At 40.4% G+C, this 141,371-nt stretch overlaps 1 long non-coding RNA gene across 1 annotated transcript; it reads left to right on the top strand.

Annotated features, from left to right (window-relative positions):
• The first annotated feature begins 38,802 nt into the window (after positions 1-38,802).
• On the top strand, positions 38,803-80,304 carry LOC140712068 (uncharacterized). Its single transcript, XR_012093529.1, has 3 exons — positions 38,803-39,070; positions 66,476-66,645; positions 78,396-80,304. It is a non-coding gene; the product is annotated as an uncharacterized lncRNA (long non-coding RNA).
• Positions 80,305-141,371: the final 61,067 nt, after the last annotated feature.

Genomic DNA, 141,371 nt, shown 5'->3' with positions numbered 1-141,371 from the left:
TTGCCCTCATTTCCTTTGTAGCACTTGATACTACATGTAAGTCTATTATTTATTTGCCTATTTTGCCTAATATTTATTTAACTTATAATTTACTCATTTACAGAGACCCCTCCCTCCAAAACAAGGTTTCCTTCCATGAAGTCAGGAGCTAGGTCTATTTTGTCCACAACTGTATGTCCAAGGCCTGCCTGCTGCACAATACATTCTAAATAAAACAAAAATGCTGAATGAAGACATGCGTAATTGAATGAGATAATCTTTTTTCTCTCAATTCAGGTCAGTTAAGGAACCTGAGTTTCTTAAATAGTTGTTGAGAGGTACTCACATGTTTTTATTCACATACAGATCTAGTTTTCCCTGTGCAGATGTAGAGAATTAGCAAATAATTGTGGTCTAGAGAATCTACCAGAGTCCTCCTTTCAGAGGAACCACTTTCTGTTGCCTCTGGGAGCGCTGTTCTACAGCGCGGGGAAGAGATGGGGGAAGAATCAGAAAATAAAGGCTTCTGGCTTTTCAAGTTAGATTTTGTAATTCATTTTCCGTGAAAACGATAGGGCCAAGTGGAAACTGTACTGTTAGAAAAGTTTCTGGTGGCCAGCTCTGGGAAACCAAACACCATTTAGATTTAGAACATCAGTTTATGGGAAGAAATGTGTTCCAAATTCTAACAATCAACATATCCTCCAAAAATGACTCGGAACAAAAACTCTAAGTGGGGAGTTTGCCTGTTTTGTGTTTTAGATGAATTTGCACAAATACTGTGACTCATCACCAGCCACACCCTCCCCGGCTCTCATCTTAATTTGGGTTCTGGTTAGCATGCGTTGGACAACATTGGGATTGCCTCCGAGATAATTTATTCACACAGGGATTGTATTTATTTGCATTGAGGCAGAGCCAGGAAACACTTATTTTCTTGTCCATATTAGGAAGTAGCTTCCGATCCACCAAGAAAGGGCAAAATTGAACCATTCTCCTGGCCTCCCCCAAAGTGCGGAGTTAATCCTCGTATTAGGAGTAAAAGCCAATCCGATTGGTGAGATCGGGAGTTCCTGACTAATCTGACTGGCGATATCAGGAGTCCCTGACCAATCAGATTGGTGAGACAGGGTGGCGGACATCCCTTCCCAGGCCCCTCACCTGAGCACTGGGGGATTGCACTGAAAAAGCAAAAGGGCCTCCTCTCGCCTACTGGATTCTGTGTGATAAGACTTGGAGCACATGAAGAGGGTGGCCGTTCAGCCTCTAGTCACCTTGGTGGTTTGTTTGTTTGATGGACTTTCACACTTGTTGCCCAAGCTGGAGTGCAATGGTGGGATCTGGGCTCACTGCAGCCTCTGCCTCCGGGATTCAAGTGATTCTCCTGCCTCAGCCTCCTGAGTAGCTGGGATTACACACGCCTGCTACCATGCCTATTTTTTTTTTTTTTTTTTTTTTTGTATTTTTATTAGAGACGGGGTTTCACCATGTTGGCCAGACTGGTCTCAAACTCCTGACCTCAGTTGATCCACCCACATCGGTCTCCCAAAGTGCTGCAATTACAGGCGTGAGCCACTGCTCCCGGCCATCACCCTGTTTTAAACAGGCTGCGCATGCACAGGGATGCCAGCCCACCCGAGACAGGTCTTTGCTCTCTTGCTTTTGTCTTCTTCCCTGTCACTCTTTGATTGGTGTAGTCAGACTCTTGCATACCATAGTTCAGAGAGGACGAGATACACCTTTGAGTCATTTGTAATCCAGCTCCTCAGAAAGCTGATACAATCTTTAATATCCCCTATTGTCTTTTTATTTCTGTCCTCAGCCAGAATGGAACTCTCCATCCTCAACCTCCAATTTTCAGTCATTTGGATTGTACTTTAAATTGTTTTTTCCATAAACTTTGCTATACCTATGTATAAAATGCTTGTGAAAATAAATCTAGTGCTCGTATTAGAAAGTGTATAGATCAAGTGTTTGCCTAGTCTGCAAAACCAGTGTTAAAACAAAATATTCCTGCTTTCTAGATTTTTCAAGGAAACAGGCAAATTCCCTGAGGAATTTCATATTAAGGGGCTTTGCCAAGGAGCCAATACAATCAAGTGTGCACCCATGTATCTTATCTCTGTAGCTAGCATTTCTGCTCTATACTTTTGTCATCATTTAAATAGTTTTGCAGTGCTTTGTTGACATAGAATTATTCCATCATGTCATTGAAGAGAACCAGGTCTAGAAAGATGTGGTGGCTTACCCAAAATCACAGTGAGTCTTGGAGCTGGGCACACAAATCCATCATCCAGCTCTCAAATCTGCCCTCTACAAATCCCAGATTGCTTGCAGAGGCTGCAGTTTCCTTCTAAAAACAGTTCTTAGGAAAATTCAGCTTGCTGTTTCGGGGGAAGTGTCATCTTTTTCCTGTCTTTATGCTGAAGGTATCTCACTTGATCTTGTCTTGAAGGAGATTTTTGGGCAGAGATTGGGCTAACAGCCTTGAGGATAAATGAAATGAATTGTTGCATCAAGAAAATCAGATTTTCTTTGCAATGCCTCTAAGTTTTTCATCAGGGTAGAAGAACATACAGATTTGAACTTTTCACTAAGTTATACATTTTAGCCATTTTGAGCAATCTAGTTCCTAGGGGTCAGGAAGATGTCACCTTTATGACACATTTCTTTATTTCATGCCTTTTTAAAAGAATTAAGGACATTTCACTTTGAAGTAAAACTACCTCCTCTGAGGCTCTGTGTAATGTGGAGTATTGTACATTCTGGCACAGTCATGGTGAAGAGAACCAAGCTGTCATTTATTAGGCAAAGGCTGTAGCCTCTGCTAGGATTTTGTTTCCAGCCCTGAGGACACTGTCAACACTTAATAAATGAAGAAAAGCAGCAATAATAAGTATCATGAATGGAAAGAACAATGTGGAAGGCACTCCAGACTTCTTTTCTCCACGAAGAAATTTCTGAAGTTATCTTAGACTTTGGAAAAAATCCCAAGATACTATTAATATAATAACACTTACCTCTATTTTCAGGGGACAAAATCCTTTAGACTTCTTATTTTGAGAAGACCTGGTTGATTGTACTGATTAATTAATTGGGTTGGCTGATTTTCAAAACTTCATTGCCATGAAAAAGCAACTGGAAAACATTTTCTTTTTAAATGTGGAGTTCTCTAAACTGGTTCAGACAGCTGGACCCCATTTTATGTTTGTTTTTTCAAACAGATTCTTCGTGCTCTAAACCAGATCCAGCTGTAAGTACTAATTGCATTTCAGTGACTAGGTTGGATGTTGTCTTTTTGAGAAAATTTCATTTAGAAGGAAAACGGATGCTTCAGCCTCACTGCGGTGCATTATTGCTTTTGTCCCAATGTTATACTTTGTCTGAGAGCATTCGTCTTGGTAAACCGAGCCTGTGCTGGTGTTCTGAGCATGTCGTACTGCTATAGGCAGACAGTTATGCCAGATGGCCTCTAAAGGCCCTCAAATGTGCTTTGAGATAGCAAGAGAAATTACTTTTTAATTTAAAAAATTATAGAAGTCAAACATTCTCAGTGAAAAAGCCAAAAATATGAAGAAAAAATACCTCAAGTGAATAGAATAAATTTACCTGCTCCTTTAGTACCCAATAACAACAACACACACATATACACTCAAACGTTCACACATACAAACCCTTATCCCCAGTCTCTAGGACTAATCTTTTTCTGTCTATGCCACAGATTATTTGCACCTTGTATTTATTATCTAAGGTTGCATAACAAATCACTCTAAAACTCAGTGGCTAAAAATAATGCTAATTTTTTACTATCTCTCACAGTATTCTGTGGATCAGGAGTCAGGGAGTGGCTTTACTAAGTGGTTCTGGCTTGGGGACTCTCATGAGGTTGTAGCCAGATGTTGGCTGAGGATGCAGTCATTTGAAGACATGACTGGGGCTGGAGGACCTGCTTCCAAGATGGCTCACTCCTATGGCTGGCATGATGGTGCTGGCTTCTAGAAGAGGCTTCAGTTTCTCTTCATGTGGGTTTTCATAGCCTGTTTGAAAGTCCTCATGGAGTGGTGTCTGACTCCCCGTAAAGAGTAATCCAAGAGAACAAAGTGGAAGGTGCAATGCCTGTTACGATCTACCCTTGGAAGTCATACATCATCACGTCTACTATATTCTTTGGTCAGTCAGGCTAGGTCTGGTTCAGTGTGAGAGGTGACTACAGAGAAGTACACATTCCAGAAAATAAGCATAATTTGGGGCTATTTTAGATGACAGCTACCACAGAGCTCCCATTAAGAGGTGGGGTCTACTTCTCCACTCCTTGAATCTAGGCAAGCCTGACAATGTGCTTTGTTCATAGAGGTTGGTAGAAATGATATGGAATACTATGTGGTCATAAAAAGGAATGAAATTATGTCCTTTGCAGCAACATAGATGTAGCTGGAGGCCATTATCCTAAGGGAATTAATGCAGGAACAGAAAACCAAATACTGCATGTTTTCACTTATAAGTAGGAGTTAAACTTACCCGTGGGCATAAATATGGGAACGATAGTCAATTGGGACTATTAGTGGGGTACTAGAAGGGACAGAGGGGCAAGAGTTGAAAAACTATTTGTTAGGTACTGTGCTCACTACATGGGTAATAGGATTATTTGTACCCCAAACCTCAGCCTTATGCAGTATACCCATGTAACAAACTTGTTCATGTACCACCTGAATCTAAAATAAAAGTGGAAATTTTTTTTAAAAAAAAAGAATGGGAAGGTACCAGAAAAAAATAAAAGAAAAAAAGAAATTGGTAGAAATAAAATTGTGGCAATCCCAAGCTATGGTTCAAGATTTGCCTTTCTGCTTTTATCCTTGAGGATGAGAGAAAGGCCAGGTAGAAAGAGTTGTCCCAGCTGTCCCTGCTTTAGGGACATATATTCGTAAACCCAGCCAACACCATGTCTAGCAGAGATGACTTGTCTTAGCTGAGCCCAACCCAAATTACCAACCCACAAAATCATAAAAAATAAGTGATTGTTGTTTAAAATCACTAAATTTTTTGGGATGGTTTGTTACATAGCAATAGAAAATTGATACAATATGATAAACAATGGTCTATATTTTATTGTTTTCATATCCAACAATATACTATGGGTATCCTTTCATGTTGGTATGTTTAGCTGTCCGTCTTAAAAAATTCCAATATGAAAATTTTATAATATGGAAATGTTCTAATTTTTAACATATTTGCCATTAGTGGACATTTAGGTTGTCCACAAAATTTTTGCTACTGCAAGGAATGCTTTAGGAACATTACCTGTTCTGTTACTTGTTGCTTACATTTGAAGTGAAGTTGCTAGGGAAAAGGGATTAGAGATGTCATCAAATATTTGAAGTGTCAAAAATAGCTGTGCCAATTTCCATCTCACTACTACACTACAATGTGTCAAATTTTAAAGGAAAATCCTAAAAGTTCGTTGATGCCCTCTTCCTGAAAATTCAAAGCCAGGAGGTGGTGAAACAGAGCTGAGAGCAGTATAAGACTGTGTGGGACCACTCTTTCCTCTGAAGATGTAGTGAGAACAGACCAAGGAATTCAGGGTAGAAATAAAAAGGGTAGGTATATGAGAGAGGAGTAGGTGGACATGTGGAGGAGGTTGCCTTTTCTCATAGAATCCTGACACTTTTCTATCTCCAAGAGCTTTTTCAGAAATAAATTGAATAGACCAGGTTGCCAATTAAAAGCCTTTTTGAAAACAGTATTACAATAATCAGTAGTAAATCTGAAGTATTACAGATAACAGTAGTGGTTAGAGTCTTATACAAACTCAACATTAAGGCCTTAAATCTAACTTGTCAGTCAATTATTTTAGCCAGAGCATTTGCATGGACCCCAGGCCCCCTGGAGGCCCTCTGTGACTCTAGAGGTTCAAATAATGATGCCTAACACCATGTGGCAGATATGATCAAAAGGAATCTACATATATTCCTACATGCATTTAATTCACACAGCAGATGAAGAAACTAAGGCATAGTGGAGTAGCTAGGTAATTTACTGAAGTTTAGAGCAGAATTTTAATCACTTTGCCCTAAGAAGCTCTGATCATATCAACTTCTGTGTGGTAGACCAGTTGGCAGCTTGCTTCCACCATTCTTCCTTTCTGGAAGAGGCCAGGGATGCATTCACTTCCCAGCCTCCCTTACAGCTAGAACATGCACACATGTGACCCAATATTGGCCAATGGGAACTTAGGGGAAGTCAGCTGGGGGACTTCTGGGAAAGATTTTTTTTTCCTAATAGAAGAAGATGCCTGCAAAGAAACATCTTTCTCTCTTCCAAATATTGTGGGAGTGTAAATGTGTCGCTTAGAATGTGGCAGTACTTTTGCACCTATGCTGCCAAGCTTGCAGATTGCAGAGGGGAGAGATGGAAAGAGGCTCTATTCTTCATGATGCTCTTGATCTGCTAATCCAAACTCAGCACTGCCTGCCTATCTCTCAGCTTCTTCTCTTGTAAGATTATTAAGTTTCATTTTTGTTTAAAACCACTTTTAGTGGACGTATTCTGTTAGTTGTAGCTGAAAGCAACTTAACTAAAACATTATTACTTTATGCCTCCAAGAATACTTAATGAATTGTAATCTCAGTATTTTGAAACTGTATTTTAAATGGAGCTGGGAAACCCTATAAGAATACAGAGCACACATTTCATATACAACAATCAGACTCCTGCTTCATTCTGTTCTTTGAGCTGCAAACACAGAAAACATTATTAATGAAAAATTGAGTCATTTTAAAATGAATTTTACTAAAAGTACAAATGAAAAAAAACTAATTCACTTTTTTTAAGCTGGGGGAAACCTAGTTTTAAAAAGTGCTAATTTATTTGGCTGTGCAAAGGCCTAGTAGTAATTGTTGAAATAAGGGGAAATCAGAAATATGAATTGGAAGTACCCCCTGCCATGGACCAAGAGGTGTATATTTTGCTCTGTACTTTTACCATAACTAGTTTTCAAACTTTTATGTCACTATTCATCAAGAGATGGTCATTTATACTTTGGAAGTTTAAAAATTCAGAATGGTCCCGACTTCTGCATACTTCTATTGGAAAACAGGATCCATATTCTGTTTGGATAGAATATAATGTAAGTGAATAAAATCTTGAAAGCAGTTTTGGTAGAAATCAAAATTTTTGTTTCAGATTACACTGCCCTAAATGGCAACCTGACTGAGAATAAATTAGGGTGAACTGATTACACACTGTCAGGCAAGCTGTCAGCACCTGCTGAGGTGCTAGTTGAGGGTGGGGGAGTTCTGTATATATTTAGAGAAAGAGAGAGAGATTGATTTGAAGAAATAGGCTCATGCAATTATGGAGGCTGGTAGGCTGGAGACCCAGGGAAGAGCTGATGTTGGAGTTCAAGCACAAAGGCCATCTGCTGGCAGAATTCCCTATTCTTCTGGGGAAGTCAGTCTTTGTCTATTAATGCCTTCACCAGATTGGATGAAGCCCATCCACATTACAGAGAGTAATCTGCTTTAGTCAAAGTCTACTGATTTAAATGTTAATCTCATTTAAAAAAACCTTCAGAGAAATATCTATTTGGTAAAACATTGTTCTATTAGGTTGGTGCAAAATAATTGTGGCTTTTGCTATTACTTTTTTATTATTATACTTTGTTCTGGGATACATGTGCAGAATGTGCAGACTGGTTACATAGGTATACACATGCCATAGTGGTTTGTTGTGCCCATCAACCCATCATCTACATTAGATATTTCTCCTTATGCTATCCCTCCCCTAGCCCCCCACCTCCTGACAGTCCCCAGTGTGTGATGTTCTCCTCCCTGTGTCCATGTGTTCTCACTGTTCAATTCCCACTTACAAATGAGAACATGCGGTGTTTGGTTTTCTGTTCCTGTGTTAGTTTGCTGAGAATGATGGTTTCCAGCTTCATCCATGTTCCTGAAAAGGACATGAACTCATCCTTTTTAATGGCTGCATAGTATTCCATGGTGTATATGTGCCACATTTTCTTTATCCAGTCTATCACTGATGGGCATTTGGGTTGGTTCCAAGTCTTTGCTATTGTGAATGGTGCGACAATAAACATACGTGTGCATGTGTCTTTATAGTAGAATGATTTGTAACCCTTTGGGTATATACCCAGTAATGGGATTGCTGGGTCAAATGGTATTTCTGGTTCTAGATCCTAGAGGAATCACTACACTGTCTTTCACAATGGTTGAACTAATTTACACTGCCACCAACAGTGTAAAAGCGTTCCTATTTCTCCACATCCTCTCCAGCATCTGCTGTTTCCTGACTTTTTAGTGATTGCCATTCTAACTGGCATGAGATGGTATCTCATTGTGGTTTTGATTTGCATTTTTCTAATGACCAGTGATGATGAGCTTTTTTTCATGTTTGCTAGCCACATAAATATCCTGTTTTGAGAAATATCTATTCATATCCTTCACCCACTTTTTGATGGGGTTTTTTTTTTCTTGGAAATTTGTTTAAGTTCCTTGTAGATTCTGGATATTAGCCCTTTGACAGATGGAAAGATTGCAAAAATTTTCTCCCATTCTGTAGGTTGCCTGTTCACTCTGATGATAGTTTCCTTTGTTGTGCAGAAACTCTTTGGTTTAATTAGATCCCATTTGTCAATTTTGGCTTTTGTTGCCATTGCTTTTGGTATTTTAGTCATGAAGTGTTTGCCTATGTCTATGTCCTGAATGGCATTGCCTAGGTTTTCTTCTAGAGTTTTTATAGTTTTAGGTGTTACATTTAAGTCTTTAATCCATTTTGAGTTAATTTTTGTCAAAGGTGTAAAGAAGGGGTCCAGTTTCAGTTTTCTGCATATGACTAGCCAGTTTTCCAACACCATTTATTAAATAGGGAATCCTTTCCACATTGCTTGTTTTTGTCAGGTTTATCAAAGAACAGATGGTTGTATATGTGTTGTGTTATTTCTGAGGCTTCTGTTCTGTTCCATTGGTCTATATAAAATAAGTTAGATATTTTGAGATATCTGTTTTGGTACCAATACCATGCTGTTTTGGTTACTGTAGCCTTGTAGTATAGTTTGAAGTCAGGTAGCGTGATGCCTCCAGCTTTATTCTTTTTGCTTAAGATTGTCTTGGCTATACAGGTTCTTTTTTGGTTCGATATGAAATTTAAAGTAGTTTTTTCTAATTCTGTGAAGAAAGGCAATGGTAGCTTGATAGGGATAGCATTGAATCTATAAATTACTTTGCGCAGAATGGCCATTTTCACTGTATTGATTCTTCCTATCCATGAGCATGGAATGTTTTTCCATTTGTTTGTGTCCTCTCTTACTTCATTGAGCAGTGGTTTGTAGTTCTCCCTGAAGAGGTCCTTCACATTCCTTGTAAGTTGTATTCCTAGGAATTTTATTCTCTTTGTAGAAATTGTGAATGGGAGTTCACTCATGATTTGGCTCTCTGTTTGTCTGTTATTGGTGGATAGGAATGCTTGTGATTTTTGCAAATTGATTTTATATCCTGAGACTTTGCTGAAATTGCTTATCAGCATTAGGAGATTTTGGGTTGAGACAATGGGGTTTTCTAAATATGCGATCATGTCATCTGGAAACAGAGACAATTTGACTTCCTCTCTCCCTATTTGAATATCCTTTATTTCTTTCTTTTACCTGATTGCCCTGGTCAGAACTTCCAATACTATGTTGAATGGGAGTGGTGAGAGAGGGCATCCTTGTCTTGTGCTGGTTTCCAAAGGGAGTGCTTCCAGCTTTTGCCCATTCAGTATGATATTGGTTGTGGGTTTGTCATAAATAGTTCTTCTTATTTTGAGATACGTCCCATCAATACCTAGTTTATTGGAAGTTTTTAACATGAAGGGGTGTTGAATTTTATCAAAGGCCTTTTCTGCATCTATTGAGATAATCACGTGGTTTTTCTCATTGGTTCTGTTTATGTGATGGGTTACATTTATTGATTTGCATATATTGAACCAGACTTGCATCCCAGAAATGAAGCCTACTTGATCAGGGTGGATAAGCTTTTTGATATACTGCTGGATTTGGTTTGCCAATATTTTATTGAGGATTTTCACATTGATGTTCATCAGGGATATTGGCCTGAAATTTTCTTTTTTTCTTGTGTTTCTGCCAGGTTTTAGTATCAAGATGATGCTGGCCTCATAAAATGAGTTAGGAGGGAGTCCCTCTTTTTCTATTGTTTGCAATAGTTTCAGAAGGAATGGTACCAGCTCCTCCTTGTACCTCTGGTAGAATTCGGCTGTGAATCCATCTGGTCCTGGGCCTTTTTTGGTTGGTAGACTATTAATTTGGGCCTCAATTTCAGAACTTGTTACTGGTCTATTCAGGGATTTGACCTCTTTTTGGTTTAGTCTTGGGAGGGTGTATGTGTCCAGGAATTTATCCATTTCTTCTAGATTTTCTAGTTTATTTGTGTAGAGGTGTTTATAGTATTCTCTGATGGTAATTTGTATTTCTGTGGAGTCAGTGGTGATATCCCCTTTATCATTTTTTATTATGTCTATTTGATTCTTCTTTCTTTTCTTCTTTATTAGTCTGGCTACTAGTCTATTTTGTTAATCTTTTCAAAAACCAACTTTGATTCATTGATTTTTTGAAGGGTTTTTTGTGTCTCTATCTCTTTCAGTTCTCCTCTGATCTTAGTTATTTCTTGTCTTCTGCTATATTTTGAACTTGTTTGCGCTTGCTTCTCTAGTTCTTTTAATTTTGATGTTAGGGTGTTGATTTTAGATCTTTCACACTTTCTCCTGTGGGTATTTAGTGCTATAAATTTCCCTCTGAACACTGCTTTAGCTGTGTCCCGGAGATTCTGATACATTCTGTCTTTGTTCTCATTGGTTTCAAAGAACTTATTTATTACTGTCTTAATTTCTTTATTTACCCAGTAGTAATTCAAGAGCAGGTTGTTCAGTTTCCATGATGTTGTGCGATTTTGAGTGAGTTTCTTAATCCTGAGTTCTAGTTTGATTGTACTGTGGTTTGAGAGACTGTTATGATTTCCGTTCTTTTGCATTTACTGAGGAGTGTTTTATTCCAATTATGTGATCAATTTTATAATAAGGGCAATGTGATGCTGAGAAGGATGTGTATTCTGCTGATTTTGGGTGTTCTGTAGATATCTGTTAGGTCCACTTGGTCCACACCTCAGTTCAAGTCCTGAATATCCTTGTTAATTTTCTGTTTCGTTGATCTGTCTAATATTGACAGTGGGTGTTAAAGTCTCCCATTATTATAGTGTGGGAGTCTAGGTCTCTTTGTAGGTCTCTAAGAACTTACTTTATGAATCTGGGTGTTTCTGTATTGGGTGCATATAAATTTAGGATAGTTAACCCTTCTTATTGTATTGATCGCTCTACCATTATGTAATGCCCTTCTTAGTCTTTTTTTTTTTTTTTTAAATATTTGTTGGATTAAAGTCTGTTCTATCAGAGACTAGGATTGCAACCTCTGTTTTTTGCTTTTTGTTTTTTGTTTTTTTTTTTTCTTTCCATTTGCTTGGTAAATATTCCTCCATCCCTTTATTTTGAGGCTATGTATGTCTTTGCACATGAGATGGGTCTCCTGAATACAGCACACCAATGGGTCCTGACTCTTCATCCAGTTTGCCAGTCTGTGTCTTTTAATTGTGGCATTTAGCCCATTTACATTTAAGGTTAACATTGTTATGTGTGAATTTGATCCTGTCATTATGATACTAGCTGGTTATTTTACCCATTAGTTGCTGCAGTTTCTTCATAGTGTTGATGGTCTTTATAATTTGGTATGTTTTTGCAGTGGCTGGTACTTGTTTTTCCTTTCCATATTTAGTGCTTCCATCAGGAGCTCTCATAAGGCAGGCCTGGTGGTGATAAAATTTCTCAGCATTTGCTTATCTGTAAAGGCTTTTATTTATCCTCCACTTATGAAGCTTAGTTTGGCTGGATATGAAATTCTGGGTTGAAAATCCTTTTCTTTAAGAATGTTGAATATTTGCCTTCACTCTCTTATGGCTTGTAGAGTTTCTGCAGAGAGATTCACTGTTAGTCTGATTTGTTTCCCTTTGTGGTTAACCCAACGTTTCTCTCTGGCTCCCCTGAACATTTTTTCCTTCATTTCAACCTTGGTGAATCTGATGATTATGTGTCTTGGGGTTGCTCTTCTCAAGGAGTATTTTTGTGGTGTTCTCTGTATTTCCTGAATTCGAATGTTGGCCTGTCTTGCTAGGTTGGGGAAGCTCTCCTGGATAATATCCTGAATAGCATTTTTCAACTTATGGTTCCATTCTCCCCATCAATTTCAGTTACACCAATGAAATGTAGGTTTGATCTTTTCACATAGTCCCATATTTCTTCATTCCTTTTCATTCTTTTTTCTCTAATCTTGTCTTCACTCTTTATTTCATTAAGTTCATCTTCAATCTCTGGTATCCTTTCTTCCACTTGATCAATTTGACTATTGATACTTGTGTATGCTTCATGAAGTTCTTGTGCTGTGTTTTTCAGCTCCATCAGGTCGTTTATATTCTTCTCTAAACTGGTTATTCTAGTTAGCAATTCATCTAACCTGTTTTCAAGGTTTTAGCTTCCTGAATTGGGTTAGAACATGCTCCTTTAGCTCAGAGGAGTTTGTTATTACCCACCTTCTGAAGCCTACTTCTGTCAGTTCTTCAAACTCATTCTCTCTCCAATTTTGTTCCCTTGGTGGCAACGAGTTGTGATCCTTTGGAGGAGAAGAAGTGTCCTGGTTTTTGGAATTTTCAGCCTTTCCGTACAGTTTCTTTCTCATCTTCATTGATTTATCTATCTATCTTTGGTCTTTGATGTTGGTGACCTTAGGATGGGGTTTCTGTGGGGACATCCTTTTTGTTGATGTTGATGCTATTCCTTTCTGTTTGTTAGTTTTCCTTCTAACAGTCAGGCCCCTGTGCTGCAGGTCTGCTGGAGTTTGCTGGAGGTCCACTGCAGACCCTGTTTGCCTGGGTATCATCAGCGGATGCTGCAGAACAGCAAAGATTGCTGCCTCTTCCTTCCTCTGGAAGCTTTGTCCCAGAGGGACACCTGCCAAATGCCAGCTGGAGCTCTCCTGTATGAGGTGTCTGTCGACCCCTGCTGGGAAGTGTCTCCCAGTCAGGAGGCACAGGGGTCAGGAACCCACTTGAGGAGGCAGTCTCCCCCTTAGCAGAGCTCGAGCACTGTGCTGGGAGATCTGCTGCTCTCTTCAGTGCCGGCAGGCAGGAACGTTTAAGTCTGTTGATGCTGTGCCCACAGCTTCCCCTTCTCCCAGGTGCTTTGTCCCAAAGAGATAGGAGTTTTATCTATAAGTTGTGTCTGGGACTGCTTTCTTTCTTTCAGAGATGCCCTTCCCAGAGAGGAGGAATCTAGAGAGGCAGTCTGGCTACAGTGGCTTTGCAGAGCTGTGGTGGGCTCTGCCCAGTTCAAACTTCCTGGTGGCTTTGTTTACACTGTGAGGGGAAAACCACCTACTCAAGTCTCAGTAATGGTGGACTCCCCTCCCACCAAGCTTGAGTGTCCCAGGTCGATGTCAGACTGCTGCGCTGGCAGTGAGAATTTCAAGCCAGTGGATCTCCACTTGCTGGGCTCCATGGGGATGGGATCCCCTGAACTAGACTACTTGGTTCCCTGGCTTCAGTCCTCTCTCCAGGGAGTGGACGGTTCTGTCTCACTGGCTTTCCAGGTGCCACTCGGGTATGAAAAAACCTCCTGCAGCTAACTCAGTGTCTGCCCAATTTTATGCTCAGTTTTGTGCTTGAAACCCAGGGCCCTGGTGGCATAGGCACCAGAGGGAATCTCCTGGTCTGTGGGTTGCGAAGACCATGGGAAAAGCATAGTATCTGGGCCAGACTGCACCGTCCCTCATGGCACAGTCCCTCACAGCTTCCCTTGGCTGGGGGAGGGGCTTACCCTACCCCTTGCACTTCCTGGATGAGGTGACACCCTCCGTGGGCTGCTTCAGCTCACCCTCCGTGGGCTGCACCCACTGTCTAATTAGTCCCAATGAGATGATTTGGGTACCTCAGTTGGAAATGCATAAATCACCCACCTTCTGCGTTGATCTCACTGGGAGCTGCAGACTGGAGCTGTTCTTATTTAGCCATCTTGCCAGCCACTGGCTTTTGCCATTACTTTTATTGGCAAAAGCCACAACTGCTTTTGCACCAACCTAATAGAGTAATGTTTTACCAAATATCAGGGTATCATGGGTGTGATGGTTAATTTTATATATCAACTTGACTGGGCTAAGGGATGCTCAGAGAGCTGGTACAACATTACATCTGGCTGTGTCTGTGAGGGTGTTCCTGGAAGAGATTAGCATTTGAATCTGTGGACTGAGTAAGGAAGATCCACCCTCATCAGTGTGGGTAGGCATTATCTGATCTGTTAAGAACTGCAATAGAACAAAAAGGTGGGAGAATGACAAATTCTCTTTCTCTTCTTAAGGTGGGACATCCATCTTCTCCTGCCCCCAGACAATGGAGCTCCTGATTTTTGGGCCTTCGGACCCTAGGACTTACCCTAGCAGGTCCTGCTCCCTCAGCCCCGCCACACTGGTGAGGGTGAATCTCCCCTATCCCTGTTCTCTAGCTTATAGGTGGCATATTGTGAGAGTTCGAGGCCTGCAAAATTGTGTGAGAGCCAACTCCTATAGTATATCTTTTTTCCTTTCTTCCTCCCTTTCCTTTTTTCCTTCCTCCTTTTCCTTTTTTCCTTCCTTCCTTCCTTTCTTTCTTCCTTCCTTCCTTCCTTCCTTCCTTCCTTCCTTCCTTCCTTCCTTCCTTCCCTCCTTCCTTCCTTCCTTCCTTCCTTCCTTCCTTCCTTCCTTCCTTCCTTCCCTCCCTCCCTCCCTCCCTTTCACTTATCTTTTTCTTTTTCTTTTTTTTCTTCTCTTTCTTTCTCTCTTTCTTCCTCTTCTTCTTTTTTCCTCTCTTTATTTATTTCCCTTTTTCTGTTTCTCTGGAGAGCTTTGACTTGTCCAGTGGCCTCACCAAGTTGACACACAAAATTAACCATCACAAGGGCACAGTTGACTGACAGCTTGCAGCTGCCCCACCTTCGGATCTACTGGAGCATTTACACCAGGGCCATGCTTCCTGGGGGCTGTTCCCTGCCAATGGCTGAGTGCAGGGTGGGTACTAGAGTCAAGCCATTCCTGCCCTACATGGGCTTCTCCAATAGACAGCCTTTGCTCAGGATTCCCCATCCACCTGGCAGAAACTCTCTAAGCTGCACTGCAGGTGGAAGCTCCTCTTATCTAGTTCTCCTTGTATCTTGCTCTTTTTTTTTTTTTTTTTTTTTTTTTTACAGGTTTTACCCTTTAATTGAAATTGAAGTCTCCTTTCACCTTTTCCAGCTCCTTCCTCCTTTATCTTTCACAGGAAATACATACGAATATAGTTAGAGACCCATATCCACCACCAAAAATTTTTAAAACTGGCATATAGGCTTTCCAGCCAGTGTGTACTAGGAATTGGCTCACATAATTATAGAACATTAATAGTATGGAACATTACAATTCATCAAAAGCTAAATGCAAATGAAAGTTGATGCATAGTTGAGAAAAAATATTTCAGAATATCATTTTCTGAGCTACACAACTCCATGGATTCCATTTAAATAAGAAAAAAATAGACAACTTGACAAAGGGAATGATAAAACCAATTGGTTAAACATTGCTAGAAGTTAGGGTTAAGTTCTTGTAGGCCACAGAATGGACCAGCTAAACTTAGTTTAGAACATTTCAATTTCTGCTTGACTATATTTATAAAGAGCAAACTCAGTATCTCAGTGAATTTGACTCCTAAATAAGACCAAGAGTTAGTCCTTGAAAGCCACAAAAATTGCCAGGCCAAAGCAAATCTCTGCTCCTCTAGTGTTGAAGGTGAAGGAGGGAAAAGTTTCCAGCTAGCTGTGTGCTAATTTTAGAATTGCAGAGCCCAATACAAGAAACCAACCGAAGTCAAGCAAACACTGTGGGTAAACAGTGCCATGCCAGCTGCTTTGGACAGACAAAACATATGGCAGGTGAAGGTAGACAAGATTTCCTCTGAAATGTTCACTTATTATTCTTTATAATCTTTGTTCTCAGTGGGAAAAAAATGAGATTGGCCAGAATTTTGGAGTAGTATGTTTATTTTTAAATATCTTTATACTTGTTTTCTCACATTAAAAAATGAAAGCATCTTCATCAAAGACAAAATTTCAGCAATCCTGAAGTGGATATCGGGAAAAGCAAAATGTTTCCTAGCCCCTCCATCTCCCCTGCTTGTTCCCCCCTTTCTGTGACCCTTCTGTCCCCCTCGCAGAAGTAAGCACTGTTAGTAATTTTGTGTGTATCTAAACATTTTTCTACGCACATGAAAAGAGAATAGAGTATTTTAAAAGAAAAAATCCCTCACCATGTGTTTTTAAGGCAATTGATACCTTTTGTTACTACTCTCCAACATGGCTGAAAGATGCACGGAAGGAGATGGTCTATGCTCAGGACTCCCTGTTCGCCTTCCTGTTTCTCTAAAACTTCTGTACCTAATTTTAATTAATTTAAATGTACATAATACACATGGCTAGTGGCTACTCTATTGGACAGTGCAAATTTAGGAAAAGTAATCTTTCTCCAGAGAAGACCCCATGGAAGGATTTGGAGGAGGAGAGTCACATCCCCATACTCCTTCCACCTGGGTTTCCTTTTCAGTCCCTGAACCATTGGATAACTTGGACTCTGCAGACTACAGCCTTTAGACACAGCCAGGAAATATAAAACATACCACACTCATTGGAAGTAGGGGTAGAGAGGAAGAATTGGGTTGTTTACCAGTTGCTAATTCCTCTTAGAATAAAGTAAAATCTAAACTCTCTGTCACCACACATTGGAAATCAATTGAGTCTATTTCTTTAGGTTTATGAGGACAATCATGTAAACAAATCTTGCTAGATAGTCACGTATTTATTGTCAAGCCTCCAGAGAAGGAAATCCCCAGTTTTCCTCCATACCTCAGGTCAACATTTAATTGGCTTCACTCTACATTACTCAGAAGGCATTTTGGTTCTTGTCTACTTCCTGGTACTCACTATGGTGCAGCTGGTCATCATCTCTCTTCTTGGATTATGATTTTAAAAAGCCTCACTCAGCTTCCATATTTGTTCTGTGAGCTTCTCATACTAGATCCCAGGTAATCATAATCAGTCATAAATAGCTCCCTTTGCCCTAAGGGGCAGTGAGCAAATAGCTGTAAAAGTTGAAGATGATACTGCATGGAGACACGAGCTATCAGATGGCCTGTTCTTGGCACCTGAAAGGGTATGATCTATAACTTGTACAACACAGACACATCTTGAGATCCAAAACTGAGCATAGAGTTTATTTTCTTCCATTTCTACTTAATTTGCTTGTGTGGCCAGAGGATACCATTTTGTATACAGGCCCATGTTAAGACTTCCAAGCATCTTGGAGACAGAAATCCTGTTTGAAGGATTTCAAACAGTGGATGCATGTAGTGGTTTCTTTGTTTCCCAGATGAAAATAAAAAATAAAACACAAATCCCATCTTTTATGATTAAAAAATAATTCCAGTTCACTATTTTAAAACAAAAACACAAAAAAGTAGAAAGAAGGGAGTAATAATCACCAAAACCTTCTACCCAAAGATGACAACTAGTTACATTTTTTTGTGACTCCCTTCCAAGACATTCCCTTTAAGCCTTGATGTTTTATCTGTAAAGTGAGAAGAGTTATATCTTCCTCACAAGGTTGTTGGGAAAATAAAATGAGATACATGTAGCAGTTTAAAGAAGGCCAAGAGTAAGATAGACCCCCCTAGGTAGCTGCTCTCCTAGAGGTCTCTAAAATCATCAGTGCCCTGATGTTCCAGGATAAGATCTTTAGCTTTGTAAGTTCAGAATTTGGATTATTAGTTCATTTAGATAGGGCCTTATGGTAAGTATTGGTATTGCAGAATATACTCATATTACCAAAACACACTAGAGACTGAACTATAAACTAGAATGCAGTTTAATAAACAATAAAAATTATAACTTATCTTGCTGGTCAGTAAATCTGCAGGGAAAGTAACCTGTAAGCAGGATATTCCTCAGTGAACTGGAAACAGAGCTGGATTTTCTTGGGTAATCATAGTGATTCATGTCTTCCAACCATGATAGGCTGGGGGCAACTACCATCCCAATTGGGATAGTGCTGCTTCATGGACTGAATGCTGGAGTGTACAGATTAAGGCAGCCTTTTTTCTGTACAGTGCCTGGATGAATAAACCTCGTCTTTTCATCCCCCACCACATGCCCCATCACCACCCCTACCTTCTTCCGGCCACTACAGTGCCCAGACTTGTATACGTTAACATTTCTCATTAGGATGCAACAGGGCTTCTACTTAAATTATCTTAGGAAGAGTACATAGTACTATTGGAAGTTAATAGGCATTACTATAAAACAGGTGCCATCGTCAAGAAAGTTTAGAAAACACTGAATTAAACAAGCTAAATACTTTTTAAAAAAAAGTCAGATTTCAGAGGCTGAATATGAACTGTGTCAACATTGTTCACCATTCCATCTACCTCCTTAAAAAAGAGCACTTACTAAATCTCTGTTGAGTGAATGAAAGTCCTGAATGATCTTTCCATGTGACTTTGGGCAAGTTACTTCACCTCTCTATGTCCAGTTTCTCATCTGAGAAATGAGGATAAAGTATCTACCTTATAAGGTTGTTATGAGGAACAAATGAGTTGATGTATGTAAAGTGCTTAAAACAGTGCCTGGCATATATTAAGCATCATGTGTTTTGTATTCATTACTTCCATACTTATTTATACTTTTGCTACATATGTGTGCATCTATAAACATATGTGGCACAATTTTGTGTTTTATGAGTCTGAATAAATTGAACCATACTAGATCCATCAATTTGCAACTATTAATATACATATTTTTTAGTTTATTCAGTTTTATTGATGTGTAATATTCCATTGTATAAATAACTGCAACTTAACTATCTCCTTTTTTGTGCATTTAGGCTGTTTCTAGTCTCTGCTATTATGAATAATTACATTGTAAGTATTCTTATATGTCTTCTTATAAACATTGTATGTAACTGCCTAGATAATTTTTGTTTTTGTTTTGTCACATTCTCACAAGTAATCTTATTATTAAGTCCTTAGGGGGAATGATACCAATTATATAACATATTGAAAAGATGATGCCTGACTCAGAAAGGATGCCCTATTATTCCATATGATTTCATCTTCCAATCAAAGATAAACTCTAAGGAGAACAGGAAATGAGAGAATGCAGCAAGTTATTCTTCAAAATAGCCTCATGGCCCTGGGGCAGATTGTTTGTTTTTTGGACCTCAGTTTCTTCACCTGGAAAATGAGTGGTTATCTCGGTCCTTTCACACCTCCAAGTTTTTAATGTCTGTATTCTACATGATCTAGAACACCACTGGAGCAAGAAAAGCACTCAATAAATGCTTGTTGATTGAAATGGGGCCAAGGTGACAAGATGCACTTTGAAAAAGCTGTTCCACAAGTGCCAGAACAACATGTTCCCATAAAGGAGCGGAAGAGCACAAGACTAATATAAAGCTTTTGGGAAACCTTAAAGCAACAGGGGAAAGTCCCCCAAAGCAGAAATTGGCCAGATTACCACAGGAGAAATATCAGGAAATTGCACAATTTTGTAAGAGCCAGATTAAAAATGCTAAGGGAAGGAGATATTCTACTTTTAAGAGACGTGAAGTAAGAGGCAAGAGCCTGTTGTTGCTCAGAGTGAAATAATGTAGGAAGTCAACAGCCTCTAAACACCCTCTCCCCCACAAAAGTTCTGCTCTTGCTGGAGATTTTTAAAAATAGAACTAAAGGTTATCATTCCCACCAGCAGACACAATGTCCTAATGTCTCCAACCAAAAGTTCTCTTATTTGACCCTGCTTCCTTCTCTAATTACCATTATATGGCTAATGGCATTGCCCTTTACCCTATCGTATCTCCTCATCCCTGAAGGGAGAAGGAGAGGGACCTTTTGGCATAATAATTTATCCAAGTCTTGTTCCATTACAAGAATGCACCATGTTCCTCCCAGGTTGCACTGAGTGGAACCAATAATCTGGCAGTGAAAGAAAGGGGTACAAAAAGAAAGTGCACAGTGGAGAAAAAGGACAAAATTGAGTTGCTGACATGTTACACCAGAAAATAGAACATTTCTGTGACTGGTATTGCTGGTTATTTCCTGATGTGGTTTGGATCTGTGTCCCCACCCAAATCTCATGTCAAATTGTAATCTCCAATGTTGGAGGTGGGGGCCTGGTGGGAAGTGATTGGATTATGGGCAAATTTTTCCCTTTGGTGCTATTATTGTGATTGAATTTTCATAAGATCTGGTTGTTTAAAAGTGTATAGCACCTCTGCCTCTCTTCCTCCTTCTCCAGCTGTGTAAGATGTCTTGCTCCTCCGCTTTCTGCCATGATTGAAAGTTTCCTGAGGACTCCCCAGGAGCTGAGCAGATGCCAGCATCATGATTCCTACACAACCTGCAGAATTATGAGCCAATTAAACTTCTTTTCTTTGTAAATTAGCCAGTCTCAGGTATTTCTTTGTAGCAGTATGAAAATGAACTAATATATCTCCTAACATCTTTTCTCTCCTTTTGATAGAAATAGAAGTTTAAGCCAGGATGTGGAAGTTCAGCCACAAAACCTACTTCCCAGCCTGCTTTGCAATTAAAGATGGCCATGTGACTAGGATCTGGCCAATGGGATTTGAGTGAAAGAGATGTGTGTTAATTTCTCACACATTCTCTCATTGTAAGGGCATGTTAAAGGGAAGAACTATGTCCTTCCCTTGCTTTCTGACTGGAATGTGGATGGTGGGGGCAGTTACAGCAGCTCTCTTGGGCTGTCTTATCGACTGAATTGTGTCCCTGCCAAATTTATATGTTGAAGCCGTAAGTCCCAATGTGACTGTATTTGAAGATATGGCCCATAAGGAGATGATTAAGGTTAAATAAATTACAATTGTGGGACTCTAATCCAATAGGACTAGTATCCTTTAAGAAGAGGCACCCAGAGGAAAGGTCATGTGAGGACACAGTGGGAAGGTAGCCATTTGCAAGCCAGGAAGAGAGACCTCACCAGAAACCAACTCTGTTGACACCTTGGTCTTGTACTTCCAGCCTTCAGAACAGTGAGAAAATGAGTTTCTGTTGTTTTAGCAATCAAGTCTGTGGTATTCTGTTATGGCAGCCTAATACATGCATGAGATAGAAGTCACACATTGAGGATGACAGGACAACAAAATTAGAAGGAGCCCGGGTTCATGGTGGCTGTGAAGTTGCCATGCCAACCTTGGATTACTTTCCTAAAGTTCTACATGAGAGTGCACAAGCTTCTGTTATTTGGGGGTCTTTATTAAAGCCTCAAAGCATGTATTCAAATTAACACAGCAACCCTCCTTTGTAAAGAAGGATTGGTTCAAAGTGAAACATTCCTATGTTGTATGTTTATAATTAGCTATGGTGTTTAACTTAACTGTCTGGTAATGTTAGTTAATAGTTCATCCATAGTGAAATAAATCATTTTAAAACATACTTTTTGGCTTGCAACCCAATTAAGATCCCTAACAGAATATCAATTACATAAACAATTATTTGAAATAAAGTGATGGTCACTAAATATATGCTATCCAAACTAGTATCCCTACAGTGATGTTTTAGTGCTTTCTTGTAGCTACCTGCTCCTTCATCTTCCATTTTGTAGAAAAGGAGATGGTACTGGAGATTAAGCTTGTCTGCCTGGAAAAGGACAGGTATTCATTGTGTCTGTGATGCTTCCAATTTGTAGTTTCACACAGCCTCAAGAAACTAAGCAGGGACATGAAAATCATGATTCACAACTGTTGTCTTCAGAAACATCAAAAAAAGAATTTATGATGATGGACAGAATTTTTGAAGTAGCTTAAATTTATTATACTAGTTGGTTGTCTTTGATAAGGAACTAAAGGTTTAAGTCAGTTCTCAGACTATGCAGACACAGACAGTAAAATATATCCTTAACATTTCATAAAAGCAACAAAGTTAATATTATTGAAATAATTTCTGAAGTTGATAGAAGGGATATGTTGAGACAATTTATGATGTGGTGGATGGAAACCTCTCCTGTATTGCAATTCTGAAGAATGGCCTGGCAGACCACGAGCTATTTATACAGTGCACATGTGTGTATATACAACACACTTACAGACTTTGTGCATGATTTGTCTTCCACCTCTCCAAAGTCCTCTTCAGAACCAGAGATCTCTGCATTTGCTTATTTCCTGTGACATTTGCTATTTCTCTGCATCTGGCCCCGTTTCTTCTCTCATAGTTTATAATAACCATCCCACCCGTTAGAGAGATATGGACAGCCACCCCCTCTAATTGTTAATACTGCTCTTAAAATAGATGGCAAGGTCTCTGCTGAGTATGTTAAGGATTCATAAAATCAAATCTAAACTTTTAATTTGTCACTCTTGGAGTGTGGGAATCTGACCTCTGATATACAGTCTATCTCTTATCCTTCCATCTCAAAGTTTTCTTTCTTCAGCTTTTTAAAAAAATAAACATACAGTGATTGAGCACCTCGTGGCAGATGTGATGTTAGACTGTTTTGCATACATTGTCTTACTTAAAACACAAGAGTAGACTGTGTTGTTATTGTCTATCCAATATCACATGCTTCCTTATTTCTTACTAACAAAACTTGAATTTTGCAGAAGAAATGGACCCAGATGCATACTTGCTTTTCCCACCCTCGTTTGCTGGTAGACCTAACTGTGTCAAAGATGACTGTGCCACCATCTGGCCAGTGAGTAGAAGGATACTGTTGTAGAGAGGTGGTTCTGACACTGCATTTGCTCTCTTGATAAAGGGAACGGAGATAGCTGGCATTACTGCGTCTTCTTTCTGCCTAAAACCCAGATGTGGTGGCTGGAGCTCTTACGACCATCTTGCAGTGGTGAAGATGTCAGCCGTAACATCACTGAGCTGTTGAACCTATGTAAGCAGCTGTCTGAACTAACTGTCAAGCTTGACATCCTTGAACTTCTGAACCTGTGTCAGCAACTGCCAAGTTCCAAACTTCATATTAGGAATAAATAAAACTAGCAACTCATTGTTTAAGTCCCTATAGTCAGATTTTGTTATTTGTAGTTATCCTAATTGATACAACTCACAGTGACACTGAAGTTGGTTTTAATTCTGCTCGGTCTATCTTTTTTCTTCTTTTCCTCTCCTTTACTGTATTCTCAGTCCATTTGTTTCTCCTCTCAGCTCTGTCTATCCTGATCCCTTTCCCATCCAGTGTTTCTGTTTGATTTCATTTTCATTTTGAATTTTTCCTCCTTCCTCTGTTTCTTCCTGGAGTCTATAGAAGCCTGTTCTGTCCATCTATTGTGTGATGAAATCTGACTCAGTCCAGAGAAATCAGCGATGTGGTTTTGATGTCCTTGTGGCCAGCCTTTCTTATGTTACCCTAACTATGACCCATACATATCCCTAGATGGTTGAGGTAAGATAAGAAAAGACTTTTCCTTAGGTCTTCGAAAAGTGTCCTGTAAAGAGCAATGATTTCCATGCTCTATGTGTACCCTCCCAATACTGCTGCTGATTGCCTACCTAATAGTCATTCCCTCATCCTTCCTTCCTAGCTGAACCCTGATATTTGTCTCTGATAGTTGAGGCGGTTTGTGCTAATAGAATGAAGGCCCCTCCTCCAGCCACAAGAAATTATCTATAAGTATCCAAAGAATAATGCTAATCATATTTCCCTTGACTGAAATGGTCCATTTCCATCTATTCATGCATAGTCTACCTTTTCTATTAGCACCTTCAACATATGAATCCTAGTTATTTTAAAGTCCCTTTATAGCCAGGCATGGTGGCTCACACCTGTAATCCCAGCACTTTGGGAGGCTGAGGTAGGTGGATCACCTGAGGTTGGGAGTTCAAGACCAGCCTGACCAACATGGAGAAACCCCGTCTCTATTAAAAATACAAAATTAGCCAGGGTGGTGGCGCATGCCTGTAATCCCAGCTACTCGGGAGGCTAAGGCAGGAGAATCGTTTGAACCGGGAGGCGGAGGTTGCTGTGAGCCGAGATCGCGCCATGGCACTCCAGCCTGGGCAAAAAGAGCGAAACTCTGTCTCAAAAAAAAAAAAAAGTCCCTTTATGATAATCCCAGCATCTCTAAACTGTCTCTGTTGATTGCTTTATCTCTTAACGTTGGACCTTTTTCCCCCCTTTCTTGTTTATGTCTCATAATTTCTACTGAATGCCAAGCATTTGTTTGAAGAACAGTAGGGGCTGAAGTGAATGGTATTCATGCCCAGAAATGGCCATGCCTCTTTTTCTGTCAAGTTGTTAGTGTGGTTGAGTTGAGATAGGTTTGGGTTTTGTTACTGCTATCGTTACTTGTAGTGTACCACAGACTTTGGATTCCTCTGGTGGGATGCTGTCTTTAGCTCTTGCTCAGTGGGAGGCCTTGGATACTAGAGAACATTTTTCTGCTTTTGCTTCACTCTCAGATTTCAACTGTCCTTGCATGGTGGTTCCATGGAGGGATTTGCTTTCCCTGTTCTTGGTCCTCTTCTTGCAGTAGACTACTGTGCTTTTCACTTGGTGCTAGGTTCTTGATTGGATGGGGATGGGACATTCTCAAGTTTTCTAGCCCAGTCTCAGTCTTAGGTAGAAACTGTGCACCTTGGCTTCTTCCTCTCCCTTTACTACCCATGGTCCAAAACTCTGTCTCCTATTGGTGTGTACCCTTAGGTAGGAGAGATTTTTCCTGTACCCTCCCCAGAAGCAGCAGAACTCTGCCTTGTTTTGGTACAAGATCCTGGCGCCAAGAGATTTCCTTGCTCCTTCTCTAGGGGCAGATTGTTTTTGTTTCTATTCTTCCCCTAGAAGCAGTAGATCTTTGCCTGGTTGCTGGGGCCAGGAAGGAAGTTTTTATATAGTCTCACCCAGAGGCAGATGGGTTTTCCTTTTAACCCTCCCCAGGAGCTCTTCGGAGAAGGTTTTGCTGCATATTCCCCAGTGGCATAAGACTTTAGCTTTGTATGACAGAACGCTTAGGGGAAGTATGTAGTGCTTGTTACCTCTTCTCCAATGGCACTTGATCCCTTCCTACAAACTTGCACAGCTGAGAGGTACTGTCTCTGGTCTCCTACCCTGCCTTCAGTCTCCATGAGCCCCTGTTAGAGGCCCATGAAAACCTTGAGAGAGAGAGCTTCCCTTGTGTCTACAGCTCCTGATACATGAGCCCAAACTAAGTCTTTAGGAATTTGTTAACATTTTGGCTTTCTTCTTACTCACTTCTCTGGCAGTCACCTTTTCTCCCTATGCATTGCCAAAAAAATGAAACAGTCTGTGTATCTCATTTCTCCTAGGAAATTCCTGTCAATTTTTGGAATTCAATTTCTTTGGTTGTCTTGAGACCTCAGCTCTCTGATGGGCTTAAGAAAAGTTATGATTTTGTAGATTATCCAGATTTTTCTCACTGTTAGTAGGAGAGCAATGTACTCCTGCGGTTTTCTATATTCTAAGTAGAGTCAGAACTTTGAGAAACCTTAGCTGTTTTAAATATAAAATTTGTCCAAAATCTGCCCACTTCTCACCATTTTTACCACCCGCATCCTGATCTCATCCAGCATCATCTCTTACTTGCTTTATTACAAAATCCTTCCAACTAGAGTCCCTGCTTTTCTTCATGCTTTGAATGCAGTCTTTTCTCAACATGGTGGCCAGAGTGATCCTTTTAAAACATAAATCAGATCATGACATGTTTTTTGCTTTTTATTTTTTTTCCCCAAAACCTTCCAAGGATACCCCACCTAAAATAAAAACCAAAGTCCTTTAAGGAGGATACAGGGTGTAAGGCACGGCTCTCTCCCTCACTCCCTGTGCCCCAATCACATGGCTGCTTGCTGTGCCTTGCACACGTCAGGCCTGTTCTAGCCTTAAGCGTTTGCAATGGCAGTTCCCCCTGCCTGGAACTCCCTCTCCCCAGGTACCGGCACCGTTGCTTTGCTCTCACCTCCTTCACATCTATGCTCAAAAGACTCCCCTGGTAATGCTATTTAAATTGCTGCCCACCCACTCCCCACACCTCCAATCTTGCTTATTCTGATCTACTTGTTATTTTTCTGCATCACATTTATCATCTTCTAACATATTATGTAATTTACTTATTTTTAAGTCATTTTTGCTGATTTTCTATCTCCCTCTGCTAAACTGTCAGCTCCAAAAGTAGAGGAATTATTATGTTTTGTTTTACGATGCATTTTAAGTACCTCGAACCACACCTGGAACACAGCAGGTACTCTCCTAAATATTTGTAGAATCAATGAATAAATGTTCATGGTAGTATTATTTGTGGATTGGGTTGCTGAAGGCAATCTGTCTCCATAATTGGGACAGTGGTGGGTAAGTGTTGAGGTTGTATATCATGAGATATATAACATAATACAATTTGTAAAAGTTAAAATGCATATGCACAAAAAAATTTCATTTTGCAAGCACACATACATGCAAAAATATATATTAAACATTAGGATAGATGGTAGTAGGGAAGGACAATGTGAGTGTGGAAGGGAGAGAGGAGGAAACACATAAGGAAGAAAGAAAAGTGGAAGGAAGGGAAAGCATGGAACAGACTTCCCAAAGACAAATTAAAATAATGCATCATGAAATGAGGAATAGGAATTAATTCAATACAAGCCATGTGAGGTTAAAAAATGCATTTCAGAACTTTCACTAACTCAAATTACTCTTCCCCTCTGTGGATCAGAACAGAAGTTTACTATGATTTAACTTCTCAGGTGGGGAATTTGTGGTTCAGGTTGAGTAATTGATGTAGGAGCTAAGACTCAGAAGACCCAAGACTGCACCTCATGAAGGGCCACTGTGATGCCCCTTGTCCGCAAGTGATTTATAGCATTGCTGTGACAGCTAAGTCAGCCAGCTCTGCAATTTATTTCTTCAAGCTCTTTAATTTGTCCCAAGATTGATAGGTTTTTGGTCTCTAACCTAAGCTGTTTCTTTCCCTCTCTTTTACCAATAAAATATTTTTAAACCAAGGACAAAATTATCATGTAACTTCTTTTGCTGTTTAAAATCAATTATGGGCTTTTTGGGAGTTTATGAAGTTACCTACATACATAATGCAATAAACAAACTGAATCAAACAAATCCCAAGTAAAGAGGCTGGTCATTAAGAGGCACTGAATGGAAGGGGCTCAGTCCCATGTGGTTCATATATTCTGAAGCTTTCCTGGAATAGAGCTTCACATTTCTCTGAACAGGAGACATGCAAGTATTTATTGTGAAACTCTCTTACTCTGATCTGCACGGGACATTTTGTTCCTAATAACATGAAGCTGGTCCTTATCTCAGCCAATTCGTTACATGCTTGTGTTTTACTTTATTTTATTTGTACCCCAAACACTAAAAGAAATTATTTTACTGCCTTTCATAAAGAGATACATCAGGGAAGCTGGGTGTGAGAAGGGAAGCAAGGCAAAGCTCTGCTGTTTAGGAAATGAGAGCCCGGCCGGGGACTGGGTCCCTCCAGCCTCGGTGTGAACTCATTCAAAGCATGTCTGGTAGTTAAGAGATGGAGCTGTGCCCTTAAACAGAAATGATCACAAAGATCCGCGATGAGTTCTTCCAGCAGATGGGTAAACTGAGGTTAGGATTGAATGGAAGGATTTTGAGGGTGAAGCTAGCAAAAGGAAACGTACTCACTCAGAAAGAACGGGTTGCAAGTCCCCTGCATTTCTTCTCCCTCCCTTGGTGCTGACAAAGCAAGTCTTCCCAAGGTTTCCAGGATAAATGACCCAGAAACATATGGATTACATTTTCCCAGAAACTCAAATGTCTTTCACGATGAAGTGGAAAACTGCTCTGAAAATACACACCAGAGGTTACCTTTGAGCCCCAATTCATCCAAACAGATTTTAAGCTATGTTGCTGATTTTTAAAAACTAAATAAATTTATGGACTTGAATATGTTCTTAGCACAAAGAATAAATAACAGTAACTGGTAGGTTTTCAACCCTTTTAGGTGAATTTCCCTCATTGTAACAAGCCGGGCCAAGGACCCAGGCACCCGTGGTCTGGGGAGAGTTTCTAGGAACTGTGGGTTATTGCTGGCAGCTGCTTCTTTCTGCTCTCATGACCTTTCTTCCCTCCCTCTTCTCCAGCAAGGGTGCCATCAGCACAGCTTACCACAGAGGGAGCATGCCTCAAGAGAGGAGGTGAGGGGAGAAGCCATTCATTCATGCAAAACCATACATTCATGCATTCATTCCTTCATCCAACAAATATTTCTCAAACACTTAACATGTGCCAGGCACTTCAGGTGCTGGTCATTTCGTCTTCTGTTGAGCGGGGCTGCATTCGATTGCTAGGACTACTGTAACAAGCTGGTGGCTCACATAACAGAAGTGTATTGTCTCACAGTTCTTGAGGCTGCAAGCCCAAGATCAAGGTGTCGGCAGGGTTGCTTCCTTCTGAGGGATGTCAGAGAGAATCTGTTCTCTGACTCTCCTCTAGCCTCTGGTGCTTTGCTGGCAATCTTTGGCATTCATTGGCTTATAGAAACATTACTTTGATCTCTGGCTTCATCTTCACATGATGTTCTTCCTGTGTGTGTGTCTGTTTCCAAATTTTCTTTTTTTTATAAGGACATCAGTCACATTGTAATTAAGGTCTACCCTAACGGTTTCATTGTAACCCGATTACCTCTATAAAGATTCTGTCTCTAATTGAGGTCACATTCTAGGGTATTGGGGGTAGGATTTCAACATATGAATTTGGGAGGCATATAATCCATGATATGGACTAAGCAATAGCAGACAGGCTGATCATGTCCTGTGTATCCATCCCTTTGAGTTATAGGAGAATAGCCTCTCTGCACAACCATCTTCTCTGGAACTTGGGAGCCAGGAGTCCCAGAAATGCCCCCAAGAAGTAGAAATTATCTCTAGGAGGCATAATTGGACCTAGGGATCTCTTTAGTGGCTTCCCCAAAAGGCCATGGTAAAAAACCTACTCCCAATTTGATTAAGAGGATTAGCAAGTTGCCAGGAGTCCCCATTCCTCTTCTAAGACAGGAGAGAGAAGAAGGTAGCTAAGTAGCAGTGTGGCTTCAAATGCACTGGGTTACTAGCATTTTTTTTTTTTTTTTTTTGGCATTAAGTAAAATATGATTTGCATATAATTCTTTTCTCTAACCAACAAATCATTATAATTTGCTCTGGGGGAGCCAAGGTGAGTTTAACAAAATTAATATGTTGTCTACCGGAAAGAAAAATATTCTAAAGTGTGATTTTCAGGTTTCTTTAGCCAGTGTTAAACATTTGTATCATACTCATGGAGTTTTTACACTGAACTCAGGAAGCAGTTAGCCTGGAGAGAAGGCTTATTCAAGGTAACAGTCAAGGTAGAAATTGCTATGTGCCCAGGATGCTAAGCACTCTCTGAAGATCTTCCAGTTTTCAGGCATGGTTACTAAGTAGTGAGATGAGACATGAATGCAGGGACTGTAGCTATGGAGCATGACTCTTAACCACTGTGCAGTAGTCATTAGTGAAGCACTGGGTTTTGCAGCCAGACCTCCTGACCCCAGTCCAATGTTTTTCCACAATCCCACCCAGCTTTCTATCTTGCCTTACTCCAGCCCACTATGCATACAACTACTAGGACAATCTCTGTAAAGTACCACCCTCATCATAATATTTTCTGCTTACAAACCTGCAGTCACTTTCTCTTGCTGACTGAGGTTAGTACAAATTCCTCACTTGGTATTGAATGTCCATGACAAAAATTTCTAGTCTTGTTTCTTAGAGTTTCCTTGCACTCCTAAACTCTTCAGCCAAACTTGGCTGCAAAGACTTCCCTAAAAAGAGCCTGTTTCTTCTGCCTTTTCCCAGGCTGTTTCCCAGACCTGGAGAGCCCTCCTTCCCTTTCCTTTAGAATAGTCTAAAATACCTTTTTTTTCCTTGTTCTTCTAATAGATATAATTTAATGTGCCAGAGGCTGCTGATTGCCTGTCAACATCTACTTTCCCTTTCACCTTTTAGAAAGAGAATCTCTGAGTTTTGCAAGGCATATAACTCCCTGGAATGAAGGCGTTTCCCAGCTTCTATCATAACTCAGTGTCCAAGGAGCTGTGACCAGAAGCAAGGTGTACAACAACTGCGTCACATCTAAGAGAAGGAAGTACATCTTCCCTCTCTTTCTCCCTCTTTCCGCTAGATGAAATACAGACCAAGGTGGTGTGTTGTGGAGCTGTACTGTCTTTAGTCATGCAGATAAAGGCAACAACCTAAGAGATGGCAGAGCCAAGAGTTAGATGGAACCTGGGCCCCAACAAAATGGACCTGTCATATCAGCCCTGGACTCCCTGTCCTCAGACCATTATGTATGAGGAAAAAATATTTCTATCTTGTTTAAACCTCTGTTTGGTTTTGGTAATTCTTGGCTGTCTTCGTTACAGTAGCCGATCTGTATCCTTAGAAATACTTTCTTACAATGAGTTCACGTCCTTTGCAGGAACATGGATGAAGCTAGAAGCCATCATTCTCAGCAAACTAACACAGGAAAAGAAAACCAAACACTGCATATCCTCACTCATAAGTGGGAGTTGAACAGTGAGAACACATGGACACAGGGAGGGGAACATCACACACCAGGGCCTGTCAGAGGTTGGGGGACAAAGGGAGGGAGAGCATTAGGACAAGCACTTGATGCATGCGGGGCTTAAAACCTAGATGATGGGTTGACAGGTGCAGCAAACCACCATGGCACATGTATACCTATGTAGCAAAAATGCACATTCTGCACATGTAATCCCAGAACTTAAAGTAAAAAAAAAGAAAGAAAAGAAAAGAAATATATTCTTACTTCTTTGATCATCTACACCCCTTTGAGTTTTTCCTAAAGCATTTCTTAAATTTACCATGTAGCAGAGTAAACACGGAGTTTGAAGCTAGATAACCCTGGCTTTGAATCCCATCTCCACCACTTCTCAGCTGGGTGGCTCCAGCCTACTTGCTTAGTCTCTCTGAGCTTCAGTTTCTTTACCTGCAAGCACTGAAGACAACAGTCCATGGAGTAACTTTCCACTATTCTGAGCTGCCTCTCCAGGGCGATTTTCATCTGGCTGTGTGGACCTCATGAGTCACTCTTCTCCACTATAGGAAAATACCAACCACAGAAACCAAAATGTTCACATCTGCTACTCAGGCACCCTCTCCCACGAAGCAAGCTGGAAATGCTGACACATTCTCCAGCTCTCCCTTGGCTATAATCTGGGCCAACCATCACCCCTCTGTTTGTAGATGCAAGGCTATGATTCACCCTTCCTCAATCCAACTCCTTACATAAAGAGATTATTATAATTCCAAATTCCCAGCTTATTCTTCATACACTCATAGATGCTTAGAGTTACAAGGCACTTGAGGGTCTTGTGGTCCAGTCTTCCCTCTGAAATTAGTGGGGCCCTGGTGAGGACTTCCTCCACAGCCTGTCTCACCAGCAGGCATCTCGCCTCTGCTGAATGTGTCTACTTTGTCACATGGCAGCCTGTTCTATTTTTTGACAGCACAATCATTATAAGGTTCTTCCTGAATTTTTACTTGGTCTCATTTCTAGAAGGTTCAACACTTAAAAACGTTAACCCAGGATGGAATAATTCACAGACTGTGCTCTACAGAGAGCTAATCTAATTTCTTATATACATCTTTATTGATGTCAATTTTGGGAGACTTATCTTCATCATCTTCTTCATCTTCTACTATCTCACACATGGTTAGTGGTTTTCAAATGTTTCTAATCAAGCATCTCTATCAGTAAATACTTTTTGAGCATGTGTCTCTGAACATACCCATATTTATTTATATAATAATATATGTATTACTGTGTTAGCATTTTAGAAAATGAATGAGACACATATAAAAATAGATATTAAAGATGATAAGAAAAATGTAAGTGTGAGTTCAAATAGTTCCTCCTCGCATTTCAAGGGATCATCTTGCACATCCTCTGGGCTGCAGATCTCTCTCTTTGGAAATGACTGAACTCTTCATGATGCCCCTCCTCACCAGCACACAAGCCTTATATGAGGACAGAGATTCTGTCTCACATTCTCTGTTGTGCCCAGTGCTCAGAACAATGTTTGACTTAGAACAGTGTCTGGTGCACAGGAAACATTCTGTAAATTTTTAAAAATTTGATTTTAAAAGTGATTCCCAGACCTTTATTTATAGCATAAATTCCTCATGTCCAACTGTCTACAAGACAGCTTCACCTGGATCTCCTTAGGTAGTTCAAACCCAACACACATCCAGCTGAACGCTTCATCTCTAGTATCTTCCTCCACCAAAGTGTCTTCATTTGATTCTCACTGCCTACTTCACACCTGCCTCCCATGTCACTAAACTGGTTGACATTAGACACACGACTGACTGATCTCACTTTAAATTAAAGACCATACATCTCAGGTGGACAGCCACCATTGCTCCTCAATTCAAACACATCTTCTATCCCACTTCCTCTCCTGATCTCGTGGCTACTTCTCCATATCTCCTCCCCACTTCTCAAAACTTCAGCGCCCTTCCACTTCCTTACTATCAGCTGAATATTTTGCTGAGAAAATAAGGACAACTGGAAAGAACTTCTCTTGGTAGGACAAAATCCACCACACTTCAAGCACTTGAGTCCCTATGTTCTCCTTTTCCTCCTCTTCCAGTGAGTGAGGTCGTACCTATTCCTAAGACTAACCTCTCTCTATTTGTGCACTGTCTCTTCTGCCCACTCAAAGCTTTGATGCCTACAATTCATTCCTCTTTGTCCTGCATCATTAATTTCCCCCTTTCCACTGAATATTTTCCATCTGCACATAAACATGCTCCAAAAAAAATGAAGTAAAATCCTTTTGACTCCCCCTAGCCGCCCCAGGTCTCATATGCATTCTCTGTACAGTTCCAATGCCAAGATTTTTGAAAGTCATCTGTAGTCCTTATCTTCATTTGCCTACCTCCCATTCTTTCTTCTTTTTGTCATTACCACTTTGCCAACATGACCATTGTCAAGGTTGCCAGTGATCTCCATTTTACCATGTCCAGTGGTCAATTTTCTGGCCACATTTTACTGGATCTCTCAGCAGCATTTTGCACATAAGATCACTTCTTCCTACTTGAAACAATTTCTTGGCATTTGAGACACCACGCTCTTTAATTTCTCCCACCAGCAGCTCCTTCTCAGTCTCTTTCACTGGCTGCTCCTCCTCCTCCATTCAACTACTGTATCTTGAGTGGCCAAGGATCCATCCAGGTCTACGTTCACTTTCCTATCCATATACAGCTCCCTGGGTAATCTTATCCATGCTTGTGATGTCAAGTGTGTTCAAATTTATATTTCAACCCAAACCTTACCCATGAACTTCAGACTTGGGTATCTAGCCACCTCTCCTCTTAGGTGTTCAGAAGACTTTCCACATGCAATATGTCCAAAATAAAACCTTTGATTTCCTCCTCCACCTTCTTAAATCCTATTCCTCCTAAACACTTCTCAAGCTCGGTAAAGGGAACCAACACCCACCTGATCTCAGGTGAAGAACCCAAGAGTAATTCTCGATTCCTGTTTTTCCCCACATCCAATCCATCAGCAAGTCCTAATTTTTCTATCCTTAAAAAGATGAAAAGACAACCCCCTTCTCAGCTTTCACTGTGACAACCCAAGTCTCAGCCACCATCTTTTTTTTTCCTGTCTCTCAAATTTGTTCTGTTCCCCAGAACCACAGTGATTTAAAATGACAACAAAAACATAAGTCAAATTATGTCTTTCTCCTGCTTAAACCCATCCAATGGCTTCCCATCACACTTAGATTAAAATCCACACTCATGGCTGGGTGTAATGGCTCACACCTGTAATCCCAACACTTCGGGAGGCCAAGGCAGGCAAATCACTTGAGGTCGGGAGTTAGAGACCAGCCTGGCCAACATGGTAAAATCCCATCTCTACTAAAAATGCAAAAATTAGCTGGGCGTGGTGATGGGCACCTGTAATCCCAGGTACTTGGGAAGCTGAGGCAGGAGAATTGCTTGAACCTGGGAGGCGGAGGTTGCAGTAAACCGAGATAGTACCACTGCACTCCAGCCTGGGCAACAGAGTCAAACTCCATCTCAATAAATAAATAAATAAATAAATAATAAATAAAATTCATACTTACTATTACGGTGGTCAAGGCTATAAGAATCCAGCCCCTGCCTGCTTTTTTCCTTTTCGTTGTTTGTTGAACAAGAATGTCTTGTTTTAGTAGAGGATCTATATGCTCACTATCCCCTTTGCCTGGATATCTTCTCCCCAGGACTTCTCATAGCTTTCTCCCTTAGTCTCTGCTCTAACATCACCTCCTCAGAAAAGTCTGACTCCTGCATAAAATAAACATTGTGCCCCATCCTTATATCATGCTTTACTCTTCTTCAGAAAGCTTCTCGCAGGCTGAAATTACATTATCTCTTCATATATTTACTGACAGTCCTCCAGTGGAATGTAAGGTGCTAAAATTAGGGCTTTTAAAATTTTGTTCAAAGCTGTATTCCCAGTGCCTAGATTAGTATCTACTACATAATAGGTTCTCAATACACATTTCTTGGGTGAATTTATATGTTTACCTTAATTACCCGAGAAGAAACACAGGGAGTCATTCTAGTTTTTTTCTGCTCAAGACATTTTCTTCTTCCACAACCATGGGTCAGCAAGTCCTTTGGCCTACTCTCCCAATATCTCTTAAATCCATCCACTCTTTTCCTCCAATTCCCACCTTTCACAATTTTTTTCTCTATACCACCTCCAGAGAGGTCCTAAAACATAAGTCTAATTGGATCTCTCTTCTGCTTAAGAGGCTTCAGTAGCTCTCCATCACCTGAAGAAGAGAGCCAAAACTCCATATTATGATGTCATCTGGCGTCTGTCTGTATTTCCAACCTGGTTTCATGCCACTCTTTCTTCCACATATGTCCTGTGTACCCAGACAATTTGTATCCATTGAACCCAGGCCACTTGACGTTCCCAAATGAAAACATTCATTTGCTTACACTGTTCCCTCTACTTGAGTGCTTTTCTCTCTTTTTAAAGCCTGGCCGAGTACTACTTATTCTTTAAGATTAAGCACAAAATCACCTCTTCCCAATTTCTGAAAGCAAAGAGGATTCACCCTCTGCGTTCTCAAAAAACCATACCTGGTTAATATTTTTATGGTTGTTGTTTTACCTGAATGTCTTATTCAGTCACTTGTTTATTTATTCAAAAAATAAGTACATTCTTATTGAGCAACTACTATATGCTAGGCACTATCCTAGGCACTAGGGATACCGTTGGACACAAAACAAGTAAAACATTTGCTTTCAAGAAGCAAAGGGGTGGTCTGGCACGGTGGCTCATGCTTGTAGTCCTAGCACTTTGGGCAGCCGAGGCGGGCACATCACCTGAGCTCAGGAGTTTGAGACCAGCCTGGCCAACATGGGGAAATTCTGTCTCTACGAAAAATACAAAAAAATTAGCTGGGCATGGTGGCATGCACTTGTAATCCCAGCTACTTGGGAGACTGAGGCAGAGAATCACTTGAACCTGGGAGGTGGAGGTTGCAGTGAGCAGAGATTGCACCACTGTACTCCAGCCTGGGCAACAAAGCGAGACTCTATGTAAAAAAAAAAAAAAAAAAAAAGAAGCAAAGGGGAGTCAGTGAAAAATAAGTAAAATACACCATGGTTAGATGATGCTGAGTGCAATGAAACAAAATAATTCAGAGACGGAGCACATGGAGGCTCCCACATGGGTGGAAGCTGTCATACTGACTAGGGCATTGGGGAAGTCTTCACTGCAATGACATTTGAGTTAAATCCTGAGCAGGTAAGGAGCATCTGGGGATGAGTATTCCCGGCCAAAAATATAGTAAATAAAGAACCATTGATGTGGGAGTGGGCTTGGCCTGATTTAGAAAAAGCACAAAGGCCACTGTGCTTGGAGCAGAGCAAGCAAGGGAAAGAGAAGCATAAGATGGGGTCAGAGAGTAGCAATGGAAGCCTTGAGGTTGTGGCATGAGTGAGGTGGGGCATGTTGGAGGATACTGAGCAGAAAGGGGTGTGGGCTCACGCATGTTTAAACAGCATTCTGTGTCCTGAAGAGAAGGGTAAATGTAGGGGGACCAGCGAGGAGGCTCCTGCCACAGTCCAGGCAAGGTGCTATAGTGGCTCGGGCCAGGATGGTTGTCGTTATTAGACTCGAGTGACTTGAGATCTGGGACTAGATCCCATTTATGTTTTAACCTCCAGCCTCCAGCACAGTGCCCCACACACAACACAATAGGTGCTCAAAAGCACTGAATAAACAAATAAGGCAAGTTGTCTCAGCAAGAAGCTACAGTTTCTGAAGTCAGCACTGTTTGTTTTTCTAGGGCCATGTCTTAGTCTGTTTTGTGTTGCTATAAAAGAATGTCTGAGACTGAGTAATTTATAAAGAAAAGAAGTTTACCTGGCTCTTGGTTCTGCAGGCTGAGAAGTGCTAGCGCATGGTGCTGGCTTCCCGCAAGGTATTTCATGCTGCATTACAGCCTGGCGAACAACAGTAAGGAGAAGCAGACAGGTGGAAGAGGGGGAAACCTGAGGGATGTCCTGGCTTTGTAACAACACACTCTTGAGGAACTAATCTATTTCTGGGAGAACTAATCCAGTCTTGAGAGAGTGAGAACTCACTCACTAACATGAGAACAGCACCAAGCCATTCATAAGGGATCCACCCCCATGACCCAAATACCTTCCACTAGCCCCCAACCCCCGATGTTGCCATGGTGGCGATAAAATCTTAACATGAGCTTTGGTAGGGACAAATGAACCATATTCAAACTATTGCAGGAGAGATTTTGCAACATTTTGTTTCCAGTGGGTAAGCTTCATCTTCTGTGCTTTCTAATTAAATGGCCCTTAGGCCACATTCTGAGGACAGCGTGGGTGTTTGCATGAGGGCCAACACAACCAAAACTTGATTGTGAAATTGTTTTTCTTTAAATTACCTTTGGACATAGGAAATGTGTTTCAAAAAATAAGTAAAAACCACCCATTCTCCAAGGCGGGCTGCCTTAGGTAACTGAGTGCCTCAAGACCCCAGGTGCATCCTAGAATGCAGTCCAAACCTGTCTGAAACCCAAATCACGTCTTTGATAGTCAATGTCTGTCTTTCCGGTTCTAATTTAAAGATAAAAAATACCTGTAATCCCAGCACTTTGGGAGGCTGAGGTGGGCAGATCACTTGAGACCAGGAGTTCGAGACCAGCCTAGCTAACATGACGAAACCCCATCTCTACTAAAAATACAGAAAATCTAGCCGGGCATGGTGGTGCACGCCTGTAGTCTCAGCTACTTGGGAGGCTGAGGCAGGAGAATCGCTTGAACCCAAGAGGTGGGGCTGCAGTGAGCTGAGATCGCACCACTGCACTCCAGCCTGGGAGACAAAGCAAGACTCCATCTCAAAAAAATTAAAAAATTAAAGACTAAAAATCTTCATTAAAAAAAATCAAAATCAACATTTGGATAAGGTAATTTGAGAAGGATTTATTAGCATGTGAATTTATTTACTTATTTATTTTTAAGAAAGAGAAATGTACAGAGAGATGGGGTGTGGTCAGGTAGCAGTTCTTTAAACTCTCTGTAAAGCTCAATGATTATATGATTTCTCAGAGTTGCTGTAGGGCTTCGGTGAGATAATATCCCGAAAATGCTTTGCACCAAGCCTACCGTAGAGTGACACTCAAGAAATGTTAGTCCCAGCATTTTCCCTTAACGATTGTCTTTTCCCCTAACAATTCTCTCAGCTGTTTGCCAGGGATCTGAATGTCGTGGGTCCACCAGGTTTCTCAGTCTGACAAGATCACTTTTCTCATCTGGTAATCTCAAGGCTGCAAGATGAGTTTTACAGGCCCTTTCCTCCATAATGCAATATCGATTTTTACATGATTTTTGATACAACTTTAAATTATTCAACATTGTATTTAATTTTTGTTTTAGACAAAGTCTAAATTTTCCTAGACCTTGAAAATTTCATTATTTTAGATGTGAGCAATAATGGAATTTTTTTTAACCCCAAAAGTTTGTTTTTTTCCTTCTTGATTTTAAAATAAACTCACACATTTTTGTGGGTCCCGAAGAGTACCATGAACCCTAGGCACTGTGCCTAATGAGAAATGATGGAAAGAGAAACAAAAATGTGAAGAACAAAGTCCAACAACTCAAAGCTGCTCAAGGAAGGGATATTGCTTCTATGGGAGGATTTACTTGTCCCTCAAATGGGTTTTCCTGGCTCTTTGACTCTTCAATCCCTTCCAGAGGACAATAATAAGATTTGTTCTTTGAAACTACAGGAAAACCATAAACGGTTGGTGACTGGGTTGGTGGACATTAGCTAATGTGAAACAGAGCACAGGACTTGTCTAACAAGGAATTTACACATTCCCATCCACACACACCTTGGCCTGGTGTGGGTTCTGCCTGGGGCCATGGATAATGAATGCCTGCACAGCCTCTCCGGACTCTCAAGGGAACCGCTTGCACCCAAAACCTAACCTCAGGGACCTCCAGGCAGATCAGGAGAGCAGGTCATTCACCACTCACAGGACAAAAGGAACTGATTCAGCCTGCTTTTGGGGGCAGGGCATTGATTCCTGGACAATTAGGGAGTGTTTAAAAGAGATTGGCTGCTGGTGGGACCACTCCAGTCACTTTCCAGGCAAGACAGGGCTACCTTCAGCATCTCTAGTGAAAGTGGTGAATTAGCACTTCAAGGGTGAGATGGCATGGACAGAAGCTTCTGGAACTGAGTTCACCATTGGAGGCTTCTTTCCAGCTTCCTGAAGGTCTCTGGAGCTCTCTTTTTACCTGGAAGGATGATCCCTGGCGGCTCCCTGCCGACATTCTTCAAAACCAGGCTATTTCCCCAGTGTCCTGCAGATAGAACAGAAGAGGAAATGATGAAAGTAGGTTGCTCTATTATTAACTCATCTTTTAATTTCAGATCCTTTGTTTTAGTATCAGTTTCTTGATGCTAGGCATGACACCCATTCATTCACTCATTTATTCATTCAACAGATGTTTGTCAATAACCTATGACATTCTAGGCACTATTCTAGACATTTGGAATACAGCAGTGAATGAAATAAAGATCCCTACCAGTGTGAAGCAAACATTCTAGAGGGGAAAAAAGGCAAGAAACTATAACACAACAGCACAGTTTGTTGTCTGTAAGATGGCAGTGATACAAGATGCACTGTTAGTCTATGTGCCACTAAAGAAAGAAAGAATGCTGTTAATAAATTGTTGCCATTATAGAATGCATCTTGATTTTATGTATGTTAAAATGTGAAACTTAGAATTGATTACATATGATAAATAAACTATAGTATATTAAAAGGTGGCTATGAAAAAAAGTGAAGCAGGGAGGGGAGTGGTGATATGGAACGAAGGCTTGAAAGAAATGGGGCTGTTAAATTAATGGCAACTATTTTTGCAAAACTGCTTTATTGAGATGTGTAATTTATATATAATAAAACTCATCCTTTTAAGTGTATAATCCAATACATTTTAGTAAGGTTACAGAGTTATGCAAACATGATCTAGATTACCATGATCTAGATTTATAATATTTCTTTCTTTTTTTTTAAAGAACAAGTAACATGAGATCTACCTCTTAAAAATTTTTAAGCGTACAGTACAGTGTTGTTAACCAGAGGCACAATTTTGTATAGCAGATCTCCAGAACTTAATCATCTTGCATAACTAAAACTTCATACGCCTTGAATAATAACTTTCCATTTAACCTGCCCCATATGCTAGCAACCACCATTCTACTCTGTTTCTATGTGTTTGACTTTAGATACATTTAGATCCTTATGTAAGTGAAATTATGCAGTGTTTGTCCTTTTGTGACTGGCTTATTTCACTTCGCATAATGTCTTCCAGGCTCTTTCAAGTTGTAGCATATGGTAGAATATTTTTAAAGCTGAATAATATTCTACTGCATGTACAGTATGCCACATTTTCTTTATCCTTTCATCCAGCAATGAACATTTAGGTGATTTCCACCTCTTGGCTACTGTGAATAATGCTACAATTAACATGGTAGTGCAAATATCTCTTCGAAGTCCTGATTTCAAATCTTTTGGATAAATCCCCCACATGGGATGGTTAGATCATACAGTATTTCTATTTTTAATTTTTTTCATGAACCTCCATACTGTTTTCTATAGCAGTTGCACCATCTTACATTCCTACCAGCAGTGTGTCAGGATTTCAGTTTCTCAACAGCCTAGCCAACACTTATCTTTGTTTTTGTTCTTTATATATATATATAAAATAGATATCCTAACAGCTGTGAGATGATATCTCATTGTAGTTTGGATTGTATTTCCCTGATGATTAGTTATGTTGAGTACCTTTTCATATACCTATTGGAATGGCAACTATTTATTGAGCAATTGTGAGATCCAAGAGGGCAGGTATCATTTGTTTACCACTGCGTCCCCACTGTTAAAGCATCTGACACATGGTAGGTGCTCAATAAACATTTGTTGAATGACTGAGCTACTGTTCATATATGCCAGGCACTTCACAGTGAATTCTTTTTTTTTAATTTTTAAATGAATATAGTTTTATTACTTTCTCATAAATACTAACTATCATGGATTCAAACCAAATACTAATAAAATGTTTCTTTTTATTTTTATTATACTTTAAGTTCTAGGGTACGTGTGCACAATGTGCAGGTTTGTTACATATGTATACATGTGCCATGTTGGTGTGCTGCACCCATTAACTCATCATTTACATTAGGTATATCTCCTAATGCTATCCCTTCCCCCACCCCACAATAGGACCCAGTGTCTGATGATCCCCTTCCTGTGTTCAAGTGATCTCATTGTTCAGTTCTCACCTATGAGTGAGAACATGTGGTATTTGGTTTTCCGTTCTTGTGATAGTTTGCTGAGAATGATGGTTTCCAGCTGCATCCATGTCCCTACAAAGAACACAAACTCATCCTTTTTTATGGCTGCATAGTATTCCATGGTGCATATGTGCCACATTTTCTTAATCCAGTCTGTCACTGATGGACATTTGGGTTGATTCCAAGTCTTTGCTGTTGTGAATAGTGCCACAATAAACATATGTGTGCATGTGTCTTTATAGCAGCATGACCTATAATCCTTTAGGTATATTCCCAGTAGTGGGATGGCTGGGTCAAATGGTGTTTCTAGTTCTAGATCCTTAAGGAATTGCCACACTGTGTTCCACAAAGGTTGAACTAGTTTACAGTCCCACCAACAGTGTAAAAGTGTTCCTGTTTCTCCACATCCTCTCCAGCACCTATTGCTTCCTGATTTTTTAATGATTGCCATTGTAACTGGTGTGAGATGGTATCTCATTGTGGCTTTGATTTGCATTTCTCTGATGGCAAGTGATGATGAACATTTTTTCATGTGTCTCTTGGCTGTATGAATGTCTTCTTTTGAGAAGTGTCTGTTCATATCCTTTGCCCACTTTTTGATGGGGTTGTTTGTTTTTTTCTTGTAAATTTGTTTGAGTTCTTTGTAGGTTCTGGATATTAGCCCTTCATCAGATGAGTAGATTACAAAAACTGTCTCCCATTCTGTAGGTTGCCTGTTCATTCTGATGGTAGTTTCTTTTGCTGTGCAGAAGCTCTTTAGTTTCATTAGATCCCATTTGTCAATTTTTGCTTTTGTTGCCGTTGCTTTTGGTGTTTTAGACATAAAGTCCTTGCCCATGCCTATGTCCTGATGGTATTGCCTATGTTTTCTTCTAGGGTTTTTATGGTTTTAGGTCTAACATTTAAGTCTCTAATCCATCTTGAATTAATTTTCGTATAAGGAGTAAGGAAAGGATCCAGTTTCAGCTTTCTACTTATGGCTAGCCAATTTTCCCAGCACCATTTATTCAATAGGGAATCCTTTCCCCATTTCTTGTTTTTGTCAGTTTTGTCAAAGATGAGATGGCTGTAGATGTGTGGTATTATTTCTGAGGGCTCAGTTCTGTTTCATTGGTCTATATCTCTGTACCAGTACCATGCTGTTATCATTACTGTAGCCTAGTAGTATAGTTTGAAGTCAAATACGTGATGCCTCCAGCTTTGTTCTTTTGGCTTAGGATTGTCTTGGCAATGCGTTGTCTTTTGTGGTTCCATATGAACTTTAAAGCAGTTTTTTCCAATTCTGTGAAGAAAGTCATTGGTAGCTTAATGGGGATGGCATTGAATCTATAAATTACCTTGGGCAGTATGGCCATTTTCACAATCTTGATTCCTCCTATCCATGAGCATGGTATGTTCTTCCATTTGTTTGTGTCCTCTTTGATTTCACTGACCAGTGGTTTGTAGTTCTCCTTGAAGAGGTCCTTTACATCCCTTGTAAGTTGGATTCCTAGGTATTTTATTCTCTTTGAAGCTATTGTGAATGGGAGTTCATTCATGATTTGGCTCTCTGTTTGTCTGTTACTGGTGTATAAGAATTCTTGTGATTTTTGCACATTAATTTTGTATCCTGAGACTTTGCTGAAGTTGCTTATCAGCTTATGGAGATTTTGGGCAGAGACGATGGGGTTTTCTAAATATACAATCATGTCATCTGCAAACAGGGACAATTTGACTTCTTCTTTTCCTAACTGAATACCCTTGATTTCTTTCTCTTGCCTGATTGCCCTAGCCAGAACTTCCAACACTATGTTGAATAGAAGTGGTGAGAGAGGGCATCGCTGTCTTGTGCCAGTTTTCAAAAAGGAATGCTTCCAGTTTTTGCCCATTCAGTATGATATTGGCTGTGGGTTTGTCATAAATAGCTCTTATTATTTTGAGATATGTTCCATCAATACCGAATTTATTGAGCGTTTTTAGCATGAAGGGCTGTTGAATTTTGTCAAAGACCTTTTCTGCATCTATAGAGATAATCATGTGGTTTTTGTCTTTGGTTCTGTTTACATGTTGGATTACGTTTATTGATTTGCATATGTTGAACCAGCCTTGCATCCCAGGGATGAAGCCCACTTGATCATGGTGGATAAGCTTTTTGATGTGCTGAGGATTCGGTTTGCTAGTATTTTATTGAGGATTTTTGCATCAATGTCCATCAGGGATATTGGTCTGAAATTCTCTTTTTTTGTTGTGTCTCTGCCAGGCTTTGGTATCAGTATGATGTTGTCCTCATAAAATGAGTTAGGGAGGGTTCCCTCTTTTTCTGTTGATTGGAATAGTTTCAGAAAGATTGGTACCAGCTCCTCCTTGTACCTCTGGTAAAATTCAGCTGTGAATCCATCTGGTCTTGGACTTTTTTTGGTTGATAGGCTATTAATTATTGCCTCAATTTCAGAGTCTGCTATTGGTCTATTCAGGGATTCAACTTCTTCCTGGTTTAGTCTTGGGAGATTGTAAGCATCCAGGAAATTATCCATTTCTTCTAGATTTTCTAGTTTACTTGCGTAGAGGTGTTTATAGTATTCTCTGATGGTAGTTTGTATTTCTGTGTGGTCGGTGGTGATATCCCCTTTATCATTTTTTATTGTGTCTATTTGATTCTTCTCTCTTTTCTTCTTTGTTAATCTTGCTAGTGGTCTATCAATTTTGTTGATCTTTTCAAAAAATCAGCTCCTGGATTCATTGATTTTTTGAAGGGGTTTTTGTGTCACTATCTCCTTCAGTTCTGCTCTGATCTTAGTTATTTCTTGCCTTCTGCTAGCTTTGGAATGTGTTTGCTCTTGCTTCTCTAGTTCTTTTAATTGTGATGTTAGAGTATCAATTTTAGATTTTTCCTGCTTTCTCTTGTGGGCATTTAGTGCTATAAATTTCCCTCTACACACTGCTTTAAATGTGTCCCAGAGATTCTGGTATGTTGTATCTTTGTTCTCATTGGTTTCAAAGAACATCTTTATTTCTGCCTTCATTTCGTTATGTACCCAGTAGTCATTCAGGAGCAAGTTGTTCAGTTTCCATGTAGTTGAGCAGTTTTGAGTGAGTTTCTTAGTCCTGAGTTCTAGTTTGATTGCACTGTGGTCTGAGAGATAGTTTGTTATAATTTCTGTTCTTTTACATTTGCTGAAGAGTGTTTTACTTCCAACTATGTGGTCAATTTTGGAATAAGTGTGATGTGGTGCTGAGAAGAATGTATATTCTGTTGATTTGGGGTGGAGAGTTCTCTATATGTCTATTAGGTCCACTTGGTGCAGAGTTGAGTTCAATTCCTGGATATCCTTGTTAACTTTCTGTCTCGTTGATCTATCTAATGTTGACAGTAGGGTGTTAAAGTCTCCCATTATTATTGTATGGGAGTCTAAGTCTCTTTGTAAGTCTCTAAGGACTTGCTTTATGAATCTGGGTGTTCCTGTATTGGGTGCATATATATTTAGGATAGTTAGCTCTTCCTGATGAATTGATCCCTTTACCATTATATAATGGCCTTCTTTGTCTCATTTGATCTTTGATGGTTTGAAGTCTGTTTTATTAGAGATGAGGATTGCAACCCCTGCTTTTTTTTTGTTTTCCATTTGCTTGGTAGGTCTTCCTGCATCCCTTTATTTTGAGCCTATGTGTGTCTCTGCATGTGAGATGGGTCTCCTGAATACAGCAAACTGATGGGCCTTGACTCTTTATCCAATTTGCCAGTCTTTGTCTTTTAATTGGACCATTTAGTCCATTTACATTTAAGGTTAATATTGTTATGTGTGAACTTCATCCTGTCATTATGATATTAGCTGGTTATTTTGCTCGTTAGTTGATGCAGTTTCTTCCTAGCATTGATGGACTTTACATTTTAACATGCTTTTGCAATGGCTGGTACCTGTTTTTCCTTTCCATGTTAAGTGCTTCCTTCAGGATCAAGTGCTTCCTTGTAGGGCAGACCTGGTAGTGACAAAATCTCTAAGCATTTGCTTGTCTGTAAAGGATTTTATTTCTCCTTTACTTACAAAACTTAGTTTGATTGGATATGAATTTCTGGGTTGAAAATTCTTTTCTTTAAGAATGTTGAATATCGGCCCCCACTCTCTTCTGACTTGTAGAGTTTCTGCCGAGAGATCTGCTGTTAGTCTGATGGGCTTCCCTTTGTGTGTAACCTGACCTTTCTCTCTGGATGCCCTTAAGATTTTTTCCTTCATTTCAACTTTGGTGAATCTAACAATTATGTGTCTTGCAGTTGCTCTTCTCGAGGAGTATCTTTGTGGCATTCTCTGTATTTCCTGAATTTGAATGTTGGCTTGCCTTACTAGGTTGGGGAAGTTCGCCTGGATGATATCCTGCAGAGTGTTTTCCAACTTGGTTCCTTTTTCCCCATCACTTTCAGGCACACCAATCAGATGTAGATTTGGTCTTTTCACATAATCCCAAATTTCTTGGAGGCTTTTTTCATTTCTCTTTACTGTTTTATCTCTACACTTCTCTTCTTGCTTCATTTCATTCATTTGATCTTCAATTGTTGATACTCTTTCTTGCAGTTGATCGAGTCGGTTATTGAAGCTTGTGCATTTGTCACATAGTTCTCTTGTTATGCTTTTCATCTCTACCAGTTCTTTTAAGGTCTTCTGTGCATTGATTATTCGAGTTATCCATTCATCCATTCTTTTTTCAAGGTTTTCAGTCTCTTTGCACTGGTTGCATAGTTCCTCCTTTAGCTCTGAGAAGTTTGATCGACTGAAGCCTTCTTCTCTCAACTCGTCAAAGTCATTCTCCGTCCAGCTTTGTTCCATTGCTGGCAATGAGCTGCATTCCTTTGGAGGGGGAGATGCGCTCTTATTTTTTGAATTTCCAGCTTTTCTGCACTGCTTTTTCCCTATCTTTGTGGTTTTATCTGCCTCTGGTCTTTGATGATGATGACGTACTGCTGGGGTTTTGGGGTGGGTGTCCTTCTTGTTTGTTAGTTTTCCTTCTAACAGTCAGGACCCTCAGCTGTAGGTCTGTTGGAGTTTGCTTGAGGTCCACTCCAGACCCTGTTTGCCTGGGTATCAGCAGCAGAGACTGCAGAAGATAGAATATTGCTAAACAGCGAGTGTTGCTGTCTGATTCTTGCTCTGGAAGCTTCGTCTCAGGGGTGTACCCCACCGTGTGAGGTGTGAGGTGTTGGTCTGCACCTAGTGGGGGATGTCTCCCAGTTAGGCTACTCAGGGGTCAGGGACCCACTTGAGCAGACAGTCTGTCCGTTCTCAGATCTCAGCCTCAGTGCTGGGAGATCCACTGCTTTCTTCAAAGCTGTCAGACAGGGCCATTTACCTCTGCTGAGGTTTCTGCTGCTTTTTGTTTAGCTACGCCCTGTCCCCAGAGGAGTCGTCTACAGAGGCAGGCCGGCCTCCTGGAGCTGTGGTGGGCTCCACCCAATTGGAGCTTCCTGGTGGCTTTGTTTACCTACTTAAGCCTCAGCAATGGCGGACATCCCTCCCCCAGCCTCACTACCACCTTGCAGTTAGATCTCAGACTGCTGTGCTAGCAATAAGGGAGGCTCCCTGGGCATGGGACCCTCTGGGCCAGGTGTGGGATATAATCTCCTGGTGTGCCATTTGCTAAGACCCTTGGTAAAGTGCAGTATTAAGGTGGGAGTGACCCAATTTTCCAGGTGTTGTGTGTCTCAATTTCCTTTGGCTAGGAAAAGGAATTCCCTTCCCCTTTGCACTTTCTAGGTGAGGTGATGCCTCTCCCTGCTTCAGCTCTTGCTGGTTGGGCTGTACCCATAGACCAGCGCCAACTGTCCAACATGCCCCAGTGAGATGAACCCGGTACCTCAGTTGAAAATGCAGAAATCACCCGTCTTCTGTGTCGTTCATGCTGGGAGCTGGAGGCTGGAGCTGTTCCTATTCAGCCATCTTGGGTGTGCCCTCCCACAATGAATTCTTATCAAATGTTTGGTGGTAGGCATTGTCATGCCTATTTTATGAATGGTGAAACTGAGACTCAGAAAAGTAACTTGTTCTTGGTCACAAACCCATGTGAGGAGAATATGGTACTTGAACCCAGGTCTCTCTGATGTTAACACAAAAACTCTTCTTCTACATCTCACTGGCTTCTCTGCTTCTGGTCATTTTAATATCCCTCTTGTACGAAAAAAAAAAAAAAAAAAAAGCTAATTGGAGCACCAGGCAAGCAGGGTCTCTGGATAGAAATCCGACTCATAGAAACCAGAATGAAACCTTTGGCAATAGAAAGCCCAATTCACTGCCTGAGAAGTGTCATGTTTTGTGGAGGTGTAAGCAGTTGGCTTATGATCTCAGATCTCAAGTTCTAGCACTTTCACTTTAGAACCTATTATTTGAGTGAATTAAGATCTCTGCCTCCAAAGAGATTTTTTTTTTTTGTAAAAACTCTCCCTTGTTAAACAGTTTAACTCAAACTGGCAGCATAATTGTTAAAAATAAACTTATTTTGTTACTTTGCGAAGCATAAGGTCAAATAACAATGGACATGGAAACCCACCACAGTCTTTTTAAAACTAAGTCAAACATCCTATATATAGAAAAACATCTTGTGTAAAACCTGTTAAGCCAATATTGGCTGAATCCAAAATTACACCTAATTTGAAACAACTGCTTTTTCCTTAGCCAACTGGCTACCCTATTGTTCTTTAATAAAAATAACAGAAAGTCCAAATTTGAAGTCAAGTTCTCCCCAAAGAAAGATATGTTTCATATTAAAAGGCTCTACTGGTGACACTTGCGATATGAGCTGGGGTCTCCATAGTCTATCCTGGTAGAGTGGGAAGATTATCAGTGGTTAGGCAAGGTCCCTAAAAAGTTGAAATTTTTACTACAAACATGAGGGAATAATAAAACTTGGTTGGAATAAACAAACTTTCAGGACAGTCTAGGCAGAGATCAGAATTCTCAAAATCCAAAGGCCTTTGCTGTGTTTTATTCATAACCTGCTCAGAGGAAAGCTGAAAATGGATCCTATATACCAGGAACTCATTCTTTTTTTTTTTTGAAACAGAGTTTCTCTCTGTCACCCAGGCTGCAGTGCAGTGGTGTGATTTTGGCTAACTGCAACCTCCAACTCCCAGGCTCAAGCAATTCTCATACCTCAGCTTCTCGAACTGGGACTACAGGTGTGTGTGCCACAACGCCCAGCTAATTTTTGTATTTTTAGTAGAGACGGGGTTTCGCCATGTTGACCAGGCTGGTCTCAAACTCCTGGCCTCAAGTGATCTGCTCGTCTTGGCCTCCCAAAATGCTGGGATTACAGGTGCGAGCCACCGTGCCTGGCTTTATTCTTTCTCACTGAGGCAAAGTGTTCCATTTTATGAGTAGACCAAAGTTTACTTGTACATTTCTCTGTTGGTGGACATTTGGGTTGCTTCCAGTTTTGAGACATTAAGTGAAGTAGTAGTTACCAGCTAGTGGCTGGGTCTATTAGTCTGTTTTCATGCTGCTGGTAAAGACACACTCGAGACAGGGAAGAAAAAGAGGTTTAATTGGACTTAACAGTTCCACATGGCTGGGGAGTCCTCAAAATCATGATAGGAGGCAAAAGGCACTTCTTACATGGTGGCGGTAAGAGAAAAATGAGGAAGAAGTAAAAGCAGAAACCCTAATAAATCCATCAGATCTTGTGAGACTTATTCATTACCATGAGAATACCATGGGAAAAATCGGCCCCTATGATTCAATTTCCTCCCCTTGGGTCCCTCCCACACCATGTGGGAATTCTGGGAGATAAAATTCCAGTTGGGATTTGGATGGGGACACAGCCAAACTTATCATTCCGCCCCTGGCCCCTCCAAATTTCATGTCCTCACATTTCAAAACCAATCATGCTTCCCAATAGTCCCCTAAAGTGTTAACTCATTTCAGCATTAACCCAAAAGTCCATAATCCAAAGTCTTATCTGAGACAAGGCAAATTCCTCCACCTGTAAACCTGCAAACTCAAAAGCAAGTTAGTTACTTCCTAGATACAATGGAAAAACAGGTATTGGGTAAATTCAGCCATTCCAAATGGGAGAAATTGGCCAAAACAAAGGGGTTACAGGGCCCATGCAAGTCCGAAATTCAGTGGGGCTGTCAAATTGTAAAGCTCCAAAATGATCTCCTTTGACTCTAAGTCTCACATCCAGGTCATGCTAATTCAAGAGTTGAGTTTCCATGGTCTTGGGCAGCTCCACCCCTGTGGCTTTGCAGGGTACAGCCTCCCTCCCACTGTTTTCATGGGCTGGCATTGCATGTCTGTGGCTTTTCCAGTTGCACAGTGCAAGCTGCCTGTGGATCTACCATTCCGGGGTCTGGAGGACGGTGACCCTCTTCTCACAGCTCCACTAGGTGGTGCCCAGTAGGGGCTCTGTGTGGGGGCTCCGACCCCCCATTTCCCTTCTGCACTTCCCTAGGAGAGGTTCTTCATGAGGCCCCTCTCCTGCAGCAAACTTTTTTCTGGGCATCCAGGCGTTTCTATACATCTTCTGAAATCTAGGTGGAGATTCCAAAACCTCAATTCTTGACTTCTGTGGACTGCAGGCTCAGCACCATGTGGAAGCTGCCAAGGCTTGGGGTTTGCACACTCTAAAGCCACAGCCCAAGCTCTATGTTGGCCCTTTTCAGCCATGTGTGGAGCAGATGGGACACAGAGCACCAAGTTTCTAGGCTGCACACAGCACAGGGACCCTGGGACTGGCCCATGAGACCCCTTTTTCCTCCTGGGACTCTGGGCCTGTGATGGGAGGGGCTGCTGCGAAGGTGACATTTACCCCATGATCTTGGGGATTAATGTTAGACTCCTTGATACTTATGCAAATTTCTGCAGCTGGCTTGAATTTCTCCTCAAAAAATGGGTCTTTCTTCTCTACTACATCATCAGGCTGCAAATGTTTTGAACTTACATGCTCTGTTTTCCTTTTAAAATGAAATGCTTTTAATAGCACCCAAGTCACCTTTTGAATGCTTTACTGCTTAGAAATTTCTTCTCCCAGGCACCCTAAATCATCTCTCTCAAGCTCAAAGTTCCACAAATCTCTAGGGCAGGGGCTAAATGCCATCAGTCTTTTTGCTAAAACTAACAAAAGTCACCTTTGCTCCAGTTCCCAACAAGTTCCTCATCTCCATCTGAGACCACCTCAGCCTGGACCTTATTGTTCTTATCACTATTAGCATTTTTGTCAAAGCCATTCAGCAAGTCTCTAGGAAATTCCAAACTTTCCCACATTTTCCTGTCTTCTTCTGAGGCCTCCAAACTGTTCCAAACTCTGCCTGTTACCCAGTTCCAAAGTTGCTTCCACATTTTCAGCTATGTTTTCAGCAATGCCCCACTGTACAGGAACCAATTTACTGTATTAGTCTGTTTTCACACTGCTGATAAAGACATACCTGAGACTGGGAAGAAAAAGAGGTTTAATTGGACTTACAGTTCCACATGGCTGGGGAGGCCTCAGAACCATGGCGGGAGGCAAAAGGCACTTCTTACATGGCAGTGACAAGAGAAAAATGAGGAAGAAGCAAAAGCGGAAACCTCTGATAAACCCATCAGATCTCATGTGACTTACTTACTATTATGAGAACAGCATGGGAAAGACCAGCCCCCATGATTCAATTACTTCCCCGTGGGTCCCTCCCATGACACATGGGAATTCTGGGAGGTACAATTCAAGTGGACATTTGGGTGGGAACATAGCCAAACCACATCACTGGGGGAGGAAGGCACCGTGGTAGTGCTATGGACCGAATCATGTCCCCTCCATATTCGTATGCTGAGGCCTGTAGCCCCAGTGTGAATATATTTGGAGATGAGGCCTTTATGGAAGTAATTAAGGTTAAATGAGGTCATAAAGTTAGGGCCCTGATCTGACAGAATTTGTGTCCTTTCAGGAAAGACACCAGAGCGCTTGCTCTTTCCCTCCAGGTGCACAAAGTAGTGGCCATGTGAGCACCTACTGAGAAAGCAGCCATCTGCAAGCCAGGAAGAGGGCCCTCACCAGCGATTCTAGCCCCCTGATCTTGGACATCCAGTTTCCAAAACTGTGAGAAACTGCTTTTGGTTTTGAAATCACCCAGTCTTTGGTATTTTGTTATGGCCACCCTGGCAGACTAACAAAAGTAGGGGTAAACATGTTATTAACCAGAAAGAGACATAAAGGAGCTTTCCACATAAGGGCGATGGATATATTCTGTATCTTGATCAGGGTAGTAGTTACATGGTTGGATACACAGGTGAACAAGTTTGTCAAACTGTCAGTTCCAGATTTGTGCATTCTTGTGCATATAAATTTTCCTAAACTTGAAAAAGGCCTTCTTATTCCCATCTTTCCCAATGGAATCTGTGTTTCAAAAAGATAACAATATAGTCTTCATGCCTTCAAACAGGCCTGGTAGAAAGGAAATTAACATACATTATTTATCTGTTACATATGTATGTTTCTCCCTGTAATAAATAATGGGGATTGAGCAATTAGCACAAGATTAAGCAACTGCTAAATGCAGCTCTGGGTTCAGACCTGTACCAGGCAGAGCTGAGAGCCAGGCCCCTTTCCCTACCACACTGAAACTGACAGCGAAGCCGCTCAGCTAAGGGGATGTGCAGAAAGGATGCTCTGGGGTCTCCCCAGGCTGCAGGGTGGCAGGGGAGCCGTGGGGTCTGGAAGGCAACTCTCTGGGGCACAGTGCTCGAGTCACCTCTCTGAGGAACAGCTCTGCCTGCACTCCTTCTTGTACTTTGTTTACTCTCCCCTAGGAAAAGAGCATGGTAGGGAGCAGTGAGGCGGCAAAAGTCTCTGAGAGGAGCCACGCAGACAGCTGGGCAGCCGTGCCAAGAACAACAGGAAGCTCGCGGCCCCACCCCTGCTCGCTGCAGCCCTGGCCTGGAGACCCGGGGTTATTTGCTCCGAAGGGCCTTCTGCAGATGTTACATAAACAAAACCTCCATTGACTCCAGTTCTGAGCCTGGCCTAAAATAGCCTGCGGACTTCCCCCTACCACTGTGCAGTTTCTCCGCCATCCCTCTTGGTCCCCTTGTGTGCTAGCTGCTTCCCTTCATTGACCACATGTGCAGACACCTCTCGCCAGTGTCCCTAAGAGGCCAGTTCCCTGGGGAACATAAAGTGGGGCTCGTTTGCTTTCCCTGGCAGGTCAGACACAAAGCATCCTTCTAAGACTTTTGATGGCTACTGGCCAAGGGACATGTCCCCCCTCCCCAGGGAGGCAGGAAGCTGGGCTGAGGTACAGTGGAGTTTGGTCAGCAGCCGGCACAAGAGGGACGGTGCTTTTTCTCTGTGTCTGTGTCTCTCTCTGTGTGTGTCTGTGTGTGTGTGTGTGTCTCTCTCTCTGTCTCTGTCTCTCTCTTTCTTAAGGGCAAACTCTCCAGGTAAGGGCACGAGTTCTTCGTCAGGGTCTCTGTTTTCACTTGATGTAACGACTGAACACTCTAGTCTTGACTCTTCCTCCAAGCTCCTATAAAATTCCCTGACCCCATTTGCACTTCGGCTCCTTCATTCTGCAGAAAACCATTCCTTCGTGAACATCTGGAGAGTCACAGATCCGTGCCACAGCACGGGTCACTCTGGGCCTTGCCACTCAACATGGGCCCCTGGAAGCTATTATCATCTTTTCCCTTTGACCTCCCACACTTCCCCAGGATCTTAACTCACAAAAATAACAAAAACAACACTAGCAATAAAAACATATTTATGTCAACTACTTACTATGTGCCTGATACAAGGCTAAGCATTTTATGTGTTTTATTTTATTTCATATTGAACAATATTATGAGATTGGTACAATAATTATCTCCAGCTGACAGAAGGGCAAACTGTAGTTTGGAAAAATTATAGAGCTTGTCAAAGACGTGGCAGAGGTGGAACAGTCAGTCTAGTATTTGTGTCTCAACCTCTGCATTCCATGTCTGGGGAAAAAGATGGCAGGACTCATATCTCCTCCTTTCCATGGTCTTTCTTCTATTCAAAGGCCATGCTTTTGTATCCGTGGTCAATGTCATTAAACATGTCATTGATCAATTAATTATCCGATCAGTATTTAATGACTATGTTTTCTGGGCAAGTTGCTATTTGAGTCTATACCAGACCAAAAAACCAAAAACATATGATGTATACTATGCGAATATTTAGCGCCTATTGTATCAACAGTTGTACTTTGGTTGTGAGAGGACTTTGTGTTTCTCTGGGCTGGAGATCCTCAAACCAGATGGCCGGCCTGGAACTAGAAATTCTTTAATTTAATTTTTTTTTTTTAAATTTCAACTTTTATTTTAGATACCAGAGGTACATGTGCAGGTTTGTTACATGGGAATATTGCATGAGACTGAGGTTTGGAGTATGGATCATGTCACTTATGTAGTGAGCATAGTACCTGATAAATAGTTGATTGCTGCCCCCCATTCTCCACTGTCTAATAGTCTACAGCATCCATTGTTCCCATATTTATGTCCATGTGTGCTCAGTGTTTAGCTCCCATTTATAAGTGAGAACATGTGGTATTTGGTTTTCTGTTTCTACATTAATTTGCTTAAGATTATGGCCTCCAGCTGCATCCATGTTGCTGCAAAGGACATGATTTCATTCTTTTTTATGGCTGCATAGTATTCCAAATGTGTGTATGTACCACACTTTCTTTATCCAGTCTTACCACTGTTGGGCACATGGGTTGGTTCCATGTCTTTGTTATTGTGAATAGTACAGCAATGAACATATAAGTGCATGTGTCTTTTTGGTAGAATGATTTTTTTTTCTTTGGGCATGTTTTCTTTTGGGCATATTTTCCTTTGAGCAAGCCCAGTAATGGGATTGCTGGGTTGAATGGAGCTAGAAGTCCTATCAACTTACAGGGGGGAAGATGGGAAGGAGCGGAAGTGATGTGGAGAGCTTTGAGTATCTGTGGAACAAGAGGATCCTTCAAAAAGGCCCACGCTCAGGCAAGGGGCCGAAACCAGGCTGTGTTGACCCAGCAAGGGGCTAATGGAGCTTGGGAGACCCTGGTATGCTGAGGAGTTTAGCTCTGGCATGCTGAGGAGTTTAGCTCAGATCTGCATTCTCTTCACTCTGGGGGTTACTGTGAGGCTGACTCTCAAATGATGCCCCCAGGGTGGAGTTGGCTTTCACTTTAGACCAAGTCAAAGCCTTTCTTTATCTCTAGAAAAAAGTCCTACTCCTGCGAGATTCCCCTGGTTTTATTGTCTATTCACTTGTTTTATTCATCCATCCGTTCAATCCAGAAACATTTCATGAGCATCCACTGTGTGCTAATACTAGGCACTGGGGTTACAGAAATGAATTTTAAAAGTAATGGAATATGGTCCCAGCCTTTCAGGAGTTCGTACTGTAATGTAAGGGAGAGAGAAGAAGATAGTTATGGTGCAGGATGACAAGGCCAGCTATGAATGTAAACTGCAGGCTTGGAAAGGCCCTGAGCTGGTCGGCCTGCCAGGTGCTGAGGCAGTGTAAGTGCCCACCTGTTCCTGTGCAGAGGGAAGGAGGGTGAATGTCCATAGAGACTTCCAGAGGAGATTGCTGGGGGATGCTTATTTCCTTCTCTTGAGCTTCCTTCCCTGTGAAAAGATCTCCACTAAAGGAAACTGGCCACTGTTTACCTCTTTGACTCATCTCCCTAGGAGACGAGGAATGGCTTATCTGATTGGAGAGTTAGTTCAGGAGAGGGAGCTAGGAGAGAGTGGCTCTGGTTTTTCCCTGGTAGAGATAATTTCCTTCTACTGCTCTGTGTCCTAAACTTTACAGAAGTTGGCCATGGCCAGGAAGGTGCTGCTTGTAGCCCAGTGAATGAGTTTAGTTCAAGAGAAGATATTGAAATGTCCACCTAGCTAAGATATTGAAAGCCACATTCTCCAGCCTGACTTTTATCAATATTGTCGATTTTGATCTTCATTTCCCTGATTCCTGTAACACGGACAAAATGTACTGTTTATTGGACTCCCTTGAATCCCATCATACATGATACTTATGTGTGTGACAGGGATGGACTCACCTCTCTGCCTGGCTGGGAGTCATCTACATCCCATGTGCTAAGCTTTGCAGAGAGAGGAGGCACATTTTCAGGGACTTCCCTGCCTCATTCCCTGCTTGAAAGCTTCCTTCTGACCCCGCTCTGCAGCAAGAGAGGAAACAGAACATCTAAGATGAAAACAGAAAATCTGTATGGTCCCTTTTTCAGAGTCTATGGCAGTTCTACAAAGGTCATGAACATCCTTTGGTCTGAGCCCGGAACACCCACTGATGTCCCAGATAAGACTCTGCCTGACTGCCTGCTGTCCTCTCGGGCTGTCTTTATTTTGGAAGCGGCCCTTCTGTCAATGTGTTCTGGCTTGGCTTTCAGGAACACCTTTGCCCTGTTGTTTCTCATGCTTGACTTCCTGTGGAGCTGAAGTTGGGATCGTATGTTTCCCTAGAAGAATATGCTGCAACCGTATTATCCTGGAACCCTTAGAAGGCAGGTCAGGATTACTGCCCCTTTTTTTCTCAGAAGACGGATTACTAAGATGCCAAAGGGGACCTAAGGTAGGGAAACACCCAAGCAGGATTGGCAGAAACCCAGAGGGCCTCATGTATACAGCCCTTAGTATTCTCGCATCAGACAATGCCGTTTTCACCTTCATTCTATCAGCTGGTTTCTCAACAGCGAACTGGACTGGTTCTTTTCTCCTAAATTGGGACACCAAAAGCTTCAGAGTAACCAATAGCCCAGTAGAGGGAGCTGTGTTAAACAAGATTTCCAAGCTAAAGGGTAAAATACAATCAGCCAAGCAGGTAGCCCTGTGTATAATTCAGAAACTTGTGTGTTAACAGATGGTTGCCTATTCAAAAGCTCTGAGCCAGAACACAGCTTTTGCAAGGTGGTGTCTTGGGTTTTGTGGATTGCCTAGGATCATACATCTTGCTTCCATCAGCAGAGCATGATCTTGGCTCCACATGGCAATTCCATGGTTAGACAGGTTTGTAGATTCCACAGGTAGCCCTGGCTCTAGGAGCGGGAGGGAAGTGGGCAATTCCGCTGACCTTGCACACACCAGGTGGCGCTCATGCTCATGGTCTTTGGAGATAGATTCTGTGTCAGAGAAACCTATAACTTAGGGGAGTTATTAGTGACAAGTTTTGAGGGCTGTGGCTGGGAAAGAGATGCAGTGAAAGGAGAATCTTGCACAAATATTTGGAGCTTCTGTTCACCTAACTCATCTAGCTGCCTGTGGGGTCTCGGACTGGGCTAAGTTCAAATCTAGGGCAGCCCTTGGTATAATTTCATTGAATAAACTTCTGTGATCAAGACAATTATGAAATGTGGAAAATATCGAGGAAAGCAACATATACTGTGTGTGTGCGTGTGTGTGTGTGTGTGTGTGTGTATGTATGTGCATGCTTTTGTTGTGTGTTTGAGTTTGCCTGAGAACAGGAGTTTCCAAAATCGATCCTCTGTGTGTGTGTGTGTGTGTGTGTGTGTGTGTGTGTATGTATGTGCATGCTTTGTTGTGTGTTTGAGTTTGCCTGAGAACAGGAGTTTCCAAAATCGATCATGGATCATGAAAGATATCTATGGTAGAGATAAGAGAACTAGCAAACTAGCATCCTCAAGGATTCAGCAGATGCCTACAGGTTAAAAATTCATGCAGACCTGTTGGGAAATAAGAGAGGAATGAGATGGTACATGAGGTGACTTCATTGTGTGCATTTGTTTGCTGGGGTCTGCCGTCACAAAATACCACGGACTGGGAGGCTGAAACAACAGACATTTATTTTCTCACAGTTCTGAAGGCTGGAAGTCCAAGACCGAAGTGCCTGCTGATTTCTCCCGAGGTCTCTCAGTTGGCTTGTAGACAGCTTGTAGATGACTTGTAGATGGCTGTCCTCTTCCTGCCTCTTTGAGGTCATCCCTCTATGCACACCAGCCCCTGGCATCTTTCTCTTCTTATAAGGACAGTCATATTGGATTAATGCCCCACCCTAATGACCTCAGCCTGATCACTTCCTTAGACCTCTTCTCCAAGTATTCCATTCTGGAATATGCCGGCCGAGGAGGGGGTGCAGGTTGGGACTTCACATGAATTTGGGGGGAACAGATTCAGCCCATAACACTGTGTATGTCCGTGGGGACAAAGAATTGTACTGATTATGGTAAATTATGTTAGTTGTTATAACTGATAAATTCTGAAGTCTTAGAGCATAATACAAACAAAATCTGTTTTTCACTCACATGAAAGTCCATTTCAATCAGCCAGAAGCCATTGGATGGCTGTAGAAAATGTAGTCATTCAAAGACCTAGCTGCCATCTTCAACATATGTTGTGTCCATGGATATTTTGGAAGGAGAAGTCAGAAGGAAAGTGTGGACAAGGCACTAGACTCTTCATGGCCTTCACCCAGAAGTGACACATCCTTCCACTTACACTGCATCAGCAGGAGCTAGTCTTATGCATACATCTAGAGGAAAGGGGTCTGGCAATGTAATTTGCATCTAAGCCCAGGAAGGGAAAGTGGGTTAGGTAAACATCTAGTCAATCTTTGCAGGAATGAAGTAAGCTTGGCCAGCTACAAGTCTAAAGATGGGCCAGTTGTTCTGGGGAACTAGTCAGCGGGTACTAGAAAGTCAAGTAAACATGCATTAAGGAACCCTTCGAGGTTCCCAAAGTCATGATGAACCTTGGTCTTGGGTGGTGTTCCCCAACCTCTTTCATGTCATGGCACACATAGGAAAGGATCATTCTTGTACTGTATATTAGACTCTCTGGATGAGGTTATTCAAGGCCAGAGGTGATACATGAGTTAGGAGGCCCCATGCACTCCAGGTGGCCACTGGCCACTGTGAAGGCTGAGGATCTAATGGCATTTGCCATTCAGGATGCCCAGGGTTAATGGCTGGTAATCTGTTTGCAACATACTGAGGTGCTGCAGCTTACAGGTGGGAATGTTGAGGTCTAGAGAACAAAGCAAGTGACACGTGGATTAGATGTGCATTCTGTGAACACCAAACCTACTGCCACCATCATGGGGTAAAACAAAAAGGGAAACCAGGTGCTGTAAAAGCCAAGGGCAGCAGAATTGTCCTGAAGGACCCTGCAAGATAATAAAGCATAGGGACCACAGATTTTCCCTTCATCTGGAGTCCACACTCTTAAAACTAGTGAGTTTTAATTATGCTATATTTGTAGCAACTCTTTCTTCTCTCTCTGGAGTAATTAATTGGAAGAGAATTACAAAGGAAACCCAAACATGGGTATTAATATTCATCAGAGGACACAACAGAGGAAATAAAACAGAACATAGGCTCTTGAACATTTTAACATAGGTTCAAGATTTTAACATTTATACACTCTGTCTTTGGTTTGGTTTAAATCATATGCACTTTGAACTAACAAATATTTCATGTCATCTATAAATAACTCAGTGAATGCTTACAAATTATAGGACAAAGTAGTTAGATCACAATGTGGCAGCAGCACTGAAGGCCAATTAGAAAGCTCGTATGCTTTTAACAAATACCCCACTGAAAGAAATCAATTTGCATCCCGTGATTATTGCACCATCAGAGAATCTTTGCAATGTTGTTAACCCTGGACATCATAATTTACAAATGCCAGATAACACTTAAAATTGATTAACGGTGTATTTTGAGATAAAATAGTGTTTTTGCCTTACTAATCAGCTCTTTCACAGAAATTATTCTTGCTTTCCACAAAGTTATGAAAAAGAAATTGGAGAAATATTTTATTAAAATTTTAAAAGCAAACAAATAACTTTCAGGATAATATTCAGATCCTTTGTAATTTCCTTTCTCCATTTTCATCAAATATGGGAATGCTTAACCACACAGGAAGAAGTTGGTGGACTTGGAAAGTTGCTGAATTCTCTTATTTGAATCAATCCACATTAAACACAAGCTATTGTTTTATTAGCAAGTGAAGGATAAACATAGCTTACACTGAGTGGATGTGGAAGACAAACTGGTTTCCTCTAGCCCAGTGATCCTTGAACAAATGAATGATTCTGATGGAAACCCAAGGAGAGAAGATTTTCCTGAGATTGGGTGGAAACAAGCCATTCATGTATCGAATCCCTTCTTACCGACAAAATCCAGCCTACCACGTTCATTAATTCCTTAAACCTATGTACAACTAGGGGTGCATGAGACAATTTTAGATGGCATAAAGAAGAACAGTTTATTATTAACAGGAATGTTCTTAAATTAATATATGTTAATAAAAATATACCCAACCCAATGAAACCATGATTTCATCAATAATAGTATCTAAAATGAGAACAAAGATTTATGTTACAAGAAAGGAGGCAATTAAAAATATTAAGTATGATTGGGATGGGCACGGTGGCTCACACCTGTAATCCCAGCACTTTGGGATACCAAGGTGGGTGGATCATCTGAGGCCAGGAGTTCAAGACCAGCCTGGCCAACATGGTGAAACCCCGTTTCTACTAAAAATACAAAAACTTAGCCAGACCTGGTGATGCATGTAATGGCAGCTACTTGGGAGGCTGAGGCATGAGAATCGCTTGACCCCAGGAGATAGAGGTTGCAGTGAGCCAAGATCGCACCACTACACTCCAGTCTGGATGTCAGAGCAAGACTCTGTGTCAAAAAAAAAAAAAAAAAAAAAAAAATTAAGTACAGTTGATCCTCACTATTCATAGAGTCTGTATTTGTGAATTTGCCTACTTGCTAAAATGTATCTGTAACTCCAAAGTTATGTGCAGTGGTTTTGCTATTGTTTGCAGACATGTGTGGAGCAGCAAACATTTGAGTTGCCAGCTATACAAGTTTTCAGCTGAGGCCCAGCAAGGTAATGCTCTATTTTGTTCAGCTCTCATACTGTAAACAAGTTTCTATAATCAAGTGGTTGATTTAGTGCCACGTTTTGGCATTTCTGCACTTTTTGTTGGTAATTTCACTGTTAAAATGACCCCCACGTGTAGAGCCACAGTGCTATCTAGCTTTCCTAAGCACACGAAAGCTGTGATGTGCCTTAGGGAGAACCTACATGTATTAGACACTCTTCCTTCAGGCATGCAGTGTGCTATTGGTCATGAGTTCAATGCTAATGAGTCAACAATATATATTAAATAAGGTGTCTTTAAATGGAAACACATATAAAACAAGGTCATATATTGACTGACTGATGAAAATGTTATGACTAGAGGCTCACAGGTACCTAACCCTGTATTTCACTTGGGAGCAATGGTTCAGTATTTGCTAATTCAGTATTTGCAGAGATGTTATAGAATATAACTGGTGTGAATAATGAGAACTGACCCTGAATAGGCATTGAGATGCTTTTGGTGTACATGGAGATGTGCCACTCAGATCTCCTTTCAGGGAGGGCCTTGCTGCAGCCTTGGGGAACGTGGTCAGCAGACAGCCTCCGGCTGGAAGCTCCTTCAGAGTCCGCCTCAGCTTCAGAGAGCTACCTTTCCTGAGGCCATGTCCTTCTCTGATGGTGGAACCTCTAATGGGGTCCCAATCCTTCCTCTGGCTCCAGATCCCCCTTCCATCTCATTATATTGACTGAGGCTTTGTCAGGCCTGCACAGCAGTTTGTTTTCTCCTTCTGCTCAATCCTACTTCTTTCCTGTTTCCTCTGCAGTGCTAATCCCTAATCAACATCCTGTATCCCAACCTTCATTTCAGCTTCCATTTCTGAAGAAGTTAACCAATGACAGTGGTTCACAGATGTGGCAAAATATAGAGAAACACTTCCCTGAGATCCTCCCTCATTCCTCTCCTGCTCCCCCCGCCGCCCCCCGCCCCAAAGATATCAGCTTCCTTGCTCTCATCTTCTTGGTGCTGGACTCTTGGGTTATATCCAAACTCAGACACCCACCCCCAGCCCAGGGTCACTGCTGAAGGCAGTGAAGTCTGAGTCCTGCTCAAGGACCCATTTGAGGAGATGAACTGAAATCCAGCCTGTGCTCCACTCATTAATTCGTGGGTCCTGGTGAGGGATGTGCTGCCTGAGAGAAAGTCTGCTGGTCCTAACTGGCCCCTAGCAGCTGTGTGGCTAGCTGTGGCCATGGCTGTCTCTGCTTTCCCATCCCCCTGTGGCGTGGATCCCCGCTTCCCGCTCCTACCCTCTGGAACCCTGCTCTCCTGAGCAGTGTTGGCCTTTGCTGTTGTTGCCTCTTGCCACAGCACCTTCCATTGTTTGGACTCTTCATTTGGGCCTTCTCATCTTTTCTGCCCCCAAGAGGAGGTGATCTCCTGAGCTAAGCACAAAAACATTTCAATTTCTAAGCCTTTGGAAAGGTTTTCCCTTCAGATAGAGTGCTCGTACCAGAAAGCACCCACTAGAGAGAGCTCACATTTTCACTCCCTCCCAACCTCTCTGAATCATGTGTGCCTTCTGTACACTAAAATAAAGACTGTGTAATCTCTCGCCAGGATGTGTCTCCAAAGATCTGAGAGAAATTTGTAAAATCAATAGCTAATGTTTATTGGGATGTTTACATGCCACTCTGCCAAGTGCTTTATTTTTATTTTTTCAGCTATAAATATTTTTTCTTTTTCTTTCTTTTTTTTTTTTTTAGACGGAGTCTCGCTCTGTCACCCAGGCTGGAGTGCGGTGGCCGGATCTCAGCTCACTGCAAGCTCCGCCTCCCGGGTTTACGTCATTCTCCTGCCTCAGCCTCCCGAGTAGCTGCGACTACAGGTACCCGCCACCTTGCCCGGCTAGTTTTTTGTATTTTTTTTTTTTTAGTAGAGACGGGGTTTCACCGTGTTAGCCAGGATGGTCTCGATCTCCTGACCTCGTGATCCGCCCGTCTCAGCCTCCCAAAGTGCTGGGATTACAGGCTTGAGCCACCGCGTCCGGCCAATATTTTTTCTTTCTATAGCATTTAAGAGAAGCCTATAAAAAGTTGTTGTCATACCAAATTTAAGAAAATTTTACTTGGAAATTTTACTGAATCCTCATAGAACCCCTAAGAGGTTGGTATTCACATTCCCATTTAACAAGTGAGGAAACACAGGCTTAGAGAGGTTAAGTAATTTGCCTCACACCTTGAATTCAGCAGAGTGGGGTTTCAGGTGTGCTTTCGTCTGACTCCAGCACTGAGTAAGCACCCGTGCTTACTTCTGTGATAGTGAAGGTCACAGAAGAGCAGGGCTCAGCCTGAGACAAAGGCTCCTGCCGCCAGAAACAACAGGAAAGATGGTAAGAGCCAGGCTGATGAACAGGCCTCCCTTTGGAGTGAGAAGAGAATGATGCTCTTTTTTCCCCTTTGAAGGATTCAACTCAAGTTGAAAATCACAGTGGGATGAAGATCTGAGCATTTAAGGTTGGTTGGCTTCATTTTAACTATGTGCCTAAAAATTTGTCATCATTTAAAGACCATTTCCTCTGCACCTGCGTCCAAAATGCATCCAGGGTCCAGTGTTTTAAAGAAGAATTACTCAGATGCTCTGTTTTGCTTCTTCACAATCCATGCATTCCACTTCTAACCATGTCGAAGTTTGTGGAGATAAGGGCCTCAAGGGATTGGGAGAATGGAAATCAGGAGAAGTGAAGCTGATTTCTCCTTGACCATGTGGCTTCTTGAAATTTCAGGGTAGGCAGTAAAAGAAGTGGTTGGCTGAGATTAAAGATTTAACTGTGCATCTTAGCTGCAATTTAAGTCATTTCATCTGGAGAAACATAAAAATCAATAGCTTTTAATGAATCTCTGCTTTAATGTTTTGTCACTCCTCAAAGAGTTTTTAGAAACACATGGAATCCCATGCCCAGATTCTTAGGATTGAACCTTGCTGTGGGGGTATGGTGATGAGCAACGTGGCTCTTATATTCCTCCAATGTTTGTCAAGACGAGTTTTTGTGAATAAATGATTTATTAATTACTATATGAATAATCTGATGTATTAGCCCATCAACGAGTGACCAAGGCAGGGATGTCGGTGGCATTCCAAGTGTTAGCCAGACACCCCACACTTTCTATTTGCCCATCCGATATGCTGAGTGCTATAGCTCTGGGGTCATTCTCCTTAGAAATCTTGGGATTCTTGAGGTCTTACATTTCTAGCTGCCACTCACTGCTCCTCAGCTTGCACACATGGCCATGCTGCATTTCACTGACCCATTGCATATGAGTCCAGCCCCTGGGGAATTGCCTTAACTCTCAAGCATCTTTGGAATACACTTTTTCCTGTTAAAAAGAAGACCCTGGAAAGGGCAACAAAATCAGAACTCATCTCTAAGAATTCTGGCAGTGGATCCTGGAGGTTAACATCACAAGCTTTGGAGTCAAACAGGCCTGGATTGAAATTCTTCCTCAATCACTTACTAGCTGTTTGGCCTTGGATGAGTTACTTGACTTCTCTATAAACATCAATTCCCCATCTGTAAAATGGATATAATTGTATATGTCTCATTCTACTGTTGTGAGGATGAAGTGAGATTATGCATGCAAAGCACTGTAGCATTAAGAAGCACTCCAAATATGATCAGTTAGTGCTGTCAGAAGAGAAATTCAACATATCAGCAGAAACTCCCATCTACAATCTTAAAAACATTGTTAAGTGAAAGAAGCCAGACACAAAAGGCCACATGTTGTATAATCCCTTATATATGAATGTCAAGAGTAGGCAAATCTCTAGGGACAGAAAGAGATTAGCAATTACCTAAGGCTGGAGGGTTGGAGGGGAATGGGGAGTGACTGCTAGTGGGTATGGTGTTTCTTTTAGGAGTGATTAAAATGTTCTGGAAATAGATAACAGTGGTGGTTGTACAAATTTGTGAATATACTAAAAACCACTGAATTGTACACTTTTAAAGAATGTGTTTTATGTATGTGAATTATATCTTTTAGAAAGTTATATTTTAAAAAGAACTATGTATGATTCAGCTAAAACCGGAGACTTTTTAAAGCTAATTTGTTTCCTGGAATCTCTCCACCTCTCCAAGCCTGGAAGAAGGATTAACTGTCATCTCACTGGAAGACTGTGTCTCTTTCTAGGTAAATCATTTGTTATATTACTGCACAGTAAATGTCAACCCATTGCAATTTTGGCATTTGTGGGGATCAGTAACATGCAGTTCTCTTGGCATTCTATGAGAGACTGCTAAACAGTATGGATTATGAGCATGAAGAGCCAGCCTATTGTTCCTAAATCAGAGCTTCTCTGCATCTTGGTTCATCTGGGAGGTGTTCCAGGTGATAACTGAATGTTTTCCTCCATTTAACGTGAAAAAACAGAGGCAGGAAACAGAAAAAAGTGTCTATTGGATTAACTGTGACTATTTTGATGTATCATACCCATTGGTTCCAACTGAAGGGGTGTGTGTGTGTGTGTGTGTGTGTGTGTGTGTGTGTGTGTGTGTGTTAGGGTAGCTTTGCTAAAAGGGAAGAGGTAAGGAGATGTAGATGAGTCAGTGCCTATTGCAAAACTGGAGTGGATTAATTCTGGAATTTCATTGAGCGTATTCAATGCTTCCAAAGCATAATTTTAAAAACACAGTGTTTTCAGATTCACATTTTAGACAGACTTGTCAGCGCTGCTTAGGAACAATTTCTTTTGGTGTGAGTACGTTTACAGGATTTTGATAAAAATATTATTTATTCATATTTGGAATGTCTAAACAGATTTGTGGTTTTTCATTTTGCTTTAAAACATGATTAAATGTGCTTAAAAAAATCAAAGCCTTCTGTCTGGGTTTTGAATCTCTTCCAGATTTGTAACTGCTTAATATTATATATGTCATGCCGATTTTCTTTTGGTTCAATCATGTCAATTGAGATTCTTTCAAAGAAAAAAAAAGGCTTATAAAAAAAAGAATTATTTGTCCTCCACATTAAGACTTTAAGAAATTTATCAAGATATTGATCAAGAGCATTTTATTTTTAAAATTTTTTGCTGGAGCTGCTAGGTGGAGTGGATACCCAGAAGGAGAAGCAAGGGAGATCTCAGGGCAGGCAGAGAATCAAAGTGAAAGTCAATTTGAGTAAGTTCTCCTTGGGCTAGCTTGCACACAGTGGACTCTTTAATTCCCTTTGTTTTTATGGAGAATGTACTTTCCAATGGGACTTAGTTGAGAATGCTGTGCTCTGTACTAAGAATCTTTGAGAGACTAAGCGGGAGAAGAGAAAATGCTCCCATATAGACGACTTGAATACTTAACAAGCAGTAAATAACAACAGCTACACATATTGTCCATTTACTATGTCCTTGCGCTCAGCTTGGAATTTCATTATTTTCCATAAAGCTCAGTGATTTTAGTGTGATTGTGTCTACTTTAAAGATGAAGAAACTGATGGTCTAGGAGGTTAAATAATTGGGCCCAAGGTCAAGCAAGGGCATGGTTTGTCTAAACTTTGAATAAGAACTGTTTGGTTCTTGCTTTTGACTACACCAAAAACCTGACAGATGGACTTACAGTTGGAAACTGGGTTAATATCCTATTTCTAAAATCTTCTACTGTTTAGTTTCCCTATTCTTAGAGGAGGTCTTTTTTTGGAAGCCTAGTAAACTGCTCCTCCTAATGGCTTTCACTCATGAGTGATGCAGCTGCCCAAATCAGAAACCTGAATGTTATTCCAATGCTCCCGTTTTCTCAGCCGGCACATGGATAAATCAAGTTCTAGAGATTCCACTCCTTTGATTTCCCTGCAATCCACCTTCTTTAGCTCTGCATCCATGACTGCAGTTCAGAGTGTGCCATTTTGCAGTGCTACTTATAGCAGCCTCCTAACTGGCGTCTCTGCCTCTAGTCTTGCCTCCTCCAGTTCACTTCCCAAGAATTCTTTCATTCCCAACAGTGATTTAAAACAAACAAAAAAAAAGTCTAACGAATCCTGTTCTTTCGCTACTAAAAAACGTTCACCCTCTTTTCATTACTTCAAGATGAAGTTCAAGTTTCCTAATATTCCTTATAATGACTTCACTGATTTGGTTTTATCTTTCCAGGATCATTTATTATATAACATTCTCTGGATCAGGATTAGATTTGGTTACGAGTGACAGAAAAATGAAAAATGCCAGTGATATAAACTATTAGAAAGCTGATTCTTTTTCTTTACTTATGGGTGGTATCATTCAGACATCCAGAATCCAAGTTCTTTCTAGATTATTTTTCTACTTCCTTCGCCATGTTGCTTCTATGTCATTGGCCTAGGTGGCTGCTGGAGATTGAGCTCTCGGATCCCCATGTTAACCCATGGAACAAAGGGAGGATCAAAGAAAGTCATGCCCTTCCCTTTTTTGATGGCATCCAAGAAGTTCCACTTAGGAACTCCCATTTCATTTCCATGTAACTTGGTCACATGAACACATCTGTTGCAAAAGAGATCGGGAAATGTAGTTATTGTTTTTGTCAACCATTTGTCCAACAACAAATTGGGGATCCTATTCTCAAGGAAACAGTAGATAAAATAAACTGGGGACAACTAATAGTCTCTGATACTTCCACCCCCAGCTGTTTGCAGTGGCCTGTGCTGAAGTGTCTGCCCTTGCTGTGCATCTCACTCCAGGACCTCCTGAAGAGTGCTGATCCTGCATTGTACACGTGGTTCTTCTCCTGTGCCTCCCCACTTGTCAGATAATTTCTTGAGGACATGGATGACTCTCTGGCACCGACAGTTCCAGGTTTTTATTTTTGTTTCTTTAAATAGAGCATTCTGTTTAGCTTAAATGTGGAAACATAACCATAGACGTCTGAGAATGTGAACACAGGTTATAATTCTGCACAAGAAACATGCATTGCAAGAGTCCCCCAGCTGCTGAGTCAGAGGTCTGTTTGAGGAGGCGATAGTTAAGGCCAGAATTAGGAGAAGGAGCAAGCCACATAACAATCTGGAGGAAGAGCCTTCCAGACAGAGAATTCATTAGGACAAAGGCCTTGAGGCAGGAAGAGCCTTTGCATGTTCAGGGCAGAAGGAAGCATTGTGGCTAGAGGCCAGAAGTGAGAGAGAGAGTGGAAGTGTGGTAGGTGGGGACAGACAGCGCATAAGGGCAGCACAGGGTGGAAGTTATAAGTACCAGCTCTGGGACAGAGCAGTTGGATGACACATGGTTCTACCACTTGCTAGCTGGAGATCTGATTAAGTCACTTAGTCTCCCTGTGCCTTAGGTTTCCCATCTGTAAAATGGTTATAGACTAGTATTTCATAGACTGGTTGGTAGATTTCAATGAGTTAACACATACAAAGCCCTTAGAATAGCACTTGGGATATGGTGAACACTCAATAGGTCCTCGGCATCTGCATTCTTGCTCCTCCTGATGTGCGTCTAGATTCTTGCTATGCCTGTCTTTCCAATATTGTATACCCAAACCTGGGCTCCTATTACCTTCCTGCTCTCTGCATTTAATTAGTTGCTTTCTTAGTGAGGGTTGGGTTTGACTGCATGTAATAGAAAAGTCAGAATATATCAGGCTAAACATATAAAACCAATTTTTTCTTTCAAGTAGAAATCCTGAGGCAGGCAGGTCACTCAGGGCTGAGATGGTGCCCTATGCACCTTAGAGACCCCTAGTTCCTCCATCTTACTTTTTTAAAAATTATCTTAGACTTTTGACTTAAGATAATTGCTGAAGTTTCAGCCATTGTATCCGCATCTCAGAATGATAAAAACAGAAGGATGGAAGAACAAAAAGGCATATCTGCTTTAAAAACTTTTCCTGAAGCCCCATCCTACCATCTTTTGCCATCACATCGGACAGAATTATTTATTTACATGGCCAAACCTAGCTACAAGAAAGGCTGGCAAATGTAGTTTTCTTTTCCAGCCTGGTACATTGCAGTTCAGTTACTAAGAAAAAAGAGGAGGCCGGGTGCGATGGCTCACACCTGCAATCCCAGCACTGTGAGAGGCCACTGAGGATTACCTGAGGTCAGGAGTTCGAGACCAGGCTGGCCAACATGGTGAAATGCTGCCTCTACTAAAAACACAAAAATTAGCCAGGCGTTGTGGCGCGTGCCTGTAATCTCAGCTACTTGAGAGGCTGAGGCAGGAGAATGGCTTGAACCTAGAAGGCAGAAGTTGCAGTGAGTTGAGATGCTGCCACTGCACTCCAGCCTGGATGACAGAGCGAGATTTTGTCTCAAAAAAAAAAAAAAAACAGAAAGAAAGGAAAGAAAGAAAAAAGAAAAGGAAAATGTTTGTTGGAAGAGGCCCATCTCCTTTCTTCTTGCCTAATATCTAAACCAGACTCTCATTCTTTGTCTCCTAGGCCACTTCCAATGGGCTTTCTGCCTAAAGAGTTTTCATCTTCAACACATTTTCCACATAATGTGCTGTGGTTTGAATATGTGTGTCCCTGAAAAATTTATACTTTGACACCTAATCCCCAATGAGATAGTATTATGAGGTGGGGCTTTTGGGGAAATCATTAAGTCATGTAGTTAGAGCCCTCATGAATGGGATTATTGCCTTATGATATAAGACTGAGGGAGCTTGTTTGCCCCTTCTGCCACATGAGGACACATAGAAGGCACTCTCTATAAGGAACAGGCCCTGACCAGACACTAAATCTGCTAGCACCTTAATCTTGGATTCCTCAGCCTCCAGAACTTTGAGCAATAAGTTTATGTTATTTATAAGCCACTCAGTATAAGGTATTTTGTTATAGCAGCCAGATGGACTAAGACAAGGAGCCTTCAACGGCTCCCATTAGTATCAAGCAGAGCTCATAAACTGCTGTCCTGCAAGCTGAATCCAACCCAAATTCATAGTTTGATATTTTCACGGCATTTTGGGAAAAAAAAAAAAGAATCAAACTAATTATCGAAATTTAACAAACCAAAAGTCGCTCTAAAAGCTTGCATGCTTGCATTTCTTTCTTTCAATAGCAGAAGTTCTGGATCCACATTTCAGAATGGCGATAATTAGCTGCAGCTGAATAATCACTCACTCCTTGGATAGGGCTTGAGATTTCTAGTTTGCCCAAATCCCCACTCTTCCTCTTACCTCACACCCAGGCCACTCCCCTAATTTACATTTTACACCTGTCCCCTCAAGGCATTGACTTTATAAGTCTCGACTTTATAAAATCGAAAACTCCTATTATCTGTTTAAGTCCCTTCCTTGATCTGGTCTTCACTTACTTCTCCAGCAAAACGTCCCACGATTCCCTTCATGTTCTCTGGGATCCAACACACTCCCCACACAGCACTTCTCAGCTGTAAGTTCTATGAGGCCCATGTCTGTTTTTTTAATCAATATATTCCCAGCACCTGTGACAGTGTCTCACTCATAACAAATGCTCCATAATTAATTGTTAAATGAATCCATAAACCAATACCTCTCTTTTGTTACCTCCCTGCCTTTGTTCCTGTTGTTCTCACTCCCTAAAATGATGGGGTGTTTTGTTTTGTTTTGTTTTGTTTTTAAGATACAGGGTTTTGCTCTATCACCCCAGGCTGGAGTGCAGTGGCTCTCCACACTAACCCTCCCAAGTTGCTGGGACTACAGGCATGTGCCACCATACCTGCTATTTTTAAATTTTTTTTGTAGAGACAGGGGTCTTGCTTTGTTGCCCAGTCTGGTCTCAGGCTCCTGGCCTCAACCAATCCTCCCACCTTGTCTTCCCACAGCACTGGAATTATAGGCATGAGGACCACACCTGGCCTAAAATGACCCTCTTAACATTCACATGGCAGGTACAAACCTCCCAGAGTTCAACAACCCTCGTCAGTGAAGTCTGCCCTGACCTACTTGCTGGAAGTAACTTTCTCCTTCTATGAACTCTTACAAAGTCTTAGTGCTTTTAGCAATCATGGACGTTCCAAGCCACATCCCTGATGGCCTACGTCTTTCACATTTTAGAAGAGAACTAGGTTAGGGAAGACTCGACAGGTCTGGGAAGTAAAATCCAACCTTACTCTAGTGGCTATGTTTGGAGGGAAGTGAGAGAAAAAGAAGACAGGGGGCTACTGAGGCAGTCCAAGCAAGAAATGATGGTACTTTTGGCCTGGGGGTTGGCAGGGAGGATGAAAAGAACTCCCTGGATCTGAGAGATTATTGGCACATGAGGTCATTGGGACTTGATGATATAATGGATGAGGTGGTAAAGGTGGAGGAAAAGGAGATTTCAAAGGAACTCTTTGATTGCTGTTTTATGCAGGAGATGAACTATCATCCCCTGAATGATAAAACACTTAAGGAGAACCAGGCTTCAGAGTTTAGGTTTGTTCGAGTTTACTTTGAAGGTCTTTGAGAAATGCAAGTTGAGATATCAAGTAAAAGATTAGATGTGTAGGTTTAGAACTCAGAATAACATTCTGCGCTGAGGACATAAATCTGAAAGCTACCAGCATTATCAGATGTCGAAGCCCTGGATATTTATTGATAACCCTGGTAATAATAATTCCTGAGTGTCAAGGGAGAAAGTATTAGAACAGATGAAGAGAAGGAGCTTGTGACCAAGTCTTGGAAATCTAACATTTCATAGTCAGGAGGTAGAAATTGAGCCTGCAAAGGAGATAGAAAGGGAAGGTGCAAAGCCCTAGGAGAAACCACATAAGGACGGTGTCTTAGCCCATTCTCACGCTGCTGATAAAGACATACCCCGAGACTGGGCAATTTACAAAAGAAAGAGGTTTATTGGACTTACAGTTCCACGTGGCTAGGGAGACCTCACTATCATGGCAGAAGGTGTCTCACACAGCAGCAGAGAAGAGAGGAGAGTTTGTGCAGAAAAACTCCTGTTTTAAAAACCATCCGCTCTTGTGAGACTCATTCACTATCATGAGAACAGCTCAGGAAAAACCCGCCCACATGATTCAATCACCTCCCACCAAGTTTCTCCCGTGACATGTTGGAATTGTGGGAGCTACAATTTAAGATGAGATTTGAGTGGGGACACAGCCAGACCATATCAAATGGCATTGGACAGTCAAAGAATAGAGTGTTTCAAGATGGGAGGAGTGGTGTATTGCTGAGAGGTTAGTAAAGATGAGAACTGAACAATATCTATGATGTGGCATTATGTATGCCTTGAGAGCCTCTGAATGAGCCATTTCCAAAGGCTGCTAGGCCAGGCGGGAGGAAGCCTGCTGCAGGGTGTGGGTAAGGAGGAGAGGAAAGGGGGCAGTGCCCATGGCTATAGTACACCATAGCTGTGGTCCGTGCTGGATCAGGGGAGGCAGATGTTAAGGGTCATTCCTGTGATGTGGCTAAAAAATATTTATTGGATTTAGCAGCCTGGAGCTCATCGTGTACTTAGGGAGAGGCATCCATTTGCGAGGAGTGCTAGGGTTGGAACCCAGGTGAGAGAGTGGGGGATTGGAAGAGAAGGAAGCAGAAACTGTGCCAATGGTGTGGTGTTGTAATGAACATTGGCTGCACTCTCTTTTGCCTCTCTGCCTCCATTTACACAAGTGCTTACTGGGAGCCCCAGTCACCCACCTCCTTCCCCAGCAAACTGGCTTACAGGTGATGTCAAGGAAAAGAAACCATGGTGTGTGAAGAAATGCTTCAGCTTTTTTCTGTATCTCAAAGCTAGGGAGTTCACTGGAATTTTTTAAGGGAGACCATACCCTGCCACTGCCCCCTGCACTGCCTCACCCTGTGCTGGGTTTCTGCGTGTGTGCATGTGCGTGTGTGTGTGCACGTTCACATGCACATATGTGTATTTAATGTCAAATTTGAGGTCTCCTACTGGTTTAAGGTATTTGAAAGAAACTTCTTTGCAGTCCAGGGACATCTCTGTGTGGTTTCTGAGAAGGATGAGGAGTTCAAGAAGTGAAGACTCTGTCATACATAAAGAGAAAACAATTTCACTGTGCAATCCAGGAGAGACAAAGCAGTGTAGCATGTGGCTTCAGGATTCTGGCCAGCAGAGGTGAGTTAGAAAGACAGCTCTTAACCTTCACACTTACGTGTAACATTAGAGGACAAGGTATTCAGTTGGTGGTGAAAATGCAATGAAAGTAAATTTTGACAACTGCATTTTTTTCCCATCAAAGTCAATTTTACCTAATTTCCAGTGACTAAGTGTCTCATCCTATTTTCAAAATTCCATTGAATTTTAGGCAACTAGATCTTATAACAAAGTTGAAAAAATTGAAATATTTTATTGGTCACCTGGGCTTCAGAGAGGCCTTGGAATTTCATTCCATCTTTCCTCTATAACCAGCAATTGTCCAATAGCAATATAATGCAACCCACAAATTAACTTTAAATTTTCTAGTAGCCATATTAAAAAATGAAAAAGAAACAAGTAAGATTATTTTAAGAACATATTTTATTTAACCCAATATATCCAAAGTATTACCCATGTCAATGGGCAATTAATATAAAAGTTTATTAATGGGATACTTAACATTCTTCAGTTCATCCTGCGTCTTTGAAACCTAGTATATATTTTACACATATGGCACATCCTAATTCAGATGAAGCACATTTCAAGTGCTCAATAGTAGCACATGGCTAGTGGCTATCAATCATATTGAACATCACAACTCGAAACAATCATAAAAAAGTCCGGTACAAAAAGAATCTCATCTAACTGGAAAATAGGGAACTCATATTTACTGAACACATATTAGGTAACAGCCACTGGGCTCTCATGTCATTTACTCCTCACCACAATTCTGCCACATAGATACTATTATCTACCTTTTTTATTTCCTTTTTCTTTCTGAGACAGGGTCTCACTCTGTCTGTCACCCAGGATGGAGTGCAGTGGCATGATCACAGCTCACTGCAGCCTCAACCTCTGAGGCTTAAGTGATCCTCCCACCTCAGCCTCCCAAGTAGCTGGGACCACAGGCATGCACGACCACTCCTGGCTAATTTTTAATTTTTTTGTAGCGCTGGGGCTTCCTTATGTTGCTCAGGCTGGTCTTGAACTCCTGGGCTGAAGTGATCCTTCCATCTCGGCCTCCCAAAGTGCTGGGATTAAACATGTGAACCACTGCACCTGGTCTCTATCTTTCTTATTGAGAAGGAAACTGAGGCTCAGAATGTTTAAATAAATTGTGCTTCACTAAGAAGTGGCAGAAACAGCATTTAAACCCAAGGCTGTGCTTTTCTTAACACATGCTGTTGCTTCCCTTGGCAGGATTGCTTCCCTTGGCAGTACAATCAGTTAAACCTCCCTGACTCCTTAGTGCATATCATGATGTTCAGTCAAGAAGTGTTCACAGTAAGAAGAGCGGTTGTAAGACCACCAAAGAGTAAATGCTCCAAAGAGCAAAAAGGAAGAAAAAGAGCCATCCCATCAAACCCCAATTCTTATTAAATAATAGATGTGATAACCAATCTGAAAGCAAATTTCACTGATTGCCTTCCTCGTGTAAATACGCTTTATGGAAGAAAAAAGAAAGTGTGCAACCTTAGGAGCCTGACCCACTTCTCGACGCTCCCTCCTCTGCCTTTCTCATTCTCGTCTTGCAGGGAGCCTTCTGTTTCCTGACACCCTCTTTCTGGCTTCACCTTTGTGCACCTCCTCTTCCCTCTGGCGGGAAGATTCTCCCTTCTCCTGTCTGAGTGATTACCTCCTTCTCATCCTTCAAAGCCTGGCTCAAACATCACTTCCTACGAGAAGTCCTCCCTGACACCCTAGGCAGAGTCGACCATTTTGTCCTTTGTGCTTTAATTGTTCATCTTTCTGTCAGAGCAATTATTACACATTTGTTCTGAGGTCTGTTTTCCCACAGGATATGAGCTCCCAGACACAGGGAGAACGCCTTATTCAATCCCTGTCGAGTAAGTGGCTGACTCTGCTATTACCTAAGGTCTCCTGGTCCTTAAACCCTACGGAAGATTGATTTGGATTGAAATTACATTGATTAGGGAAACCTAAAGCACTTTACAAGGGGTCTCCAAATTCTGGGGGAAGTTCTTATGGTTTATGGTCTTATGGTTAATTCTATTCTCATGTCCTAACTTTGTCAAAATCTGTTCTCTGTGTCTTAGAGCTACTTCTTTCCATTCAGCTCTGACATTGGGCCCCGACATAACTTCTCTTTGACTCTCCCTTCATCCCAAAACCAATTATACAAACAAGCCATTTTACCAAAGACCAGGGGATCCCAGGAAGTATGATATACCACAAATCAAATAGCTTAAAACCTGGTACTAGATTTTTCTGCAATCCTGTTGCCCTAATATTACATTCCTACTTCCTGAAAACTTCCCAGCCTCTTTCTCTCCAATTCTTTTTCTGCCAGCCTCCTTGCTTGCCCCCTCCCTCCTTCCTCCTCCTCGCACCCTCCCTTTTTTTTTTTTTTGAGAGGAGCCAGTACCCAATATTCCTCTTATTTTCTCATGTAAAATGGTACATCTTTTCCTTCCTACTAGAGCTGCTCCAGATACTGGAATTTTCACGGATCTCCAACCCAAACACTTAGCAAAGTATTTTCCCAAGCACAGTTTCCCTCTTGAGAATGATCTCAGCCAGCAGCTAAGATAACCGTAATATCTCCTTCTGTCCAGAGCAGGGGCAGCAAACGTTTTCTGTAAAGGGTGAGATAGCAGATAATTGGCTTTCTAAGCCGTAAGATCTCTGCCACAATGACTCAACTCTAAGTGTGGCCTTAGACCAGTTACTTTACTTCTCACAATCAAGTTTTCTTACCTATAAAAGGGAGTTAATGCATATTTCACAAAGGAGTTGTGTCTGTTCAGTGAGACAACATCTAAGACAGTCAGTGCAATGCCTGACACACACAAAAATATTGTTTTTCTTTCTTCTATTTTTCCACTTCAGAGAACAACTGATTGTAAAAAATATTGCATTAATCTGGGTTTAACTGTTTTAGTAATTCCTGAACAATAGCAATTGCAATTTAGATGATATTAAAGCAGGCAGACTATCACACAGAAAGGATTTAGAGATTCAAGCACATTGCTACATTTGCCAGTTGTTCTTTTGTTTATATGTAACATAAAACTAGGGCACACTGACTTTTGAAAAAAGAACATTTATTGGTTCACAAACTTAAAAATTCCTGGGTTAGGTTTTTGTATTTAGTGGGTCCAGGCACTCAAACCACGTCATTGGGAATCTGTGTTCTCTTCTTCCTCCTCCTGGCAGGACCTCCTTTGAATGGTTTCCTTCTCAGACAGATTATCCTCATGCAGTAGAAAATGCCCATGCCCTCAGGCCAAATTACACCCAAAGCCTGTTTGCGTACAGCCTGTGAGCTAAGGAAAATATTTACATTTTTAAAGGGTTATAAAAAATGCGAAGAAGACTATGTGGCAGAGACAGAGATGTATGGATACCAAGCTGAAAATTATTATTATCTGGCCCTTTCTAGAAAATGTTTACTGACATCGCAGCTCCAGCGCACAAAGAACTCTTCTTGTCCATTTTTTTTTCTGGTAGAAGACCCAAGATTGCTTTCCTGGGAGCTTCTTATTGTTTCTCCGTGCTGCCTTCCGGAATTTTCCTCATTTCTATATGTCTCAGGCACCAGACAGAACTGGATTAATGGCTTTACTGATTCTCTCTCCAGCTGCCCTTGGATTTTTAATCTTAATTACTATATTGTTTATTCTCAAAGTTCTATTTAGTACAATATGCTTAGTCTTTTCTATGGCTTCTTTGTCTCTCATTAGTTCTTTCTTACCTTAATCACCTTAAACGTTCTTATTTTATAGTCCCTAGCCAAAGCTGAGTTTGGGGAGGGTTTATATCTTCTATTGATAGGTCTGCTGGCATTGGCTCATGTGTTTGGGGTTTTAAAAAGTCTTGGATTGTGAATTCATCTTACATGGCATTTAAACCATGGGAATCCCGGGTCTCCAAGTTTGAGGGCATCTCTCTGGTGCTGCTTTTGACAGGAATTTTAGGAACGTCTAAAAACTGTTTCTACACTAATTTAACACCCAGAGGTCTCCTGTACCACAGAGGGAGTACAACTTTGAACCCCAAAGCTTGTGAAGGCAGGCTGGAGTTTCAAAAATTTTCCCCACTCAGAGCTCACTCCAAGGAATGCAAGCTTCTCTGTCATTTCCTTTGGTCTTTTAGGGGAAGGAGGCCTTTCCTCGCTTTTCCTCTTTCACTAAGGGTAGCAACTTTACATGGGATATCAATTTTTCCTTCTGTCCCAGACTAACCATCAAATCCCAAACTCCTTGGTTTGTGAGATCATCAAATACCCCCAGGTGGCCCCAGCTTCAGTGTGCAGGTTATTCTCTGGTTTTAGTTTCCATTTCATTTTTGGCCCTTGGGATTTTCTTTTCTTTCTTTTGAGCTCAGTTGGGACATTTAAAAGGACGCCAGTTCTAGTTTATACTGCTTTTCCAGGTGTTTCATAGCAGGAGGGTTTCATGTAATGCAATCCACCACATTGCCCCAAATGGAAATTCCATTAGGCCTGTGAGACCCCATGTAAGACTATGCCAGCACCATGTGCCACCCACAGAGAGCTTCCTCTGCCACTTTTATCACCTAGAGTAGCACCTTGAGAGGTGCTCACAGGATGTGTGTTGGAGATGACCATTTGGGTGAGTTTCCAGGAAAGCACAGCGAAGCCTGTTGATAATGTGGTTTGTGTGAAGGTACCCAGTACAATCATATGCACACGGTGTAATGGCTCCTGCAGCATTGTGTGGGACTTAAGAGTACAGGCTCTAAAATCAGACTATCTAGATTTAACAATAAATAAATGCTCTAAAATCAGACTATCTAGATTTAACAACAAATAAATGGTTTCTTCTGCTTCCTAGTTGGGTATCCTTGGGCTAGCCACTTAGCTCTTCTTTTCCCAGTATGTGAAATCAGGGTGATGATGTAACCTATCTCAGGGAGTCATGGAAAAGAGTAGACGAGGTAATGTCTGCAAAGGGCCAGGCCTGCGTTGTGCTCTGATAAATCTTCACCTTCGTTTGTTTCAGGGAAAGGAACTGGGCTAGAGAATAGATGCATACACAAGGTCGGGGTGGGGGCACAAAAGCCCATCAGGATAAACTCACCCCTTCCCAGAAGTGAAAAAGGGAAGGAGGATGAGGAAAAGGCTGAGGTAACTAAAGAGAATACTGACCCAATCCTCAGGAGGAAAAATAAAAATTAAGATTCTAACAAAGACTCTTTGGGCTGGGCGCAGTCACTCACACCTGTAATCCCAGCACTTTGGGAGGCCAAGGAGGGAGAATCGCTTAAGCCCAGGAGTTCAAGATCAGCCCCGGCAACATAGAGAGACTCTGTCTCTACAAAATTAACAAAAGAGCCTGATGTTGTGGCGTGTATCTGTAATCCCAGCTACTTGAGAGGCTGAGGTGGTAGGATCACCTGAGCCTGGTAGGCTGAGGCTTCAGTGAGCTGTGATTGCGACACTGCTCTCCAGCCTTGATGACAGAGCCAGTCCCTGTCAAAAAAAAAAAAAAAAAAAAAAGGAAGGGAGGAAGGAAAGAAGGAAGGAAGGAAGGAAAGAAGGAAGGAAGGAAGGAAGGAAGGAAGGAAGGAAGGAAGGAAGGAAGGAAGGAAGGGAGAAAGGAAAGGCTTTTTGAATTATAGAATTCGATGAGGATGACTTAAAGTTTGTGTGTGTTGATCTAAAAATGAAACCCCACCGAAGGGTATTACGGGCTTCCATAAGCACAGAAATGTCACTGTTTATTATGGAGGCTGTGAGAAGAATGTGCAAAGCACTTGGCCTTCAATGGAGGTGAAGGTGAGACTAGGAGAGTCAGCGGTCCTTGGATCTCCATGCTCTCCTTATGCTTCCATTAACTGCCTCTTACCTAATTCCTAAGTGGTCAGTATTGAAGTGCCATGCAATTGCCTTAGAAACTTCTGATGCCAGAAAATTCACTCTCAAAAGGAGAGCAAAAGATTATCAGAAATTCCTAAACATTTTCAAGGGAAACTTGAGTTGATACAAAATGCAAAAAGGTCTGCAGAATTTTAATACATTTCTGATACAGGCTAGAATTAGAAATCTTGAAAAGATTTGTTTAAAGTATTTTTAAAACGTTTGGCTACAGGAACAGTTATTTGTGCAAACACTATTTCTAACTGGATTGTGTGGTCCCCCAAGCCGGAGTATGCAGACTAGGAAGTGGTCCTTGGGCTGCTTCCTCCTGAGAAGTGGTTTGAACACTGGGAAATGTGTTTCTCCCTCAACAAGTGCTCATTTAGCAGCTTGAGTGGCAGAGAAAGGTGATCATGACCAGATATCAGGACCACTCCATTTAATTTTTTGAACGGTTGCCAACATTTCTAGGAGCAGCTATCTATGAGCTTTGAGTAAGGATTTTGTGACAGTTAAAATCAGAGAAAAACTTGCTACAAAGTTAATCAGACGTTTTCACTGTTAAAAACATTTTTTTTTTCTGCGCATGTCTTTGGGTACAAATAGAAAACAGTTCACACAAATTATTGTGATCTGTATGGTTCCTATACAAACACACTGAATATTTTAGTTTTTCTTTTTTCTCTTCAGGATGCCAGTGTCTCTACATCATGACAACTTTGAATGTGACCATTGTATCACCTACTAAGTAGGGCTGAGCTAGAAATTATGGCTAAAGTTCCAGAAAGTTCCAGAAAGCACATTTGGCCTTACAATAGATAATTATGAACTGCAAGAGCTGCACATTTACTAAATGATATGCTCTGCCAAGGAGCAAGTTCCCCATCACACAGAGCAGCAGAAGCCACCATCAGGAATGCTGCAGTGGATTTCTGAGTTGAGTATGGGGTTAAAACACAAGTCCCTAGGTTTAGTCCAATCTTAAAAATTCTATGATTTTATCTTTTAAAAATAATGTTTGCATAGTATTTTAAAGTTTTTAATGAACTTTACATACATGATCTCATTGATTCTATTTTTAGAAAATGGAGGTCACTTTTTCCTGGCTTAAACAAATGAAAATAAATATAAACAATATAGACTTCTGAAGAAGGATGGCAGAATAGAGGCAAAATAGAGACTCTCCTCCTCCAACAACTAAAATATGAATAAAAATAATAAAAATCAACAACAACAACAACAACAAAAAGGACAGAAAAAAACAGCAACAGCAAGAACACAAGGAAATGGAAGCAACCTAATGTCATAGACTTCAAAAAGGGGAAGACAAAGAAAGGAAAGAGATTTTAGAAAAGTAGTTTCTAACTCTGTGCTCACTTTGGAAGCTTTGAATTATCAAAATATTGAAAAATCAAATCAAAAGCTATAAATCAGAAGAAAACCAATTAGCAGAGCATATTGTTTTCCCTAAATGCTTTAGGTTATAGAACAGGTTAATAAGAATATGAATTCAACATGGTGGGTCCCAAAGAGGAAATGAAATAAGAGAATGACCTGGAAAAGTGATTTTCTGCTGTCCTATAGAAACAAATTAAAGACCAAAACAACATTATTTTTATTTTTTAAAAATTATACTTTAATTCTAGGGTACATGTGCACAATGTGCAGGTTTGATACATAGGTATACATGTGCCATGTTGGTTTGCTGCACCCATCAACTCATCATTTACATTAGGTATTTCTCCTAATGCTATCCCTCCCCCAGCCCCCGACCCCCTGACAGGCCCGGGTGTGTGATGTTCCCCTCTGTGTCCAAGTGCTTTCATTCAAAATGACATTATTATAGAACGGATAAATAGATTAAAAATCGTCAAAAAAAAAAAAAAAAAAAACTAAATAGACACAGCTCAAAATAAGCTTACAGACAGAAAAAATGCTTAAGATAAAGGTAGTGATTGCAAGTGAAAAGCACATAGCAATTTGAGCCTAGTTGTTAAGCCTAGTTGTAAAGAATCTCCAAATAGGACAGATAAAATATTCAAAGCTATAAAACAAAAAAATTTGCTCTGACAAATGCAGAAACGAATCTGCAGATTGAAAGAGCACACCATGACCCAAGAAAAACAAATACTAAATGATCAGCACTGAGACATATCCCCATTAACTTATCAAACTTCAAGGATTTTTTTTTTAAAAAAGTATTTTGGCATAGGACATAAAAAGTAAAGGAAGCCAGTTAGGGTTGCCTTTGACACTAATAATGAATATTGCGTGCCAAGATATAATAAAGCACCACCTAGGATTTCCAAGGGAAAGTGCGACTCAAAAATATTTCACCCATCCAGAATGAGTTTAAGTAGAAAAGTCACAGATAAATATTCTGGCCCACAGCAGCACTCAGGGAACACACACTCATGAGTCCTGCTTGAGAGGAATTGTTCAGTGATGAAACAGTCAATTTAGAGATAAATAGAAATAAAATATTTGGAAATATATAGTCCGGGATAAAAAAGACTTATTAGGAACACATAATTCATTTGAACATGGAACTGATGGTATTCAACAATTATGAGATTAATGTTTCCACAACAGAATGTGAATATTATAAACAATGATAACGTCAAAATAATATTAGAGCCAAAATTGGGAAGTGAGGGGTGGGGAGATGGGAGGAAGTACAAGTCTAAAGATTTACTCATCTTTCCGATGTGTGAGTCATTCGATATTGTCTAAAACTGAAACATGTTGCTTAAAAAAAAGACTCCAACCTTTTAACATTTTTCCTAGTATCTTTTCTTAACCTTATTTCCCCAAGAAGGAATTTTGAGCAAATAGTATCTCCTGTGGTAAAGGATATTTAACGAAAGGGCAGCAATTTTTCTGTTTTATGTTAGTTTTACTTTTCTAATGTTCAATTCAAGTAACATTAAATCCATTAGTTTTTTGAACAGTGTGCATAATATGCTCATATTTGTGTAAAAATATTTTTGCCTATCTATGTCTGTTTCTCTTTCAATCTCTCTTTAGCATATGACGTGGCTTGGTTCTGTGTCCCCAGCCAAATCTCACCTTGAATTTTAAAATCTCCATATGTCACGGGAGGGATCAGGTGGAGATACTTGAATCACGGGGGTGATTTCCCCCGTGCTAGTCTCATGATAGTGAGTGAGTTCTCAACATATCTGATGGTTTTATAAGGGGCTTCACCCTTCACTTGACACTCATTCTCTTTCCTGTTGCCCTGTGAAGAGGTGCCTTCCGCTATGATTGTAAGTTTTCTGAGGCCTCCCCAGTCATGCAGAACTGTGAGTTAATTAAACTTCTTTTCTTTATAAATTACCCAGTCTTGGGTATTTCTTCACAGCAGGGTGAGAATGGACTAATGCAGTATACATTTCCCTGTCCTCTCCTCACCTTTATAAATAGTGACTGGATTTTCATACAGATTTCCATCTCTCTGAGAGGCAACCTAAGTACTTCAGGGGACTGTGAACCCAGCTCCAGGGCCAGGGTGGAATGATTGGGCTGAAGATAATCCCTTATCCCAGGGAACTCAGGTCGAAACCAACCAGGGTGTGGCATATTCCTGCAGTAAAATCTGGAACGGGCTTGTGACCCAGCTCAGGTTAGTGAAACATGAAGGAAGGATTGGTGGAGACTTCTGAAGAAGGAGCTTCCAAGCTTTTAAGAGAAGCTCACCATGGGAAACTCCGTCTCTCCCTCTGGACTTGTCTGTTTAAAGGTGCCAAACATGGAGCTGCTACAGACATTTTGCAAGTGAAGACTTTTGCCCCATACACAATGACTAGAAGCTGGATGAGGCCAACCCTGAAGATCACTCTGTCTCTGGATGTCAATTACAAAAATCAACACATTTCTATGTGCTAAAGCAATTCTATTTGGATTTTACATATATTTTTGAAACTGAAAACATTGTAATCTATATATCTACTTAGAAAGATGTCAAATATTCATTATACTAATCATTTGGGGTTATTACTAAAAATTCTTTTTACTTTTCTTCATTGCTTACTTTATAATGAGCTGTTTCCTTTTTTAAAACACAAAAAGTTATTATTCTTGCATATTAAATTGTTAAACATAAAAGTAATATGTACTCATTGGAAAAAAATCCAGACACCTTCTCTTCCAGGTGCCCTAAATAGAATTAGGGAGAGAGAAATAATGATCTCTGATCAGAAAATATAATAAAAATGATTTTAGAAAGAGTCAACATATTTACTATGCTTAGAAGTTTATATATATAATCTCATTTAATTTTCACAACATATTATGCAGTAGGAAGCTTCATTAGCTCCATTTTGTAGACAAAAAAAAATCTCTTGCATCCTGCAATTTTCTGAAATTCCTTTGAAAAGAGACAGTTTTTAATAGCATAGTTAAATATAAAAGATTTATCACATACACATGACAGAGAAAATTAATATGGTCATGCATTACTTGGTGATGGGAATATGTTCTGAGAAATGTGTTGTTATATGATTTTGTTGCTGTGTAAACATCACAGAGTGAACCCACACATCCTAGCTGGTTGTAATTCTCATCCTAACCTAATTCTCTTAGGTTACAAATCTGTACAGCGTGTAACTGTACTGAATATTGTGATCATTGTAACACAATGGTGTTTGTGTATATAAACATGAAACAAGTACAGTAAAAATACAGTATTATAATCTTATGGGGCCATTGTTATGTATGTGGTTGAGTGTTGACTGGAATGTTGTTATATGGTGCATAACTGTGTATGCGTGGGACTGTACGACACAAAATGGAAATGGAGGTAGCAGATCTTTTGCTGTTTTGGTAGCCACTGGGACAGAAGATTGAAAGCCACTAGGTCTTGGTAGTTGGGGGTGACTGAGTTTTCTAAATCTTATAAAAGAGAAAAGCCCATATCTTTCCCTAGAAGCTGCCACCATCTAAAATCGGACCTCTGACATTTTAAAATAACTTACTGATATGGTTTGGCTGTGTCCTCATCCAAATCTCATCTTGAATTGTAGTTCCCATAATTCCCATGTGTTGTGGGAGGGACCCAGTGGGAGATAATTGAATCATGAGGGCGGTTTTCCTCATACTGTTCTCATGGTCATCAATAAGTCTCACAAGATCTGATGGTTTTATAAGGGGAAATCCCTTTCGCTTGGTTCTCATTCTTTCTCTTGCCTACTGTGATGTAAGTTGTGCCTATCATCTTCCACGATGATTGTGAGGCCTCCCCCATCAGGTGGAACTTTGAGTCCATTAAACCTCTTTTTCTTTATAAATTACCCAGTCTTAGGTATGTCTTTACCAGCAGTGTGAAAACAGACTAATACACTTACTCAGAAGTATAAGCTCCAGTAAGGTATGGACTGAGTCAGCCTTATTTTATGTTATATTCCCAGCACTCATCATAGTACCTGGTATATAGTGAGTGCTCAATAAATGCTTGGAGAAAGAAAAAGAGAGAGAGGAAAGAAGGATTATTTTTTATTTCTCTTCTGGTCCACCCACCCACACCTTTCTCCAAGTTGATGATGCCTTTATCTGTACACATCTTCCTCTTCCTCCCCGTTCCCTTACAGCTGGCAGGAAGACACCTGATAGCAGAAACTTGAACTGAACTCTTGGGTCATGAAAGAGAAGCTGCATTTTGAGGATGACAAAGTAACAAGATCAAGTCCTAGTTAAGCCACAATTAAAACCCTGTATTGCCTCCCAGATTTCTGCATGGGGGAAAGATGTCCATCTTCTTTAAGTTATGGTATTTTGGGGTCTCTTTGAAACAGCAGTCTTATTCTTGATTAGTATTAGTCAAGTACTAACACACTTTAAGAGAAACGGTAGTTACCAGTATGGTAAAATCATTGACATTTCCCTAATTCATTTGTTAATTTTATTATTATTTTTAAACATTAGATTTTCAGAAACTCATTTGGCTTTAGGGGGTTTATTGGGTCATATAACTTAAAAACTCCAAAGGATTTTGGGTCCCAGATACAGTTAAATGCAAGGGTTAAACAACATACATAGAACTTTCACTTTATCTCCATCTCTGGCTTTGCTTTTTTCTGTACTGTGTTGACTCCTAGAAAGAATCTCTCTATGAGGTGAACCCTGAAAGCTCCTGGCTTATACTGTCCTTAGAGATAGCAGTTCCAGTGGGAAATAACTCCATATCCCCAGAGTTCCCATCAGAACTGGAGATTGGCCCTCATTGGACTTTCACTGAATCATGTACCATCTCTTAACCAATCACAGTGGCCCGTGGCTCAGACCTGGGACATGCGCTCTCCCTTGCAGCTGGGAATGGATCAGTTGTACCTGAGCCATGTGCATTAAGGGTGGGAAAAGAGAGGTTCCCCAAATAAGGCTTAGGGTGCTCTTAGCAGAAAGAAAGGAATGAATGCAGACAGGCAACAAGTACAAATGTCCACTATAATTTATTTATTTATTAATTCAACAAATATTTATTGAGCACCAAGAATGTGCCTGGCTTTTTCTTAGATGTTGGAGATGTAGAGTAAAGAAAACTAACAAAAATCCCTCCCCTCTATCTTAGTCCATTTGAGCTTCTATTACAAAATACCATAGACTGGCGGCTACTAAACAATAGAAATTTATTTTTCATGGCTCTGGAGATTGGATGTCCAAGATCAGGTTACCATCAATTTCAGTGTCTGGTGAGAACCGACTTCCTGGTTCATAGATGGCGCCTTCTGGCTGTGCCCTTAACATGGCAGAAGGGGCTGGCTAGCTCTCTAAGACCTCTTTTATAAGGGACTAATTCCATTCATCAGGGTTCCACCTTCATGGAGAAGGCTTTCCACCTTCATCTAAGAAAAGCCCCATCCCCTAATACTACCACTGTGGAGGTGCAGATTTCAACATAAGAGTATGAGGGGAAGACACACACACATTCTGTTCCTTGCACTTTCCCAGAAAAGTTCTTTGTATTTAATAATAATGAATTTCTTATTTCTTTTGTCCTCTTAAAAAGCTTATGTGGCTATTTTCCAAGATGGCCGAATAGGAACAGCTCCAGTCTCCAACTCCCAGCGCGAGCAACACAGAAGACTGGTGATTTCTGCATTTTCAACTGAAGTACTGGGTTCATCTCACTAGGGAGTGCCGGACAATCGGTGCTGGTCAGCTGCTGCAGCCCGACCAGCGAGAGCTGAAGCAGGGCAAGGCATCACCTCACCTGGGAAGCACAAAGGGAAGGGAATCCCTTTTCCTAGCCAGGGGAACTGAGACACACAACACCTGGAAAATCAGGTAACTCCCACCCCAATACTGCGCTTTAAGCAAACGGGCACACCAGGAGATTATATCCCACACCAGGCTGGGAGGGTCCGACGGAGCCTCCATCATTGCTAGCACAGCAGTCTGCGATCTCTCGGCAAGGCAGCAGTGAGGCTGGGGGAGGGGCACCCGCCATTGCTGAGGCTTAAGTAGGTAAACAAAGCCCCTGGGAAGCTCGAACTAGGTGGAGCTCAAAGCAGCTCAAGGAAACCTGCCTGTCTCTGTAGACTCCACCTCTGGGGACAGGGTACAGTAAACAACAACGAAAGCAGCAGAAACCTCTGCAGATGCAAATGACTCTGTCTGACAGCTTTGAAGAGAGCAGTAGATCTCCCAACAGGGAGGTTGAGATCTGAGAAGGGACAGACTGTCTGCTCAAGTGGGTCCCTGACCCCTGAGTAGCCTAACTGGGAGATATCCCCCACTAGGGGCAGTCTGACACCCCACACCTCACAGGGTGGAGTACACCCCTGAGAGGAAGACTCCAAAGCAAGAATCAGACAGGTACACTCGCTGTTCAGCAATATTCTATCTTCTGCAGCCTCTGCTGCTGACACCCAGGCAAACAGGGTCTGGAGTGGACCTCAAGCAATCTCCAACAGACCTACAGCTGAGGGTCCTGACTGTTAGAAGGAAAACTATCAAACACGAAGGACACCTACACCAAAACCCCATCAGTACGTCACCATCATCATCAAAGACCAGAGGCAGATAAAACCACAAAGATGGGGAAAAGGCAGGGCAGAAAAGCTGGAAATTCAAAAAATAAGAGCGCATCTCCCCCTGCAAAGGAGTGCAGCTCATCGCCAGCAACGGATCAAAGCTGGACGGAGAATGACTTTGACGAGATGAGAGAAGAAGTCTTCAGTCCATCAAACTTCTCAGAGCTAAAGGAGGAATTACGTACCCAGTGCAAAGAAATTAAAAATCTTGAAAAAAAGTGGAAGAATTGATGGCTAGAGTAATTAATGCGGAGAAGGTCATAAATGAAATGAAAGAGATGAAAACCATGGCACGAGAAATACGTGACAAATGCACAAGCTTCAGTAACCGACTCGATCAACTGGAAGAAAGAGTATCAGCAATTGAGGATCAAATGAACGAAATGAAGTGAGAACAGAAACCAAAAGAAAAAAGAAGAAAAAGAAATGAACAAAGCCTGCAAGAAGTATGGGATTATGTAAAAAGACCAAATCTACGTCTGATTGGCGTGCCTGAAAGTGAGGGGGAAAATGGAACCAAGTTGGAAAACACTCTTCAGGATATCATCCAGGAGAACTTCCCCAACCTAGTAGGGCAGGCCAACATTCAAATCCAGGAAATACAGAGAACGCCACAAAGATACTCCTCGAGGAGAGCAACTCCAAGACAGATAATTGCCAGATTCACCAAAGTTGAAATGAAGGAAAAAATCTTAAGGGCATCCAGAGAGAAAGGTCGGGTTACCCACAAAGGGAAGCCCATCAGACTAACAGCAGATCTCTCGGCAGAAACTCTCCAAGCCAGAAGAGAGTGGGGGCCAATATTCAACATTCTTAAAGAAAAGAATTTTAAACCCAGAATTTCATATCCAGCCAAACTAAGTTTCATAAGTGAAGGAGAAATAAAATCCTTTACAGATAAGCAAATGCTTAGAGATTTTGTCACCACTAGGCCTGCCTTACAAGAGACCCTGAAGGAAGGACTAAACATGGAAAGGAACAACCAGTACCAGCCATTGCAAAAACATGCCAAAATGTAAAGACCATTTAGGCTAGGAAGAAACTGCATCAACTAACGAGCAAAATAACCAGTTAATATCATAATGGCAGGATCAAGTTCACACATAACAATATTAACCTTAAATGTAAATGGACTAAATGGTCCAATTAAAAGACACAGACTGGCAAACTGGATAAAGAGTCAAGACCCATCAGTCTGCTGTATTCAGGAGACCCATCTCACATGCAGAGACATACATAGGCTCAAAATAAAGGGATGGAGGAAGATTTACCAAGCAAATGGAGAACAAAAAAAAGCAGGGGTTGCAATACTAGTCTCTGATAAAACAGACTTTAAACCATCAAAGATCAAAAGAGACAAAGAAGGCCACTACGTAATGGCAAAAGAATCAATTCAACAGGAAGAGCTAACTATCCTAAATATATATGCACCCAATACAGGAGCACCCAGATTCATAAAGGAAGTCCTTAGAGACTTACAAAGAGACTTAGACTCCCATACAATAATAATGGGAGACTTCAACACTCCACTGTCAACGTTAGACAGATCAACGAGACAGAAAGTTAACAAGGATATCCAGGAATTGAACTCATCTCTGCAACAAGCAGACCTAATAGACATCTATAGAACTCTCCACCCCAAATCAACAGAATATACATTATTCTCAGCACCACATCACACTTATTCCAAAATTGACCACATAATTGGAAGTAAAGCACTCCTCAGCAAATGTACAAGAACAGAAATTATAACAAACTGTCTCTCGGATCACAGTGCAATCAAACTAGAACTCAGGACTAAAAACTCAATCAAAACCACTCAACTACATGGAAACTGAACAACCTGCTCCTGAATGACTATTGGGTACATAACGAAATGAAGGCAGAAATAAAGATGTTTCTCTGGGACACATTTAAAGCAGTGTATAGAGGGAAATTTATAGCACTAAATGCCCACAAGAGAAAGTAGGAAAGATCTAAAATTGACACTCTAACATCACAATTAAAAGAACTAGAGAAGCAAGAGCAAACACATTCGAAAGCTAGCAGAAGGCAAGAAATAACTAAGATCAGAGCAGAACTGAAGGAGATAGAGACACAAAAAACCCTCCAAAAAATCAATGAATCCAGGAGTTGGTTTTTTGAAAAGATCAACAAAATTGACAGACCGCTAGCAAGACTAATAAAGAAGAAAAGAGAGAAGAATCAAATAGATGCAATAAAAAATGATAAAGGAGATATCACCACCGACCCCACAGAAATACAAACTACCATCAGAGAATACTATAAACACCTCTACGCAAATAAACTAGAAAATCTAGAAGAAATGGATAATTTCCTGGACACTTACACTCTTCCAAGACTAAACCAGGAAGAAGTTGAATCCCTGAATAGACCAATAGCAGGCTCTGAAATTGAGGCAATAATTAATAGCCTATCAACCAAAAAAAGTCCAGGACCAGATGGATTCACAGCTGAATTCTACCAGAGGTACAAGGAGGAGCTGGTACCATTCCTTCTGAACTATTCCAATCAGTAGAAAAAGAGGGAATCCTCCCTAACTCATTTTATGAGGCCAACATCATCCTGATACCAAAGCCTGGCAGAGACACAACAAAAAAAGAGAATTTTAGACCAATATCCCTGATGAACATCGATGCAAAAATCCTCAGTAAAATACTAGCAAACCGGATTCAGCAGCACATCAAAAGGCTTATCCACCACGAATAAGTGGGCTTCATCCCTGGGATGCAAGGCTGGTTCAACATTGTCAAATCAATAAATGTAATCCAGCATATAAACAGAACCAAAGACAAGAACCACATCATTATCTCAATAGATGCAGAAAAGGCTTTTGACAAAATTCAACAGCCCTTCATGCTAAAAACGCTCAATAAATTCGGTATTGATAGAACATACCTCAAAATAATAAGAGTTATTTATGACAAACCCACAGCCAATATCATACTGAATGGGCAAAAACTGGAAAAATTCCTTTTGAAAACTGGCACAAGACAGGGATGCCCTCTCTCACCACTCCTATTCAACATAATGTTCGAAGTTCTGGCTAGGGCAATCAGGCAAGAGAAAGAAATCAAGAGTATTCAGTTAGGAAAAGAAGAAGTCAAATTGTCCCTGTTCGCAGATGACATGATTGTATATTTAGAAAACCCCATTGTCTCAGCCCAAAATCTCCTTAAGCTGATAAGCAACTTCAGCAAAGTCTCAGGATACAAAATTAATGAGCAAAAATCACAAGCATTCGTATACACCAGTAACAGACAAACAGAGAGCCAAATCATGAATGAACTTCCATTCACAATTGCTTCAAAGAGAATAAAATACCTAGGAATCCAACTTACAAGGGATGTAAAGGACCTCTTCAAGGAGAACTACAAACCACTGGTCAGTGAAATCAAAGAGGACACAAACAAATGGAAGAACATACCATGCTCATGGATAGGAAGAATCAATATCGTGAAAATGGCCATACTGCCCATGGTAATTTATAGATTCAATGCCATCCCCATCAAGCTACCAATGACTTTCTTCACAGAATTGAAAAAAACTGCTTTAAAGTTCATATGGAACCAAAAAAGATCCCACATCGCCAAGACAATCCTAAGCCAAAAGAACAAAGCTGGAGGCATCACGCTACCTGACTTCAAACTATACTACAAGGCTACAGTAATGAAAACAGCATGGTACAGGTACCAAAACAGAGATATAGACCAATGGAACAGAACAGAGTCCTCAGAAATAATACCACACATCTACAGCCATGTGATCTTTGACAAACGTGAGAGAAACAAGAAATGGGGAAAGGATTCCTTATTTAATAAATGGTGCTGGGAAAATTGGCTAGCCATAAGTAGAAAGCTGAAACTGGATCCTTTCCTTACTCCTTATAGGAAAATTAATTCAGGATGGATTAGAGACTTAAATGTTAGACCTAATACCATAAAAATCCTAGAGGAAAACCTAGGTAGTACCATTCAGGACATAGGCATGGGCAAAGACTTCATGTCTAAAACACCAAAAGCAATGGCAGCAAAAGCCAAAATTGACAAATGGGATCTCATTAAACTAAAGAGCTTCTGCACAGTAAAAGAAACTACCATCAGAGTGAACAGGCAACCTACAGAATGGGAGAAAATGTTTGCAATCTACTCATCTGACAAAGAGCTAATATCCAGAACCTCAAAGAACTCAAACAAATTTATGAGAAAAAAACAAACAACCCCATCCAAAAGTGGACAAAGGATATGAATAGACATTTCTCAAAAGAAGACATTCATACAGCCAACAGACACATGAAAAAATGCTCATCATCACTGGCCATCGGAGAAATGCAAATCAAAACCACAATGAGATACCATCTCACACCAGTTAGAATGGCGATCATTCAAAAGTCAGGAAACAACAGGTGCTGGAGAGGATGTGGCGAAATAGGAACACTCTTACACTGTTGGTGGGATTGTAAACTAGTTCAACCATTATGGAAAACAGTATGGCAATTCCTCAAGGATCTAGAACTAGATGTACCATATGACCCAGCCATCCCATTACTGGGTATATACCCAAAGGATTATAAATCATGCTGCTATAAAGACACATGCACACGTATGTTTATTGCGGCACTATTCACAATAGCAAAGACTTGGAATCAACCCAAATGTCCATCAGTGACAGACTGGATTAAGAAAATGTGGCACATATACACCATGGAATACTATGCAGCCATAAAAAAGGATGAGTTTGTGTCCTTTGTAGGGACATGGATGCAGCTGGAAACCATCATTCTTAGCAAACTATCACAAGAACAGAAAACCGAACACCGCATGTTCTCACTCATAGGTGGGAACTGAACAATGAGATCACTTGGACTTGGGAAGGGGAACATCACACACCAGGGCCTATCACGGGGAGGGGGTAGGAGGGAGGGATTGCATTGGGAGTTATACCTGATGTAAATGACGAGTTGATGGGTGCTGATGAGTTGATGGGTGCAGCACAGCAACATGGCACAAGTATACATATGTAACAAACCTGCACATTATGCACATGTACCCTAGAACTTAAAGTATAATAATAATAATAAATTAATTAAAAAAAAAAAAAGCTTATGTGCACCTTCTTCTGGGATGTTACAAAACTAACCAAGGGTTCTAGAATAATCTTTAGGCTCACAAAAACGTGATTTGTGGTTTTTATATTGTGGAGGAGGGTGCAAAGGCTTGGTGGGGTTTTGGTTGTGAGGATGAGAGAGGACTGAAAGAGAATCAAGGAAAAGTCAACGTGATACCCAAACGCTTTAGAAATGGAGTCTGTATATTTTCATATGGAGTCATCTCACCCACAGGAGAGCTCAATTATTCTTTTTTTCCCCCATCCTAATCTTGCATCACACTTGAAAGGGCTGGAAGAAATCTTACAGTATGACATATGGGCACCAGTTAGGCTTTTATAGGTCTAGGAAATAAAATACTAACTTCTATAGTTTTTCCTCGTGAAAAATGTAAAGTAATTTGTCTCCTGGAGGAGTATGGAAGCATTTGCAATGGTTTCCTGTTTTGCACACTGCCCTTGTCTATGCCAGCTTGTTGTCTCGACAAATTTATTCTCAACAGCAGCCGGACATATGCTTATGATTTTCGGAAGGGAGGCACTAGAGATAAGGTGGAACCCGTCGCTGAAAAATGAACCCCAGTGAAATTGCTTCCTAGCCCCATATTTCAAGATATGTTGGTTATCCTCCAAAAAGTGCCCGAATCAACAAAATTGACTCAGAGATTTGTACAGACTTCTGACACAGGCACAGACCATATTTTAAATGACATGTAAACATTGATGTTGTACCTCGTCTCTTCAGCCCTGGCCCTTGTCTCCCCCACCCAACTGCCACAACTTGGCAAATACTGACAACCAGAAGGTTTTTATTTATTTAAACAAATATTTGGTGAAGAAAGGGAGTGGAATAGTCAAGTTTTGGTTGTAGTTGGGCAGGTGGTGGGGAGCAGGATGGGGAAGAATCAAGAGACGTCAGCAATGAACTTCATCCTTGTACAGTACACACTGGAGTGTCTTGGGTGACCTGTTATGTCCTTGCCAAAAGCAAAACAAAGGGCACAGGCTTGATATAGATGGGGAAAGTTTGTGTATACCGTTTGACTCAATATCTCAAAACCAAACTGGTCTATTGTAACTGAGTTTGCAAGTTGCTTTCTCTCTCTCAGTCCCAGTTTTCCCTATCTGTAAAATGGGATTAATAATACATAGTTGTTAAGATTGTTAGAGGACTAGATGATGTATCCCACATAAAGCATTAAGTATTCTGGCAGGCACACAGGGAGTGCTTAGTAAAAGGTAGTGCTTGCACACACACATGCACACACACATACACACACACACGTGTTCACACAAGCGCACACCATGTCCTGATTATGGATTTGTGCATGTCATCTTTATATAGTTGAACATTAGGCCTGTGACTACAGTCCTTCCACAGGCAGATGTCCTAACCATCTGTAGGCTCAATGTAGGAGCCACCCAGGTGTTTGAGGGACGGGATTATTCAGAGAAACCCACTTCAAACCTAGACAGAGACAGCTCTGCTTGATGGCTCAGAGCATCTGCTTTCTAGCCCCAGAGAGCCCATTTAGATAACAAAGGCAAATCCGAGATGTGAGATGGCTGATAGCAGCCCCCAAATAGAGCAGGTGTGGGGTGGAATAAAAGCCCTCTGTTGTCCATTAGTGTCAGCGGCACCTCCGTGTGAAAGGTGGCACTGCTGGAGCCTCCCATATAAGGCAGGAGATGGAGTTCAGGACCCAGGGAGTGGGGCTGGAAAGCTGCTGAACAGAAGGTCACTGCTTGGCCACCAAGCTGATGAGACCTTGAGAGAAACCTTGCCCTACAGCCTCATTTGCACAGGAAGAAACTGTGCTAGCAGAGATTAGCAGAGATTAGTGAGTTGCTAGAGATCTCCTGTGAGATGGAGGCAAAACTAAGAAAAAGAACTCAGGTCTTCTGCCTCTAGCCCAGTCAGTTGCGTCTCCTGTATCTCCTGGGGTCATCTCACCTGGTCAGGGCTTGAGAGTATTTATTCTGAGCAATTATCCAGAGCAAGGAGAAGAAAACCATAAAGGAGGAAACTGTCAAGGAAGGAAGAGAAAGGAAAATTCTTTTTTTTAAAAATGGGGGGACAAGTTATTTTTTAAATATAAAATTGAATCATACTTACTTTAAAAAAGTTAAAACAGTTTAGAACTATAAAAAATAAGAATCTCATGCTCTTCATTAAACATAGCCTCCCCCATCCTATTCACCAGAGGTAAAAACTGTTAACAATTTTTAGTATGTCTTTCAGACTTTTCCTAAATATTTACATTTATATACATTTTAAAAAACACAGATGAGATTACACAATACATACTCTTCAGAAAGTTACTTTTTTACTTAATACGCTGCAACTACCTTTTGATGTTTATGCTCATTGTTAAAATGGATCTACTGTGTTTCATCATGTGGGTGTAACATGATTTATTTAACTGGTTCTCTAGAGATGGGCATTCAGCTTGTTTCCAGCATTTTTCTCACTAGTACAAACAGCAGTAAGTATCTTGTTCAAATACCCTTGTGCATGTGTGTGAGCATATCTTTCATAAATGTTTTAGAGTTGGGTCAAAAGGCATACACATTTTAAATTTTAATTGATTTGACTCACTATACTTTCAACGACTGAATCAATTTGTACTTTCACCCAAAGTTTTCCTTTCCTTACCCTCATCAACACTGGGTGCCGGCCATCTTCATACAGTTTTCTTTATGTTGTTTTCATGGAAGTTCTTGAATTTCAAGTACAGTTGGGCATCCATTTGTATTGTGAATTGCTACTTGTACTTCTTTTATAATCAGCTGTCTTTGATTATGAGCTGCTTGCTTTTATCTTTGGTCCATTTTTCTCCTCGGTTTTCACCTGTTTTTCTTTTTGGCTTTATCAATCAAGAAAAATGACAGAGACAAGTCTGAATCATTTTAGGGGGTTTATTTGCTGAAGCTAAGGATGCATGCCTGGGAGACAGGTCTATGCCTTTCTTCAAAGATGATTTTGAGGGCTTCAAATTTAAAGGGGAAAAGAGGGGGATACTGAGAAATACACAGTTTTCATGCAAGAGGGACAGTAGGGAAAAAATAGTGACTTATGCCTTCGTCTGGCTCAGTGAATGTGAATTTTTACATATGATAGCATAGACAATAGGGCAGAGGAAAGAATAAGATATGCATTTGCGTCAGGTGGGCAGGGGGATGGCTTTGAGTTCTGTCCTATGTCCCCACACCTGTGAAGATAAGCTATCAATTTGTATTGCCATGGTGAATTTTAACAGAAATGCTTTAAGGTAAAGATCTTGGGGCTATGAGAGAGATGTGTAGCTTTTCATCCTGTAGCCATCTTATTTAAGAACCAAAGTGGGAGGCAGGTTTGCGTGACCCAGTTCCCAGCTTCATTTTTCCCTTTGGCTTAGTGAGTTTGGGGTCCCAAGATTTATTTTCCTTTCATAGCCTATAGCAGTTCTTTGTAAAATTAAATAAATCAATCTTTGTCTACAGTATGGGTGACAGTAACATTTCTCAGTTTATTATTTTGTCTTTGGGCTTTGTTTTGCTCTGTTACATTTTTATGTGATCAAATTTATAAATCTAGTCTTTATAGCTTCCGGGTTTTATGTCACACTTTAAGAGACCTTTATCATTCCAAGAAAATAAAATGCTGCCTTTATTCTAATGCTTTCATAAATTTTTTTATGTTGCAAAGAATAGACCAAGATGAAATTTATTTTAGGTAAGAAATGATGTAAGGATTCAGCTTCCTTTTTCTCTCTCTCTCTCCTCTCTTTTTTCCACTCCAATCACTAGTCTATTGTCACACTATTTATTGATTTATTTATTCTTTGACCCTTACCTGAAGTGTCACCATTTTTACAAATCACATTCCCATTCACAGTTAAGTATTTATCTGGACTCTATTTTGTTCCAGTAATCATTCTGTCTCTTCGTGTACTAATATAATTTTGTCTCAAATACTGCAGGATCATAATACATTACTAGTTTCTATTAGGGCTATCTTCACATAACTTCCATAAAATAAAGTTTGTTTGTTTGTTTATTCATTTTAAAAAAGGACCCCTGGTTATACCTCAAAGAAAAGACATAGAGATAATGATCTAGCATTATATTTTGCAAAATCTACTCTACATGTGTTTTCCAGGTTTCTGCTCATATATATGAGCAAAATCTTGCAATGTATATAAGCCATTTCCTCCTGGGTCATCATATGTTCCTGATCTGGGGTACACTGTGATTTGAAACTAGTTATTGGTCTAGTGGCAGCAGGGGCAGTTGTTGTAGGTCTTGTGGAAAATGAGCATCTCCTCAGAACATTGTTATCCGAGCGGAGGTTACTGCAGGGCTTTCAAAAAGAAAGTGTGGTCTCCCCAGACACACAAGAATAAGCAAGGGAGGCTCAGAGTGACGTGGGTGTGTTTAGAATCAGTTCTAACCTGATGCGTCACTCCAAGTTTCAGTGTCTCATGCTTTCCCAGTCGATTTCCTATCTTTTACATCAGAAATTTGGCAAGGCTGTGAATTCAACTGAAATTGTAGTTCTGCAAGCCTCCCAATTAAATTTTACATTTGATTTTTATCAATATCAGTCTGTGGCCATAATAAATAAAAGATTATTTTTGGGTTGCCCTAGAAATGTCTGGTTCCCCACTCATGACCTGAACTGAAAATTAAATGAATTTTAGCTTGTCATTTGCTTTCTGTAAATGCTACAGTACACTCCAGAGGATCCATCCAACATCACAGTCCTTGCTTTAGTTTGCACTTCATCACAATTACCATAGTTTGATTAATTGCAAAGCTACTACCTGTCATGGATTATTAGTATCAATTTTCCACTGGCAAAGAAATTGTCTCTGTACTCAAGCCTAAAATCATGATGAGACTAGTATCAAATCTCATGTGTGAGGGTCTGTCTTTTAGGAGGACCACTTCTGGTATCAGTTCTGTAAGGTCTAGTCAGGAGATAGCTATTCACCAGTAATTTGAACAGAAAAAAATGTAATATACAGAATTATAAGCTAGTAAACTGCAATTAACTACTAAAAGAGGCAAAGAAGAACTAGAGAATATAGGAGTAACATGAAGAAACTCCTACCTCTAGAATGGAGAGAATATAACATAAATAATTAAGAACAAGAAAGAAGGTCCCTCCTCCAAGGCTGAATTCAGCCCTCAGTGGGTATCTTGTGGCTGACACAGAAACATGTAGCCTCCCAGTGGTAAAGAAACCTGTCAGAGAGTTTGGCCAGAGCTGGTCTGTAGGAACAGCTTGCTAGGTGGTTGAGACACTCTAGAAGGTGCAGGCAAGCTGCAGCTGTTCTGCAGGGACTGAAGCTGGGTAGCTAAGTTCACTGGAGCAAGCTGGTGGGCTGAGCTGGAGAGCAGGACATGGCCAGCTGGGGTACCAGGGGACTGGAGCTGACTTATAAGAAACAACCTGCAGGCAGCTGACGGGTCAGAGCTCGTCTACAGGAAGTGGTCTGCTGGGTGCAGGAGAAACTCACTGGAGAGTGAACGACTTGGGCCTCCTGTCTGCCTGTTTGCTGACAGCTATACCGTAAGAGAATAAGTGCACCATAACTGAAGATAAGCCTCTTCTGTTGCTATGACCTTACAGCAACACCCCAGTACCCTCTATTGACAATTAGGGTAACACTGTGGCAGATGGAAAAGGAGAAATGTTTACAGGGTCCAGCCCCACTACCACTAATAGAGCAAAGATGGGTGCATTTGGAGCTGAGAAGAAATGGGTTGATAACTGGCACAACTAGTATGGATTACATTTGCCAGTTTCAGGATCTCTATTCTGAAGGTCTGGAGATCTCTTATATTTGATAATTATCCACTGTTAATAAGGGAAACACCCAAACCCTTTAACCAATGTGGTGCTTCATTTTCTCAGCTTTCCTGTGCCTCTCCACGTATGGGTCTTTAAAATCTACAATGTCAGCAGCTTCAGTGCTCGGATTCATGGTCCTTTTGCAGGGACAGCTCATGAAATAAATAACCTCTTTGTGGAAAAAGACAGAAAATAATGAAATAATATAAATCAAAACAGAGATCACCATAACCAGTGAATGGGGTGTTAAGGGAGAGTCCATTTCCTTGAGTACTAGCTCGAAACCAGCATGTAAGGAAGACTGAACTGAAATCATAACGTCCCCAGGACACTGTGAGTGGAGTGATGAACATAAATTATTTTCTTCAGTTCCTGTAATAAGAAATACGACTCCTAGTTAAGATTCTTGGCAAAATTCAAGACGTGGATTGTGCCTGTTTTAAAGGTAAAGCAGCACTTGCCATTAATACAATGGATGTCTGCCAGGCACGGTGACTCACACCTGAAATCCCAGCACTTTGGGAGGCTAAGGTGAGAGGATCACCTGAGGTCAGGAGTTCGAGACAAGTCTGGCCAACATGGTGAAACTCCATTTCTACTAAAAATACAAAAATTAGCCAGGCGGCACATACCTGTAGATTCAACTAGTCAGGAGTCTGAGGCATGAGAATTGCTTGAGCCTGGGAGGCAGAGGTTTCAGTGAGCTGAGATCACACAACTGCACTCCAGCCTGGGTGACAGAGTGAGACTCTGTCTCAAAAAAATAAAAAATAATAAATAAAATTTAAAAAATAAAATAATATACAGTGGATTTCAGAATAGGACCCCCCCCCCCCATCTCCCAGACTAGCAGTGTCAACATCACCCAGGAACCTACCAGAAATGCAAATTCTCAGGCCCCACCCAGACTTACTGAATCAGTGACTCTGGGGCTGGGTTCTAGCAATCTGTGTTTTAATAAGCCCACCAGGTGATTCTATATGTATTAATATTTGAGAACCACCGGTTTAGACAGATCTAAATTTAAGACTTGGTTTTTGTCAAACCATTTAATCTGTACCTCAGTTTCATCATCTGTGATGGCTGCACCTTAATAGTAACTACCTTATAGGATTGTTGTGAAAATTACATAATAAAATCAGAGCAAAGAGTTTATAAAAGTGCCTTCCATAGAGCACTCAAAAACTTTGTTTTCAAGCACCTCTTAAGACTTAATACAAATTTAAGAGACTAGAATTTTTAAAGAGCTTAGCATAGTAAATACCAGGCACACGATAAATATTATGCCCTCAATAATGCTAGCTACAGTATCAGTGGTAGTGGTAATAGTAATATAACATTAAAGCCTATATTGTACTTACCTTGTACTAAGCATCCTTATAAGCCCTTTTCATGTTATGTTTTAACACTTAAAATCACTCAATTATCACCACTTTTGAGATGAAGGAACCGAGGTACAGAGAGTTTATTTCCAAAGACTACTTAGCTATTCAGTGAAAACAAGGATCCCAAATCAGATCGTTTCATTTCAGAGTCTGTGTTTTTAGGCACTAATCTGGAAAGATATAGAAGACAGAGAGAGGGGAATAAAAAAGGGAAGGGGAAAGAGAATACACTATTTTACGTTATACATTTTAAAGAGAAGTCTTTTTTTCTAAAAATGGAAACCATAATCTTGCAGAATTTGCAGCCAAAAAAATGATGAATGGTGTTGCCTCTGCCTGAGGTTCCAGGGAGGGAAAGAAAAATATTCAGCGGAAGCCCCTGGGAGTAGGGGGGCTGGGAGTTTGGCCTGTTCTGGACTTACATCTTTTTCACTGGTAATGATCTGGGAGGCAGGAAAACATTACCTGTCAGTGTCATTGGAGTTGGTGCTGTTGCGAAATAGCAAGATATAGAAAAGAATCAAATACTGAGAACTTAGCAATCTTGGCGAACTTGGTCCAAGATGTGCAGTAACATAATGCCGCGGGGCCCTGAAGGAGGGGACAGGGGAAAACAGGTGAAAGCTCAAGATCCTTTCAGTCTGCTGTCACACTGTGGACAGAACAGCTGATGCTCCCACAAAGAGTCAAGGTCACTGTGGGTAGAAATTGGAGAGGCAATGCCCAAAAGTGGAGAAAGAGACAGCCCCTTTTCCTTCTTCCCTCCTAGCCTGCAGGGACACACCTGGAGTAAGGCCTTTTGTAGGTTCAGGGAGACCTCAAATATAACTACATTTTCTAAATATGTCAGAGAAAAGAAACTAGAAAAGATTGAGGTAGAGAAGGAAGAAATTCTTAGGTATGAGAATTATGTAGGCTGGGAATGACTGGGAGGCAGCGAGACCTATTGGTTGGTGTAGGATAAGGTGAGCAGGAGAGTTTCAATTCAGTTAATCTGTATACATTACATGCCTACTATGTGTTAATTACTCTTTAGGTTTTGGTAAAATAGAGATAAAGAAAACGTGGTCCTGTCCTGAGATGTTGCCAGTCCAATGCAGGGGGAGAATTTTAGGTAGATAATTACACACACCACAAAAAAATGGCCGTAAGAGAATTTCCTGGGAACACAGAGTAGGGGTGTGTAACCCAGTCTAGGCACAGAAGGAAGCAGCTATCAGGGAAGTCTTTTTGGAAGAGTCAGTGCTTGAGCTGAGTCTTTAAAAGATCAGGCATATATCAGTTAGAATGCTTTTGGCTGCATGTAGTAGAAACCTAAACTCAATAGCCTTACATGATAAAGGTACTTATTACATAACATAATATAGCGTCTAGAGATATTGCAGGCTAGTTAGTTCAACAGTTGGACAATGTTATAAAGCAGCAGCCCCCAATCTTTTTTGGTACCAGGGACTGGTTTTGTGCAAGACAATTTTTCCATAAGCTAGGTTGTAGGATGGTTTCGGGATGAAACTCTTCCACCTCAGATCCCCAGGCATTAGTTAGATTCTCATAAGGAGCACAGTTCATAATATGGTTCGTGCTCCTATGAGAATCTAATACTGCCACTGACCTGACAGGAGGTGGAGCTTAGGTGGTAATGCTTGCACGCCCGCTGCTCACTTCCTGCTGTGTGGCCCAGTCGGTGGCCCAGGGTTGGAGACTCCTGTTATAAAGGACCCATTTTTTTTCATCTCTGTTTTGCCTTCCTCCATGTATTAGCTACGTTCCCAAATTGCTATCCCTCATAAGATGGCTGCAAATACTTCACACATCACATCTGGACACACCTATGTCAAGAGAAAGAAAAGGATACTTCCCTTTCTGTTTCTTTCTTCTAAGGAAGTAAACGTTTCTCAGAAGCTTCCTCATGACTTTCCCTCATATCTCATTGTCCAGAATGGTTATTTATGGCCACACCTAATCCAATCCCTAGGGAAACACGGAATAAAATCACCCTAATTAACTTAGACTATTGAGATCTGCCACCCAGAAGAATGGTTATTTAAACAGAGGCAGTAAGGATCTAGATTGTGGAGGATGTTGTATGAGCGCTATTTACTAGGGTGGGTATTTACAAAAATCCCCTTTTTTACTTTAATACTTTTATTCAGATATAATCAACATATTAAAAATGTCATACATTTAAAGTATATAATCTGATAAGTTTTGACGTGTGTGTGTGTGTGTGTGTGTATATGTGAAACTGTCATCAAAATCAAGATATTATAATAAACATAGCCATCACCCCCAAAAGTTTTCTCCTGTCCTTTCACAATCTTTCCCTCATGCCCCTGCCCACCCATCCCAGCCCACTGCTTCAGTCCAAGGCAACCACAATTAACTTTCAATCCCTTTAGGTTAGTGTGTGTTTTCTAGGATTTATATAAATGGAATAATTGTTTGTAGGTATTCTTTTTGTTTGACTGCTTTCATTCAGCAAAATTATTTAAAATTTACTTATGCTTTGTGTGTACCAATAGTTGATCCCTTTTTATGGCTTAGTAGAATTCCCTTGTGTGGATATAGCACAATTTTGTTTATCTATTTACCTGGTGATGGACATTTGGGTTGCTTCCAGTTTGGGCTACTACAAATAAAACTGCTATGAACATTCATGTAGATGTCATCAAACAAACAAATGCTTTTAGTTCCCTTGAATAAGTCTCTAAGAAAAGAATGTCTCACTCATACAGTGGGTGTATGTGTAACTTTCAAAGAAATTGTCATACTGTTTTCTATGGAGATGGTACCATTTTACATCCCCGCTAGCAGTGTATGAGCATTTCAGTTGCTCCCCATGCTCACCAACATTTGGTATAGTCAGTATTTTCAATTTTAGACGTTCTAGTAGGGGTCAACAATTCTTCTTTATAATAATGGCATCATACCACTGTATCTATTATCCTGAAATAAAATGTATTGCTTTTATACCTACATACATTACTTTTAAAAACTGAACACAGTGTTCCAACCGTAAAGTAAAAGAGAAACAAAAATAAAACAACTTTCAATAAATAATGTGTGTTTTAGCATGCATCTTTAATCAAGTAAATAAGTAGGCATAAAATGGATGACATCATAAAATAGTCAGTACTTCTCCCTGCATGTAGGATAACTATGAACGCTTCAGTGAGAGACAGATTGATACAGGTGTGCTGTTTGGCAACTCAAACACCAAAAGCAGCATTACCATTAGAGACGTGATTTTTCAAAACGGCAAACAACTTTACCTACATTTCCAGACAAAACATACTACATTTTCTCTTGATTTACCCATAATTGCATTTGTGTAAAATTTAATGATTAGTTATACTATGGAAAAGTTTCTTTGTGCTTACTTATTAAATAAATTTACGTTCTAGGCTTGAACCAAAAGCTTTATTTTTTTCTTTTTTACCTACATTAACATCTAGTAGGACATTAGGAAGCCATATGGGCAAGTCTTTTGATTATATTCAGAACTTTTGAAAAAATCTAGAAAGGAAGTGAAATCAGCAAGATGGTAAAATAGGTGGTCCTATGCTTCACTCCCTCGATGGAAAGATCAAGTGACAACTATCCACAGACAAAAACATCTAGGTAAAAAACACCCAAACATAGAAATACACCAGAGTCAGCTATGTGTACCACAAAGCTGAATAAAAATCCATATTGAAAGGGCAGGAGAAACATTATTGCTTTGACTGCATTGCCCCCAAGTTGGCACAGCACCACACAGAGAGGATTCCCTAGGGCCCATGATTTCTACAGTGGGAAAATACACCCCCCATCTGGGGAAGCAGACATCCAGCTTCCCTAGCATTGCAAAACACTTCCCAGGAAACCTATTTATTGTCACCTCACAGAGAATGGGAAATGTAGGGGTAAATTGCACACCTCTCAGTGACACCTGAGATCAGGTAGAAACAAAGCCAGAAGGCAGAGCCCACAGAGATGAGAGCACAGATTTTTCTGACAGCTCAATGTACCTGCCAGCAGAGGAGGTTGATCAGTGGTACCAGCTAACAACATAGCACATCTACCAAGCATAGCTGGTAGCTCCCAGAAGAATTAGGAAGTGCAACCTGGTTTGAATCCCCAGATGACCAGCTTCAGACCCTATGCTAGGGCCTTGCCCAGGGAGGGAGAAGATCCCCCTACGTCAGCAAATTTTGACAAAAAGCCAGGCACTAGTTCTACCGCACCTGGGAGCTTAGTCAGTGTTCCTTGTGTCCTCAAAGCCCTCCTCATGCCTTGCCCAGGGAGGGAGGCAAATCTCAACCATGCATTTCTACTGAACACAGCAGCTGATCTATGTATCCTGATCCACTGAATCTTGGGGATCCTCAATTGCTGAACTCAAATGGTAGCACCTCTGACCAGGGAGTTCATCCTGTGGCCCTGTCAGATTAGAGGTGATTGCAGTGCCCATCCAGAAGCTCAGCCTAATTGCAGAGCTCAACCAGTGATCTTGCCAGGTAGCAGAGCCCAGTCAGGTGCCCCACCTGAATTTAGAGCAAAGGCAGCAACCCAGTCATCTAGATAACCCGAAAGTAAACCAGGGTTATTACTACCTGGCCCATCCAGAATTATAAGCTGGACTAAATAATGGAAGTCTATCCTTGCCAAGAAACACCTATAAAAGTTAGGAAAGGTAGCTGTCTCTGCAAATGTGCAAACACCAATGCGAGTACACAGGGATGACAAAGACTAGGAAAATCATGACATCTCAAAAAGAAACTAACAAAGCTCCAATAATGGACCCTAAAGAAAGGGAGATCTATGGAAATGACAGAAAAATAATTCAGAATAATCCTCTTTTAAAAGTTTTGTGAACCTCAATATACAGATTAAAAATTAAATAAAATTTGGAAAACAATACATGAAAACAATGAGAAGTTAAAGAAATAGAGATGATAAAAAAGTAGAAATTCAAGACTTTAAGAATACAATAACTGAAATAAAAAATGCAATAGAAAACTTCAATAACTGGCTCAATCAAATGAAGAATGAACTAATGAGCTTGAAGACAAAATATCTGAAACTATTCAATCAAAGGAGCAAAGGAAATAATACAAAGAAAGCCTATGAAAATCATGGGACATCAAGAGATGTAACCTATGCATAATAGGAATTCAAGAAGGAAAAGAAAAACAAATAAGATCAGAAAACATATTTAAAGGAATAATGGATGCAAATTTTCTTAATCTGAGGAAACAAGCCAAAACTGAAGTACAGAAAGTGCAGAAGTCTCCCATCAAATTCAACCCAAAGAAGAGTTCACCAAGATACATAATAATCAAACTATCAAGCATCAAAAACAAAGAAAAAATTCTGAGAGAAGTAAAAGAAATAAATGTACCACATACAAAGGAGTCCCAATATAATTATCAGTATACTTTCCAGCAGAAACCCTATAGGCCAGGAGACAGAGGCATGATACATTCAAATTTTGAAAGAAGAAAACTGCCAACCAAGAGTCCTTTCCCCAGCAAAACTGTCTTTCAGAAATGAGAAAGAAATAAAAGCTTTTCTACACAAACAAAAGCTATGAGAGCTCATCACCACTAGGCCTTCCTTAAAGGTATTGCTAAAAATGTTTTTAATGGAAACAAAAATCTGCTAATTAATAACATAAAACTTATGAAAGTACAAAACTTAATGGTATAAGTAGTATAGAGAAATATTCAGAATACTCTGGGATTACCATAGTGGTGTATAAAGTAATTTTATGTCTAGTATAAGTGCTTATCTCGAGTATAATTTTATATCTAATATAAGGACAAAATTATTAATAACAATGTTACCTAAGATAAATGGTCAAGGGATATGTATTATAACATAATGTAAATTCAGACATCAAAAACAAAAAAATGTTGGGGGGTAGTAAAAATGTAGAGTTATTGTATACAATCAAATTTAAGTTGTTATCAGCTTGAAATACAATGTTAAGTATAAGATATTCTATGTAAGTCTCATGGTAACCAAAAAGCAAACATTTATAAGAAGCACACAACACAAAACGAAAAAGATTCAAAAGATACCACTACAGAAAACTATCAAACCATTAAAAAAAGACAGCAAAAGATGAAGAAACAGTCTCTATAAAACAATCAGAAAATAATTAACAAAATGGCAGTAGCAAGTCCTCACCTGTCAATAATTACCTTGATTGTAAATGGATTAAGTTATTCAATAAAAAGAAATAGAAGTTTGGAAGGCCTCTAGTAACATCATACTTCAAATTTCCTTCAAGTTTACAGAACCCAACATATGTGCTGCACATAAATTCTCTGGAAGGACTTCTTTGATGTTACTAACCTTTTTTTTATTTCTGGTACTGGTCACTTCTCTAAAGCAGATCTCAGCACTGCATTTACCAACGGAACACCCTTTTACCACTTTAACCCTGAAGATTTCTTTTACAAAGCTTCGTGCCCTCAAGGACAATTAGGAGCCTTGACTTTGGAGTGGGAAAGGCTAAGATTTGAATCCTAACTACCTCTGCTGTCTCTGACTTTAAGCAAGTTATTTAACTTTTGAATCTGTTTTTCCTAAAATGACAATAGTGTCTATTTCTGAGCTTTGAGGTGAGAGAAATGAGTTTGTAGAGCACACATAAAAAGTGTTCAATAAATGATAGCTATTGACTTTAAGAATAATTTTATTACTATAAAATACTATCCCTTATACTATGAAGAAATTATTCAAGCTAGAATTTTTAGCTTTGCTAACTTACAAAATAATCAGATAGTACAATTTCAGCTAAATCCTGAGGTTATATGTAATTCTAAAGTTTGGAATTAAAAAATTGAATTATGATAGGAAATAGCTTCTTAAATGGTTGGAGAAAGTCTGTCTGTAATGAGATACAATTACTATTTATCACACTGAATCCAGATACAAAGTCAGTGTGTCATTTTCTTCTTTGTACTGAAAATCTTTTTATTTTAAAGGTGAAGCAACACATAGTCTTTTATCCATAACTTAGTGTAGCACAATCTTAGAAAGTCTAAGGCAAATGTGACTTTTCTGTGCATGTATGTGTATTTTGAAGAATGTGTAAAACTTATGCTAATGTTTGCATGTGACAACGATATTAGAAAAATAGTCATGTCCTTTTTGTGTAGCCACTTTTTTCCATGCAGGTCCATATATCTGATGTTACCTACAGAAGAAGCTTTAGACCTAGAATTACTTCATTTTGAGAACTGATATGCTATGTTATATAGTCTGTGTTTATAAGTGGAAGGTATCTATTTGGGTAAATACTTCTTTCCACAAAATTGAGCTTCTTTTGCTTATGTCAGTGAGGGGTAATATTTATATTAACAAAACATTATGCTTTTAGTGTTTGTAGCACTGATTTGGAATTCCTGATTAAATGTGTCATGAATGTTGTCTTAATTAAAAAAAAAAAGACACAGAGTGAATTAATGTGATTAAAAAACAAAACCCAACCCTATGCTGCCTATAGGAGACTCACTTCAATTTTAAGGACACACATTGTCTGAAAGTAAGGAATAGAAAAATGTTTTATATAAATAGAAACCAAAAAAGAGCAGTGATAGCAATAGTTAAATTAAACAAAATCGATTTTAAGTCAAAAACTGTAAAAAGTGACCAAGAAGGACATTTTATAATGGTAAAGGGATCAATTCATCAACAGGATAAAATGATTGCAAATATATGTGCATGATGGCTGGGTGCAGTGGCTCATGCCTGTAATCCTAGCACTTTGGGAGGCTGAGGTAGGCAGATCACTTGATCTGAGGTCAGGAGTTCAAGACCAGCCTGGCAACATGGCAAAACCCCACCTCTACCAAAAATACGAACACACGTGTGGTGGCACATGTGTGGTCCCAACTACTGAGAGACTCGCTTGAGCCCAAGAGGCAGAGGTTGCAGTGAGCCAAGATCAAGCCACTGCACTCCATCTTCAGTGACAGAGTAAGACTCCATCTCAAAAAGAAATATAAATATATATATTATTTTTATATGGTATTATATAAAAAATAGATATATATGCATGCAATAGTAGCACACCTAAATATATAAAGCAAATATTTAAAAATCTGAAGGAGATATAGACTTCAATACAATAATAGTGTAGGGGACTTCAATATACCACTTTTAATAATGGACAAATCATGCATAGAGAAAATAAACAAGTAAACATTGGACTTAAACAGCATTCAAGAACAAATGGATCTAACAGACATATACAGAGCATTCCATCTAACATTAAGAGAATACACATTCTTCTCAAGTACATAAAACATTCTCCAGAATATGATTATATGTTAGGCCACAAGACACGTCTTAGAAAACTTAGGAAGACTGAAATCATATCAAGTACCTTTTTGAGCACAATTGTATGAAACTAGAAATCAATAGCAGAAGGAATTTAGAAAATTCACAAATACATGGAAATTAAACAACATGCTCCTGAATAACCAATGGTTAAATAAAGAAATTAAAATGGAAATTTAAAAGTATTTTGAGACAAATGAAAATAGAAACACAATATACCAAAACTTACAGGATTTAGCAAAAGCAGTTCTAAGAGAAAAGTTTAAAGCAATAAATACCTATGTCAAAAGAGAAGAAAGATTGCAAATAAACAAGTTAAGGTTATGCCTCAAGGAAATAGAAAAGGAAGTACAAAGTAGGCCTAATGTTAGCAAAAGGAAATAAATAATAAAGATCAGAGCAGAAATAAATGAAATAGGGACTCATAAAAGAATATAAAAGAACAATGAAACTAAGAGGTTTTTTTTAAAGATTATCAAAACTGACAAACCTTAACAAAAGCTAGACTAACCAAGAAAAAAGAGAAAAGATCCAAGTAAATAGAATTCTAAATGAAAGCAGAGACATTACAACTGACACCACAGAAATACAAAGGATCATAAATGACTACTGTGAATAATTACATGCCAAAAATTGGATAACCTAAAGAAATGGATAAATTCCTAGACACATGCAATCTACCAAGACTGAATCATGAAGAAATAGGAAATCTGTACAGACTAATAACAAGTGAGATCGAATCAGTAATAACTTTCCCATCAAAGAAAAGCCCTTGACCAGGGGGTTTTACTGCTGAATTCCACCAAATGTTTAAAGAAGGACTAATTCTAATTCACTATAAACTTTTCAAAAAAACTGAAAAGGAGGGAACACTATAAAGCTCTTTTTATGAGGCCAGCATTACCCTGATTTCAAAGCCAGACAAGGACATCACAAGACAGGAAAACTACAAGTTAATATCTCAACAAAATACTTGCAAACTGAATTCAACAATACATTAAGAGGATCATTCACCATGATCATGTAGGATTTATCTCCGGGATGCAGAATGATTTATGACTTGCAAATCAATAAATGTGATATACCACATTGATGGAATGAAAAGAGAAAAACCATATGTTCATCTCATTAGACGCACAAAAAGTATTTGACAAAATTCAGTTTTCGTGATAAAAATATTCAACAAATTAGGTATAGAAGGAATGTACTTCAGCATAATAAACACCATATATAATAAGTCCACAGCTAAGACTATACTCAATGATAAAAAAATCAAAACTCTTTCCTCTAAGACTCAGAGAAATATAAGGATATCTAATCTACACTTCTATTCAACGTAGTACTGGAAATCTAATGAAAAAAGAAAAAAAAAAAACAAGGCATCATGATAGGAAAGGAAGTAAAACTGTTACTGTCTGCTTGCAGTATGATCTTACATATAGAAAACACTACAAATTCCACAGGAAAACCTGTTAGAACTGATAAACAAATTAAGTAAAGTTGCAAGATACTAGATCAACATACAAAAATCTGTAGCATTTCTCTTTACTTACAACAAACTTTCCAGAAAAGAACTCAAGAGAACAATCCCACTTAAAATAGTTACAAAAAATAATGAAATAAAATACTTAGGAATAAATTAAATCAAGGAAGTGAAAGATCTGTACACTGAAAACTATAAAACAGACATTGGGCGCCCAAGATGGCCAAATAAGAATAACTCCAGTCTCCAGATCCCACAGTGAGCGACACAGAAGATGGATGATTTCTGCATTTCCAACTGAGGTACTGGGTTCATCTCACTGGGGCGTGTCAGGCAGTCAGTGCAGAACAGTGAGTGCAGCCCAATGAGTGAGAGCAGAAGCAGGGCAAAGCATTACCTCACCTGGAAAGCGCAAGGGGGAAGGGAATTCCTTTTCCTAGCCAAGGGAAACCCTGACACACAACACCTGGAAAATCTGGTCACTCCCACACTAATACTGCGCTTTACCAAGGGTCTTAGCAAACTGGCACACCAGGAGATTATATCCTGTGCCTGGCTTGGAGGGTCTCATGCCCATGGAGCCTCCCTCATTGCTAGCGTGGCAGTCTGAGATCTAGCTGCAAGGTGGCAGCCAGGCTGGGGGAGGGGTGCCCATCATTGCTGAGGCTTAAGTAAGTAAACAAAGCGCCAGGAAGTTCGAACTGGGTGGAGCCCACTGCAGCTCCAGGAGACCTGCCTGCCTCTGTAGACTCCACTTCTGGGGACAGGGCATAGCTAAAACAAAAATCCAGCAGAAACCTCTGCAGATGTAAATGTCCCTGTCTGACAGCTTTGAAGAGAGTAGTGACTCTCTCAGCATGGAGGTTGAGATCTGAGAATGGACAGACTGCCTTCTCAAGTGGGTCCCTGACCCCCGAGTAGTCTAACTGGGAGACATCCCCCACTAGGTGCAGACTGACACTTCACACCTCACACAGCTGGGTACACCTCTGAGATGAAGCTCCAGAGCAAAAATCAGACAGCAACATTTACTGTTCAGCAATATTCTCTCTTCTGCAGTCTCCGTTGCTGATACCCAGGCAAATAGGGTCTAGAGTGCACCTTAAGCAAACTCCAACAGTCGTGAAGCTGAGGGTCCTGACTGTTAGAAGGAAAACTAACAAACAGAAAGGACACCCACACCAAAACCCCATCTAAATGTCAACATCATCAAAGACCAAAGGTAGATAAAACTACAAAGATGGGGAAAAAGCAGTGCAGAAAAGCTGGAAATTAAAAAATCAGAGCGCCTCTCCCCCTCCAAAGCAATGCAGCTCCTCCTCAGCAACGCAACAAAGCTGTATGGAGAATGACTTTGACGAGTTGAGAGAAGAAGGCTTCAGTCGATCAAACTTCTCAGAGCTAAAGGAGGAATTACGTACTCAGCGCAAAGAAATTAAAAACCTTGAAGAAAGATTTGATGAATGGATAACTAGAATAACCAGTGCAGAGAAGTCCATAAACGACCTGATAGAGATGAAAACCATGACATGAGAACCATGTGACTAATGCACAACCTTCGGTAACCGACTTGATCAACTGGAAGAAAGAGTATCAGTGATTGAAGATCAAATAAGTGAAATGAAGTGAGAAGAGAAGTTTAGAGAAAAAAGAATAAAAAGAAATGAACAAAGCCTCTGAGAAATATGGGATTATGTGAAAAGAGCAAATCTACATCTGATTGGTGTACCTGAAAGTGATGGGGAGAATGGAACCAAGCTGGAAAACACTCTGCAGGATATTATCCGGGAGAACTCCCCCAGCCTAGCAAGGCAGGCCAACATTCCAATTCAGGAAATACAGAGAACGCCAAAGGATACTCCTAGAAAAAAGCATTCCAAGACAAATAATTGTCAGATTCACCAAAGTTGAAATGAAGGAAAAAATGTTAAGGGCAGCCAGAGAGAAACGTTGGGTTACCCACAAAGGGAAATCCATCAGACTAACAGCAGATCTCTCAGCAGAAACCCTACAAGCCAGAAGAGAGTGGGGGCCAGTATTCAACATTCTTAAAGAAAAGAATTTTCAACCCAGAATTTCATGCCCAGCCAAACTAAGTTTCATAACTGAAGGAGAAATAAAATCCTTTACAGACAAGCAAATGCTTAGAGATTTTGTCACCACCAGGCCTGCCCTACAAGAGATCCTGAAGGAAGCACTAAACACAGAAAGGAACAACTGGTACCAGTCATTGCAAAAATATGCCAAAATGTAAAGACCACTGATGCTACGAAGAAACTGCATCAACTAATGAGCAAAATAACCAGTTAACATCATAATGACAGGATCCAGTTCACATATAACAATATTAACCTTAAATGTAAATGAACCAAATGGTCCAATTAAGAGACACAGACAGGCAAATTGGATAAAGAGCCAAGACCCATCAGTTTGCTGTATTCAGGAGACCCATCTCACATGCAGAGACATACATAGGCTCAAAATAAAGGGATGGAGGAAGATCTACCAAGCAAATGGAAAACAAAAAAAGGCAGGGGTTGCAATCCTCTGAAAAAACAGACTTTAAACCAACAAAGATCAAGAGAGACAAAGAAGGCCATTACATAATGGTAAAGGGATCAATTCAACAACAAGAGCTAACTATCCTAAATATATATGCACCCAATACAGGAGCACCCAGATTCATAAAGCAAGTCCTTAGAGACTTACAAAGAGACTTAGACTCCCACATAATAATAATGGGAGACTTTAACACCCCACTGTCAACATTAGACAGATCAAGAAGACAGAAAGTTAACAAGGATATCCAGGAATTGAACTCAACTCTGCACCAAGCAGACTTAATAGACATCTACAGAACTCTCCACCTCAAATCAGCAGAATATACATTCTTCTCAGCACTACATCACACTTATTCCAAAATTGACCACATAGTTGGAAGTAAAGCACTCCTCAGCAAATGTAAAAGAACAGAAATTATAACAAACTGTCTCTCAGACCACAGTGCAATCAAACTACAACTCAGGACTAAGAAACTCACTCAAAACTGCACAACTACATGGAAACTGAACAACCTGCTCCTGAATGACTACTGGGTACATAACGAAATGAAAGCAGAAATAAAGATGTTCTTTGAAACCAATGAGAACAAAGATACAACATACCAGAATCTCTGGGACACATTTAAAGCAGTGTGTAGAGGGAAATTTATAACCCTAAATGCCCACAAAAGAAAGCAGGAAAGATCTAAAATTGAAACCCTAACATCACAATTAAAAGAACTAGAGAAGCAAGAGCAAACACATTCAAAAGCTAGCAGAAGGCAAGAAATAACTAAGATCAGAGCAGAACTGAAGGAGATAGAGACACAAAAAACCCTCCAAAAATCAATGAATCCAGGAGCTGCTTTCTTGAAAAGATCAACAAAATTGATAGATCTCTAGCAAGACTAATCAAGAAGAAAAGAGAGAAGAATCAAATAGACATAATAAAAAATGTTAAAGGGTATATCACCACTGACCCCACAGAAATACAAACTACCATCAGAGAATACTATAAACAGCTCTGTGCAAATAAACTAAAAAACCTAGGTGAAATGGATAAATTCCTGAACACATACACTCTCTCAAGACTAACCCAGGAGGAAGTTGAATCCCTGAATAGACCAATAACAGGCTCTGAAATTGAGACAATAATTAATAGCCTACCAACCAAAAAAAGTCCAGGACCAGATGGATTCACAGCTGAATTCTACCAGAGGTACAAGGAGTAGCTGGTACCATTCCTTCTGAAACTATTCTAATCAATAGAAAAAGATGGAATCCTCCCTAACTCATTTTATGAGGCCAAAATCATCCTGATACCAAAACCTGGCAGAGACACAACAAAAAAAAAAAGAGAATTTTAGACCAATATCCCTGATGAACATCGATGCAAAAATCCTCAATAAAATACTGGCACACCGAATCCAGCAGCACATCAGAAAGCTTATCCACCATAATCAAGTGGGCTTCATCCCTGGGATGCAAGGCTGGTTCAACATACGCAAATCAATAAACGTAATCCAGCATAAGCAGAACCAAAGACAAAAACCACATGATTATCTCAATAGATGCAGAAAAGGCCTCTGACAACATTCAACAGCCCTTCATGCTAAAAACTCTCAATAAATTCGGTATTGACGGAACGTATCTCAAAATAATAAGAGCTATTTATGACAAACCCACAGCCAATATCATACTGAATGGGCAAAAACTGGAAGCATTCCCTTTGAAAACTTGCACAAGACAGGGATGCCCTCTCTCACCACTCCTATTCAACATAGGTTGGAAGTTCTGCCCAGAGCAATCCAGCAAGAGAAAGAAATAAAGGATATTCAATTAGGAAAAGAAGTCAAATTGTCCCTGTTTGCAGATGACATGATTGTATATTTAGAAAATCCCATTGTCTCAACCCAAAATCTCCTTAAGCTGATAAGCAACTTCAGCAAAGTCTCAGGATACAAAATCAATGTGCAAAAATCACAAGCATTCTTATACACCAGTAACAGACAAACAGAGAGCCAAATCATGAATGAACTCCCATTCACAATAGCTTCAAAGAGAATAAAATACCTAGGAATCCAACTTACAAGGGATGTGAAGGACCTCTTCAAGGAGAACTACAAACCACTGCTCGGTGAAATAAAAGAGGACACAAACAAATGGAAGAACATACCATGCTCATGGACAGGAAGAATCAAGATTGTGAAAATGGCCATACTGCCCAAGGTAATTTATAGATTCAATGCCATCCCCATCAAGCTACCAATGAGTTTCTTCACAGAATTGGAAAAAACTGCTTTAAAGTTCATATGGAACCAAAAACGAGCCCTCATTGCCAAGACAGTCCTAAGCCAAAAGAACAAAGCTGGAGGCATCATGCTACCTGACTTCAAACTATACTACAAAGCTACAGTAACCAAAACAGCATGGTACAGGTACCAAAACAGATATATAGACCAATGGAAGAGAACAGAGTCCTCAGAAATAATATCACACATCTACAGCCATCTGATCTTTGACAAACCTGACAAAAACAAGAAATGGGGAAAGGATTCCCTATTGAATAAATGGTGCAGGGAAAATTGGCTAGCCATAAGTAGAAAGCTGAAACTGGATCCTTTCCTTACTCCTTATATGAAAATTAATTCAAGATGGATTAGAGACTTAAATGTTAGACCTAAAACCATAAAAACCCTAGAAGAAAACCTAGGCAATACCATTCAGGACATAGGCATGGGCAAGGAGTTCATGTCTAAAACACCAAAAATAATGGCAACAAAAGTCAAAATTGACAAATGGGATCTAATTAAACTAAAGAGTTTCTGCACAGCAAAAAAAACTACCATCAGAGTGAACAGGCAACCTACAGAATGGGAGAAAATTTTTGCAATCTACTCATCTGACAAAGGGCTAATATCCAGAACCTACAAAGAACTCAAACAAATTTACAAGAAAAAAACAAACAGCCCCATCAAAAAGGGGCAAAGGATATGAACAGACACTTCTCAAAAGAAGACATTCATACAGCCAACAGACACATGAAAAAATGCTCATCATCACTGGCCATCAGAGAATTCCAAATCAGAACCACAATGAGATACCATCTCACACCAGTTAGAATGGCAATCATTTAAAAACCAGGAAACAACAGGTGCTAGAGAGGATGTGGAGAAACAGGAACACTTTTACACTGTTGGTGGGACTGTAAACTAGTTCAACCATTGTGGAAGGCAGTATGGCGATTCCTCAAGGATCTAGAACTAGAAACACCATTTGACCTAGCCATCCCATTACTGGGGATATACCCAAAGGATTATAAATCATGCTGCTATAAAGACACATGTACACGTATGTTTATTGAGGTACTATACACAATGGCAAAGACTTAGAATCAACCCAAATGTCCATCAATGACAGACTGGATTAAGAAAATGTGGCACATATACACCATGGAATACTATGCAGCCATAAAAAAGGACGAGTTTGTGTCCTTTGTAGGGACATGGATGCAGCTGGAAACCATCATTCTCAGCAAACTATCGCAAGAACAGAAAACCAAACACCGCATGTTCTTACTCATAGGTGGGAATTGAACAATGAGCTCACTTGGACACAGGAAGGGGAACATCACACACCAGGGCCTATTGTAGGGTGGGGGGAGGGGGAAGGGATAGCATTAGGAGATATACCTAATGTAAATGATGAGTTAATGGGTGCAGCACACCAACATGGCACATGTATACATATGTAACACACCTGCACATTGTGCACATGTACCCTAGAACATAAAGTATAATTAAAAAACAATAGCGGAAAGAAAAGACATCACATTGAATACAATAAAAGCAAGTTGTAGATATGTAAAAAAAAAAACTATAAAACGTTGATAAAAGAAATTGAAAAAGACATAAATAGATGAAAAACTATCTCGTGTTCTTGGATGAAAAGAATCAATATTATCAAAATGTTCATACTACCCAGTGTTCTATGTATTACATGCAATTCCTATCAAAACTTCAATGCCATTTTTCATAGATGTGAAAAGAAATTATAAAATTTGTGTGGAACCACAAAAAAATTCTGAATAGCTACAGCAATCATGAGCAAAAAGAACAAAGCTGTAGGCATCAAACTACCTGATTTCAAACTATACTAGAAAATGATAGTAATTAAAACAGCATGGTACAGGCATAAAACTAGACGCATTGACCAATGGAACCAAATAGAGAACTCAGAAATGCGTCCACAGTCAAGTGATTTTTGACAAAGGTGCTAGAAATATAAATGGAAAAAAAAAATGATGTTGGGAAATTGGCTATCCATATGCAAAAGAATGAAAGTAGGCCTTTACCTCACACCATATGCAAAAATCAATTCAAAGTAGATTAAAGACTTAAACATAAGACCCGAAACTGTAAAACTACTGAAGAAAACATGGGAAAAACTATATGACATTTATTTGGGCAAAATGTTGTTAGATTGTTTAGATGTTTTAGACTCCAAAAACGCAGGAAACAAAAGCGAAAATAGACAATTGGGATTACATCAAATAAAAAGTGTCTATACAACAAAGGAAACAATTAACAGAATGAAGAGACAACCTGCAGATTGGAAGAAAACATTTGCATGCCATACATCTGATAAGGGATTAATATTCAAAATAAGGAACTCAACTCTAAAAAAGAAAACAAATAATCCAATTAAGAAATGTGCAAGGAATCTGAATAGACATTTCTCAAAAGAAGACATGAATCGCTAATAGATATATGAAAAGATGCTTGACATCACTAATCATTAGAAAGATGCAAATTAAATCCATACTGAGATATCGCCTCATACCTGTTAGAGTGGCTACTATCAAAAAGACAAACGATAGCAAGTGTTGGCAAGGATGCAGTAAAACAAGAATCCTTGTACACTGTTGGTGGGAATGTAAATTAGGACAGCTATTAGGGAAAACAGTAGAGAGGTTCCACAAAAATTAACAATAGAATACCATGTGATCCAGCAATCTCATTTCTGGGTATTTACTGGAAGGAATTGAAATCAATTAAAAATAATTGAAGTCAACTGAAATCCATTATGTGTTGATGAGATATCTGTACTACAGTGTTGATGACAGCACTATTCATAGTAGCCAAGAGATGGAATCAACATAAATGTCCATCAACAAATCAATGAGTAAAGAAAATGTGGTATATTGACACAATGGAATATTATTCAGCTTTTAAAAAGAAGGAAATCCTGTCATTTGTGACATTATTGATGAAACTGAAGGACATTATGTTAAATGACATAAGCCATGCACAAGAAGATAAATACTGCGTATTCTCACTTACATGAGGAATAATGAAACAATCTCACTCATAAAAGCAGTGAGCAGAATGGTAGTTACCAGAGGCTGGGGGTTGGGAAAATGGGGAGATGATGGTCAAAGATTGCAAAGCCTCAGTTAAATAAGAGGAGTAAGTTTGATTTCTTTTCTTTTTCTTTTTTTGGAGATATATTACACAGCGTGGTGAATATAGCTAACAATTTATTACTATAATTTTCAATATTGCTAAGATAGTAAATTTCACATGTTCTGATCACAAAAATGTTAAATATTTGATGCGATGGATATGCTATTTAGCTTGATTTAATCATTCTACCTTTTATTTTTAAATCATAACATCACTTTGTATCCCACAAATATATACAACTATAGTCTGTCAATATGTAATAAAATGAATCTAGAAAGGGCATTATTGGTTAATTTGGAAAACTTATAAGTATAGGCTGTAACTTATTAATGTAAAATAGAATTGTATTAAGATTAAATTTCCTTAGTATCTGTAGTTATGAAAGAAAATGCCCCAGTTACTAGGAAAGATAAGCTGAAATGTTTAAGAGTGAAGTATTATGATGTCTGTAATTAAATCTCAAATGATTCAGCCACAGAGAAAAAGAGAACTTTTGTATATACACACATAGAGAAAGTGGTAAGGCAAATGTGCCAAAATATCACCAATTGGAGAACAGAGGTGAAAAAACTCTATCTGTTCCCTGAACTCTTGTAACTTTTGTGTAGGTATGAATATTTTCCAAAATAAAAGGTCAAAGAAGGGAGGGGGAAAAGATTTTTCTACTGAGGTCAAAGAAAAGAATGGGGGACAATTCTTTGCCATGTGGGTAGGACAACTCTATGTTTTGTGGAACACCTATCCCTTCCTGAGCTTCAATCTACAGTGCCAGTATTGATCGAATCACAACGGCATCCAAAGTTGCCCCTATAAATTTCTAAACAGAGAGAAAGGGATTGAGCACCAATGCTTAGTATCTCCGCACTCCATTGAGAACCATCACTGGAGGGGAATCCATGTAGTGATGTGCCCTGGGTTAGGGTTGGAAGAATGTATGGAGATTAAGAGCTAAATAGAGATTATTTCACTTCTGCAAGAGTGGTCTGTGAACCAGCAGTGCCAGCATCCCCTGGAGGCTTAATAGAGATGCAGAATCTCATGCCTCAGATCCTGGACTTCTCCTCAACTTCTGAATCAGAATCTGTGTTTTAACAAGATCTAGGTGATGTCAAAGCACATTGAAACTTGAGCAGCACGCTTTAGGCTGCAGATTTTAAGCTATGCTGCCTGGGCAAACTCCTTGGGTAGGTGGAGGGTGGGGAGTGGGGCCACCCTCATTCCTGCTCCTAACACAAGACTCAGCTCCTTGGGCTTCCACTTCAATTTTGGGTTGAAGAAAAGGTTTGGCAGCTGAAAACACTTGAAAAACTACTCTCCAGCTCTCCTTTTACCAATGAGTAAACGGAGGCCCACAGAAGTTGCGTGGCTGGCTGACATGCACAGGATGCATTCTTGACAAAGTCAGGACTCAAATTCAGCACTCTCAATCCTGAGACCAGTGCTGTTTCCACAGTGCTCTGGGCTTGTTCTGCTCAGCAACACGATGTGAGGCTGGGTTAGGGATCTGCTGCTGTCACTGTGCACCACAGGCCCACAGCCTGGCCCCTATTGCCCTGCTGGAAGCCATCCGTGGACTCCAGCAGCAGGCAGATCTTATTTGTCTCTGTGACTTATTTCTTTGAGAAACACCTCTCTGGCCCTTACAACGTGCCAGGCATATACTAAGCATTTTATAAATATTACCCAATTAAAACTCCATAGCAACCCCATGGGTAACCAAGGCACAAAAATGTTATGCATCTGTGATAAGCACAATCGACCTCAGGGAATGAGTAGCAATGAGTAGCTGTAAGAAAGCCACTGATGCTTGGGCCCTGATAACAGAATGTGATTTTGTTTCTCTTTGGTGCATGTGGGGAAAAGAGGCAAACTCAACCAGTGAAACGGAAGTCCCTCCAGGTTTCAGAGATGAAGGCTCTCTGCAGCCTTACTGACGCAGCCGCCAGCCTGGGAGCAGAGCCTGCTTGACCAGGGTGAGGCTGCTGGGGGAGCGTGAGTGCAGAGGGGATGCTCCCAGCTGTCGGATGAGCAGGGCCTGGGCTGCTCTGTAGACTCCAGGAGGTTGCAGACTCACTCCCCGGCTGCAAACTGCAGCATAACCCCTTCGTTCATCTCACAGACCCTGACCCTGCTTTATTTTCTACAGTGCTTGCTTGCAGGCTTCTGAACCATCCACAAGTACTTAGAATGTTAGCTCAGACTGCTTAGGCTTTTGTAGGACCCCCTGCCCCCAATCTCCCCAACACCAAAACAAAATAGTCGCTACCCCCCTCATCCCCCATCTCTGCCCAAACTCTGTGCTGGTCAGAAGAAAAGAGTCTTCTTTCTAATCTAACCTGGAATTACCTCCAGGATCTGAGACTCATTTGCTAAATTTCTTACAGTAATGAGCAAAGGCTGTCTGTGGATGTTATTGCCAGTTGTTTCACCTCCCAAGGGCTGTCTGAGACATTTTGCCTGCAAAGCCCTTTACAAATTATCATCTGCCTCTCAGGCAAGCCATCTTGGTTAGCTCATGATCTGAGGCATTATTAATTTATTACTTAGCTTTGTGTAGTGACTTGTCTTAAAAAGACCAGCAATTAATCACATCTCCCTGCTCCAAGACTCTTGATTTAACTTCCTTTCATGTTTTTACACATATGCATGAGTTTGAAATAGGGAAATGACCCTAAAGGATATGTTGAAACCCCAAATTGGTCTTTTACATGTTTAAAAAGTGCAGTAAACCCAATTTAAATGGAAATATTTTCCTCTCATTTGAAAAGATGATGGCCTAAGCTTTATTTATGTGGATGCAGTTGTTGCTCAGCACGTCTGGAAGCATACCCCTGAGGAAGGCATGTCCACCAACCACTCAAGCTAAATCAGTAAATCTACGGATTTTGTTTTCCAGTTCCAGCTGAGTGATGAAAACAAACTAAACAAAAGCATGAAAGTGAAAGTGCAAATTGTACTCCTATTTCTTAAATTACATTTTAAATGCTGTATCCTTCAAACTGGCTCCAGATATATCAATGATCAATCTTGAGATATTTAAATTAGCTGATTTTAACATGCTGCAGACTGACTTAGCTACAATTGTAATTGGCTTCAAGAATCTGACTGTTAGTCCACACTATGTTCACTCACTGTGCCTCTTTCAGATTCACACAGTGAGTCCAAAGGTAGGAACTTCAATATATGGGGGCTTCACTTCTCATGGAAATCTTGGTTGCCAGTGTTACGGGCTGAAATGTGTCTCCCCACAATTCGTATGTTGAAGCCCTAATCCTCAGTACCTCAAAATGAGACTTTATTCAAAGATACGGTCTTTACACAGGTAATTAAATTTGAATAAGGTGTTTAGTGTGGTCTTTAATCCAATTCAACTCTTGTACTTATAAGAAGAGGAAATTCAGACAGACAGGTATAGAGGGAGATGGTGTGAGGACACAGAAATGATGGACATCTACAAGCCAAGGATAGAGGCCTCAGAAGAAATCAGTGCTGCTGACACCTTGAACTCGGACTTCTAGCCTCCAGAACTGTAAGAAAATCTATTTCTGTTGTTTAAGTCACCCATGTGTGGTACTTTGTTATAAAAACCCTAAGACATCAATACACCCTACTTTCATTCAGGTCTTATGGTTACTATTTAAGCAAAACAATATTACACTTGACTATGGAAAGTTATACATGCTTGTGGTATGAAGGAATAATCTGAGGAGAGAATTTGGAAACCTTGGCAGACACAGAGCAAGCTCATAACCATCAGGTAATCAGGTTCTTCCCAATGACTTGGTAACTAGCTGGTTTGAAATCAGACCCTTAAAAAAAGATTTGCCTCTTACAGGTCAAGAGGAGACAAGTTATGCATGAGCTATAAAGACTTCTTTGAATTTCCTACCCAGAGAAACTGTGAGTCAGCATCATGAAAATGGGCTCCTGGTAGAAAAACTGTGGTTTGTTGAGTTGCATGAAAATATATGTGTATCTCAGTCACTAGGTGTACCAGGATAATTAATGTGAGCTATCACAACCAACAATCTGGAAAACTTCGGTGCCTTTACATGGAGAAGTTTGAAGTGCCTTTATACAAACTATGATGTGGTTCAGTAGGAATTTTCCTCCAGGCAGTAACTCTGGGATCCAGGATCCCTCTATCTTGTGATGCTGCCATATCAACATGGGGCTTTCAAGGTCACTGTGGCAGAGGGAGAGAGAGGCCATGCACCGGCTTTTAACTGCCTCAGTCCAGATGTGACACATAGGCTTATAGTCCATTAGTTTCAACTAACATCAGGAGATTTTGGAAAGTGCAGGGGAGCACACAGAATATTGGCAAGTTCAGAGGCTCTCTTCCATATTCTTGAACTCTCATTATGCGCTAGATACGCTGCTAAGAACTTCACATACAGTGTCTTGCTTTGTCCTATTTTTACACATGTGGAAACTGAGGCTTAGAGAGGTTAAGTTGCTCAAGGTCATAGGAATATAAATGCTAGAGCTCATATGGAGGTTCAGACATACCTCTTTCCTGAAGTCCATAGCCACTAGGCTTGATGGGACGTGTTTTACTAAAAACCTCAATGTTCTTATCTTTATTTTGATTTGCCATCTAAATCATTCTGAAAACTGAGGGGGAGTTGGGCAGTCCAAATCCTGAAATGTTTAAAATAATTGTCTCCACTGTCAAAATTATCTAGGTGATTCAAAGATATGGAGACCCAGTTTAAGACTCGCAGATTTTATAAGTGTATCATGTGCAGCATTTTACTTTTAATGTTAAAAGGTTTTATTGAGGTAGTATTTTCTAACAGCATGCTTTGCTTTATTTTAAAAGGAAGATGCTAGGACATTTCACTCACTTTTGAGTGATTGCCCCCAGAATGCCAAAGAAGCAAATAATAAAGTAAGGTGATGATCCACAGCTTGCTTGTTGAATTTTCATAGATAGCCCCAGAAAAAGAAACATTGCCCTCAAGATAACCTGCAACTCATAAACTAAGAAGAGCCATGAAATGCTGAATGGTCAAAAAAAGTCTGATAAAAATACTGGAGTGGGGAAAGGTCAATGGCCCCAAACAAATCAGACCCGCCCAAACATAGATCAGAGCCATGCCCTTGCCTCGTGGCTGAAGTTAATTCTCTCTGCCCATTTGTAATGTGATAAATTATCATTTTTAAGTCATTGGTCATCTTCAAAATATGCTCTTTCCTCTTGGCCCAAGACCCACTCACCCATAGGTTTTAAATACTCAGTAACTTCAGTCACACAGTGATTTTACTTTTTAAAACTTATTTAGAGGCACATTCATATGGCTCAAAACACACTTCTGACCTGCGAGCCTTGCCCGTGATTTGACCTTGTCTCCAAGAACCTTACTGGAGACAATAGGGAAACCTCAAATATTCAGACTAATTGTGCAGTGGGGGAGGATAGAAACCAGATGAAGTTAGTGGAAAGTCTGAGTTATAAAAAAGTATAATAAATACCATGCTGTTTTTTTTTCCAGCTATATTTAAAGTCAAAGTGTTGATACTAAGATGTCAAAGGATAGGTGCTTCCAAATATTAGTTCTTGCATTGGTGCCTATTAAGGGTTTGGGGCCCTGTTTTCACTGGTTTGAAGCAAAATGAGAAAAAGAAGAGCAATGTAGTGATTTGTTCAAGGGGTTAAATTTATTTAGCTTTTATATTTGATATTAATTCCTATGTCTTTTGTTTTTTAAGTTAATCTTCAATAAAACGAGGGTGAAATACATTTTTTTCAATATATATTTTTTGAATTTTTTGTTTTTTTATACTTTAAGTTCTAGGGTACATGTGCACAATGTGCAGGTTTGTTACATATGTATACAAGTGCCATGTTGGTGTGCTGCACCTATTAACTCATCATTTACATTAGGTATATCTCCTAATGCTATCCCTCCCCACCTCCACTCCCCACAATAGGCCCCGGTGTGTGATGTTCCCCTTCTAGAGTCCAAGTGATCTTGTTGTTCAGTTCCCACCTATGAGTGAGAACATGCAGTACTTGGTTTTCTGTTCTTGTGATAGTTTGCTGAGAATGATGGTTTCCAGCTGCACCCATGTCCCTACAAAGGACACAAACTCGTCCTTTTTTATGTCTGCATAGTATTCCATGGTGCATATGTGCCACATTTTCTTAATCCAGTCTGTCATAGATGGACTTTTGGGTTGATTCCAAGTCTTTGCTATTGTGAATAGTGCTGCAATAAACATACGTGTGCATGTGTCTTTATAGCAGCATGATTTATAATCCTTTGGGTATATCCCCAGTAATGGGATGGCTAGGTCAAATGGTATTTCTAGTTCTAGATCCTTGAGGAATCGCCACACTGTCTTCCACAATGGTTGAACTAGTTTACAGTCCCACCAACAGTGTAAAAGTGTTCCTGTTTCTCCACATCCTCTCTAGCACCTGTTGTTTCCTGGTTTTTTAATGATTGCCATTCTAACTGGTATGAGATGATATCTCATTGTGGTTCTGATTTGCGTTTCTCTGATGCCAAGTGATGATGAGCATTTTTTCATGTGTCTGTTGGCTGTATGAATGTCTTCTTTTGAGAAGTATCTGTTCATATCCTTTGCCCCTTTTTGATGGGGCTGCTTGTTTTTTTCTTGTAAATTTGATTGAGTTCTTTATAGGTTCTGGATATTAGCCCTTTGTCAGATGAGTAGATTGCAAAAATTTTCTCCCATTCTGTAGGTTGCCTGTTCACTCTGATGGTAGTTTTTTTTGCTGTGCAGAAACCCTTTAGTTTAATTAGATCCCATTTGTCAATTTTGACTTTTGTTGGTGTTGCTTTTGGTGTTTTAGACATGAAGTCCTTGCCCATGCCTATGTCCTGAATGGTATTGCCTAGGTTTTCTTCTAAGGTTTTTATGGTTTTAGGTCTAACATTTAAGTCTCTAATCCATCTTGAATTAATTTTTGTATAAGGAGTAAGGAAAGGATCCAGTTTCAGCTTTCTACTTATGGCTAGCCAATTTTCCCAGCACCATTTATTAAATAGGGAATCCTTTCCCCATTTCTTGTTTTTGTCAGGTTTGTCAAAGACCAGATGGCTGTAGATGTGTGGTATTATTTCTGAGGACTCTGTTCTCTTCCATTGGTCTATATATCTGTTTTGGTACCTGTACCATGCTGTTTTGGTTACTGTAGCCTTGTAGTATAGTTTGAAGTCAGGTAGCATGATGCCTCCAGCTTTGTTCTTTTGGCTTAGGACTGTCTTGGCAATGCAGGCTCTTTTTTGGTTCCATATGAACTTTAAAGCAGTTTTTTCCAATTCTGTGAAGAAACTCATTGGTAGCTTAATGGGGATAGTATTGAATCTATAAATTACCTTGGGCAATATGGCCATTTTCACAGTCTTGATTCTTCCTGTCCGTGAGCATGGTATGTTCTTCCATTTGTTTGTGTCCTCTTTTATTTCACCGAGCAGTGGTTTGTAGTTCTCCTTGAAGAGGTCTTTCACATCCCTTGTAAGTTGGATTCCTAGGTATTTTATTCTCTTTGAAGCTATTGTGAATGGGAGTTCATTCATGATTTGGCTCTCTGTTTGTCTGTTACTGGTGTATAAGAATGCTTGTGATTTTTGCACATTGATTTTGTATCCTGAGACTTTGCTGAAGTTGCTTATCAGCTTAAGGAGATTTTGAGTTGAGACAATGGGATTTTCTAAATATACAATCATGTCATCTGCAAACAGGGACAATTTGACTTCTTTTCATAATTGAATATCCTTTATTTCTTTCTCTTGCCGGATTGCTCTGGGCAGGACTTCCAACCTATGTTGAATAGGAGTGGTGAGAGAGGGCATCCCTGTCTTGTGCAAGTTTTCAAAGGGAATGCTTCCAGTTTTTGCCCATTCAGTATGATATTGGCTGTGGGTTTGTCATAAATAGCTCTTATTATTTTGAGATACGTTCCGTCAATACCGAATTTATTGAGAGTTTTTAGCATGAAGGGCTGTTGAATGTTGTCAGAGGCCTTTTCTGCATCTATTGAGATAATCATGTGGTTTTTGTCTTTGGTTCTGTTTATATGCTGGATTACATTTATTGATTTGCGTATGTTGAACCAGCCTTGCATCCCAGGTATGAAGCCCACTTGATCATGGTGGATAAGCTTTTTGATGTGCTGCTGGATTCGGTGTGCCAGTATTTTATTGAGGATTTTTGCGTCAATGTTCATCGGGGATATTGGTCTAAAATTCTCTTTTTTTGTTGTTGTATCTCTGCCAAACTTTGGTATCAGGATGATTTTGGCCTCGTAAAATGAGTTAGTCAAGATTCCGTCTTTTTCTATTGATTGGAATAGTTTCAGAAGGAGTGGTATCAACTCCTCCTTGTACCTCTGGTAGAATTCGGCTGTGCAATACATTTTTTAAAACTGTTTACTTTGCAAAGTAAAAGCTTGACAATGTTGTCCATCTCCTACATATTTTTAAAATTTCACTCATCTATAAAATTTAGCAATGTTGGGCTCACTTACTTAGAGACTTACCTTTTTAGGTGAAAGAGTAATAGGTTGATAATTATTAGTATCTCAATGTCTTTTACAATGGAGGCAGTAGACAGTAGTGTTTAAGAGCTTGGAACGTGGTGTTTCATGGGCTTTGTGATCAGCCCAATTTCAACCTTGATTGCACTGCCTACAGTGGTGAGATTTTGGGCAAGTCATGTGACATCTCTAGATCTCTCTTTCCTCATCTGTAAAACTGGATTAATAACAGCACAGTATCTATTACTTATAATTAATATAAGAAGCCAATGAGAAAGCAGATGTGAAGGAATTAGCACGTAGTAAATTCTCAGTGAATATTAACTATTATCAACATTATTAATGAATTAATGCCTGCCTGCACTCTTAGCAGTTGTTTGCACTGTCCTCCTCTTTATATTATAAATTTGCCAGGCAAACCCTGTCTTCTGGAATGTTTCCAAAATGAATTGGTCTGGCCCTGTTAAATGAGCCCAGTTTTTAGATTATAAAGTATTGAGACTTTGGTGCCTGATTTTCCCTTCTCCAGAAGCAGAAGGAAGAAATGCCTCTCTGCTCCCTCCATCCCATCTTTGACCCTAGACCAAATGCCTTTGCTGTCATCGTGCTGCTTTGCAGATGTTGCTCAGGTTCTGCAGATCCTCAGGAAAACCGAAGACAGGCAGTGGCCACAGCCCTGGACTCTTCCCATAGCTACACGTAGATTCTTGAGGGAGCTTAGAGACATTGTTTATCTGACCATCATCTTATACATGAGGCAGCAAAGTCAAGAGAGTTGAAGCAACAGGTAGCAGTGAAGTTAAGGAGGAAAACAGTCAAAGCTGAATGAATGTTTAAGTCATTACAGTCATGCGCTGCATAATGAGGTCTTGATCAACAACCAACCCCATATATGACAAAGGTTGTCCAGTCAGCTGAGGTTAATTTATTCTTGAAGAAAGAAAATCCTTTCTATAAGTGTAGTGTACAGTGTTTATAACTTCTACAGTAGTGTATGATAATGGCCTTCACATTCACTCACCACTTACTCGCTGACTCACCCAGAGCAACTTCCAGTCCTGCAAGCTTCATTCGTGGTAAACGTCATATACAGGCATACCATTTAAATATCTTTTACACCAAATTTTTACTGTGCCTTTTCTATGTTTAGATGCATAAATACCATTGTGTTACAATTGCCTACAGTTTTCAGTACCATAACATGCTGTACAGGTTGACAGCCTGGGAGCCAGAGGCTGTTCCATATAGCCTGGGTATGCAGTAGGCTATATATCACCTAGGTTTGTGTCATTATACTCTCTGATGCTTGCACAGTGATGAAGCCACCTGAAGACGTGTTTCTCAGAACATACCCCTCCATTAGGTGGTGCATGACTGTATTTTTTTCACTTCTGAATAGCAGCATGCTACGTGACCATTACAACTTCCTTCATGGACCAAAGCCGTTTGCACATGTACGCACTGGTCCATCACCAAACATGGAGGGAGAATTAAACTTGGGGATCCAGTTAAATTTTGTTCAGCATTCAGTACCATCTACCACACCAAGCTCCTTCCCTGCCTCTCTTTTGACATCTTTTTCTCCCCACTCTCAATCACCCAGTGCCCTCAGATCACGCCATTCCAGCACCTTGTTACCTGTTCTCATAGCACCTTGTTCTTCTCTGTCTCAGACACTGTCACAGTTCAAATTTTATTTCTCTTCTACTAGACTCCCATCTCTCAGAGGGGCTTGCTCTGCTTTTGCTCAACACTGTATGCCAGTTTTTGGCATGATGTCTGGAACATCACAGGTCTTCAATAAACATTTGTGGAATAAATGGATGGATGGGTGGATAGACAGATGAATGGATGGATGAGGTACCTACACTACTATTGTCATCTCATGGAATTGTAGCATTTGAGTCTTTTGCTATTTTTCTACCATCAAAATTCATTGGTCTTATTTTCCATGTATGCTTCTCCCTGCTCTCTGAATCTTTTGAATTTATTAAGCATGTTTAAATAAATACTCTCCCAATTAACATATGAGATTTCTATAGGAGCCCTTGTCAAATAAAATGCCTGAGACTTAACTCTAATGGTAAGACTCCAGGCTTTATGGACCTGTGAAAAAATAAGAGGTTGAGTCAGGAAGTCCCTTTGATAACTCCTCAATTCAGCAATGTATAAATCACTCAAGTAAATCAGGGAGGCACTGTACTGAATACTTAAGAGCAAGGCTTCTGGAATCAGAGGTATCTGTGCAACATTGGGCACATTGTTTAAGGTACCTTCGTTTAATGTTTTGACATTTTTTGATATATAAAGAGTTAAATGTGGGCTGCTGTGAGGTTTATGAATTAAGAGGAAGAAGCCTCTGATCCTCATTCCCAGTCCCCAGCTCTCTGAGCATTTTAGAATGATAAAGATAAACCCTGTAAAATAGCAGATTATTTTCCCCCATTCTAGTCACTGGAGAGTGCTTATTTAATGTACCTTACCTCAGTTTCCTGATCTGTAAAGCAGAGGTGATACTAGCCAACTCACAGGGTTACTGTGAGAAATAAGATCATCCATCCAGAACACTCAGAGTTAGGACCTGGCCTGCCTCAGTCAACACTAGCTATTTGTTGTGCTAACTTGTGCCTTGTTTTTTCCATTCTAAACCCCATTCTAAACCCTCATTTGACAAATGAGGCATCATATCCTTCATTTATCAAATCTAAGCATCTTTCTCAAGATTCAAGCCCAGGTTTGACTTGCCACCATTGAGAACGTTCACAAGACTTAACCTTTCCTTGCAGGCCTGTTCCCAAAGCAACATTCCACGTGCTCTGATGGACAAGATGATGTCCCCACTAGAGTGGTGACTTTGAAGAAGGCAACCTCGACACTGAAGTATAAATTCTGGAATACATGTTTTTTTATTTTTAAGAAAGTTAGTTGTGAAAAGGAGGTGGACTTTGCTGAGTGGAGAGCCTACCTAGGAAGCCCAGATGCCTAGCAGATGATGGATTTGTAGACCCCATCTTTTTCTGGGGTTTTGGGCAAAGAGGTCTATTCCTAAGGCAACATTAGCATTGCACCCACTTATTGGCCTCAGTGAAACCAACAATGTGTATCATTGCCTCTGCCCCTGCTGATAAGTCTCTCTCACAAGCGTCTTTCCAATACTCTATTTTAGACTATGTTTATCCTTATGACAAAATGCATATCTCATTATTAATTGAGGTTCAGAGAGGATGAGCAGCTGTTGTTTCTCACTTTGCTTTACAAAACTTCAAAAGCCTCCATTAAACTCCCTGTACAAAAGTGTTCAAGGGGCCATGGCTCTCATGTCACTTAGCCCCATTTCCCCTAAAGGCTTTGTTTATGTGGAAACTGGAGAAAAAGGGAGAGCAGCTAAAAGGAAGGCAAAATCTGAGAAACCAGACACCGATGCTGTGAGCAGAAGCCAACAGAACCATGGAATGGCACCTTCCACCCTTTAACTGAAGCCTAGGTGCCATTGAAAACCTAGAGAGGACTTGCAACAAACTTGTGGACCTGAGGGGTGGGAGGAGATAGAATGTGGCCCAAACCCCAAACTTCCCGGGAAAATTATCTTGGACCTTTTCAAAACAAGTTCTGCTTCTTGGAAAGCGGCTAGCATTAAATCAGAGCCATGGGCATGAACTGCGGGAATGGCTTCTCTACTAAGCTGTGTACAAATATGTGACTAAGTTAACTTCAGCTGAGGCCAGCTTGAGAAACAGATCATATTATAGCAGGCTTCAGGCTGCTCACTCTGAAAGACTCAGGAAAACGCTGTGGAGTTAGTCTGTTGCACAAATGTGAAGAAGGTGAGATTGGTCTTTCCTTCCTCTCCCATTTCTGGCATTTTTCCTGTTTTTAACCAGCTTGCCTGCTCACTCTTCTGAATTTCTTCCATCATAGGTTTGACCAGCTTCTTGAAAATCAAACTGTCTTTTGGTCCTTGCACCTGGTAGGCACTTGGTAAATATTGGTTGAGTGAATAAACAATTTTCCACTGAGAATCTGATGATTTGTAAAAACTCATTTATTCTTTCCAAACCTTTTATATCTTGATGACCTCACATTATCCTCAAGACACCTGTCTCATGTTTGCCACCACTGGGAACTAGACATGGAGGGCATTAGTATTGCCATTTATCGGTGAGAGACATTGAGGTATGTTTGGTCAGGGTCACATGGAAAGCATTCGGAGAAGCAGGTTCAGCATCAGGGCACCTGGCTGGTTTCTCAATGCCCTTTCCACACAACTTTGATGCCTCACTCTCAGGATAGGAACTGACATTTATCGAGCATGTACTATGTGCCAGACACCGAGCTAAGAGCTATACATGTGTTGTCTCCTATAACACCACAACCATCCTCTGATGTGACTATTATTATACCCATTTTACGGAGGAGGAAAATAAGGTACAGAGAGACGGGGTTAAAGTAAGGAGAGAGGGAAAGATGCATAGCTCAGAAATGGTGCAGCCAGGGTTTGGCCCAGGATGTCTGGCACAAATCTATGCATTTAACCACTATCAAATTATTGTCTTAAGATAAAAGTGATGTAATATTACCCGGCCAAAAAATGTTTTTTAAAAAGAAAATCAGAGAAAGAGGGAATGTTTACTCCAAAAGGATGACCCCCTAAAGGTGAACTCGGGTATTTGAGGGTTAAGGGAGGCATCTGGAGGTAAATAGTACTCTGTGGAAACTTCTCTGCTCCAGAGTCCCCAGTCTTTGAAATCTATGTGATTGGGACAAATTTTGTAAGGAACACTCAAATGTATTCTGGTTTAGTGAAAATGGTGGCCTGTTGCCCTGGTTTTTACTGATCCTGTCTAATCTCTTGACTAAGGCGGTTAACTATAATAAAGAATCTATTTTTATTCCAAAGTCCAGTGGATTTCAATAGTTGTTTCCAAATCATGTCTGCTCTAATTTGGCCCTGTTTTGATTACAATAGAGAGGATGATATTGACTTTTTTAAATTCATATTTCCTTTCTATTGATGCTACATTTCCAAGGCTCACCTACAAATAAAAGAGCAATATTCTCACTATGAGTAGTTAAAGGATTATAATGTTTCCCTCATAATATTATACATGTAATGCTTCTTATTGTTAAAAGTGCATTTAGAGTGGATATAGTTTTAATACTTTTTAAAAAGGGAAAAATATTTCATATATGTCAGTATTTTTAAGATAACAAATGAAAGAAACTCAAATAAAACCACCATAGTAATGAAAGAAATGTATTAGTTCATATGACTAGGAAACTCAGGAGTTGAGCGGGCCTGAGAAACTCTTAAGACTCAATGATGTCATTTGCTCCCTGTCTCCCTCTTTCCTTCTCTGTCCCCACCATCTGTTTCTGCTTCTCTGGCATTTGAGCCTCAGTTTCTCCCATTATGGTTGAATCTCTGCCATGGGCAGGGGCAGAGGGAAGAGGAGCATGGCCTCAAACAGTTTCAAGCATAATCACTGCTAGTGAAAATTCCCAGAGGAAAGCAAGTGTCATAGTCTGTTTGTGTTGCCATAAAGGAATACATAAGACTGGGTAATTTATAAAGAAAAGAGGCTTATTTGGCTCACCATTCTGCAGGCTGTATATGAAGCATAAAGCCAGCATCTGCATCTGGTGAGGGCCTCAGAAAGCTTACAGTCCTGGCAGAAGCTAAAGGGGGCAGCTTGTCACATGACGAGACAGGGAGCAAGAGACAGAGGAGAAGGTGACAAGCTCCTTTTAAACAAGCAGCTCTCACGTGAACTAACAGAGCAAGAACTCACTTATAACCAAGGAAATGGTGCTAAGCCATTCATGGGGGATCCGCCCCTATGATCAAACACCTTCCACCAGGCCCTATCTCCAATATTAGGGATCACATTTTAACATGCAATTTGGAGGGAACAAATATTCAAATCATATCACTGGCGTTCTCTTACTAAGCATAAAAATAAATTATCCCAAGGACAGATCTACTTGATTTCCATTGTTCAAGTGTTTAATGCTTGGTCACTGGGGAGGTTTTCAACTGGCCAGGCATAAAACACAGGCTCACTCCTGTAGTCAAGAGGTGAGCACTGTGATTAACAGCCCTTCTAGAATGATGGGCAGTGAGAATAAGCACAGTATGCCAAAGAGAGTTGGAAGCTGTAAGTAGAAACTCTCTAGTGTCATATGGGTCATTCTGTGGCCTTTGCAGAAACATAAGCATCATGTCAGGGTCAACTCTAATGCAGCTTTAATCATTTGAGCTAAATAGGAGATTTTGGCTGGAAATAGAATTTATGTTGCCAGAGCCTACTCTCTCAATTATACACCCAAAAAACTCACACACACACACACACACACACACCCCTACATATATACTTAGTGAGTGCCTACAATATACTAAAAAGATGCACAATGTTATGTTTCATGAAACACAGACTCTACAACTTACCTGGGATTGCTATGGCTTGAATGTCCTCTTCATGTTGAAATTAATTGCCATTGTGATTGTTTAAGAGGTGGGACTGTTAAGAGGTGATTGGGCCATGAGAGCTCTACCCTTATTAATGGATTAATGTCAAAGTTGCCGGAGTGGGTTTATTATTTTCAGGGTCGGTTGTTATAAAAGTAAGTTCAGCCTTCTCTTGCTCTTGTGTACTTTCTTGCCCTTCTACCTTCTGCCATGGGAAGATGCAGCAAGAAGGCCCTTGCCAGCTGCCAGCAGGTTGATATTGGACTTTCCAGCCTCCAAAACTGTGAGAAATAAGTTTCTTTTCTTTATAAATTACCCAATCTGTGGTGCTCTGTTATAGCAGCACAATATGGACTAAGACAGTGACCGTGAGCAAGTTACTCTTCCTCTTCTTATTTCAGTTTCCTCATCTCCAATGGGAATAATGGTATTCCATACCTCATAAGATTTTTGAGAGGATAAATGTATTCATATATGTAAAGTAGTCAGTATAGTCCCTGGCACACAGCAAATACTACATAGGTGTTTATTGTTATTAGCATTCATATTAGTATTGTGTGACCTTGGCCAGGTTGTATCACATCTTCAGGTTGTACCTCTATAAAATGGGAACAATATACCTATTTCAAAGTGTGAGGTTTAGGTTAAAATAGCACATATAGAGCACCAAGCATATTGCAAACAAATAAGACTGGCCATTATAAGGTGGAAAATGTATTTGCTTTACAACTCCTGACCCCATTCCTGGGCTCCTACCATGGAAAGAGTGAACAAAGATCTTGTGGTAGACCACAACCCTACAGGTGATTCTCTTCCCAGTGAATGTAATCCAGTGTTACTCCTGAATGTCCAGTCTCTACAAGTGCCCAGCTGGTCTGTTCCTGTCTGCAAATAGTTCTAACATTTTATCTAAATAAATTAGCAAAAACTCATGTACTTCTGATAGAGAGAAAAGACAATTTCGCACCATTTAGATGATATTTGACTCCTCTTTTCTTGCTTCATATTTCCTATTCCAATCCACAGAACTTTGTTCAAAATTTTAGCCTTAAAATTGACTAATAAATATTGCCTAAGTCACAGGCCACAAAAACTGGTGACAAGTTAACATATGATAACAATTAAGATGGTACACAAGCTAATCTTTAATATTTTAGAGTTTCTTTAAGAGTAAATTCACAGCTGTCTCCTGCAAACAGCTTTGTCTTAAAAAATTTCTGATAGTATTTTATCACTTTGTCATCTTTCTCATGTCAAATTACTCCTAAATCTCTTTTCTCAGAAACAGAATCTGGTTTTAAGTTCTTAGAGTCAGAAAGTAGGCCAAATAATTGGATAAAGCAAGACCCTGGGCCACTTTGGAAAGTTTTGTCTAAGCCAACATTATTTCCTTATGGAGTTTTTAAAACTTAAACTCGTATTTATTAGTAACAATGCTAGGCAGTAGAAGGGACTCTTGGACTAGAAAGCTAAATGTTGGATATAGGTTTTTGTTTTGTTTTAACAGCTTTATTGAGGTGTGCCTGGCATACAATCAACTGCACACATTGAAAGTGTCAACTTTGCTAAGTTTTTATATGTTACATATACCTGTGAAATCACCACCACAATAAACAAAAAGAACATACAAATCACCCTCCAGAAGTTCTTTATGGCGTTGTGATTTCTCTTTTCTCTACTCCTAAAATGTTATTCTTTCTTTCCAAGTTTTTTAAAAAGACACTATTTCTTTATAATTAGAAGCAACGATTTTAATACATATTTGTGAAAGCTAGCAAGAATCTAAGAGTGGGGTGATAACTCTTTCACAAAACCAACTTCTAGATCTGGGAGAGGAACGATTATTCACCCCATTAGGTCAAGTGTCTGTCTGCTTTCCTAGCTGAAGTTCTGCTAACTGTGAAAGGATGTTTGGAGCCAGGCACGGTGGCTCACGCTTGTAATCTCAGCACTGTGGGAGGCTGAGGTGGGCAGATAACCTGACGTCAGGAGTTTGACACCAGCTTGGCCAACATGATGAAACCTCATCTCTACTAAAAATACAAATATTAGCTGGGTGTGGTAGTGAGCGCCTGTAATCCCAGCTACTCGGGAGGTTGAGGCAGGAGAATTGCCTGAACCTGGGAGGTGGAGATTGCAGTGAGCCAAGATGGTGCCATTGCACTCCAGCCCGGGCGACAAGCAAGACTCCGTCTCAAAAAAAAAGAAACAAGGAAAAAGAAAGAAAAAGAAAGAAGAAAGGACGTTTGGGGGAATGAATGACCTTGAAGGATTTCTGAACACTCCATATACTATGCTCATCCCACCTGATGCGACTTTTTGAGGTCATATTATAAAAAAATATGGGGGGTCATACTATAAATAAATATTTTAAAAGCAAAGTCCATTGACTCTCAGTGACCTTTTTGGAGTCACAGAAAGTCACCAATGAGGTGGAGGGCTGTGAAGACAAAGTCCCCTGACTTTTGAAGTAGAACTTAACAAGACCTAACAGTCCCAGATAAAGGTCAAGACATGTACTTAGAAACTAAAAGAACAAAAAGATGATAAGACCAAAGGAAACATTCATCCTTTTGTGAGTCACTGCAGCTTCTGAGCTGGAGCCTCTTGTGAAAGACTGAAGAATTATGAAATGTTTTGGCTCAGCAGGAGGAAAGAGTGTTCACCAGATTGTCTTGCAACGTGCAATGCAGGAAATTGTCCATCAGGTGGGAGAGGATAGCACTGCAATTCCATTCACATGAGACACCATTAGAAAAACGAAGGGTCTAGGTTGAAAAATGAAACAAAACGAGATGAAATAAAATGAAATCGAATAAGATGAACTGAGGTTGGAGTGAGGGTTTCAGGAAGCTAGAAGCATTTGAAAATATGTCAATTCCATTTATTCCTGGGCCTTAGAAATATTGCTTTTCTATTATTCCATCCCACAGCTCTGATTCACATCTCTTAAACTCCTTGGAAGTCTAAGAGTGAGCTTAAGAAGATGGGGAAAGAGAGCACCCATTGATCAGGGGGCAGGGCATAATAAGTAATTTTTAACATAAATTCAGTATGACTGAATCGAAATAAACATGCAGCTTTATCAGTCAGACATGAAAGGACTTGAATCAGCGCCAAGTCTCTCTTCCCGAAAAGCATAGAGATACCAAAAGGGAATCTTATCAAGAAGTTTTAAAATTCAGGAGGAGATTGGAAGTAGCAGTCTTAAAACATACTCAAGATAGGGTTTGTAGACAAATTGGGCTTATTGAACTCCTTTTGTCTTCTCTTTATTTTTTCTCTTTTTTCATAAAAGCTGATAAATATCTGTGTGCAAAGACAGTGGGGAATTCAAGAAACATTTTCCTTCTAAAATAAACAGAAATCTTGCCTACTGCATGTGAAAAGTCTTTTTTCCTTAGCATTGATATAGTGAGCCAGCCTTAGTTCAGCCTCAGAATTGTTTGTCTAGGCATAAAGATCAAACGTCTCCTTTTTGAGCAAGTTTGCTTATCACTGCTCAGAGACTCTCTCAAACTCAGGAGGAGCCAAGCACAGATCCCTGTCATTAAATCAGAAGCCTCTCTGCACAGGGCAAATGGATGTTTCAGTTCTATCTTCCTGAGGGATTTGTGGAAGCATCCCAGAAAGGAGCAGAAGTACTATTCCTTTTCCCAGAAGAGGGAGAGAGAGATGCTAGAGAAAAGCCCCTATTAACCTAGACAGTTTAACATTCCTTTTCTTTCTTTTTTAATGTTACATTTCCCGTTTAAGTTCATTTGTGATAAACTAGAAATTACAAATGGGCAAAAAGAAAGTCACTGTTAACATTTCTTGAATATTCTTCAGTCTTTTCATATAAAACCAAATAGAGGATTACACTAACCTCTTATTTATATTTGAAACTGTTCTCACTTAATGATGCATGCAATGAAAGTGTCATAATATATTTCACTACTTTTCAATTGGACAGCTTGGTTATTTCCAGTATTTTTCTTTCTTTCTTTTTTGTTTTTTTTTTTTTTGGAACTTGTCTTTTTTTTTTTTTTTTTTTAAATTTATTTATTATTATTAAACTTCAAGTTGTAGGGTACATGTGCACAACGTGCAGGTTTGCTACATATGTATACTTGTGCCATGTTGGTGTGCTGCACCCATCAACTCGTCATTTACATCAGGTATAACTCCCAATGCAATCCCTCCCCCCTCCCCCCTCCCCATGATAGGTCCCGGTGTGTGATGTTCCCCTTCCCGAGTCCAAGTGATCTCATTGTTCAGTTCCCACCTACGAGTGAGAACATGCGGTGTTTGGTTTTCTGTTCTTGTGATAGTTTGCTGAGAATGATGGTTTCCAGCTGCATCCATGTCCCTACAAAGGACACAAACTCATCCTTTTTTATGGCTGCATAGTATTCCATGGTGTATATGTGCCACATTTTCTTAATCCAATCTGTCACTGATGGACATTTGGGTTGATTCCAAGTCTTTGCTATTGTGAATAGTGCTGCAATAAACATACGTGTGCATGTGTCCTTATAGCAGCATAATTTATAATCCTTTGGGCATATACCCAGTAATGGGATGGCTGGGTCATATGGTACATCTAGTTCTAGATCCTTGAGGAATCGCCATACTGTTTTCCATAATGGTTGAACTAGTTTACAGTCCCACCAACAGTGTAAAAGTGTTCCTATTTCTCCACATCCTCTCCAGCACCTGTTGTTTCCTGACTTTTGAATGATCGCCATTCTAACTGGTGTGAGATGGTATCTCATTGTGGTTTTGATTTGCATTTCTCTGATGGCCAGTGATGATGAGCATTTTTTCATGTGTCTGTTGGCTGTATGAATGATGTCTTCTTTTGAGAAATGTCTGTTCATATCCTTTGCCCACTTTTGGATGGGGTTGTTTGTTTTTTCCTTGTAAATTTGTTTGAGTTCTTTGTAGGTTCTGGATATTAGCCCTTTGTCAGATGAGTAGATTGCAAAAATTTTCTCCCATTCTGTAGGTTGCCTGCTCACTCTGATGGTAGTTTCTTTTGCTGTGCAGAAGCTCTTTAGTTTGATGAGATCCCATTTGTCAATTTTGGCTTTTGCTGCCGTTGCTTTTGGTGTTTTAGACATGAAGTCTTTGCCCATGCCTATGTCCTGAATGGTACTACCTAGGTTTTCCTCTAGGATTTTTATGGTATTAGGTCTAACATTTAAGTCTCTAATCCATCTTGAATTAATTTTCGTATAAGGAGTAAGGAAAGGATCCAGTTTCAGCTTTCTACTTATGGCTAGCCAGTTTTCCCAGCACCATTTATTAAATAGGGAATCCTTTCCCCATTTCTTGTTTCTCTCAGGTTTGTCAAAGATCAGATGGCTGTAGATGTGTGGTATTATTTCTGAGGACTCTGTTCTGTTCCATTGGTCTATATCTCTGTTTTGGTACCAGTACCATGCTGTTTTGGTTACTGTAGCCTTGTAGTATAGTTTGAAGTCAGGTAGCGTGATGCCTCCAGCTTTGTTCTTTTGACTTAGGATTGTCTTGGAGATGCGGGCTCTTTTTTGGTTCCATATGAACTTTAAAGCAGTTTTTTCCAATTCTGTGAAGAAGCTCGTTGGTAGCTTGATGGGGATGGCATTGAATCTATAAATTACCTTGGGCAGTATGGCCATTTTCACGATATTGATTCTTCCTATCCATGAGCATGGTATGTTCTTCCGTTTGTTTGTGTCCTCTTTGATTTCACTGAGCAGTGGTTTGTAGTTCTCCTTGAAGAGGTCCTTTACATCCCTTGTAAGTTGGATTCCTAGGTATTTTATTCTCTTTGAAGCAATTGTGAATGGAAGTTCATTCCTGATTTGGCTCTCTGTTTGACTGTCACTGGTGTATAAGAATGCTTGTGATTTTTGCACATTAATTTTGTATCCTGAGACTTTGCTGAAGTTGCTGATCAGCTTAAGGAGATTTTGGGCTGAGACAATGCGGTTTTCTAAATATACAATCATGTCGTCTGCAAACAGGGACAATTTGACTTCTTCTTTTCCTAACTGAATCCCCTTGATTTCTTTCTGTTGCCTGATTGCCCTAGCCAGAACTTCCAACACTATGTTGAATAGGAGTGGTGAGAGAGGGCATCCCTGTCTTGTGCCAGTTTTCAAAGGGAATTTTTCCAGTTTTTCCCCATTCAGTATGATATTGGCTGTGGGTTTGTCATAAATAGCTCTTATTATTTTGAGGTACGTTCCATCAATACCGAATTTATTGAGCGTTTTTAGCATGAAGGGCTGTTGAATTTTGTCAAAAGCCTTTTCTGCATCTATTGAGATAATGATGTGGTTCTTGTCTTTGGTTCTGTTTATATGCTGGATTATGTTTATTGATTTGTGAATGTTGAACCAGCCTTGCATCCCAGAGATGAAGCCCACTTGATCATGGTGGATAAGCTTTTTGATGTGCTGCTGAATCCGGTTTGCCAGTATTTTATTGAGGATTTTTGCATCGATGTTCATCAGGGATATTGGTCTAAAATTCTCTTTTTTTGTTGTGTCTCTGCCAGGCTTTGGTATCAGGATGATGTTGGCCTCATAAAATGAGTTAGGGAGGATTCCCTCTTTTTCTATTGATTGGAATAGTTTCAGAAGGAATGGTACCAGCTCCTCCTTGTACCTCTGGTAGAATTCAGCTGTGAATCCATCTGGTCCTGGACTTTTTTTGGTTGGTAGGCTATTAATTATTGCCTCAATTTCAGAGCCTACTATTGGTCTATTCAGGGATTCAACTTCTTCCTGGTTTAGTCTTGGAAGAGTGTAAGTGTCCAGGAAATTATCCATTTCTTCTAGATTTTCTAGTTTATTTGCGTAGAGGTGTTTATAGTATTCTCTGATGGTAGTTTGTATTTCTGTGGGGTCGGTGGTGATATCCCCTTTATCATTTTTAATTGCGTCGATTTGATTCTTCTCTCTTTTCTTCTTTATTAGTCTTGCTAGCGGTCTGTCAATTTTGTTGATCTTTTCAAAAAACCAACTCCTGGATTCATTGATTTTTTGGAGGGTTTTTTGTGTCTCTATCTCCTTCAGTTCTGCTCTGATCTTAGTTATTTCTTGCCTTCTGCTAGCTTTCGAATGTGTTTGCTCTTGCTTCTCTAGTTCTTTTAATTGCGATGTTAGAGTGTCAATTTTAGATCTTTCCTGCTTTCTCTTGTGGGCATTTAGTGCTATAAATTTCCCTCTACACACTGCTTTAAATGTGTCCCAGAGATTCTGGTATGTTGTATCTTTGTTCTCATTGGTTTCAAAGAACATCTTTATTTCTGCCTTCATTTCGTTATGTACCCAGTAGTCATTCAGGAGCAGGTTGTTCAGTTTCCATGTAGTTGAGCGGTTTTGATTGAGTTTCTTAGTCCTGAGTTCTAATTTGATTGCACTGTGGTCTGAGAGACAGTTTGTTATAATTTCTGTTCTTGTACATTTGCTGAGGAGTGCTTTACTTCCAATTACGTGGTCAATTTTGGAGTAAGTACGATGTGGTGCTGAGAAGAATGTATATTCTGTTGATTTGGGGTGGAGAGTTCTATAGATGTCTATTAGGTCTGCTTGCTGCAGAGATGAGTTCAATTCCTGGATATCCTTGTTAACTTTCTGTCTCGTTGATCTGTCTAATGTTGACAGTGGAGTGTTGAAGTCTCCCATTATTATTGTATGGGAGTCTAAGTCTCTTTGTAAGTCTCTAAGGACTTGCTTTATGAATCTGGGTGCTCCTGTATTGGGTGCATATATATTTAGGATAGTTAGCTCTTCCTGTTGAATTGATCCCTTTACCATTATGTAATGGCCTTCTTTGTCTCTTTTGATCTTTGATGGTTTAAAGTCTGTTTTATCAGAGACTAGTATTGCAACCCCCGCTTTTTTGTGTTCTCCATTTGCTTGGTAAATCTTCCTCCATCCCTTTATTTTGAGCCTATGTATGTCTCTGTGTGTGAGATGGGTCTCCTGAATACAGCAGACTGATGGGTCTTGACTCTTTATCCAGTTTGCCAGTCTGTGTCTTTTAATTGGAGCATTTAGTCCATTTACATTTAAGGTTAAGATTGTTATGTGTGAACTTGATCCTGCCATTATGATATTAACTGGTTATTTTGCTCGTTAGTTGATGCAGTTTCTTCCTAGCCTTGATGGTCTTTACATTTTGGCATGTTTTTGCAATGGCTGGTACCGGTTGTTCCTTTCCATGTTTAGTGCTTCCTTCAGGGTCTCTTGTAAGGCAGGCCTAGTGGTGACAAAATCTCTAAGCATTTGCTTATCTGTAAAGGATTTTATTTCTCCTTCACTTATGAAACTTAGTTTGGCTGGATATAAAATTCTGGGTTTAAAATTCTTTTCTTTAAGAATGTTGAATATTGGCCCCCACTCTCTTCTGGCTTGAAGAGTTTCTGCCGAGAGATCTGCTGTTAGTCTGATGGGCTTCCCTTTGTGGGTAACCCGACCTTTCTCTCTGGCTGCCCTTAAGATTTTTTCCTTCATTTCAACTTTAGTGAATCTGGCAATTATGTGTCTTGGAGTTGCTCTTCTCGAGGAGTATCTTTGTGGCGTTCTCTGTATTTCCTGGATTTGAATGTTGGCCTGCCCTACTAGGTTGGGGAAGTTCTCCTGGATGATATCCTGAGGAGTGTTTTCCAACTTGGTTCCATTTTCCCCCTCACTTTCAGGCACCCCAATCAGACGTAGATTTGGTCTTTTTACATAATCCCATACTTCTTGCAGGCTTTGTTCATTTCTTTTTCTTCTTTTTTCTTTTGGTTTCTCTTCTTGCTTCATTTCATTCATTTGATCCTCCATCGCTGACATTCTTTCTTCCAGTTGATCGAGACGGTTACTGAAGCTTGTGCATTTGTCACGTATTTCTCGTGCCATGGTTTTCGTCTCTTTCATTTCGTTTGTGAGCTTCTCTGCATTAATTACTCTAGCCATCAATTCTTCCACTTTTTTTTCAAGATTTTTAGTTTCTTTGCGCTGGGTACGTAATTCCTCCTTTAGCTCTGAGAAATTTGATGGACTGAAGCCTTCTTCTCTCATCTCGTCGAAGTCATTCTCCGTCCAGCTTTGATCCGTTGCTGGCGATGAGCTGCGCTCCTTTGCCGGGGGAGATGGGCTCTTATTTTTTGAATTTCCAGCTTTTCTGCCCTGCTTTTTCCCCATCTTTGTGGTTTTATCTGCCTCTGGTCTTTGATGATGGTGATGTACTGATGGGGTTTTGGTGTAGGTGTCCTTCCTGTTTGATAGCTTTCCTTCTAACAGTCAGGATCCTCAGCTGTAGGTTGTAGCTGTAGGAGATTGCTTGAGGTCCACTCCAGACCCTGTTTGCCTGGGTATCAGCAGCAGAGGCTGCAGAAGATAGAATATTTCTGAACAGCGAGTGTACCTGTCTGATTCTTGCTTTGGAATCTTCCTCTCAGGGGTGTACTCCACCCTGTGAGGTGTGGGGTGTCAGACTGCCCCTAGTGGGGGATGTCTCCCAGTTAGGCTACTCAGGGGTCAGGGACCCACTTGAGCAGGGAGTCTGTCCCTTCTCAGATCTCAACCTCCGTGTTGGGAGATCCACTGCTCTCTTCAAAGCTGTCAGACAGAGTCGTTTGCATCTGCAGAGCTGCTGCGTTTGTTATTATTTACTGTGCCCTGTCCCCAGAGGTGGAGTCTACAGAGACAGGCAGGTTTCCTTGAGCTGCTGTGAGCTCCACCCAGTTCGAGCTTCCCAGCAGCTTTGTTTACCTACTTAAGCCTCAGCAATGGCGGGCGCCCCTCCCCCAGCCTCGCTGCTGCCTTGCCGGTAGATCACAGACGGCTGTGCTAGCAATGAGGGAGGCTCCGTGGGTGTGGGACACTCCCGGCCAGGTGTGGGATATGATCTCCTGGTGTGCCTGTCTGCTTAAAGTGCAGTATTGGGGTGGGAGTTACCCGATTTTCCAGGTGTTGTGTGTCTCAGTTCCCCTGGCTAGGAAAAGGGATTCCCTTCCCCCTTGCGCTTTCCAGGTGAGGCAATGCCTCGCCCTGCTTCAGCTCTCACTGGTCGGGCTGCAGCAGCTGACCAGCACCGATCGTCTGGCACTCCCCAGTGAGATGAACCCAGTACCTCAGTTGAAAATGCAGAAATCGCCGGTCTTCTGTGTCGCTCGCGCTGGGAGTTGGAGACTGGAGCTGTTCCTATTCGGCCATCTTGCTCCGCCCCCCTCTCTTTTTTGTTTTTTATCTTGAGACAGAGTCTCATCATGTCACCCAAGCTGGAGTGCAGTGGTGCGATCTCGGTTCACTGCAACCTCTGCCTCCCGCGTTCAAGTGATTCTCCTGGCTTAGCCTCCTAAGTATTTGGGACTACAGGTGCGTGCCATCACACTCAGTTAATTTTTTATATTTTTAGTAGAGACAGGTCTTCCCATGTTGGCCGGGCTGGTCTTGAACTCCTGACCTCAATTGATCCGCCTGCTTCATCCTCCCAAAGTGCTGGAATTACAGGCGTGAG

The sequence above is a fragment of the Chlorocebus sabaeus genome, chromosome 7 (genome assembly GCF_047675955.1).
Source record: "Chlorocebus sabaeus isolate Y175 chromosome 7, mChlSab1.0.hap1, whole genome shotgun sequence".
Lineage (NCBI taxonomy): Eukaryota > Metazoa > Chordata > Mammalia > Primates > Cercopithecidae > Chlorocebus > Chlorocebus sabaeus.
Note: the sequence above shows the minus strand (reverse complement) of the source record. Positions and strands in the feature narration are given on the sequence as shown.